The sequence below is a fragment of the Salmo salar genome, chromosome 28, assembly GCF_965601325.2.
Source record: "Salmo salar chromosome 28, fSalSal1, whole genome shotgun sequence".
Lineage (NCBI taxonomy): Eukaryota > Metazoa > Chordata > Actinopteri > Salmoniformes > Salmonidae > Salmo > Salmo salar.
This window is the reverse complement of record NC_138318.1, coordinates 26507195-26651373: the sequence shown is the minus strand read 5'-3', so window position 1 is coordinate 26651373 and position 144179 is coordinate 26507195.

Sequence of the window (144179 nt, the reverse complement as noted above, 5' to 3'; positions counted from 1 at the left end):
GTTTTAACACCATATAAACTCCCTTGACATGAGTCATTTGCCAGTGGTTCCAACAGGATCATGCCAGTTTTGTTAAATGATTGTGCGATGATTAATCAATTCAACAACTTGCATGCAGTGGTAACTTAGTTGTGGATCTGTTAGTATCTGCCAAATGGTTCTGTGTTTTCATATTAAGGGTCAATCTTTTCTCCCACTCATTAAAACGTGTAGTTACTGTAGGTACCGGGCTGGATTCAATCTGTATCACAGAAGCGTAGCGGAAGATCCTCTTTATAGATCCAATGAAATTTAAAGGCAGTGTTCCCGCGTTTGCGAAGATTCACAGTAAACGCTGCATATGTCGACTCAATCGGAAATTACCTTTACATTTTAGCACGGATCTTTCACGTTTCTTCTGTGACACGGATTGAATAAAGTCTAAGGTCACAGTTTTTTTCTTAACATTTCCGTAATTTAAAAGATAATTGGAACATTATTGAGAACCCATGGTACCTGCTTGGAGAAACTTGTCACATTTACCATATTAGAACCTGTTTAACACTAGAACCGCTAAATCAGTCATTTGGACAGTTCATAAATTAAAAATGTATTTCTCTGCCATTTTTAAAGTCCTGCCCCCCCTCCATCCTTGACCTTTCCTAAATAAGTCTATATCACACACTGTCATTGATATAATCTTAATATTACAAACAGAACTGGAGTTATAACCAGTTTTGGGAGGGCATGTCATTTTTGGAATGGTTTTCCCCCGTTGCCCCTCCTTCTTCCGACAGTAGGGCCTGATAGTTGAAGGTGCCTTCTCCAGTTGATAATCACCCCGATAATTGCCTCAAAATTAAACCTAAACTATAACTAAACTAATTTCACACATATACCAGATTAAATAAATGAAGTAAATGTATGATGGGGGAGAATGGGTGAGTTGATGAGTGAGGGGAAGCGAACAATGCATAATTATGCAATCACCAATTGTGAATGAAAAACATGGTAGGGCATTCTATTCTAATTATAATCTCAAAATGGTATGTACCCTGTATCAGTCCACCAAATCCAAGCATTCTTATCAGTCTACTCTGGCCTCTTTGGAGTACATAGTGAAACAACCATTTGGGATAGAGCAAGCTGGTGAAAATGCTACGGGCCAATTATCAGCACAAACTGTCATCACAGAGAGATGACCCTACACCTCAAGCAAAAAACAACCTCAGCAACGCATTCAGCAGCTTTCTTTGTTTATGTGACGTCGACATGCTCCATCTGAAGCCATTGTTTATGTGATATCGACATGCTCCATCTGAAGCCATTGTTTATGTGACATCGACATGCTCTGTCTGAAGCCATTGTTTATGTGACGTCGACATGCTCCATCTGAAGCCATTGTTTATGTGACATCGACATGCTCTGTCTGAAGCCATTGTTTATGTGACATCGACATGCTCCATCTGAAGCCATTGTTTATGTGATATCGACATGCTCCATCTGAAGCCATTGTTTATGTGACATCGACATGCTCTGTCTGAAGCCATTGTTTATGTGACATCGACATGCTCCGTCTGAAGCCATTGTTTATGTGACATCGACATGCTCCATCTGAAGCCATTGTTTATGTGACATTGCCATGCTCCATCTGAAGCCATTGTTTATGTGACATCGACATGCTCCATCTGAAGCCATTGCCTGACGACGCACACCATGTAAGCACAAGCTGACAATAATTGACAATGTTTTACTGCTGTCATATCGCCAATATTAATTATAATGCCATTCATGCATTTGTGCTGATTTTCACTATTTATAAAGCACACTTGGCACTAATAAGGATGTTTAGGCTACTGATGTTTTCATCATTGGTGATTGGGGTATTATTATTATTTTAGTTATAAAAAGATGCAGTTACCGCGTTCCAACACATATGCTTTCTGTTTCACAGTTGTAACAAAGGCACTCTAGAAATACATCGTTTTTTTTTGTTTTTATATTATATATATATATATATATAGCCTACAGTAACATAAACTAATAAAAATTATATTGTGTTATTTGAAATATATAATTTTTTTGTGTTCTAACGTTACTTAAGCTATGTGGGAAGCTAGCGTGCCACCCGTGGTGCACCCTATCAACAGCAGGTGCATTTCAAGAGCGGCAAATTTGAAACCAAATAAATGTCAAAATTGAAATTTTTCAAACATACACTCTTTGAAAGATAAACATCTCCTTAATCTAACCACGTTGTCCGATTTCAAAAAGGCTTTACAGCGAAAGCAAAACATTAGATAATGTCAGCAGAGTACCAAGCCAGAAATAATCAGACACCTATTTGTCAAGCTAGCATATAATGTCACATAAACCCAGAAGACAGCTAAATGCAGCACTAACCTTTTACAAACTTCATCAGATGACACACCTAGGACATCATGTTACACACAGCATGCATTCTTTTGTTCAATAAAGGTCATATTTATATATAAAAACAGCATTTTACATCGGCGTCTGAGTTGACTAACTATTTTCCCCTCAAATGCGTCCCGGGAAACAGCGAATAATTCCATTTATTACTATTCGAAAACAATTTTTTAAATTTATATTGTCAATCTAACATTTATAGATGAATATCTCTTGAGAACACCTGTCATACCAGATTTTAAATTAACTTTACTGGGTAATCACACTTTGCGATAAAAGGAGATGCGATACTCAGAAAATGAGCCTGGAATACTAGCGCCGCGCCATCTTGGAACAATCGCAAGTCACATCTGATCTTGGATAATATTGTCAATAATCGCCTACCTTTAGTTGTCTTCATCAGAAAGCACTTCCAGGAATCCCAGGTCCACAACAGATGTATTTTCGGTCGAAAAAGTCCATCATTCATGTTCCATTAGCCTGCTGTTGGTAGCGTGTCCTAGGGCTGTCTCCAAATCTTCCGACGTGCGCGGGACAGTAGTTTAGGAAAATGTACTTTTTCCCTCCTCTAGGTTCGTTCAAACATGTCAAACGTTGTAAAACATTAATCTTCAGGGCCTGTAACACCAAGAGAGCCAATAAGATTCGACGGGGACGATTGCAGAGTGTTTTGAAACATTTCCAAAGGTGGGGGTAGACAGGGCCGCCGACGTCATAATGGTGATGGCCCATCCCCTGTGACCAATTTCCAATGCGTCTCATTCACTGAGTTTCGACTGTATAAGGCTCAAACCACTGTGAAAAGACTGGGGACATCTAGTGGAAGCAATAGGAAGTGCTCAGTGAACCATTGCTCACGGTGTGATTAACCTCTTGGGGATACCCTAGGGTAGGGGGAGCCACAGCGCATTTTGAAAAAAATTAGTTCCCATTTTCAATGGCCTACTAATCAAGCTCAGAAGCTAGGACATGCATATACTTATTATATATGGATAGAAAACACCCTAAAGTTTCTAAAACTGTTTGAATGGTGTCTGTGAGTATAACAGAACTCATATGGCAGTCAAAACCCCGAGACCGATTGAAACAGGAAGTGTAATTCTGAATTGTGGACTCGACTTCATCACTTTGCCTATTAAAACCTCTCCAGCGTCTGATCCCGTTAGCGGGATCAAAATCCAGCGAAAAATCATATCGCCAATTAGCATAAAAAAATTCATAATTTAAAAAAATAAAAATATATATATATATATATATTTTTTTTATAGATACACCTCTCCTGAATCGACCCACGTCGTCCGATTTCAAAAAGGTTTTACAGGAAAAGCAAATCATTAGATTATGTTAGATGAGTCCATCGTAAAAAGCAGCAACATAGCCATTTTCCGACCAACCACTTGCATCACAAATAACCAAAAAACAGCTAAATGCAGCACTAACCTTTTACAAACTTCATCAGATGACACACCTAGGACATCATGTTATACAATGCATGCATTCTTTTGTTCAATAAAGGTCATATTTATATATAAAAACAGCATTTTACATCGGCGCGTAACGTTGACTGACTATTTTCCCCTCAAATGCGTCCCGGGAAACAGCGCATAATTCCATTTATTACTATTCGAAAACGATTTTTAAATTTATATTGTCAATCTAACATTTATAGATGAATATCTCTTGAGAACACCTGTCATACCAGATTTTAAATTAACTTTACTGGGTAATCACACTTTGCGATAAAAGGAGATGCGATACTCAGAAAATGAGCTAATAAACCGAGCTCGGCGCCATCTTGGAACAATCGCATGTCACATCTCATCTTGTATAATATTGTCAATAATCGCCTACCTTTAGTTGTCTTCATCAGAAAGCACTTCCAGGAATCCCAGGTCCACAACAGATGTATTTTCGGGTCGAAAAAGTCCATCATTTATGTTCCATTAGCTTTCTGTTGTTAGCGCGTCTGAATGCTGTATCCAAATACTCTGCCGGGCGCGCACAGCCATTTCGAAATAAAACGTTTTTTTCCCATTTAGGTTCGTTCAAACATATCAAACGTTGTAAAACATTAATCTTCAGGGCCTGTAACACCAAGAGAGCCAATAAGATTCGAGGGGGATGATTTCATTGTGTTTCAAACCGTTTACAAAGGTGGGGGTAGACATGGCCGCCGGCGTCATAATGGTGATGGCCCATCCCGTGACCAATTTCCAACGCGTCTCATTCACTGAGTTTCGACTGTATAAGGCTCAAACCACTGTGAAAAGACTGGCGACATCTAGTGGAAGCAATAGGAAGTGCTCACTGAACCATTGTTAACGGTGTGATTAATAGGGAAAGATGAGAAGTCGAGTCCACAATTCTGAATTCCACTTCCTGTTTCAATCGGTCTCGGGGTTTTGACTGCCATAGGAGTTCTGTTATACTCACAGACACCATTCAAACAGTTTTAGAAACTTTAGGGTGTTTTCTATCCATATATAATAAGTATATGCATGTCCTAGCTTCTGAGTTTGATTAGTAGGCCGTTGAAAATGGGAACAAATTTTTTTCAAAATGCGCTGTGGCGCCCCCTATCCTAGGGTATCCTCAAGAGGTCTTGAGTGGCTCAGTTGGTAGAGCATGGTGCTTGCAATGTCAGGGTTGTGGGTTTGATTCCCATGGGGGGGCAGTAAGAAAAATGTATGCACTACTACTGTGAGTAGTTCGGGATAAGTGTGTCTGCTAAATTATGAAAACCTAAGGTACAAAGAAGCAAAACAATTTACCAAAAAAAAAACGTGTTCAATATTTAGATGGAAACTTGTTCTATAAATCTAAAAATTATGTTTATATGATAATCTGTTGTGTCATAAAGTGTATATTGTAGTGTCTCACTAATATGGTAAAGTATGTCATTGTTCGTATTGTGTGCACAAGAACAACTCCAAACAAACGACTTTCTCCAAAAACAACCCTTCAGACAGTCGGCACTATCATAAATAATAGTTTCCTCTGTGTGTGTGTGTGTGTGTGTGTGTGTGTGTGTGTGTGTGTGTGTGTGTGTGTGTGTGCGGGGGGGGGGGGGGGGGGGGGGGGGGGGGGGCACGGCGCACGCCTGACCTCTCCATGGGGCATAATTTACTAAGACAAAGATAGAGCAGCATGAACATGAACCAGCTAGTAGGCGAGGAAATATGCTGCATTCACAACTCTCAAAAAGGCAAAAAGTATCATGCTGGTTTAAACATTTATCTTAGGCCTTCAACATCAATTATACATTCCTTTTAGCTGAGGAGGAAGAGGATACTGGTCCCTAAGTGGATCAAATAATGCAATGAATTTATATTTTGTCTATCATTTTATGAGATTCTAGAGGGGGGGGTGTTCCCTCATCTGCATAGTTTTACTGTATTTCCATTTTACCAACTGAACTGAAGAAAGGGATGCTATTTGGAGTCACAGAGGATTTTGCTTTGGCATTCTCTTTCCGCTATAGTATTGCAGGTAATCCCAAGACTATCCTAAAACATGCAGGCAGTCTACAACACGAAGACTCAACATCAGAGATGACAGTCAGGGAGATACAGACACGCAAAGAGATACAGAGACACCAAAGGCAGACTCTTCAAGGTTTCCATTTAAAGATATATGGGTAGGAATCTAACATGAAACTTGGACTGTGTCCCAAATGGCAATGTATTCCCTATATAACGCTAAATAATCTTCACCATCATCATCATCATTCCATATGAACAAAGAACTCTTTTTTGTTTCACTATGTTCATATATTGCTCTGCTTAAAGTGGATATTGAATCAGGCATATTTATAATATAGCATGATGCAGGGTGTGAAAAATACATAACAAAGACCACCAGTGTATAATGTATTCATCGGGATACATCGGCAATAGTCTCAAGAAGTTTCAATAGATACAGAACAGTACTACCATGATCCTGATAAGAGTGAGGAAACACCATCACATCACATCACCCCCATCCTGGCATGTCTGCACTGGCTCCCCATCTTGATCCGGATTGAATTCAAAACCTTCCTGCTGAGTTTCCTGTGTATTCGAAGCAATGTCCCTCCTTATCTAAAAAATTGCTCTCCCTCCATAACCCCACCTGCACCCTCAGGTCAAGCAATAGCCTGCTCCTCCACGCCCCCAGGACCAAGCTCCGATCCTTGGGGGATCGGGCTTTCAGCTCGACTGCCCCAGACTCTGGGCTCCTTAAAAACAGGCCTAAAGAACTTTCTCTTTAAATCAAATAAAATGTATTTGATTGCATACACAGATTTGCAGATGTTATTGCAGGTGCAGCGAAATGCTTGTGTTTCTAGCTCCAACAGTGCAGTAATACCAAGCAAAAAATAGAAATACATATCTTATCCCCCCCCACCCCAAAAAGTTTTTACATAGGATGAGCCATGACTAGAATACAGTATATACATATAACATAAGTGAAACAGTATATAAACATTATTAAAGTTACCAGTGTTCAATGACTATGTACATAGGACAACAGTCTCTTAGGTGCAGGATAAAGTACCGGGTGTTAGCCAGCTAGAACAGTGACTAAGGTTCAGGGCAGGGTACTGGGCAGAGGCCGGCTAGTGGTGACTGTGTCCACCTTTAAGATGGTAGCTGGGTGAACAGGCCATGGCTCGGTTGGCTGAGGTCCTTGATGATCTTCTTGGCCTTCCTGTGACATCAGGTGCTGTAGATGTCCTGGATGGCAGGTTGTGTGCCCCCGGTGATGTGATGGGCTGACCGCACCACCCTTTGGAGAGACTTGCGGTTGCGGACAGTGAAATTGACATACCAGGTTGTGGTACAGCCCGATATGATGCTCTGAGTGGTGCATCTTATGAAGTTTGTGAGTGTCTTAGGGGCCAAGCCAACATTTTTCAGCGTTCTTCTGTTTGTGTTTAGGGACAATTTCAGGTTGTTAATCATGTGCTTTTGACCCTCTCAACTGTGGTCCAGTCTATGTGGATGGGGGAGTGCTCTCTCCGCTGTCTCCTGTAGTCCACGATAAGCTCATCGTTGTTCGTAATCAGGCCTACCACTGTTGTGTTGTCATCAAATTTGAGACGTGGGTGGACACAAAGTAATGGGTGAAAAGGGAGTAAAAGGGGGGGCTGAGCACGCACCCCTGTGGGTCCCCCATGTTGAGGATCAGGAGGTGTTGTTGCCTACCATCACAACTTGGGGTCAGCCCGTCTGGAATTCCAAAACCCAATTGCACAAGGAGGGGTTCAGACCCAGGGCCATGAGCTTAGTGATGAGCTTGGAGGTCACTTTGGTGTTGAAGGCTGTTGATGAACAACATTCTTACATACAGTGCCTTGCGAAAGTATTCGGCCCCCTTGAACTTTTCGACCTTTTGCCACATTTCAGGCTTCAAACATAAAGATATAAAACTGTATTTTTTTGTGAAGAATCAACAACAAGTGGGACACAATTATGAAGTGGAACGAAATTTATTGGATATTTCAAACTTTTTTAACATATAAAAAACTGAAATATTGGCCGTGCAAAATTATTCAGCCCCTTTACTTTCAGTGCAGCAAACTCTCTCCAGAAGTTCAGTGAGGATCTCTGAATGATCCAATGTTGACCTAAATGACTAATGATGATAAATAGAATCCACCTGTGTGTAATCAAGTCTCCGTATAAATGCACCTGCTCTGTGATAGTCTCAGAGGTCCGTTTAAAGCGCAGAGAGCATCATGAAGAACAAGGAACACACCAGGCAGGTCCGAGATACTGTTGTGGAGAAGTTTAAAGCCGGATTTGGATACAAAAAGATTTCCCAAGCTTTAAACATCCCAAGGAGCACTGTGCAAGCGATAATATTGAAATGGAAGGAGTATCAGACCACTGCAAATCTACGAAGACCCGGCCGTCCCTCTAAACTTTCAGCTCATACAAGGAGAAGACTGATCAGAGATGCAGCCAAGAGGCTCATGATCACTCTGGATGAACTGCAGAGATCTACAGCTGAGGTGGGAGACTCTGTCCATAGGACAACAATCAGTCGTATACTGCACAAATCTGGCCTTTATGGAAGAGTGGCAAGAAGAAATCCATTTCTTAAAGATATCCATAAAAAGTGTTGTTTAAAGTTTGCCACTAGCCACCTGGGAGACACACCAAACATGTGGAAGAAGGTGCTCTGGTCAGATGAAACCAAAATCGAACTTTTTGGCAACAATGCAAAACGTTATGTTTGGCGTAAAAGCAACACAGCACATCACCCTGAACACACCATCCCCACTGTCAAACATGGTGGTGGCAGCATCATGGTTTGGGCCTGCTTTTCTTCAGCAGGGGCAGGGAAGATGGTTAAAATTGATGGGAAGATGGATGGAGCCAAATACAGGACCATTCTGGAAGAAAACCTGATGGAGTCTGCAAAAGACCTAAGACTGGGACGGAGATTTGTCTTCCAACAAGACAATGTTCCAAAACATAAAGCAAAATCTACAATGGAATTGTTCACAAATAAACATATCCACGTGTTAGAATGGCCAAGTCAAAGTCCAGACCTGAATCCAATCGAGAATCTGTGGAAAGAACTGAAAACTGCTGTTCACAAACGCTCTCCATCCAACCTCACTGAGCTCGAGCTGTTTTGCCAGGAGGAATGGGCAAAAATTTCAGTCTCTCGATGTGCAAAACTGATAGAGTCATACCCCAAGCGACTTACAGCTGTAATCGCAGCAAAAGGTGGCGCTACAAAGTATTAACTTAAGGGGGCTGAATAATTTTGCACGCCCAATTTTTCAGTTTTTTATTTGTAAAAAAAGTTTGAAATAACCAATAAATTTGGTTCCACTTCATGATTGTGTCCCACTTGTTGTTGATTCTTCACAAACAATTACAATTTTCTATCTTTATGTTTGAAGCCTGAAATGTGGCAAAAGGTCGAAAAGTTCAAGGGGGGCGAATACTTTCGCAAGGCACTGTAGGTATTCTTCTTGTCCACATGGGGTAGGGCAGTGAGCAGTGCAATGGTGATTGCTTCGTACGTGGATCTGTTTGGGCGATATGCGAATTGTAGTGTGTCTAGGGTGTCGGGTAAGGTGGCGTTGATATGGTCATTAACTAGCTTCTCAAAGCACTTCATGATGAGAGAAGTGAGTGCTACGTGGTGATAGTCATTTACTTCAGTTACTTTCGCTTTCTTGGGTACAGGAACAATGGTGGACATCTTGAAGCATGTGGGGACAACAGACTGGGATATGGAGAGATTGAATATGTCCGTAAACACTCCAGCCAGCTGGTCTGCACATGCTCTGAGGATGTGGCTTGGGATGCCGTCTAGGCCGACAGCCTTGCGAGGATTAACACGCTTAAATGACTTACTCACGTTGGCCACAGAGAAACATTTTGTCCCTGTACTATCATTTCACTTCTTTGAATGCCTTAGGGTCTTTTTAGGAAAACTTTCTGTTGACAGCTGTGCTCCTTGGTGTCCTTGTCCTTTGTAGCATCAGCTGTCTTCTTTGTCTCAGTTTCCCTGTCTAGTTGTGTCCATTTCTCTTATACATTTTTTTGTTTAAATAATGCACTTAGGCATAATGGGACCCATGTTGTCCAAAAAGTTGACTGAAGTTTGCCAAAAAGCACCTGGAAGCACCTGTATGATCATCAAGACGTTTAAAACTTTTTGAACGACATGGTGTCAGGCGAAAACCAAATACTGCCTTCAACAAGTAAGAACCTCATACCAACGGTCAAGCAGGGTGGTAGTAGTGTGATGGGCCAATGTCAGGCCATCCATCTGTGAGCTGAAGCTGAGGCGCAGCTGGGTCATGCAGCAAGACAATGATGCAAAAAACACAATTAAGTCTACATGAAAATGGCTTAACCTGCTATGGCTAGGGGGCAGTATTTTCACGGCTGGATAAAAAACGTACCCGATTTAATCTGGTTACTACTCCTGCCCAGTAACTAGAATATGCATATAATTATTGGCTTTGGATAGAAAACAACCTAAAGTTTCTAAAACTGTTTGAATGGTGTCTGTGAGTATAACAGAACTCATATGGCAGGCAAAAACCTGAGAAGATTTCATGCAGGAAGTGGCCTGTCTGACAAGATGTCGTTCTTCTTGTCTCTGTTTATTGAAGAGTGAGGATCTTAGCTGTCCCGTGACACTTCCTACGGCTGCCATAGGCTCTCAGAAGGCGGCAAAATGTTGAATCGTGGCTTTGCAGGCTCTGGCTGAAAAAAAGTAGCGCGTTTGGGTAGTGGCTGGTTACAGTACTGTGAGACTCAGGCTCGTACCCGCGTCGACCGAAAGCTTTGTTTTCTTTCCTCTGTTTAGCTAAATGGACATTCCCGGTCGGAATATTATCGCTTTTTTACGAGAAAAATGGCATAAAAATGGATTTTAAACAGCGGTTGACATGCTTCGAAGTACGGTAATGGAATATTTAGATTTTTTTTGTCACGAATTGCGCCATGCGCGCGACCCTGATTTACCATGTCGGATAGTGTCTGGGACGCACGAACAAAACGCCGCTATTCGGATATAACGATGGATTATTTTGGACCAAACCAACATTTGTTATTGAAGTAGCAGTCCTGGGAGTGCATTCTGACGAAGACAACAAAAGGTAATCAAACTTTTATAATAGTAAATCTGATATTGGTGAGTGCTAAACTTGCCGGGTGTCTAAATAGCTAGCCCGTGATGGCTGGGCTATGTACTTAGAATATTGCAAAATGTGCTTTCACCAAAAAGCTATTTTAAAATCGGACATATCGAGTGCATAGAGGAGTTCTGTATCTATAATTCTTAAAATAATTGTTATGCTTTTTGTGAACGTTTATCGTGAGTAATTTAGTAAATTGTTAGCAAATTCCCCGGAAGTGCTAGTTCTGAACGTCACATGCTAATGTAAAAAGCTGTTTTTTGATATAAATATGAACTTGATTGAACAAAACATGCATGTATTGTATAACATAATGTCCTAGGTGTGTCATCTGATGAAGATCATCAAAGGTTAGTGCTGCATTTAGCTGTCTTCTGGGTTTTTGTGACATTATATGCTAGCTTGAAAAATGGGTGTCTGATTATTTCTGGCTGGGTACTCTGCTGACATAATCTAATGTTTTGCTTTCGCTGTAAAGCCTTTTTGAAATTGGACAGTGTGGTTAGATAAAGGAGAGTCTTGTCTTTAAAATGCTGTGAAATAGTCATATGTTTGAAAAATTGAAGTTTTTGTATTTTTGAGGAATTTGTAATTCGCGCCACGCCTATCATTGGATATTGGAGCAGGTGTTCCGCTAGCGGAACGTCTAGATGTAAGAGGCTAAAAGCAAAAATGTGAAGTTTTGGAATGGCCTAGTCAAAATCCAGACCTAATCCCAATTGCGATGTTGTGGCAGGACTTGAAATGAGCAGTTCATGCTTGAAAACCCACAAATGTCACTGAGTTAAAGCAGTTCTGCATGGAAGAGTGGGACAACATTTCTCCACAGCAATGTGAGAGACTGATCAACAACTTCAGGAAGGGTTTGGTTTGAGAAATTGCAGCTAAAGGTGGCGTAACCATTTATTGAGTGTAAGGGGGCAATTACTTTTCAACGCACTATTTTTTTATGTGCTCTCTCTCTATGCACACTCACATTTAAAGTGCATTCGGAAAGTACTCAGACCCCTTGACTTTTTCCACATGTTGTTACTGTCACGTTGTATAATTATATGATTGGAGACTGGCGCAGGAATATGTAATAGGGGGTTTTAATACTCCACCCAAAAATACAACATGCCATGAAAGGCACAGGAACGAAGCCCAAAACAAACGCGTATACAAAAACACAGGGATGTAACCCAAACAAAAGAGCGAGGTTAAACCTAAAAAAAATACAGGGGATGAGACCCGTAATAACAAGTGCACAATAATTCACGGGACGAGACCCATGATAACGAGTACACAATACAGGCAGCACGAAAGCCGAAACAATAAAGCACAGGTACTCACAAGGCCAACGGACATGGGAACAATAACCGACAAGACAATGGTGAACAGAGGGCACATATATACAATTACTAATCAGGGGAATTGGAATGAGGTGTGCGGAATGAGACAGTTCAGTGACGCCTAGAGGCCTGTGACGTGGACCTCCGGAACTGGTGCACGGAATGGGCAGTTACGTTCCAGCATTTTTCTAAAATGTATTATTAAATGTCACGACTGTCGAAAGGAGCAGACCAAAGTGCAGCGTGGTTGTAGTTCCACATTTTATTTAATCCGTGAAAATATGCAATACATAAATAACTGAATTGACAAAACAACAAACCGTGACGCAGAGAGAAACAAACACTACTCAAAATATATAATCACCCACAAAACCCAGGAAGAAAAACCCCTACTTAAATATGATCTCCAATTAGAGACAACGAGGACCAACTGCCTCCAATTGGAGATCATCCCAAACAAGCCAACATAGAAATACAAAAACTAGAACCTAAGAACATAGAAAACATAGAAGAACACAAAACACCCCCTGTCACGCCCTGACCTACTCTACCATAGAAAATAACATCTTACTATGGTCAGGACGTGACAATTAAATAGTTTTTTCCCCTCATCAATCTACACACAATACCCCATAATGACAAGATATCACGAAATTGGGAAGAAAACGGGTGTACTAAAAACAGCTTCTATCTCAAGGCCATCAGACTGTTAAACAGCCATTAGAGGCTGCTGCCTATAGGCACAGACTAGGAATCACTGGCCACTTTAAGGAATGGAACATGAGTCACTTTAATAATGTTTACATATCTGGATTTACTCATCTCATATGTATATACTATTTTCTGTACTATTCTACAGTATCTCATTCACTTAATAATGCTTACATATCTTGCATTACTGATCTCATATGTATATACTGATTTGTTTACATATCCGGCATTACTCATCTCATGTGTATATACTGTTTTTCTATACTATTCTACTGTATCTTAGTCCGTTCCGCTCTGATATCGCTCGTCCATATGTATATAGTCTTAATTCATTCCTACTTATATTTGTGTGTATTGGGTATATGTAATTTGTTAGATATTACTTGTTAGATATTACTGCACTGTCGGAGCTAGAAGCACAAGCATTTCGCTACACCCTCAATAACATCTGCTAATCACGTGTATGTGACCAATAAAATTTGATTTGAGAAACATCTCAAGGATGAGCAATGGAAACAGGATGCATCTGTGCTCAATTTTGAGTATCATAGCAAAGGGTCTGAATACTTATATAAATGTGATATCTGTTTTTATATTTAATACATTTGCAAAAATATCTAAAAACCTGTTTTTGCTTTGTCATTATGGGGTATTGTGTGTAGATTGATGAGGAAAAACATGTATTTCATCCATTTTAGAATAAGGCTGTAACGTAACAAATTTTGGAAAAAGTCAAGGGATCTGAATACTTTCCGAATGTACAGTATACTGACTCTACACACACGCGCACACACTCACATACAATCATAATTTACGCTGCTACTAGTCTGTTTATCAAATATCCTGATGCCTAGTCACCTTACCATTATACATATCTACCTTTTATCACTCCAGCATCCCTGGTAAATATAGTAAATATGCTTAAAATTTGAAAGTTGAATCTCTCTCTCTCTCTCTCTCTCTCTCTCTCTCTCTCTCTCTCTCTCTCTCTCTCTCTCTCTCTCTCTCTCTCTCTCTCTCTCTCTCTCTCTCTGTGTGTGTCAGCACTAACTGCAGCTTTTGTCTGGTTCTCTGCTAGATGGCTAAGAGGAATGAGTCATCCAGATTTTGTCAGCCTGGTTTGAAAAACCCATGGCTACTGTACGTCCCAAATGGTAGCCTATTCCCTATATAGTGCACTACTTTAGGCCAGAGCCCTTAAGGTATCTCTCTCTGTGTGTGTGTGTGTGTACGTGTGTACGTGTGTGTGTGTGCGTGTGTGCGTGTGCGAAATCAAATAAAATGTTATTGGTCACATACACATATTAAGCAGATGTTATTGCAGGTGTAGCGAAATGCTTGTGTTCCTGGCTCCAACAGTGCATTCGTATCTAAAAACGATTCACAACAATACACACAAATCTAAAAGTAAAATTATGGAATTAATGTAATATATAAATATTAGATTGTGCAATGTCGGAGAGGCATTGACTAAAATACACTAGAATAGAATACAGTATACATATGAGATGAGTAAAGCGGTTTGTTAACATGATTTAAACATTGTTAAAGTGACAGGTGTTCCATTATTAAAGTGGCCAGTGATTCCAGGTCTATGTACAGTTGAAGTCGAAAGTTTACATACACCTTAGCCAAATACATTTAAACTTAGTTTTTCACGGACACAAAGGAAATCAGCCAAGACCTCAGAAAAATAATGGTAGACCTCCACAAGTCTGGTTCATCCTTGGGAGCAATTTCCAAACACCTGAAGGTACCACGTTCATCTGTACAAACAATAGTACGCAAGTATAAACACCACGGAACCACACAGCCGTCATTCCGCTCAGGAAGAAGATGCGTTCTGTCTCCTAGAGATGAATATACTTTGGTGTGAAAAGTGTAAATCAATCCCAGAACAACAGCAAAAGACCTTGTGAAGATTCTGGAGGAAACAGGTACAAACCTATCTATAGCCACAGTAAAATGACTCCTATATCGACATAACCTGAAAGGCCCCTCAGCAAGAAAGAAGCCACTGCTCCAAAACCGCCATTAAAAAAGCCAGACTACGGTTTGCAACTGCACATGGGGACAAAGATCTGACTTTTTGGAGAAATGTCCTCTGGTCTGATGAAACAAAAATAGAACTGCTTGGCCATAATGACCATCATTATGTTTGGAGGAAAAAGGGGAAGGCTTGCAAGCCGAAGAACCCCATCCCAACCGTGAAGCACGGGGGTGGCAGCATCATGTTGTGGGGGTGATTTGCTGCAGGAGGGACTGGTGCACTTCACAAAATAGATTGCATCATGAGGAAAGACAATTATGTGGATATATTGAAGCAACATCTCAAGACATCAGTCAGGAAGGCTTTGTCGCAAATGGGTCTTCCAAATGGACAATGACCCCAAGCATACTTTCAAAGCTGTGGAAAAATGGCTTAAGGACAACAAAGGCAAGGTATGGGAGTGGCCATCACAAAGCCCTGACCTCAATCCCATAGAAAATTTGTGGGCAGAACTGAAAAAGCATCTGCGAGCAAGGAGGCCTACAATTCTGACTCATTTACATCAGCTCTGAAATGAGGAATGGGGGAAAATTCACCCAACTTATTGTGGGAAGCTTGTGGAAGGCTTCCCGAAATGTTTGACCCAAGTTAAATAATTTAAAGGCAATGTTACCAAATACTAATTGAGTGTATGTAAACTTCTGACCCACTAGGAATGTGATGAAAGAAATAAAAGCTGAAATAAATCATTCTCTCTACTATTATTCTGACATTTCACATTCTTAAAATAAAGTGGTGATCCTAACTGACCTAAAACAGGGAATTTTTACTAGGATTAAATGTCAGGAAATGTGAAAAACTGAGTTTAAATGTATTTGGCTAAGGGGTATGTAAACTTCCGACATCAACTGTACACCCCCACCTTTCTTCTTCAAGGAGAGTTCTTTATTCCTGTCTGCGCGATGTACTGAGAACCCAGATGGCTGTATGGACGGGGACAGTAAATCCCGAGAGAGCCATGTTTCCATGAAACAGAGTATGTTATAAAGCTGATGTCTCTCTGGAAGGAGATCCTTTCCCTGAACTCATCAACTTTATTATCCGGAGACTGAACATTAGCAAGTAATATGCTCGGAATTGGTGGATGGTGTGCATCCCTCCTGAGTCGAATTAGAAGTCCTCTCCGAATAACTATTTTCCACCGGCGGTGTTTTGTAGCAACCTCTGGAATAAGTTCAATTGCCCTGAGGGGTACAAACAAAGGATCAAATTCGAGAGTCGTATTCCCGGTTGAAATGCTGGTGAGTTACCGCCACTCTGATATCTGAAAGTTATTTACCTATATAATGACACAAAAAAATCCTGGGCTAACAATGAAAGAAATAATCATTTAAAAAAAAATACTGAAAAAAATACTGTTGCTTATGAGATAGAAGCAGAGCTGCCATATCTGTCGGCATGTGTGTGTCTGTGTGTTTGCGTGTCTGTGTGTGTGCGTATCTGTGCGTATGTGTGTGTGCGCCAGCAGTGAAAGCTACTTGACTGATCTCTGAAAATATCAGACCAAACGTCACATGAAGACGTCTCTGTGTCTACATAACACTTCCTAGAGAAACCTAATATACATTTTTAGATTTGAGTGAAAATCCTCCACCACATCTATACTTTTATTAAAGAAATATGTACACTGCAGTCTACATTGCAGACCGAATATCCATTCTGCTAAGTGTCAAGTAAGTGGTCTACTCACTAGTGTACAAATATGTATGGTACTGTAAGATCACTTTCATCCTCTCTGTGGAGGAGTGTGATGTAAGTGTAGCTCTGAAGACTACACTATGGGCTGAGAATGGACAGCCTTTCAGAGATAATGACTCTCTCTGTGAACTGTGTGCCTCGAACTACTTTACTAAAATACAGGTTAGAGCTGTTGGTGCCACATGGAGTGGCTGGGGGATTACATACACTGAATGAACTGACAACAAAGGAATAGGCATTTGATTTTTTACTGCATATGGTGTTCAATTGCTGTTTCCTTTGTTTTTGTGCTTTAAACATCTTATTTTAAACCTCTTAGATGTAATGTCCCGTTTTGGAGACCATCGTGGTTAAACCGATATGTGGACACCGTAGATTGAAATGGCTTACATTGAGTGGTAGCCCTGATTCACACAAACACAGGAGTAGGTCTCTTCTGCCTGTGTGAAGCAGCATGTGAAATCTGATACCAATTGAGGTTGGGATGTCCCTCCTACCATTTGATTCGCTCTTCCGACTGTCCATCAACTCCAAGCTGAACCCTACATTGCAGTCACTAACAACATATGCCTGGAATCCTTATAACGTAACGCATTTGGAGAGAGTGATTTCGTTGCTGTAGCACATTCAGAGTACAATGTATAGCTAGTAATCTAAAAAAAAGTTAATTGATTTTAAACAAAAAACTTTTTCAGTTTTTTCATAGATGGACAATATTAATATGTGTGTGTTCGAGTTCCTAACGAGTTCAGGAAGCCAAGCTAGAGCTCTGTGAGACATTCAAAGTGATGGGGAGATGTTTTTATCAAGAGAAACCTTTTGAAAATATGCAAATATTCTCTAACACTAAATATGCAAATATGGATTTTACAGTTCCAGGGAAGGTGAATTCTTATAGCTAGTCATTTTATAAATGTATTATACTATATTTAGAAAATATATAAGTCATTTCAAGCCATATTCATACAGATTTGTTGAATATTTGTACAGGGTACTTGAGCTTGTATCCTAAAAAGTGACTATAACTCAGCAATTTATAACAACTTTTAACACCTTAGATTGACATAATAAAAATATCCTCATCAAAATCCGTCAATTTAATCTACAGAGATCTGTTTTTTGCATTGGATGCGTCTCAATCCACCCATCCGCACATATCGTATTTCTGCATCTGTGGAGAAAGGTGGCACAGCTAGAGCGGTGTTTGTCAGACCATGAGACACCCAGAATATCGAACTTCTCACAAATACGTCAGTAGGGTCAAACTATTATGACTCCTCTATGGAAAGGGGAGACTCTCACAAACACGACTGTGGTCTCATTTTGGCTCTAGAACCCCCACAAGTGTCATGGGACTCGGCTGAAGGTAACCGGTACCGGTTTTAAAACATTTATGCAAACATCAAATCAAATTTTAGTCACCATGCTTCTACATCTGCATTGCTTGCTGTTTGGAGTTTTAGGCTGGATTTCTGTATAACAATTTGTGACATCGGCTGATGTTAAAAGGGCTTTATAAATACATTTGATTGATTGATTGAGTCCTCGTAATCCGTCTGGCCCCATGGCTTTATGAATGTTGTCCTGTTGAATGTTGTCCTGCTCACATTGGCTACCGAGAGCGTTATCACACAGTCGTCCTGAACAGCTGGTGCTCTCATTCATGTTTCAGTGTTGCTTGCCTCGAAGCGAGAATGAAATGCATTTAGCTTGTCTGGTTGGCTCATGTCACTGGGCAGCTCGCGGCTGGGTATGAACTATGAAGGTAGTTTTGTACCCACCCCAAAAAATGTGTCAGGTATGTATAAAAAATATATATATTTACAGTGCATTTAGAAAGTATTCAGACCCTTTGACTTTTTCCAAATGTTGTTACGTTACAGCCTTACTCTAAAATGGATTAAATAAAAAAAAATCCTCATCCTACACACAATACACCGTAATGTCAAAGCAAAAACATTTTTTTTATGTTTGCAAATTTAAAATAAATAAAACCTGAAATATCACATTTACATAAGTATTCAGACTCTTTCCTCAGTACTTTGTTGAAGCACCTTTGGCAGTGATTACAGCCTTGAGACTTCTTGGGTATGACGCTACAAGCTTGGCACACCTGTATTTGGGGAGTTTCTCCCATTCTTCTCTACAGATCCTCTCAATCTCTGTCAGGTTTGATGGGGAGCGTCGCTTCACGGCTATTTTCAAGTCTCTCCAGAGATGTTCGATCAGGTTCAAGTCCGGGCTCTGGCTTGGGCCACTCCAGTACATTCAGAGACTTGTCCCAAAGCCACTCCTGCATTATCTTGTCTGTGTGCTTAGGGTCGATGTCCTATTAAAAAGTGAACCTTCACCCAAGTCTGAGGTCTTGTGCACTCTGGAGCAGGTTTTCATCAAGGAGCTCTCTGTACTTTGCTCTGTTCATCTTTCCCTCAACCTGACTATTCTCCCAGTCCCTGCCGCTGAAAAATGGTGCCAAGTTTCATCCAGACGTGACTCTTGGCATTCAGGCCAAATAGTTCAATCTCAGTTTCATCAACGCACTGTATATAGATATATTATATTATATAACATATATTTCCTGAGCTTTCTTATATCTCCTAGATCAGGGGTGGGCAACTCCAGTCCTCGGGGGCCTGATTGGTGTCACTTTTTCTCCTTCCCTAGCAAACACAGCCCTGTCCTAGATGATGAGTAAGATGGCATCGACATACATGGAAGCTCTGCTTCTAGCTCCTAAGTAACTTTGCAGTATTTAGTTTTCTATGTGTTATTTCTTATATTATTAGCCAGAACGTCTTTTGTGTTATTACATACAGCCGGAAATAACTTTTGGATATTAGAGCGGCAGCAACTCACCAGCATTATGACCAGGAATATGACTTTCCCGTTTTGGATCCTTTGTTCGTACTCCCCAGGGCAATTTAATTTATCCCAGAGGCTGCTCCAAGACGCCACCAGCGAAAATAGTTATTCGGAGTGGACTCCTAGTCCAACTCTGGAGGTGGGCACACCATCCACCGCTTCCGAGTATATTAGTCGCTAATGTTCTGTCTCTGGACAATAAAGTAGACGAGCTCAGGGCGAGGATCTCCTTCCAGATAGACATCAGGGATTGCAAAATAATCTGTTTCACAGAATCATTGCTCTCTCAGGATATACTGTCCCTGTCTATACAGCCATCTGGGTTCTCAGTTCATCGCACAGTTAGGAATTGTCACGTCCTGACCATAGAAAGCTGTTATTTTCTATGGTAGAGTAGGTCAGGGCGTGACAGGTTTTTTTTCTAGTTTAGATTTTCTATGTTGTTATGTTATAGTTTTATATTTCTATGTTGGGCTTTGTTTGGGATGATCTCCAATTAGAGGCAGCTGGTCATCGTTGTCTCTAATTGGAGATCATAGTTAAGTAGATGTTTTTCCCACCTGGGTTCGTGGGAGATTGATTTTGAGTAAGTGTATGTTGTAACTCTTCGTCACGGTTTGTTGTTTTGTTCATTCAGTTTATTTTGTATGTATTGCATTTCACAGTTTCACAGTTTAATAAAAAAAATGTGGAACGATACACACGCTGCGCTTTGGTCCGCTCCTTCATCGTACGACAAACGTGACATGAATAAAGAACTCTCCGTGAAGAAGAAAGGCGGGGGTGTATGTTTGATGATTAACCACTCATGGTGTGATTGTGATAACATACAGAAACTCAAGTCCTTTTGTTCACCCAACCTAGAACCGCTCCCAATCAAATGCCAACTGTATTACCTCCCAATAGAATTATCTTCGGTTATAGTCACAGCCATGTATATTCCCCCTCAAGCCGATTGTCACGAACTGTCTCGAAGCCCGTAACAAAAAGGGAGACAATGTGGAGATGTGGAGATAAAGAATAACAAAATATATTTATTAACTGAAGAAAGGTAAATACAATTAACAATGGTGAGTGTTTAGTCAGTAGTGTAAGTGTGTGGTCGCTTGTATACATGTGATAATGAGGGGTGTTGAAATGTGCCAACGCAAACAAACCAAATAGCCACAAAAATGCCACAACAAAAATATGTCTGTGTCTGCATGGAGTCGGTCTCCTCAATGAATGGGGAATAGGTGCATTTATCCTGGGACACACCCGAGCCGAGGTGTGTCCCATTTCACTGATGACCCTCCCGGCTCCGCCCACCGACATCCTATTAAGAGGAAAGAAAACTAGACCAGAGGGGAACAGACAGGAGTGTCAGAACAAGACAATACCAGACACAAAATAACAGTGGTCAGTCACGTGGACATTCAGGAACAGGACGCACGAGAGAGCGCATCAGCAATGACGTTATCAGTCCCCCGGATGTGCCGCACATCGAGATGGAGTACTTGTAAAAATAAACACCATCTCATTATTCTCTGACTAGGCCACATCATGGACCTCAAAAAGGTGAGAGGGTTATGGTCGGTGTAGACCACAATATGTACTACTCCTGATCCGACATACACTTCGAAGTGTTGTAGCGCCCATATGAGTGCTAGCGCTTCTTTTTCAATGACCGAGTAGTTCAACTGATAATAGTTAAACTTTTTGTAAAAGAAACTAACAGCCCTCTCAACCCCAGACACATCTGCTTGCAGCAAAACTGCACCTGCCCCCACATGACTAGCATTCACCTGCAAGGTAAATGACAAATCCACGCGAGGAGCAGCCAGCACCGGAGTTGAGGTAAGCAACCTCTTTGCATCTTCAAAAGCCTGTTGACAACGAGAAGACCATATGTAAACAGCCTTAGCTTTCAGCAAATCTGTCAAGGGAGCGACCACAGTAGAGAAGTTCCTACAAAAACTATGGTAATAACCAATCATTCCCAAGAAACGCATCAGTTCCTTGTTAGTAGTTGGTGGTGGAAAAGCATCAATAGCTACCACTTTATCCCGAACAGGACGCACTTCACCCTGCCCAACCACCTTTCCAAGGTATGTAACGGTCGCATGAGCAAAGTCACATTTAGCCAGATTGGTCGTGAGCCGACCCGCAGCTAGGCGTTTGAACAAGGATTGAATACGGGACAGGTGTTCCTCCCAAGTATCTGCATATATCACTACATCGTCCAGATAAACAGCGAACCCGGCTAGACCAGAGACAACCCTGTTCATAAGTCGCTGAAAAGTGGCAGGTGCATTACGCAGGCCGAAACTCATTACCGAATACGAGTACAGACCAGAGGGTGTAATAAAGGCAGAGATTTCACGTGCCGTACACGTCAGTTGTACCTGCCAATAGCCCTTTAACAGGTAAAATTTGCTCACAAACTTAGCTGCTCCGACTTGATCAACACAGTCCTCCATCCGAGGAAGAGGAAATGAATCTGGCTTAGTGACACTGTTTACCTTACTGTACAAAATCTGTTTGTCCCATCCGGTTTACTGACCAAGATCCAGGGTGAAGCCGAACTGGAGAAAGAAGGCTCTGCTATCTTACTCTCCAGCATGTACCTGACCTCATCATCCAGACAACGCAGTTTCTCTGAAGAAACTCTATAGAACCGCTGATGAATGGTGTCAGCATCTCCAATGTCAATATCATGTTCTATTAAGTTTGTACGTGTAGGTGTATCAGAAAACAAACCTGAAAATCTCCGAATCAGACCAACCATCTCTTTCCGCCCATCAATAGGTAGATGAGCAAGAAGGCTGTCTAAAACATCCAGTGTCTCTGAATTGTTCAATCTAACTTGCAGTATGCAATCGTCGGGACCAGGAGCATCTTCCTCCTCATGCACAGACCTAGCATGACAAGAACCCAGGGAAATAACGGGTCAGCCAAAAGAACAGGTTTACCGTCCTCTGTAGACTCCCACTGTTCAGTCTCAGAGGAACGTGCATAATAGGGTTTTAACAAATTTACATGGCACAGTTGGTGTGCTTTTCTCCGTTCTGGAGTGGCAACTATATAGTTTTTCTCAGTGTACTGGCGCACCACCATATATGGACCTTGAAACTTGGCTTGAAAAGGAGAACCAACAATTGGCAACAGAGCAAGAACCTGATCACCTGGACTAAAGTGACGAGGCTCAGTTCGCCGATCAAATATGCCTTTCATCCTCTCCTGTGAAGATAATAGCTTCTCTTTAGCCATTTCACCAGCGGCGTACAGGCGTCGCCGGAAATCATACACATACGATAACAGGGACTGAGGGGGCTCGGGAGACTTCCAGTCATCCTGGAGAACAGATAGAAGTCCACGCATCCTATGTCCAAACACAAGGTCATTTGGACTGAAACACATGCTCTCCTGTGAAACCTCCCTAGCGGCTAAGAGTAACCAAGGCAACCCCTCCTCCGAATTCTTATCCATCTCAGTACAATAAGCTCTCAACAAAGACTTAAGTGTTTAATGGAAACGTTCCAGTGCTCCTTGACTTTGTGCTTGATAGGCGCTAGACAAATTATGTTTAATATGGAGCTGTTGGAGAACCTGACCAAACAGATTAGAGGTGAAATGACCTTAGGGATTCCAAACAGTGAGAAAAACTGAGTCAAAGCATTTAACACAGACATAGTCGTGATAGACCGGAGAGGATAGGCAGCAGGAAACCTAGTGGTCTGACACATCACAGTGAACAGGTAACTACTACCCTTTTTAGAATGAGGCAGAGGACCAACACAGTCAATAATCAGATACTCAAAATGTTGGCTGAGTACAGGAATAGGAAACAGTGGTACCGGCTTAACCTGTGTTGGCTAGGGGGCAGTATTTTCACGGCCGGATGAAAAACGTACCCAATTTAAACAGGTTACTACTCTGGCCCAGAAACTAGAATATGCATATTATTAGTCGATTTGGATAGAAAACACTCTGAAGTTTCTAAAACTGTTTGATTAGATCGGAGCGGGATACAGATAACGAGATAACAGGGAAAGCAGTGACAGACTTCTTTGTGGTATTCTCGTTAGTCGGCGCAGTGACCAGTTCGCCACGGCTCACAGAACACGTCACTGCACACGCAGAGAACACCTCTGGGAAACTCTGCGCACTCTCATCAGGAATCCCTACAAACGACAGCTTAGTGGAAACCACTAGAGATGGAAACACGACAGGCCACACACACTCACCAGCCAAGTTATTCCCAAGGATAACGTCGATACCCTCAATAGGCAACGAAGGACGCACCCCCACAACAACCTCACCTTTCACCAGTCCGCAATCCAACATCAGTTTATGCAATGGGACTGACAGAGTGTTCAAACCTATTCCCTTATTAGAACACTATTCCCCAAATCAGTCTCAGCAGAGAAGGGTAACACAGACTCCTTTACAAACGATTCAGAGGCACCTGTGTCTCTCAGGATCTTCACTGGCACTAGGTCCTTACTTCCTAACATAGATACAAAACCCTCCGTAATGAAAGGTAAATAGTCTGGGTCAATATCGACTTTCACATGCCCCTGGGCCTGAGACAATGTGTCAGGAGTGAACTGATGTGGAACAGGTGCAGCTAACGCCGTAGGCTTAGATTTAACATAAGCACCTGTACTGAATTTACCCCTAGCCCTGAGAACTGGACATTCGTTTTTCCAATGACCTGAACCTTGACAGTAGTGACACTCTTGACCAAAGTCAGCTTTACCACGGGAGTCAGGCTCAACCCTAGTTGAATGAAACTCTGCCCGTGAACCAAAGTATCTCGGTGAGCGAGGCCCAAATCTCTCCGAACGCCCCCACTCATTCCGAATACAAGGCTCTGCAAAGACACCTTTGTGAGTCAAAACATACTCGTCCGCCAAAACCGCAGCTTCAGCAACAGTCTTTACTTTTCGATAGTTAATGTACATGGCTATACGATCAGGAATTGTGTCCTTAAATTGCTCTAACATAATCAGATCACTCAGCCCTTGGAAAGTCATAACTGCAGAGGCAGAACACCAGCGATTAAACTGTGAAGATAATTCATCCCTTTTTAAAGTTCTAAATCGTTGGCGGTAAGACTCATGAACCAATTCGTAAATCTTTAACACAGCCATTTTAACCTTATCATAACTGAAACTGACGGCTACACTAAGAGCTGAATATACTTCCTGCGCACGACCAAAAGAGGATCGACCCCTAGGTAAATCTGGGTCACCTTCCCAGAGCAAACTCTTCCCTGAGAGCTTTCCTTCCCTAACCAGCTCTAGCCGCTCTTGTTGCAGCGTGATTTTAGCATGCTCCAAATCCTGTTTAAATGCCAATTCTTTTACATATTTTAACCGATCAGCACGCTCCAAATCCTGTTTAACTTTTTAAGGTATAGGGGGCAGTATTTTCATTTTCGTATGAAAAGCGTGCCCAGAGTAAACTGCCTAATACTCGGGCCCAGAGTCAAATATGTGCATATTATTAGTAGATTTGGATAGAAAACACTCTGAAGTTTCTAAAACTGTTTGAATGATGTCTGTGAGTATAACAGAACTCATATGGCAGGCAAAAACCTGAGAACAATCCTACCAGGAAGTGGGAAATCTGAGAATTGTAGTTCTTCTTTTGAATCCCTATCGAAACTACAGTATCTGTGGGGTCACGTTGCACTTCCTAAGGCTTCCATTGGCTGTCAACAGCCTTTAGAAATGTGTTTCATCCTTCTCCTCTTACTGGGCAGAAAATAGGAGCTCAGTCAATGAGTGGACTGCCTATGGACAAAGGACTTGGTGATATGCGGCGGGGGGTTCCTTCTTTTTCTTCTTGAATGAATACGCTATTGTCCGGTTGGAATATTATCGACGTTTTAGGTTAAAAAGACCCTAAGGATTGATTGTAAACAACGTTTGACATGTTTCTACCAACGGTAATGGAACTATTTGACTTTTCGTGTCTGGATTTACGCTCGCGCGTTATGCCTTTGGATAGTGATCTGAACGCACAAACAAAAAGGAGGTATTTGGACATAAATATGGAGTATTTTGAACAAAAAGAACATTTCTTGTGGAAGTAGCAGTCCTGGGAGTGCATTCTGAAGAAGATCAGCAAAGGTAAGAGAATATTTATAATACTAATTCTGAGTTTAGTTGACCCCAGAACTTGGTGGGTGTCTGTATAGCTTGCTTTGATGGCGAGCTATGTACTCAGAATATTGAAAAATGTGTTTTCTCCGTAAAGCTATTTTAAAATCTGACACAGCGGTTGCATTAAAGAGAAGTATATCTATAATTCTTTCAATAACTGTTGTAAATTTTATCAACGTTTATGATGAGTATTTTTGTAAATTGTTGTGCACAGTCACCGAAAGTTTTGGTGGGAATACATTTTCTGAACATCACGCACCAGTGTAAAATGGGGTTTTTGGATATAAATATGAACTTTATCGAGGAAAACATACATGAGTGCCATCTGATGAAACTCATCAAAGGTTAGTGAATATTTTAGCTGTATTTTTGGTTTTTGTGATGCTTGGAAAATGGCTGTGTGGTTTTTCTTGTGAAGTTTATGTCCTAACATAATCTAATTGTATGCTTTCGCCGTAAAGCCTTTTTGAAATCGGACACTGTGGTTAGATTAAGGAGAATCTTATCTTTAAAATGGTGTATAATACTTGTGTGTTTGAGAAATTTTAATTATGAGATTTGCCACCATGCACTTTCACTGGCTGTCGTCATATCGATCCCGCTAACGGGATTCAAGCCATAAGAAGATAAAGAAGGATTATATCGAACAAAATGACCATTCATTTTGTAGCTGGGACCCTTGGGATTGCAAACAGAGGAAGATCTTCAAAGGTAAGCGATTTATTTAATCGCTATTTGGGATTTTGTGAAGCTTGTGCTGGTTGAAAAATATGTTGTGGGGGGCTGTCCTCAGACAATCGCATGGTTATGCTTTCGCTGTAAAGCCTTTTTGAAATCTGACAACACAGTTGGATTAACAAGAAGTTAAGCTTTAAATTATTTAAGACACTTGTATGTTCATGAATGTTTAATACTACGAATATTTATTTGAATTGTTGTCGGCAGGTGTCCCACTCACGGAACACCTAGCCCTAAGTTAAATAGCCATCACTAGCTGGCTACCATCCGGTTACTCAACCATGCACCTTAGAGGCTGCTGCTCTATATACATAGACATGGAATCTCTGGCCACTTTAATAAATGAACACTATTCATTTTACTGATGTTTTCACACTGCTTTACCCATCTCATATATATATATATATATACTGTATTTTAGTCAATGCCACTCTGAAATTGCTCATGCTAATATTTAAATATTTCTTAATTCCATTATTTTGTTGTGAATTGTTAGAAACTACTGCCCTGCTGGAGCTAGGAACGCAAGCATTTCGCTACACCCACATCTGCAAAATATGTACAGTTGATGTCGGAAGTTAACATACACCTTAGCCAAATATACTCTGTTTTTTCACAATTCCTGACATTTAATCCTCGTAAAAATATCCCTGTCTTAGGTCAGTTAGAATCACCACTTTATTTTAAGAATGTGAAATGTTAGCATAATAGTAGAGAAAATGATTTATTTCAGCTTTTATTTCTTTCATCACATTCCCAGTGGGTCAGAAGTTTACATACACTCAAATAGTATTTGGTAGCATTACCTTTAAATTGTTTAACTTGGGTATCGGGTAGCCTTCCACAAGCTTCCCACAATAAATTGGATGAATTTTGCCCCATTCCTCCTGACAGAGCTGGTGTAACTAAGTCAGGTTTGTAGGCCTCCTTGCTCGCACACGCTTTTTCAGTTCATCCCACAAATGTTTTATAGAACTGAGGTCAGGGCTTTGTGATGGCCACTCCAATACCTTGACTTTGTTGTCCTTAAGCCATTTTGCCACAACTTTGAAAGAATGCTTGGAGTCGTTGTCCATCTGGAAGACCCATTTGCAATCAAGCTTTAACTTCCTGACTGATGTCCTGAGATGTTGCTTCAATATAGCCACATAATTGTCTTTCCTCATGATGCCATCTATTTTGTGAAGTGCACCAGTCCCTCCCGCAGCAAAGCACCCCTACAACATGATGCTGCACCCCCGTGCTTCAAGGTTGGGATGGTGTTCTCCCCCTTTTTCCTCCAAACATAGCGATGGTCATTATGGCAAAACAGTTCTATTTTTGTTTCATCAGACTAGAGGACATTTCTCCAAAAAGTATGATCTCTGTCCCTAGGTGCCGTTGCAAACTGTCGTCTGTCTTTTTCATGGTGGTTTTGGAGCAGTGGCTTCTTCCTTGTTATGTAGATATAGGATTCGTTTTTACTGTGGATATAGATACTTTGTACCTGTTTCCTCCAGCGTCATCACAAGGTCCTTTGCTGTTGTTCTGGGATTTATTTGCACTTTTTTTCACCAAAGTACGCATCTTCTTGCTGAGCGGTATGGCGGCTGCGTGGTCCCATGGTGTTTATACTTGCGTACTATTGTTTGTACAGATGAACTTGGTACCTTCAGGCATTTGGAAATTGCTCCCAAGGATGAACCAGACTTGTGGAGGTCTACAACTTTTTTCTGAGGTCTTGGCTGATTTATTTTGATTGTCCCATCATGTCAAGCTGAGTTTGAAGGTAGGCCTTGAAATACATCCACAGGTACACCTCCAATTGACTCAAATTATGTCAATTAGTCTATCAGAAGCTTCTTAAGCCATGACATCACTTTCTTGAAATTTCCAAGCTGTTTAAAGGCACAGTCAACTTAATGTTTGTTAACTTCTGACCCACTGGAATTGTGATACAGTGAAGTATAAGGGAAATAATCAGTCTGTAAACAATTGTTGGAAAAATGACTTGTGTCATGCACAAAGTAGATGTCCTAACCGACTTGCCAAACCTATAGTTTATAGACATTTATAGAAATTTGTGGAGTGGTTGAAAAACAATTTTAATGACTCCTATCTAAGTGTATGTAAACTTCCGACTTAAACTGTAGACACATTCTCGATTACATTTCGTTACATTTAAGAGGTTAATGTACAGGTTGGAGTCCTTGGTGCCAAATGGATTTGCAAAGTGCCTACCTATACAGAAAAAGTGACAAAACATGGAATAGATGTTTTTGTTGTACAGTTGCCATTTCCACGTCATTTTGTTTTCCTATCCCCCATACACCCCTAAAACCATTGGTACTGCTGCCACTGTCACAAACAGCTTTAGTATATGAACTATCTCACCAGCTTTCTAGCTATTTAGTACAGAGCATGGTCACTCCGTTCTGAATGAGCATTTACCATGACTGTGTGATGAAGCAATTCTATACTCACTAAGTGGCATTCTCTCACTCTAGAATGTTCTTCTTCCCAGCTTTTTCATGTGTGTGTTAAGGGATACAGCAAAGCTTATTACACATAAAATGGCCTTTCTCTATAGGGAGAAGGGGAGAGGGTGGAGAGGAAGATAAGGGAGAAACTGAATAAAACAAACAGGGAGATAGCGAGAGGGGGGAAACTGAAAGAAACAAACAAGGAGAGGGGGTGTAACTGAATGAAACAGCTCTGAGTTGAGAAAATGGAGGCGCCGTGGGGAGGATAGACACGGATATACAGTATGGTATCTGGGATATGGGTTGAACTCTTTCGCTGATTAATGCATGAAATGTATGTATTCACTACTGTAAGTCGCTCTGGATAAGAGCGTCTGCTAAATGACTAAAATGTAAAAAAATAATTAAACAGTGTAGACCTAAAGGATAGTGTTAGGGTTAGGGCTTGCACAGTTAACTGATGATGCGTGCATACCGTACCCATGTAGATATATACTATATCTAGGTGGCATGTAGCCTAGTGTTTAGAGCATAGGGCCAGTAACTGAAAGATCACTGGTTCAAATACCTGAGTCGACAAGCCATCTGTTGAAGTGCCCTTGAGCAAGGCACTTAAACCTACCAGGGGTGCCGTACTACTATGGCTGACCCTGTAAAGCAACCCATTTCACTGCACCTATCTTGTGTGACAATAAAATATTTATTTTTCATATTATTTTCTCAGACGTGTCCAGACTTTAGATGCAGTTTAATTTTACAAGCTAAGATTGAGGGGAAAGCACCAGATTTTAGCTTGGTAACGTTAGCATTAATGGCTATTTTTGACAAACTTTGCTAGGTAATGGAAACATTGCTATCTCTCTAAAGTAAATTTCATGACATCATTATTATGGCAAAGTTGTTTCCTACTAAATATTTGCCTATTTGAGCAATATCATCTTATTTGAGCAATATCATTGTATTTCCAGGCCACTATACTGTAATTTGGGCAAAACAGTCATTAGCCTCTGTTTAGAATGACTTTGGGGCACCACTATAGCTGAGGCGTCTTTAGAAAGTTCATAACAATGGCATGATGTTGGGGGGCCGCTAGGGGCGCAATGTGCGACTGATGTGTATTCTGTTTGCTCCCGCAGTATTCTTAAAGTGTGAATTTGGCAGTAAAACTGTATTCATTTTCAAATATTAGTTTGGTGATCCCTTTCTGTCGTACCCAAGACTACTTTTCTTTAAATGTCAGCATCTCGAGAAAGATATGGCAAAAAATACAACTTTGACAAAATCCGGCCTACAAGACCCAGTGCAGCTCTGTCTGGGGGCGCTGAACTTAGCATTCTCGCGGCCATCAAGCTACTACGCTCAGAGATAGTTTAAATGAGAGCGGAGGTAGTTGCTATGATTGAGGCCCGTATACAAGAAGTTTCTGATACTTTCAATGGATATTTAACTAAACTGTGAAACGAGAAGGTGCCTGTTATGACAACAATCAAAACAACAGCAGAGTTGCACACAGTGACGATTGCAGGGCTGGAGACCTCCGCTACTATTCCGTCCGACCTGACTACCTCTCTGGAGGCTGATGTGAGTAGCCTGGCTGCGGATCTGAAAAAGGTGCAGGAGAGCTGTGTGAGCTTAGGGGGATTTTCTTGCTGCAATAACCTGAGACTGGTATCGGTTCCAGAGTCAGCGGAAATGCCTTGAGCCACAGATTTCATCTCCGGGCTGCTGAAGGATGTTCTCTCCATGGATGAGAAGCTCCTGATTGATCATGCCCATGGTCACTGCACCCAAAGCCCCGAGACGGTGAGAGGCCCCATGACATCATTCTTCAAGTGCACTTTTTCCATGAGAAGATGGAGATTCTCAAACGAGCCAGCAATACCACTGAACTTTCAAGGACAGAGCTTCTCTATCTACCAAAACTTACTTCCCCACTGTGTCCAGGTAGCGTGCAGCTTTCAGGATGGCCAAACGACTGCTAAGGGACCATCCAGGTTTGAAGTACGGACTGTGATTCCCGGCCCGTCTGTGGCTTTCTGATGATGGAAGAAACTGGGGATCCAAAATATTTTACAAATTATCGCACAATATCTCTACTACCATGTTTGTCGAAAATCCTAAATTGGTGTATAAGAGAATATTGAAACATTTAAATCAACACTGTATTTTATAAATTATGAGCACCAATATGTTTTTTGGAAAAACTACTCCTTTTGCAGCTTGTGGATAAAATATTTAAAGCTCTTAACAACAATGAATATGCTCTTGGCATCCTTTTAGATTTATCCAAAGCGTATGACACGGTTGATCATGAAATATAACTTTATAAATTGCATTATTATGGTTTTCATGATTATACACTACCGTTCAAAAGTTTGGGGTCACTTAGAAATGTCATTTTTTTTAAAGAAAAGCTATTTTTTTGTCCATTAAACTAACATCAAATTGATCAGAAATACAGTGTAAACATTGTTAATGTTGTAAATGACTATTGTAGCTGGAAACGACTGATTTTCTATGGAATATCTACATAGGCGTACAGAGGCCCATTATCAGCAACCATCCCTCCTATGTTCCAATAGCACGTTGTGTTAGCTAATCCAAGTTTATCTTTTTATAAGGCTAATTGATCATTAGAAAACCCATTTGCAATCATGTTAGCACAGGTGAAAACGGTTGTCCTGGTAAAAGAAGTAATACAACTGGCCTTCCTTAGACTAGTTGAGTATCTGGAGCATCAGCATTTGTGGGTTCGATCACAGGCTCAAAATGGCCAGAAACAAAGTACTTTCTTCTGAAACTCGTCAGTCTATTCTTGTTCTGAGAAATGAAGGCTATTCCAATGCGAGAAATTGCCAAGAAACTGAAGATCTCTTACAACGCTGTGTACTACTCCCTTGACAGAACAGCGTAAACTGGCCCTAACAGAATAGAAAGAGGAGTGGGAGGCCCCGGTCCACAACTGAGCAAGAGGACAAGTACATTAGAGTTTCTAGTTTGAGAAACAGACGCCTCACAAGTCCTCAACTGGCAGCTTCATTAAATAGTACCCGCAAACACCAGTCTCAACGTCAACAGTGAAGAGGCGACTCCGGGATTCTGGCCAAAGAAGAAGAGGGAGATAAGAATGATGAGTCAGAGAGAGACACAATGTGAGGGAGCACCAGAGCAGTTTGTCCCTGCTAGCTGCTCCACAGCCACTGTTAGCTGCACTGTTAGCACAGCCACCTCTCCCTCTGATTTAAGCCAGTCACCTGTTGAAGAACCAAGGTGCCCTCTTCTTCGGCGTTATCCAGCCACAAAAGTTGGACAGCAGGATCTCTACTTCAATCGTAGATGGTATGAGGATTACAAATGGCTGGAATATTCTATTTCAAAGGACCATGCTTTCTGCTTCGCATGCCACCACTTTCATCGTCCAGGAAACCATGGTGGAGAGAAGGCTGTATTTACCAACGATGGCTGCCAGAACTGGAAGAAGGTAACAAGTTCATTCAAGGCACACAATGCTAGTGTGGAGCATAAATATGCAATGACAGTGTGGAATGAGTGGACTATTTAGAATGAGTCTGGCTCAACAATATGCAATGCTCTAAGTGATGGACATTCGAAAATAGTTTGAGAGAACAGAGAGTATATGAGAGCAGTTGTGGAGTCATTGCATTACACCGCATACCAGGGACTTTCACAGAGAGGAGACATAGAAAACGAAATGGATGTCAACCAGGGAAACTTCCTTGAACTTTTACAGGTCATAGGCAAATTCGACAAAACAGTTGCACAGAAAATCTCAGATAATCGTAGAAATGCTAAGTACATGCATCATGATATACAGATTGAAATACTGGGCAAACTCTCGACTCAGCTACCTTGCCTGCCTGTCTATACACACAGAAAGAACCAAGGCCCTAGATGTCCAGAAGATTATAGACTCATTTGCACTGAACCACATCAACTGACGCATCATCCTTCTATAAAACAACACTTTGTGAGTAACAAATGCCTTTAATTTATTGACAGAGTGTGCCTGTCCGGTGGTGGGAACATGAGTCAATCGCGCTGATCTGGATGGAACAAGAAGACGCATGCATATTGTCAGCCAGTCGGCCTACAAGTATAATTGCAATAGAAATATAATCGCTAAGATTGTGATGATAGCCAGCTCGTTTTACACCATGTGTGCACAGTTGATAGGCATAGGGTAAATGCACTTCTCATTGTGGCTGCACTGTAGATATCATTCCTTTCATTTCTGATGTTGTGATAGACATTTAATCCATAACATTGTAACCAATGCACAGCAGGACATATGTATATTGTCGGCCTACAAGTTATTTGTTTGCAATAGAAATATAATCACTAAGAATGTGATGATAGCCAGTTCGTTTTACATGTGTGTGCACAGTTAACAGTCATAGGATAAAGACATTGCACTTCTCATTGTGGCTGCACTTTGGAAATTATTCATTTCATTTCTGACTTTGTGATAGACATTTAATCCAAAACATTATCACCAATGCACAGTTGTCTGATTATGCATATGGAATAAATGCACTTGTAAATAGTCATGAAAATCCACTATTTTCTTAGCACCCGCACGTATTGGTCAAGCCTAGCACCGTGCCTGAGTCACGTCCACTAGATTCCTCGGAGTTCTAATTGATTAACATTTGTCCTGGAAATAACATATTCAATTTCTCTGTAGCAAAGTAATGAAATCTGTTGGTATCATCAGAAAGATTAGTGGTTTGGTTCATCAGGCTTGCTTCCTAACTCTATACTATAGCTTAATTTACCCATATCTCATTTACTGTGATATTGTCTAGGCCAGTACATATGCCTCCTACCTACACAAATTTCTCATCAAACAAAATACATTTGCAAGACTATCCACCTCCTCTAATTACTTGGCTCCATCTGCACCTTTGTTTAAGAAACTCAATATATTGTTTAAATATGACATTAATGCATGCCAGTTATGCCCTTAAATCTACAAATACTCATACCTCCCAGATCGTTTACCTGAACCCTTCAATGGCTTCTTCCAGATACATTCTGAAGTCCATCTATATAACACAAGACACTGTGATAACCTTCACCCTCCCCAATGCCACACCTGACATAGTCAATTCTCTATCAGATACAGAGGTACCATACTTTGGAATTCTTATCTCCACATTGCATAAACCTCCTTATCCCTCAATAACTTCAAGCGAAGACTGGGGGTCAGCCTGATGAACCAAACTGCCCAATAATCCCCTCCATGTACCCTAACTCTCTCTCTCTCACACACACATATACACACACACACACACACACACACACACACACACACACACACACACACACACACACAAACAAACATGTTTTTTCTTGTAAACTGAGTATATCATGTACAATTATAATTAATATGCTTTTTTTAACTGATTGAACCAACTTTTTATTGTACTTATATTTGTGGTGTGGTTTTCATATAAGACCTTTTGGGCTTCCAACCTCCCCTGCACACTGTACATTTCTTTTTATCTGTACTGTTTTGTCTTTCACTTCTTTTCTTTGGTGCAAATAAATAAAACCAAAAACCTAAAGAAACCTACACCATTGACCCTCCGGAGGAGGATATGGTTTACATTCAACGCCACATCAAGAAGTCTTGAACTTGTTCGTAGATCAGCAGATGTGGCTTGCTAACTTTGGATAGTAAGTAAGTAGCCTCCCTGTGGTATAACTATGTTTAGTTATAACTATACTATTTCTGTATAGTTCAGAAGTTGGCGAACCCACTCAGGCTTATTTGATATTAACTAATATTTTGATCATCTAGTTTGCTTGACATACATGCATTCAGTCACTTTTATTTCCTTTTATTAAAGGTTTCTGAAATTCCTTTGTTTACATGCTGTCTCATTGACCTACTGAGTTTGTTTTCATATTGTCTCATTGACCTAAAAACATTTTGGGTTATTTGTTTACCGCGTCCGTTTGTCTCAACCCAGTAATCAGTAAATGTGACAAGGCTTCAACATCTTATTTATATTTTTTGGTCTTCACTTTTAACATAATTTATACCCAGAACACTCTCAACTTTGCACAGACATACTGTAGTTTTGTGGTCTTGGCTGCACATTTTCACATCGTCCAACTAGATTTATTTTTGTTGTTTTACTACAATTTGCTTACTTTAAATGAGAGGTTCTTAGCTAAAAGCCTTGATACATTGGATTTATTTTCTCTCTTTCAATACCCTTTATTAAACTGGGGATACCATTTTATACATGTACAAGTGGTACTTTTCTGATTTCAAATTTTGTTTGCACTTTTAATTTGTTCAATTTTTTTTTGCTGCTTGAATTTAACACTGCACTCTCACAGACATACTGTGCGAAGAAAACATGTTCTGTATAGGCTTGTACCACATTTAGGGAGGTATTGTCTCGGGTGGGGGGAGGAGGCAGGTTGAATTGTTTGGTTCTAATGTTGTCATTCTTTCATCTTTACAGTTTATTTTTCCAAGTATCTTACACCGTACATTATTACTCAGAGGCAAGTTATCCTGGGTTTTTTGGGTATTCATTGCTTTTTCACTCTGTGCTCTAATGACAGGAGTGTATAACGGGGGTTCTTAGGGTGGCCAAAATAATACCATCAAGTAAATTTCGTGGAACATCGAAGGGACTAACAACCCTGTGAAACGTAAGAGAGTGCTGACACATTTCAAGGGTTTGAACGCATATTTTGCATTTGTACAGGAGACTCCATTGAGGACATGTGAACACTTTAGGATTCGCAAGGACTGGGTTGGTCAATTGTTCCATTCTAACTTTCATAGTAGCTTCTGAGGTTATTGCAAATCCTAATGGACGATACGTCATAGTAACTGGTAAACTGTTTTCTACCTCTCATGTTTTGGCTAGTGTTTATGCCCCTAAATTGGATGACACAAGTTTAATTTCTAACTTTTTACCTGCAATACCCAATTAAGATTCCCATTCGATGTTTTTAGGGGTGATTTCAACTGTACAATTTCCCCAGTTCTTCACGAAAAATGAAAAACTATTGTCCCATCTAAATGTGCCCTACTTATTTAAATATGTTGTGTGTGAGGCTTGGCGTTTCCTACACCCTAGAGACAGACAGTATTCCTTTTTTTCTCATATTCATTAAACATACTCTCACATTGATTACTTATTTTTGGACAAAAAACTTCTTCCTAACCTCCAGAGCTGTTCTTACAGTGTATTGTTATATCTGACCATTCATTAGTTATTGAGCTAGAGCTTCCCCCAGCAACCTTCTATGCATTACCAATGGCGTTTTTTACTCTCAGATAAGGAGTTTGTCAAGTTAATTTCTTCTGAAATCACCTTGTTCCTAGAAATGTAATATATATGTATTTTTACTTTTACCCCCTTTTTCTCCCCAATTTTGTGATTACGATCTTGTCTCTACGCTGCACCTCCAAACGGGCTCGCGAGAGGTGAAGGTCAAGTTATGCGTCCTCGAAAGCACAACCCGCCAAGCCAGCTGCACCAATGTATGGAAACACCTTTGAATTCAAATCAAATCAAATGTATTCATATAGCCCTTCGTACATCAGCTGATATCTCAAAGTGCTGTACAGAAACCCAGCCTAAAACCCCAAACAGCAAGCAATGCATGTGAAAGAAGCACGGTGGCTAGGAAAAACTCCCTAGGAAAAACTCCCTAGAAAGGCCAAAACCTAGGAAGAAACCTAGAGAGGAACCAGGCTATGAGGGGTGGCCAGTCCTCTTCTGGCTGTGCCGGGTGGATATTATAACAGAACATGGTCAAGATGTTAAAATGTTCATAAATGACCAGCATGGTCAAATAATAATAATCATAGTAGTTGTCGAGGGTGCAACAAGCACGTCCGGTGAACAGGTCAGGGTTCCATAGCCGCAGGCAGAACAGTTGAAACTGGAGCAGCAGCACGTCCAGGTGGACTGGGGACAGCAATGAGTCATCATGCCAGGTAGTCCTGAGGTATGGTCCTAGGGCTCAGGTCCTCCGAGAGAAAGAAAGAAAGAGAGAAAGAGAGAATTAGAGAGAGCATATTTAAATTCACACAGGACACCGGATAAGACAAGAGAAATACTCCAGATGTAACAGACTGACCCTAGACCCCCGACACATAAACTACTGCAGCATAAATACTGGAGGCTGAGACAGGAGGGATCAGAAGACACTGTGGCCCCATCCGATGATACCCCCGGACAGGGCCAAACAGGCAGGATATAACCTCACCCACTTTGCCAAAGCACAGCCCCCACACCACTAGAGGGATGTCTCCAACCACCAACTTACCGTCCTAAGACAAGGCCGAGTATAGCCCACAAAGATCTCCGCCATGGCACAACCCAAGGGGGGGGCGCCAACCCAGACAGGAAGACCACGTCAGTGACTCAACCCACTCAAGTGACGCACCCCTCCCATGGACAGCATGGAAGAACACCAGTAAGCCAGTGACTCAGCCCCTGTAATAGGGTTAGAGGCAGAGAATCCCAGTGGAGAGAGGGGAACCGGCAAGGCAGAGACAGCAAGGGCGGTTCGTTGCTCCAGCCTTTCCGTTCACCTTCACACCCCTGGGCCAGACTATACTTAATCATAGGACCTACTGAAGAGATAAGTCTTCAGTAAAGACTTAAAGGTTGAGACTGAGTCTGCGTCTCTCACATGGGTAGGCAGACCATTCCATAAAAATGGAGCTCTATAGGAGAAAGCCCTACCTCCAGCCGTTTGCTTAGAAATGCTAGGGACAATTAGGAGGCCTGTGTCTTGTGACCATAGCGTACGTGTAGGTATGTACGGCAGGACCAAATCGGAAAGATAGGTAGGAGCAAGCCCATGTAATGCTTTGTAGGTTAGCAGTAAAACCTTGAAATCAGCCCTTGCCTTAACAGGAAGCCAGTGTATGGAGGCTAGCACTGGAGTAATATGATCAAATTTTTTGGTTCTAGTCAGGATTCTAGCAGCCGTATTTAGCACTAACTTAAGTTTGTTTAGTGCTTTTTCCGGGTAGCCGGAAAGTAGAGCATTGCAGTAGTCCAGCCTAGAAGTAACAAAAGCATGGATTCATTTTTCTGCATCATTTTTGGACAGAAAGTTTCTGATTTTTGCAATGTTACGTAGATGGAAAAAAAGCTGTCCTTGAAACAGTCTTGAAATGTTCTTCAAAAGAGAGATCAGGGTCCAGAGTAACGCCGAGGTCCTTCACAGTTTTATTTGAGACGACTGTACAACCATCCAGATTAATTGTCAGATTCAACAGAAGATCTCTTTGTTTCTTGGGACCTAGAACAAGCATCTCTGTTTTGTCCGAGTTTAAAAGTAGAAAGTTTGCAGCCATCCACTTCTTTATGTCTGAAACACAGGCTTCTAGTGAGGGCAATTTTGGGGCTTCACCATGTTTCATTGAAATGTACAGCTGTGTGTCGTCCGCATAGCAGTGAAATTTAACATTATGTTTTCGAATGACATCCCCAAGAGGTAAAATATATAGTGAAAACAATAGTGGTCCTAAAACGGAACCATGAGGAACACCGAAATGTACAATTGATTTGTCAGAGGACAAACCATTCACAGAGACATACTGATATCTTTCCGACAGATAAGATCTAAACCAGGCCAGAACTTGTCCATGTAGACCAATTTGGGTTTCCAATCTCTCCAAAAGAATGTGGTGATCGATGGTATCAAAAGCAGCACTAAGATCTAGGAGCACGAGGACAGATGCAGAGCCTCTGTCTGACGTCATTAAAAGGTCATTTACCACCTTCACAAGTGCAGTCTCAGTGCTATGATGGGGTCTAAAACCAGACTGAAGCGTTTCGTATACATTGTTTGTCATCAGGAAGGCAGTGAGTTGCTGCGCAACAGCTTTTTCTAACATTTTTGAGAGGAATGGAAGATTTGATATAGGCCGATAGTGTTTTATAATTTCTGGGTCAAGATTCGGCTTTTTCAAGAGAGGCTTTATTACTGCCACTTTTAGTGAGCTTGGTACACATCCGGTGGATAGAGAGCTGTTTATTATGTTCAACATAGGAGGGCCAAGCACAGGAAGCAGCTCTTTCAGTAGTTTAGTTGGAATAGGGTCCAGTATGCAGCTTGAGGGTTTAGAGGCCATGATTATTTTCATCATTGTGTCAAGAGATATAGTATTAAAACACTTTAGTATCTCCCTTGATCCTAGGTCCTGGCAGAGTTGTGCAGACTCAGGACAATGGAGCTTTGGAGGAATACGCAGATTTAAAGAGGAGTCCGTAATTTGCTTTCTAATGATCATGATCTTTTCCTCAAAGAAGTTCATAAATGTATTACTGCTGAAGTGAAAGCCATCCTCCATTTGCGAATGCTGCTTTTTAGTTAGCTTTGCAACAGTATCAAAAATACATTTTGGATTGTTCTTATTTTCCTCAATTAAGTTGGAAAAATAGGATGATCGAGCAGCAGTGAGGGCTCTTCGATACTGCACGGTACTGTCTTTCCAAGCTAGTCGGAAGACTTCCAGTTTGGTGTGGCGCCATTTCCGTTCCAATTTTCTGGAAGCTTGCTTCAGAGCTCGTGTATTTTCTGTATACCAGGGAGCCAGTTTCTTATGACAGATGTTTTTAGTTTTTAGGGGTGCAACTGCATCTAGGGTATTGCGCAAGGTTAAATTGAGTTCCTCGGTTAGGTGGTTAACTGATTTTTGTCCTCTGACGTCCTTGGGTAGGCAGAGGGAGTCTGGAAGGGCATCAAGGAATCTTTGGGTTGTCTGAGAATTTATAGCACGACTTTTAATGCTCCTTGGTTGGGGTCTGACAACCGACGTCAGCCTGCAGGGGCCCGGCCCACCACCAGGAGTCGCTAGAGCGCGATGAGCCAAGTAAAGCCCCCCTAACCCTGACAACGCTGGGCCAATTGTGCACCGACCTATGGGACTCCCAGTAACAGCCGGTTGGAGGGCTTTACTTGGCTCATCACGCTCTAGCGACTCCTGGTGGTGGGCTGGGCCCCAGGCTGTAGTGACGCCACAACACTGCGATGCAGTGCCTTAGATCGCCAGGTATGTCCTGCTCTTCCATATGGGAGTCCCTCAAAGCATACCTATTTGGTCAAATTATTTCTTATACAGCCAACAAAAACAAAGCTCACTCTTAGCGGCTTTGAAACCTGAGCGAATCCATAGCTACATTAAATTATCCGTCATCTGATCCATATTAAGAACGCCAGCTACTCCAATCTGACTTTCAAAAGCTCTCTACCAGACAAGCTGAACAATTACTCTTACGAGCCTGATACAGTGTATAAGCAAGGCGATAAGGCAAGTAATCTCCTTGCACATCAGATCCGTAAATCTGAGGCCTCATGTCTACTCCCACAAATAAGGACCCTGTCTGGTACTACCACAGTTATGCATAAAGAGATCAATGATCAATTCAAAAAATGTATCCTGTGCTATACACTTCTGAATCTCCTCTAGAGCCTTTGTTGATTGATTTGTTCTTTGATGGTCTGAATATGCCTTCAATTGATACAGACTCTCATGACAGTTTAGAGATGGAGAGCCGGGTTGTACACCAAAGATATAAATAGTCTAATTCAATAAATAAATTCCAAAATGCTGACAAATGCTGACATTTAATCGATAACAAATTATATGACCCTCAACTGGATAAAAAAAATATAAATAAATATATATACTAAACCCTCCTCCTGAGTGAAATTGAAAAAGCATGACCCTCCCTCATTTTTACTCCGGGTAATAATTGTGTAAATTTCGACTGGTCCCTTAGAGGCTTTTCTCTGTCAGGTCCAATCAATCAGAACATGTTATTTCCTCCATCTTCAAATGATGGGTCTTTTGGCATCTGGCACTCTCTAGGCCTCTCCTCACTAGGCCAATTATTCTTCAATGATATGTTTGCCTATTTTGCTCAGCTACAGGAAAAGTTCAACCACCCCCAATCACACTTCTTCCGCTATCTCCAGGCTAGGAAATTTGTTAGAGCTACAGCTATAGAGAACAAGTTGGGCATAATATTTATATTGTTTATATTGTGTTGTCTAAATGTGTGTAATGTGTGAAAACATGTTAAAAAAGATTTGTGCAAATTTATTGAAATTGAAATACAGAAACATCTAATTTACATAAGTATTTACACCCCTGAGTCAATACATGTTAGAATCACTTTTGGCAGTGATTACAGCTGTGAGTCTTTCTAGATAAGTTACTAAGAGCTTTGTACATCTGCATTGTACGTTATTTGCCCATTATTCTTTTCAAGCTCTGTGAAATTAGTTGTTGATCATTCCTAGACAAAAATGTTAAAGTCTTGCCAATGATTTTCAAGCAGATTTAAGTCTAAACTCTAACTCGGCCACTCAGGAACATTCACTGTCTTCTTTGAAAGCAACTCCAGTGTAGATTTGGCTTTGTGTTTTAGGTTATTTCCTGCTGAAAGGTGAATTCATCTCCCAGTGTCTGGTGGAAAGCAGACTGAACCAGGTTTTCCTCTAGGATTTTGCCTGTGCTTGGCTCCATTCCATTTCTTTGTTTATCATGAAAAACTCCCCAGTCCTTATTTGTCACACCCTGATCTGTTTCACCTGTCTTTGTGCTTGTCTCCACCCCCTCCAGGTGTTGCCCACCTTCCCCATTATCCCCAGTGTATTTATACCTGTCACGGTTGTCGTCGGTAGAAATGGACCAAAACGCAGCAGGCATGCGGTTGTTCATTTTGAACATTTATTCCATCCAAAATGAACACAAAAATAACAACAGAGAACGAACGACAAAATGACAGCCTTGAAGGCAACACAGCAAATCCAAAGACAATCTCCCACAATTAGACAAACAAACACACCCAACTAATATAGGACTTCCAATCAAAGGCAACACCACACAGCTGCCTTCAATTGGAAGTCCACCCCAATTAACCAAACATAGACATACAACTAACTAGATAACACATAGAAATACATATACACAGACCATAAACCAAAAACCCGGAAACACTAAATCAAACACCCTATTTTCCAAAACACCACCCCGAACCACATAAAACAAATACCCTCTGCCACGTCCTGGCCAAACTACAATACCAATTAACCTTATACTGGCCAGGACGTGACAATACCTGTGTTTTCTGTTTGTCTGTTGCCAGTTCGTTTTCTTCGTCAAGCCTTCCAGCAGTTTTCTCCTTGCTCCTGGCTGTTTCTAGTTTTCCCAGTTTTGACAATTCTGCCTGCCCTGAGCCTGCCTGCTGTTCTGTACCTTGTCACACCACAATGGATTATTGACCTCTGCCTGCCCTGACACTGAGACTGCTTGCCGTTATGTATCTTTTGGACTCTGATCTCAAATCAAGTCATATCAATCTGTATGTGTCACGTGCCGAATACAACAAGTGTAGACCTTACCGTGAATTGCTTACTTACAAGCGCTTAACCAACAGTGCAGCTCAAGAAGTTTTAAGAAAATATTTACCAAATTAACTGAAGTATAAAATAAAAAAGATATAAAAAGTAACACAATAACATAACAAAAACGAGGCTATATACTGGGTATACCGGTACCGAGTCAGTGTGCGGGGATACAGGTTAGTTTAGGTAATTTGTACATGTAGGTAGGGGTGAAGTGACTATGCATAGATAATTAACAGTGAGTAGCAGCAGTGTACAAAACAAATGGGGGGTTCAATGTAATAGTCCGGTGGCCATTTGATTAATTGTTCAGCAGTGTTATGGCTTGCGGGTAGAAGCTGTGAAGTAAATCTGGATGACCTCTGCCTGCCCTTGACCTGTCATTTTGCCTGCCCCCTATTCTAGTAATTTTTTTACTTCGACACTAACTGCATCTGGGTCTTCCCTGAAACGTGATACTGAATGGTTACAAGCATGCCTATAACATGATGCAGCCACCACTATGCTTGAAAATATGGAGATTGGTACACAGTAATATATTGTATTGTATTTGCACGAAACATAACACTTTTATTCAGAACAAAAAGGGAATTGCTTTGCCACATTTTTTCAGTATTACTGTGGTATCTTGTTGGTAACTGGATGCATGTTTTGGAATATTTGTATTATGTACATGCTTCCTTCTTTTCTTTCTGGCAATTAGGTTACTATTTTGGAGTATCTACAATGTCGTTGATCCATCCTCAGTTTTCTCCTATCACAGCCATTAACCTGTTATGGATAGGGGGCAGTATTTTCACGGCCGGATAAAAAACGTACCCGATTTAATCTGATTATTACTCCTGCCCAGAAACTAGAATATGCATATAATTATTAGCTTTGGATAGAAAACACTTCAAAGTTTCTAAAACTGTTTGAATGGTGTCTGTGACTATAACAGAACTCATTTGGCAGGCCAAAACCTGAGAAGATTCTGTACAGGAAGTACCCTGTCTGACCATTTCTTGGCCTTCTTGATCATCTCTATCCAAAACAAGGGATCTCTGCTGTTACGTGACACTTCCTACGGCTCCCATAGGCTCTCAGAAGGCGGCAAAAAGCTGAATGGTGGCTTTGCAGGCCCTGGCTGAAAAACATTAGCGCATTTTGATAGTGGTCGATCAGAGAACAGAGACTGGAGGCGCGTGCACGAGGCGACCCCATGTTTTTATTATTTCGTCTTTGAACGAAAACAACGACTCCCGGTCGGAATATTATCGCTTTTTTACGAGAAAAATAGGATAAAAATGGATTTTAAACAGCGGTTGACATGCTTCGAAGTACGGTAATGGAATATTTAGTGATCCAGTGATCCTGCCAACCAAGGCATGGTCTGAGGAGCTGCTTGGCATATCAGCTAGCCTAGCTGCTAGCTAGGTGCCTATCAAGTTAGCAGGGTTTTATTGAGGGCTTGAATGCAGCTTGCAACGTGGTTAGCCATTATGACTGGGACCACAAATTGTCCCGGGCCTGTGGCTGTCTCAATCCCTGCTATTTGTTGTTATTTTCAATCTTCCCTGCAACCTGCCCTGTCTCGACCTGACCAGAGATGTCCAGGACCTGAAGAATTGCAGTTCTACAAGGGTCAGCTCGATGAGTTTAAATAGGAGAACAGCAATCCATAAGTCATTGAGAGAGGACATCAGTTCTGTATGTAAATCCATGAGAAATCAGATTACCTCGAGGGAAAATCAAGGCAGAACAACATGGTTGTGGATGGAATTTCAGAATTTCCAGAGTCTAAGGACAAAGTGAGGGAAATGATATCGGAGAAACTGAAGATGGACCACAGGAAGATTGAGGTGTAACATGCAAGCAGGACTCGAAAACCCACCCCCGGCCCATGTGACAGACCCAGGCCGATAGTGGTCAAGTTCCTGAGGTTCAATGACAAGGTAGCTGTTCTGGAAAGAGCCAAGAACTTGAGAGGAACTTACAGTGCATTCGGGAAAGTATTCAGACCCTTTTATTTTTTACACATTTTGTTACATTACAGCCTTATTCAAAAGTGTTCCTCATCAATCTACACACAAAACCACACAATGACAAAGCAAAATCTTTTTCTTTTTTTTGCAAATGTTTTTAAAATAAAAACGGAAATATCACATTTACAGAAGTATTCAGATCCTTTACTCATTACTTTGTTGAAGCACCTTTGGCAGTGATTACAGCCTCGAGTCTTCTTGGGTATGAGGCTACAAGCTTGGCACACCTGTATTTGGGGAGTTACTCATATTCTTCTCTGCAGATCCTCTCAAGCTCTTTCAGGTTGGAAGGGAAGTGTTGCTGCACAGCTATTTTCAGGTCTCTCCAAAAAAGTTTGTTCAAGTCCTGGCTCTGGCTGGGCCCCTCAAGGACATTCAGAGTCCCAAAGCCAATCCTACGTTGTTTTGGCTGTGTGCTTAGGGTTGTTGTCTTGTTGGAAGGTGAACCTTCGCCCCAGTCTGAGGTACTGAACTGTCTGGAGCAGGTTTTCATCAAGGATCTCTCTGTTTATTGCTCTGTTCATCTTTCCCCTCGACCCTGACTAGTTTCCCAGTCTCTGCCTCTGTAAAACATCCCCACAGCGTGATACTGCCACCACCATGCTTCACCGTAGGGATGGTGCTAGCTTTCCTCCAGACATGATGCTTGGCATTCAGGCCAAAAATATCAATATTGGTTTCATCAAACCAGGGTATCTTGTTTCTCATGGTCTGAGAGTCTTTAGGTGCCTTTTAGCAAACTCCAATCGATATGTCACATGCCTTTTACTGAGGAGTGGCTTCTGACTGGCCACTCTACCATAAAGGCCTAATTGATGGAGTGCTGCAGAAATGGTTGTACTTCTGGAAGATTCTCTTATCTCCACAGAGGAACTCTAGAGCAACTTCAGTGACCATCAGGTTCTTGTTCACCTCCCTTACAAAGGCCCTTCTCCCCCGATTGCTCAGTTTAGCCGCGTGGCCAGCTCTTGGAAGAGTCTTGGTGGTTCCAAACTTCTTCCTTTTTAGAACGATGGAGGCCAGTGTGTTCTTGTGGATGCTGTAGTGCTGCAATGCTGCAGAAATGTTTTGGTAACCTTCCCCAGATCTGTGCCTCGACACAATTCTGTCTCGGAACTCTACAGACAAATACTTTGACCTCATGGCTTGGTTTTTGCTCTGACATGCACTGTCAACTGTGGGACCTTGTATAGACAGGTGTGTGCCTTTCCAAATCATGTCCAATCAAGTGAATTTGCAACAGGTGAACTCCACTCAAGAAGTAGAAACATCTAAAAAATTATCAAAGGAAGCGGGATGAATCTGAGCTCAATTTTGAGTCACATAGCAAAGGGTTGGAATACTTACAGTTGAAGTCGGAAGTTTACATACACTTAGGTTGGAGTCATTAAAACTCGTTTTTCAACCATTCCACAAATTTCTTGTTAACAAAGTATAGTTTTGGTAAGTCGGTTAGGACATCTACTGTGTGCATGACACAAGTAATTTTTCCAACAATTGTTTGCAGACAGATTATTTCACTTATAATTCACTGTATAACAATTCCAGTGGGTCAGAAGTTTACATACACAAAGTTGACTGTGCCTTTAAACAGCTTGGAAAATTCCAGGAAATTATGTTATGGCTTTAGAAGCTTCTTATAGGCTAATTGACATCATTTGAGTCAATTGGAGGTATACCTGTGGATGTATTTCAAGGCCTACCTTCAAACTCCGTGCCTCTTTGCTTGACATCATGGGAAAATCAAAAGATATCAGCCAAGACCTCAGAAAAGAATTGGAGGCCTCCACAAGTCTGGTTCATCTTTGGAAGCAATTTCCAAACGCCTGAAGGTACCATGTTCATCTGTACAAACAATAGTACGCAAGTACAAAAATCATGGGACCACGCAGCCGTTATACCGCTCAGGAAGGAGACGCATTCTGTCTCCTACAAATGAATGTACTTTGGTGCGAAAAGTGCAAATCAATCCCAGAACAACAGCAAAGGACCTTGTGAAGATGCTGGAGGAAACAGGTACAAAATTATCTATATCCACAGTAAAACCAGTCCTATATCGACATAACCTGAAAGACCGCTCAGCAAGGAAGAAGCCACTGCTCCAAAACCACCATTAAAAAGCAGACGGTTTGCAACTGCACCTGGGGACAAAGATCACACTTTTTGGAGAAATGTCCTCTGGTCTGATGAAACAAAAATAGAACTGTTTGGCCATAATGACCATCATTAGGTTTGGAGGAAAAAGGGGTATGCTCGCAAGCCGAAGAACACCATCCCAACCGTGAAGCATGGGGGTGGCAGCATCATGTTTTGGGGGTGCTTTGCTGCAGGAGGGACTGGTGCACTTCACAAAATAGATGGCATCATGAGGAAAGACAATTATGTGGATATATTGAAGCAACATCTCAAGACATCAGTCAGGAAGTTAAAGCTTGATCGCAAATGGGTCTTCCAAATGGACAATGACCACAAGCATACTTCCAAAGTTGTAGCAAAATGGCTTAAAGACAACAAAGTCAAAGTATTGGAGTGGCCTTCACAAAGCCCTTAAGTCAATCCTATAGAAAATGTGTGGGCAGAATTGAAAAAGCATGTGCGAGCAAGGAGGCCTACAAACCTGACTCAGTTACATCAGCTCTGTCAGGAGGAATGGGCCAAAATTCACCCAACTTACTGTGGGAAGCTTGTGGAAGGCTACCCAAAACGTTTGACCCAAGTTAAACAATTTAAAGGTAATGCTACCAAATACTAATTGAGTGTATGTAAACTTCTGATCCACTGGGAATGTGATGAAAGAAATAAAATCTGAAATAAAATATTCTCTCTACTATTATTCTGACATTTCACATTCTTAAAATAAAGTGGTGACCCTAACAGTGACCATCAGGTTCTTGATTTAATCCATTTTAGAATAAGGCTGTAACGTAACAAAATGTGGATAAAGTAAAGGGTTCTGAATACTTTCCGAATGCACTGTATGTGACTAATCTCAACAAAATGAATAAGAAACTGTATAATGAAGCCAAGATCAATGATATAAAGAATTATGTGAAACTAAAATTGACTACTTCAAATTATGGGAAGAAAGACAAATTCAACTCCATCTGTCATCAAATCAGATGGCTTATTCATCACAAAACCATTTGAAGTTGCCAATTATTTTAACAATTACTTCATTGGCAATGACGGCAAACTTAGGCAGAAAATGCCAACAACAACCAGTGAGCCAACGTATACATGAATTAAAAAAATGAGTTTTATTTTTGTTAAGTCAGTGTGGGAGAGGTGGAAAAATTATTGTTATTTATGAAAAATGGCAAACATGGCATTAACAACTTAGATGGAAAGCAACTGAGAATGATTACTGACTATAGCTACTCATATCTGTAATATCTTTAATCTGAGCCTAGATGAATGTCTTTGTCCTCAGGCCTGGAGGGAAACCAAAGTCATTCCGACACCCAAGAGTGGTAAAGCGACCTTTACTGGTTCTAACAGCAGACCTATCAGCTTGCTGCCAGCTCTTAGCAAACTGTTGTAAAAATGTATGTTTGACCAAATACAATGCTATTTTTCTGTAAACAAATTAACAACAGACTAAAGAGAAGGGCACTCAACATGCACTGCACTGACACAAATGACTGATGACTGGTTGAAAGAAATTGATAATAAGAAGATTGTGGGAGCTGGACTGTTAGATTTCATTGAAGCCTTTGATATTATTGACCATAACCTGTTGTTGAGAAAATGTATGTGTTATGGCTTTTCAACCTCTGACATATCGTGGATTCAGAGCTATACATCTAATAAAACTCAGAGGATGTTCTTTAAGAAGCTTCTCTAATGTCAAACATGTAGAGTGTGGTATACCGCAGGGCAGCTCTCTAGGCCCTCTACTATTTTCTATTTTTACCAACGACCTGCCACTGGCATTAAACATATGTGTCCATGTATACTGATGATTAAACCATATACACATATGTAACCACAGCTAATGAAGTCACTGAAACCCTTAACGAAGAGTTGCAGTCTGTTTTGGAATGGGTGGTCAGTGATAAACTGGTCCTGAACATCTCTAAAACTAAGAGCATGGAGTTTGGTACAAATAATTCCTTAAGTTCTAGACCTCAGCTGAATCTGGTGATGAATGGTGTAGCTTTTGACGAGTTGACGAGACTAAATTACTTGGTGTTACCTTAGATTGTAAACTGTCATGGTTGAAACATATAGATGTAATGGTTGTAAAGAAGGGGAGAGGTCTGTCTGTAATGAAGAGATGCTCTGCTTTTTTGACACCACACTGCACAAAGAAAGTCCTGCAGGCTCTAGTTTTATTTTATTGTGGTTATTGTCCAGTCATATGGTCAAGAGCTGCAAGAAAGACCTAGTTAAGCTGCGGCTGGCCAAGAACAGAGCAACTCCTCTTGATCTTCATTGTAATCAGAGGGATAATATTAATACTATGCATCCCAGTCTCTCTTGGCTAAGAGTTGAGGAAAGACTGACTGCGTCACTTCTTGTTTTTATAAGAAACATAAATGTGTTGGAAATTCCAAATTGTTTGCATAGTCAACTTACACACAGCACTGACACACACAGTCCCCAGGTCCAGAACAAATTCAAGGAAACGTACAGTAGAAGTCCCTTCCATCTTATATAGTGCAAGTGAACAGCAAACCTGGTTTAAAAAAACAAATAAAGCAACCCCTCATGGCACAATGCCTCTCCCCCATGTGACCTACTTGTTGTGTGTACTGTATGTACTGACATGTATGTGTAATTGATAGATGCACACACACACACACACACACACACTACATGTTGTAAAGTATTTAGTCTGTAATGTCTTTTTTGCTAGGTTGGACCCCAGTCAAACTAGCTGTCACCATTGGCATCAGCTAATAGGAATCCTAATAAATCTAATCCAATAGGCGTCCTTCTTTGCGAGACATTGGAAAACCTCCCTGTTCTTTATGGTTGGGTCTGTGTTTGAAATTAACTGCTTGACTGATGGACCTTACAGATAATTGTATGTGTTGGGTAAAGAGATGAGGTAGTCATTCAAAAATCCTGTTAAACACTATTATTGCATACAGAGTGAGTCCGTGCAACTTATTATGTGACTTGTTATGCACATTTTTACTCCTGAACTTATTTAGGCTTGCCATAGCAAAGGTGTTGAATGCTTATTGACTCAAGATATTTCAGTTTTACATTTTTTATTAATTTGAAAAGAAGTTGAAAAATATCATTCCACTTTGACATTACAGGGTATTGTGTGTAGGGCAGTGTAAAAAAATATATATAAATGTAATACATTTTTAATACAGTCTGTAACACAACAAAATGTGGAACAAGTCAAGGGGTGTGAATACTTTCCGAAGGCATTGTACGTTCTTGGAACTGCATTCAATAATTATACAGGATTCTTCGAATTTTTCCATTCTATTTTCTCACCCCACATTATTTGTGAATTAGTCAAATTTTTGGGCAGAATCCAAAGGTCTGAACGTATCTCTCATGTATCAATGCATAATTTAAACAGCTTGCAGATCACACATTATAAATTGAGGAGGGGAGCAGGACTCATACACCGAAGACATTAAAACTATATCCCAACAGATCATCCATACAGATTGAACACTGTACAGTACTGTGGCTCAGTTGGTAGAGCATGGTGTTTGCAATGCCAGCATGGTGTGTGCAATGCCAGGGTTGTGGGTTTGATTCCCATGGGGGGCCAGTACAGAAAAATTTAAAATAATAATGTTTTTTTTTTAAATGCATGAAATGTATGTAGTCGCTCTGGATAAGAGTGTCTGCTAAATGACTAAAATGTAAATGTATAGAAGTGGTCATTGGAATTAAATGCTCTGAGATTTAAAGTTTGGTGTCCCAACTTTATGTGGGTCCCAACTCCCAACTTGTGTTGTTGTGGTTACTTTTTAATGCAAAACCCTGAAGCAGTGAGATTGAGATCAATCAAAAAGGTTTTAATAATAGATAGTCAAACATCAAGTCCTATGTTTAAAGGGATTTTGCCTAGATGTTTTTCTCAGGGAAAGAGACTGGGGCCCTTGATGTGAAAATAAATATAACTTTTACTGAAGTGTTTCTGTCTAAAATAAAGCGCTTTGTGGGGAAAAACGAATGCTGATTGGCTGGGCCTGGCTCCCCAGTGGGTGGGCCTAGCTGCCAAGTGGGTGGGCCTATGCCCTCCAAGGCCCATGCAAGGCTGCTCCCCTGCCCAGTCGTGAAATCCATAGATTAGGGCCTAATTAATTAATAAAAATTGACTTATGTCCTTATATGAACTGTACCTTCAAAACTGTAATTTCCAAAAACTTTGAAATTGTTGCATGTTGCGTTTATATTTTTGCTCATTATATATGCCCCCCCCCCCCCCCCCCACCACACACACACACACCACACACACACACACACACACACACACACACACACACACACACACACACACGTTTTGAATTTGGGGTTTGATCATCTTACTAAAAAATTGTGATGGATGAAAGCTAGTGCATGTATCATTGAGATAAGTGACTAAACCCTTATGTAGATACAATAGTTCTATCAGTAGGTCTGGTCTAAATGGCTAGCGCAATTTTAACTTCATTCTGTAAGCACAATATAATTCACATTGCTTCCTCTTCTATGGACATAGTTGGAATGTATATGTTGGTGTTCACAAATGTTTTCATCATCAGCATACCGTCAAGTCGCTCCTCCTCTTATACTATTAGAATGTCATTCACCTTATAGTTTTTGATCATGGCACAATAACGCAACTCCACCCAGCTGGCTGGATAACCTATGGGACACTAATAATCCCCTTCCTCTCTCCACCAGTAGACATACGTCTTGGGATGTATTTATATGTCAACTTACCTTGCTGTGTTACAGCAAAAGTTACCTGCGACCCTCCACCTCCTCACCACCACCAGGCTCAGGTAGCCCCACGTAGGGCTACCTGCCATCACATCATCTCGCTCCTGAGGATCATCCCTCGGAGATGGGATGATTGCCCAAACTAATAAATAAAATCTCACATTCGTGTTTTGTCTCTGTAGTTCATTCAATGAAGCCTGTACTCGATTGAATTTCAATCTGGTGTAGTGTTGTAGTTCAGGCCTAGTCATGATATATTTTGTTCTGCATGCTGTAAGATTCTGAATGAAATTAAAAGTGCTATAATAACTGATTATTATTATTTTGTGTACGTGTAGTGCTGCTATTATGTCATTAAGGTGTACAGTATATAGAGTTATAATCATGCCACTTCCAGAACCTTCAGCCAGGCATCCAAACAATAGGAAAGCTTCTTCAGAATTCAATTCATCCGAGATTGAGACACATTTTATTAAATCAGCTTAAGACTAAGCCTAATTGTTGTATGTTTCCTCTTTGTCCTCTGGTAATTACAAACTAATTATGATCCACAGCTTCATCACCTGCAGAAGGGCTGCTTTGTTTGACAAGACAAATTGGGACAACACAGGAAAGACAGCCAAAGTGACATTTGCTGTAAATGCTTCTCAAGAGCCCTGCTCTCCCCTCTTCTCTATCCTTTCCCTGATCTCCTCTCTTCCATACTCCTCCCTCCCTCTCTCTTGCTCTCTCTATTTCTCTTACTCATTCCCCCCTCTCGCTCTCTCTCTTTCTCTATCTCTCTCTTACTCACTCGCTCTCCTCCTAGTCATCTTTCTTTCAATCACCCTCGGAACCCCTATGGCTGCTAGTGAGAGGATAAGAACAGCAAGGTTTTTGTGAAACAGGCTAAGGCCTCCTGTGTCTCGTTTTTTTTCAACTCATGTGTCTCGTCTCTTCTCAACTCCTGTCTCTCGACCCTTCTCAACTCCTGTGTCTCGACTCTTCTCAACTCCTGTGCCTTGACTCTTCTCAACTCCTGTGTCGTGACTCTTCTCAACTCATTTTACATTTACATTTACGTCATTTAGCAGACGCTCTTATCCAGAGCGACTTACAAATTGGTGCATTCACCTTATGATATCCAGTGGAACAACCACTTTACAATAGTACTTCTATATCTTTTTTGGGGGGGTGGAGGGTTAGAAGGATTACTATATTCTATCCCAGGTATTCCTTAAAGGGGTGGGGTTTCAGGTGTCTACGGAAGGTGGTGATTGACTCCAATGTCCTGGCGTCGTGAGCTAGCTTGTTCCACCATTGGGGTGCCAGAGCAGCGAACAGTTTTGACTGGGCTGAGCGGGAACTGTGCTTCCGCAGAGGTAGGGGGGCCAGCAGGCCAGAGGTGGATGAACGCAGTGCCCTTGTTTGGGTGTAGGGCCTGATCAGAGCCTTAAGGTACGGAGGTGCCGTTCCCCTCACAGCTCCGTAGGCAAGCACCATGGTCTTGGAGCAGATGCGAGCTTCAACTGGAAGCCAGTGGAGTGTGCGGAGGAGCGGGGTGACGTGAGAGAACTTGGGAAGGTTGAACACCAGACGGGCTGCGGCGTTCTGGATGAGTTGTAGGGGTTTAATGGCACAGGCAGGGAGCCCCGCCAACAGGGGGGGGCTCCCTGCCTGTGTAAGGCAGGGTCGTACTCTGCGAATGTTGTATAGCATGAACCTACAGGATCGGGTCACCGCCTTGATGTTAGCGGAGAACGACAGGGTGTTGTCTAGGGTCACGCCGAGGCTCTTAGCACTCTGGGAGGAGGACACAATGGAGTTGTCCACCGTGATGGCGAGATCATGGAAAGGGCAGTCCTTCCCCGGGAGGAAGAGCAGCTCCGTCTTGCCGAGGTTCAGCTTGAGGTGGTGATCCGTCATCCACACTGATATGTCTGCCAGACAGAGATGCGATTCGCCACCTGGTTATCAGAAGGGGGAAAGGAGAAGATTAATTGTGTGTCGTCTGCGTAGCAATGATAGGAGAGACCATGTGAGGATATGACAGAGCCAAGTGACTTGGTGTATAGCGAGAATAGGAGAGGGACTAGAACTGAGCCCTGGGGGACACCAGTGGTGAGAGCACGTGGTGCGGAGACGGATTCTCGCCACGCCACCTGGTAGGAGCGACCTGTCAGGTAGGACGCAATCCAAGAGTGAGCCGTGCCGGAGATACCCAACTCAGAGGGTGGAGAGGAGGATCTGATGGTTCACAGTATCAAAGGCAGCAGATAGGAGTGCAGAGAGCCTCCGTGACACAGAGAAGAGCAGTCTCAGTTGAATGACCAGTCTTGAAACCTGACTGATTTGGATCGAGAAGGTCATTCTGAGAGAGATAGCAGGAGAGCTGGCCAAGGACGGCATGTTCAATAGTTTTGGAGAGAAAAGAAAGAAGGGATACTGGTCTGTAGTTGTTGACATCGGAGGGATCGAGTGTAGGTTTTTGAGAAGGGGTGCAACTCTCGCTCTCTTGAAGACGGAAGGGACGTAGCCAGCGGTCAAGGATGAGTTGATGAGCAAGGTGAGGTAAGGGAGAAGGTCTCCAGAAATGGTCTGGAGAAGAGAGGAGGGGATAGGGTCAAGCGGGCAGGTTGTTGAGCGGCCGGCCGTCACAAGACGCAAGATTTCATCTGGAGAGAGAGGGGAGAAAAAGGTCAAAGCATAGGGTAGGGCAATGTGAGCAGGGCCAGCGGTATCGTTTGAAACAAACGAGGATCGGATGTCGTCGACCTTCTTTTCAAAATGGTTGACGAAGTCATCCGCAGAGAGGGAGGAGGGGGGGGGGGAGGGGGAGGAGGATTCAGGAGGGAGGAGAAAGTGGCAAAGAGCTTCCTAGGGTTAGAGGCAGATGCTTGGAAGTTAGAGTGGTAGAAAGTGGCTTTAGCAGCAGAAACAGAGAAGGAAAATGTAGAGAGGAGGGAGTGAAAAGATGCCAGGTCCGCAGGGAGGCTAGTTTTCCTCCATTTCCGCTCGGCTGCCCGGAGCCCTGTTCTGTGAGCTCGCAATGAGTCGTCAAGCCACGGAGCAGGAGGGGAGGACCGAGCCGGTCGGGAGGATAGGGGACATAGAGAGTCAAAGGATGCAGAAAGGGAGGAGAGGAGGGTTGAGGAGGCAGAATCAGGAGATTGGTTGGAGAAGGATTGAGCAGAGGGAAGAGATGATAGGATGGAGGAGGAGAGAGTAGCAGGAGAGAGAGAGCGAAGGTTGGGACGGCGCAATACCATCTGAGTAGGGGCAGAGTGAGTAGTGTTGGAGGAGAGCGAGAGGGAAAAGGATACAAGGTAGTGATCGGAGACTTGGAGGGGAGTTGCAGTGAGATTAGTAGAAGAACAGCATCTAGTGAAGATGAGGTCAAGCGTTTTGCCTGCCTTGTGCGTAGGGGGGGACGGTGAGAGGGTGAGGTCAAAAGAGGAGAGGAGTGGAAAGAAGAAGGCAGAGAGAAATGAGTCAAATGTAGACGTAGGGAGGTTAAAGTCACCCAGAACTGTGAGGGGTGAGCCATCCTCAGGAAAGGAACTTATCAAGGCATCAAGCTCATTGATGAACTCTCCAAGGGAACCTGGAGGGCGATAAATGGTAAGGATGTTAAGCTTGAATGGGCTAGTGATTGTGACAGCATGGAATTCAAAGGAGGAGATAGACAGATGGGTCAGGGGAGAAAGAGAGAATGTCCACTTGGGAGAGATGAGGATTCCAGTGCCACCACCCCGCTGACCAGATGCTCTCGGGGTGTGCGAGAACACGTGGTCAGATGAGGAGAGAGCAGTAGGAGTAGCAGTGTTTTCTGTGGTAATCCATGTTTCCGTCAGCGCCAAGAAGTCGAGGGACTGGAGGGTAGCATAGGCTGAGATGAACTCTGCCTTGTTGGCCGCAGACCGGCAGTTCCAGAGGCTGCCGGAGACCTGGAACTCCACGTGGGTCGTGCGCGATGGGACCACAAGGTTAGAGTGGCAGCGGCCACGCGATGTGAAGCGTTTGTATGGCCTGTGCAGAGAGGAGAGAACAGGGATAGACCGACACATAGTTGATAGGCTACAGGAGAGGCTACGCTAATGCAAAGGAGATTGGCATGAAAAATTAACTAAACAACTGGGGAAGCGAGAGAGCAGGGCCTCCCTCACTAACAATTGACTGAAACACTAAAACGCTAAAATATAACTTTTCTAGCTACCACTAGAAATGAAAATTGATGTAAACTACAGTGGTTCAATGTTTCCAGGAATAGGCTCAAACTTAGTTTATTCCGCTAGATAACTTGGTACAGTATTCTTCCGTGAAAACCCACCTAGTGCACCGTGTCCTATGACGCCGTAGCTAACTAGCTAACTAGCATGCTAGCATCCTATAACACACGGTTAGCACCAATAATTGGTAACAACAAGCTACCAATGGATCACTAACCTTGTTAGTTCCTCAGAGCTACACCTTTATCCTTGATACAAAGACAGCAGATACAACTATGTAGCTTGCTAACAACACACTAATCAAATGTAATGTAATGTAATGTAATGTAATGTAATGTAATGTAATGAAATGTAATATTACCCGCGGAGCGAGGTGCAGCACGACCACTCACTCCAGCATCTGACCGGACATTAAGTGTTCAAAAGGCAGAAATCATTCTGTTCTCTCATAGTGTCCGAGCTGTACGTGACTGTCGTGTACCTTTGTCCTTCTCCTGCTGCTGGGTAACCTTCCACAGCTCCTCTGTCAGGTCACTGTTAAAGAGCACCAAAAGGCTCTTTCCTGTGCCTCGACTCTTCTCAACTCCTGTGTCTCGACTCTTCTCAACTCCTGTGTCTCGATTCTTCTCAACTACTGTGTCTCGACTCCTCCCCTTATTGACACAACAAAGAGAAAGAAAGACAGAACTCTAACCCCCCTTCTCTTCCCTTCCTCTCTCCACTCCTTCCCTCCACCCCTCTCTCCCACATAACCACTTTCTCTCTCTCGTCGAGGAACCTAATTACACGCTGGACAGGGGAATCGATTCAGGAGGAAGTGAAGGTCCACAGCAGGTGGCTATAGACCCCTTTAACTCCCCCCTCACCCCTTACCTCCCACCCACCTCTCACCCCCATCTCTGTACTTACACTCGCCCTCTAGGGAGACAAGATGGCAAACCTTGGCTTGTATCCCAAATGGCACCCTATTCCCTATATATCACACTACTTTTCACCAGGGCTCCCTACAGGTCTTTGGTCAAAAGTAGTGCACCATGTAGGGAAATTTGAGGCACAGCCAAGATGGCAGACCTTAAGAAGACCCCTGCCAGCCTCTTCCCCTCGTTCTCTCAGCCCCCACCTCCCCCCTTAGTCCCCTCCATGTACAGCAGAAGTGCATTAGCATACTGTATACTCCAGGGCTGCTGAGAGGACAATTATAGTCACTCTATGTCCTCTACACGCACGCACGCACACACACACACACACACACACACACACACACACACACACACACACACACACACACACACACACACACACACACACACACGACTACAGCTAATGGGTTTGGAAGAAGAGAAACATTTTTCAACCCTCAACCCTCTCATGACAAGTCCTATCTGTGGAATCAGAATGAACATGGAAATCCTCAGAGAAGGGACAGAGGAAGGAATAGAGGACTGGACTAAGTGTTGTGTTCTGTGTACTGCCATGTGTATTCCCATGGACAGAACTGCTTTTACCAATGTGCTTTTACACTGTAGGAGTACTGACTGAGACATGTTGCTGTGTGAGGCAGATGGATTCTTATAAGGGGTCTGTCATGTAAAATCTAACTGGCTTGGGTTTACCTAGATATGTGTTGAATTGGGACAAAAGTCTTTAGAGAGACTCTGCAAACATACAGTCCATAAATGTGATATGATGATGACACTATTTTATATCAGCGTACTAGATATTTCTGGAATATTTGTTTTGACTCAGAATGTTCTAGCTAGTTGTCTTCGAACTGATCTAGTGATCTATTCTATTGTATGTTAGTCATCAGCATGTTTTCTGGTTGACCCCAACATGGATCATGCTGGTTCCATATCTACAAGTGTCAGATAACTAGAATAGGATCCCGTGTGGCTCAGTTGGTAGAGCATGGTGTTTGCAACGCCAGGGTTGTGGGTTCAATTCCCACAGGGGACCAGTACTGTATGAAATGTATGCACTCACTACTGTAAGTCGCTCTGGATAAGAGCGTCTGCTAAATGACTAAAATGTAAAAAAAAGTATCACTTTTTCACCATGGGATTATATGTGTGTGTGTGTGTTTCTGTGAGTGAGCACATGAGTCTTTGTGTGTTAGCTTGATCATTTTACTGCCTGACAGTTGTGAGTTACGTCAGAAACTAGAAATACAGGACACAACTACCGTTCTATTAACAATAACTGAAAGTGCATAGTGCAATTGAAATGCCACCATCCTCACTGTAATAGACATGTACACATGTTCATTTTTGACATCTGAAACTATGACTTATGTGGTTTCACCAGGGAGCTCATTAAACTATATTACTCTTGGTCTCTGTCCCAAACAGCACATTATTCCCTATGTAGTGCACTACTTTTCACCAGGGCCAATAGTAGTGTATTACATAGGGAATAGGGTGACATTTTGGGACACATATTTCTACTTTTCCTATTTGCCATAATTTTTTTCAACAGAACATTTTTAATTAACTTAGAATGTGACCTTCATCATTAGAGAAAATAACTAATTTTACTCTTGATGTGTCCCAAATGCCTTTTGTCTTTTGGCTCTGGTCAAAAGTAGTGCACTATATAGGGAATAGGTTGCCATTTGGGGCTCATCCCTTATCCCCCTGCAGTTTGAAAATACATAGCCGTGGTAGTGAAATGAACAGTACAAAGCAACCAAACATAGTGCATGTCTGTGTAATGTGTTGATCTTTTTAATGCTGAATGCTGCGATGAGAATGAATGATTCAGACTGGCTAATGAAGAATGGGGATGACTGAGGGAGGCATCAGGGCAGAGAGTGATAAGTGGAGGGAGAGATGAGGGGAGAGAGAAGAGAGATGATGGGAGAGAGATGAGGGAAAAGAGAGATGGGGAATGGATGAGATTAGGGGAGAGAGATGGGGGGTGGGGTAGAGAGATGGGGAATGGAAGAGATGAGAGGAGAGAGATGGGGAATGGAAGAGATGAGAGGAGAGAGATGGGGGGTGGGGTAGAGAGATGGGGAATGGAAGAGATGAGAGGAGAGAGATGGGGAATGGATGAGATTAGGGGAGAGAGATGGGGAATGGAAGAGATGAGAGGAGAGAGATGGGGAATGGAAGAGATGAGAGGAGAGAGATGGGGAATGGATGAGATTAGGGGAGAGAGATGGGGGTGGGGTAGAGAGATGGGGAATGGATGAGATTAGGGGAGAGAGATGGGGCAGAGATAGATGAGGGTAGAGAGATGGGGAATGGAAGAGATGAGAGGAGAGAGATGGGGAATGGAAGAGATGAGAGGAGAGAGATGGGGGGTGGGGTAGAGAGATGGGGAATGGAAGAGATGAGAGGAGAGAGATGGGGAATGGAAGAGATGAGAGGAGAGAGATGGGGGGTGGGGTAGAGAGATGGGGAATGGATGAGATTAGGGGAGAGAGATGGGGGGTGGGGTAGAGAGATGGGGAATGGAAGAGATGAGAGGAGAGAGATGGGGGGTGGGGTAGAGAGATGTGGAATGGAAGAGATGAGAGGAGAGAGATGGGGAATGGATGAGATTAGGGGAGAGAGATGGGGGTGGGGTAGAGAGATGGGGAATGGAAGAGATGAGAGGAGAGAGATGGGGGGTGGGGTAGAGAGATGGGGAATGGATGAGATTAGGGGAGAGAGATGGGGGGTGGGGTAGAGAGATGGGGAATGGAAGAGATGAGAGGAGAGAGATGGGGGGTGGGGTAGAGAGATGGGGAATGGAAGAGATGAGAGGAGAGAGATGGGGCAGAGATAGATGAGGGTAGAGAGATGGGGAATGGAAGAGATAAGGGAAGGCTACACTCTTAGAAAAAAAGGTGCTGTCTAGACCCAATAACGGTCTTCAGCTGTCCCCATAGGATAACTCCTTGAAGAACCCCTTTTGGTTCCATGTGGAACCCTTTTTGGTTCTAGGTAGAACCCTTTTGGAGCACAATAAGATGACTGGTGGCCCCGGTATTGTGTAGGAACACCTGATCACCATGACGATAGGATGTGATGCGTCTTCTGCAACCTAATGAGTATGTTGTTTGATGGTTTATCTCTGACTCAACTAGCGCTGAGCACAGCTTCCTGGGGAATCTGTCAGTCTGTGTGTGTGTGTGTATGTGTGTGTTTGCCTGACAATGTGAATCCCTGTGTGCTGACTGATAAAGGTCATTGATACTGAGAGAGGAGCCTGTTGAAGTTTGCCTGCCTCTAATTAGTTAGCACCCCATGCTCTCAGCTCACCCCACAGCGCCAAAAACAAAGATGGAGTCACTTGCTCACTCCACTGCCAAGTAGAGAGGGAGGTAAGATTGAGTAGGAGATGGAGAAGGAGGATGAGAATCAGTCCCTCGCCACAGCAAGCAGAGAGGGAGGGAAGTGAAGAGGAGGAAGAAGAGGAGGAAGATGATGCATAATATTAACGATGATTCACAGTGATGAGCGTCTTGAAACACTGCCAGCCAGAAAGCCAGCGAACAAAGAAGACAGATGAGAAGCAAATGATGATGTTAGCGAGAGAGAGATAGAGAGAGAGATAGAGAGGGAAGGAAGGAAGGAAGGAAGGAAGGAAGGAAGGAAGGAAGGAAGGAAGGAAGGAAGGAAGGAAGGAAGGAAGGAAGGAAGGAAGGAAGGAAGGAAGGAAGGAAGGAAGGAAGGAAGGAAGGAAGGAAGGAAGGAAGGAAGGAAGGAAGGAAGGAAGGAAGGAAGGAAGGAAGGAAGGAAGGAAGAAGAGGGGGAGAAAGAGAGAGAGGTAAAGAGAGAGGGGGGTAGGGGGAGAGGTAGAGGAAGAAGGAGAGAGAGAGAGAAAGTAAGAGAGAGACGGATCATGTGGAGAAGAGCAGACAGACAGAGGTTGTTGGAGACTAGATTATTCATAATGACCATCATCACTGCCTCTACTGTGTGTTTCAGTAAAAACAAGAGCAGAATAATTCCCAGTGACACAGTAGGGACACAGTAATGTCATCTAGGAGTGTTATTATCAGCGTTATCCACATCACTATGCAGTCAAGCTGCGGCCCCATGTGAGGAGTGGGTTTGATATGTGGCATAGTGCAACTTTGGCCTGTGTGTGTGTGTGTGTGTGTGTGTGTGTGTGTGTGTGTGTGTGTGTGTGTGTGTGTGTGTGTGTGTGTGTGTGTGTGTGTGTGTGTGTGTGTGTGTGTGTGTGTGTGTGTGTGTGTGTGTGTGTGTGTGTGGCGTGTGTGTGTGTGTGTGTGCGTGTGCAACTTGGTGCACATTCCAATGGTAGTACATAGGGAGTGGATAGCCTTGAGTATGTTTGTCAAATACAGTTTCACTTCCATCTTCATTGTCATCTGTTCAGAGTTGACAGGACTTGGACTTGATGTCTGTGTCAGAGTTATAAGCGATCAGGAGAAAGTGTTTGAAAAACGTTATATTCATGAGAACATGTCATTGGGAAACGTTATATGCAATCAGGAGAAAGTGTTAGAGACAGTGTATCAGTGTAGATGAAGGGGACAAAACAGTTTAAAAAAGGATTATTAAGCCCTGAGACAATTGAAACATGGATTGTGTATGTGTGCCATTCTGAGGGTGAATGGGCAAGACAAAAGATGTATGTACCTTTGAACGGGGTATGGTATTAGGTGCCAGGCGCACCGGTTTGAGTGTTTCAAGAACTGCAATGCTGCTGGGTTTTTCACACTCGACAGTTTCCCGTCTGTATCAAGAATGGTCCACCACCCAGAGGACATCCAGCCAACTTGACACAACTGTGGGAAGCATTGGAGTCAACATGGGCCAGCATTCCTGTGGAATGCTTTCGACACCTTATAGAATCCTTGTCCTGAAAAATTGAGGCTGTTCTCAGGGTGAAAGGGGGAGCCACTCAATATTAGGATGGTATTCCTAATGTGTTGTACACTCAGTGTATAAGCTTCACTAATCCTTTAGCAGTCGTTCCCAAACCTTTTATAGTCCCGTACCCCTTCAAACATTCAACCTCCAGCTGCGTACCCCCTCTAGCACCAGGGTCAGCGCACTCTCAAATGTTGTTTTTTGCCATCATTGTAAGCCTGCCACACACACACACACTATACGATACATTTATTAAACATATTAAACACAACCCGGCTCGAGGGAAGCGACAAAGATAGGACCAGGGTGCAAATAATAATATAATAGTAATCAATAATGTTGCTCTTTATTTAACCATCTTACATATAAAACCATATTTGTTCATTGAAAATTGTGAATAACTCACCACAGGTTAATGAGAAGGGTGTGCTTGAGAAGATGCACATAACTCTGCAATGTTGGGTTGTATTGGAGTGAGTCTCAGTCTTAAATCATTTTCCAGACACAGTCTGTGCCTGTATTTAGTTTTCATGCTAGTGACGGCTGAGAATCCACTCTCATATGTTGTGTATATATATATATATATATTATATATATATATATATATATATATATTATTTATTTATTTTTCCTATTTAAAAAAGAAATGTGAATCACGTTTTATTTGGCGTAGCCCCGACGGCATTCCGCGTATCCCAGTTTGGGAATACCTGCTTTACAGTATATAGCAGCCTTGAAAATAGCCAATACAGTCATTTATCCATTCTCCAATTGATGCCAGTAAAAGGAGTAGTACATCCCCTTAACTCTTACTCAGATAGGTATGAATGAGGGCTGGAAATGGACACATGCAGTAGCCTATGCATGAGTCCCAAATGACACTCTATGACCTATATAGTGCTCTACTTTTGACAAGGGCCATATATAGCTCCAAAGTAGTGCACTATACATGGACTACGGTGCCATTTGGGATGGACCCATACAGTAGCCGATAAAACAACCTCAGCTGTAGTTACAGTAACTACCGGCCTCCATTCAGCTAATGTTGGATCCTAATGGAGGCTTACAACAGGAGGTCAATAGGAAATACATTAGCAAAATAAAATACACTAATTCGCTTTTTGCAGAACTGAGCTTTGTGTAAGGCTGATGTGTCAGCTGCACTCCTGTATTCAGATCATAATGATGAGTTAGGCTACTATCATTTCACTTTTTTTATGCGATGGGCTTTGTCTGTATTCAGTTCACTCATGATGGGTTAGACTTCTATCATCTTCTATCTCTTTTTTTTCTCCTTTGAGTTTTCCTTTTCCTCTGAGCCATGCTTGTATCACCCACTACTACTGCTTCTCCCAAGGCAACAACAACCCTCTAGAAGCATGGATCAGGAGGAGAGGCGAGGCCGCTGGGCATTCAGCCAAATGAGCCACTCACCTTCCTTCCACTAAACCTAGAACTGCTACTTCCCCCAAAATACACTTAATCCATCCCCATCGCTTCTTCCACAATCATCCCGCTCTGTTAGTCAACTCTGCCCCTCTTCTTCTTCTCTCTACTGACCTGGAACTCCTGCAACTCCCCCCCAAATACTATTCAATCCCCATCAGGATTGGGATCAACTACATTTCAAATAAATATGAGGAGAATTGGAAATGGAATTTCACTTTACTTCCTGAATTGAAATGGAATTGACCCCTACTCTGATCAACATCACCCCCACCCAGGCCTTTTACTTATCCCAACCTGCTGTATCTGTGCTCACATGCTGGGTGGGTTCTCTCCCCCATAGACTCCTGGCCTGACTGTTGCCATCTGACCCGTCTTCACAATGTGGGACCACTTGGACTTCCCATGGCATCCCCATACTTTCAGATGATGCTGCCATCGCTAAAGGTTGGCTGTGCATCACCCCAGACGCATGGGAATAGGATTAATAATACATTTTTCTATTTTCCACACTACAGTAAACTAACTGAAATTAATGGAACTTGACGGACTGAGAAATTAATTTTTACAGGGATTAGCCAAATAGCTACCGAGGATGTAGTGAGGCTTTTAGTGCTGTAACTAACCAACACAACATCCATTCTCTTCGAGTTAGTGTTGCCCATTACTTAAAATAAATTGACGGTTTCCAGTGGCTAGGCTGGACATATGGAGGAAGACATAGACAATGCTTGCATCCCAAATGGCATCCTATTTCTTACATAGTGCAATAGTATGGGCGCTGGTCAAAAGTAGTGCAGTATATAGGGAATATGTTGCCCTTTGGAACATCGCCTAGCTCTGGCAATGAGTCTGGTACCTTGGCGGGCACTGTTGAATATAAAGGACTGGTTATTATTCTCAGATTTCATACACAGTCTGTCTTTCTAAGACATTAAGAACAAATAAATGAATACAACAATGGGTGCTGTGTCCAGCCAATACATTGGGAATGTTACAAGATGTAACGATAGCCATGTTTTGTCATGACATGTTTTGTCATTTTTATTTATTTATTTAACCTTTATTTATTTAACCTACCTCTTTCTCAAGGGAGACCTACCTGTGCTGGCACTGTTTGTTGTGCATATGCTGGTAAGGTGAAGCTAAGGTATGTTTACCATTGCTGTATCTTTGGACTATCCGAGGATTTGAAATCTAGGAATATGAGGTGGGTTGAACATGGACTTGTTGTTCTATTCTCCACTGAAAGCTCCGTGATCCTGAAAGACACAGGCTGCATCCCGATTTTCCACCTTTCTCACCACATTTTCTTGCATGGATTTAACACTGGTGGGAACTCCATCCAGCCAATGAGTACACCAATCCCAAGACGGGGAGTGTAAATGTACACACTTCTGGAAAAGGAAGGAGAATTGGAACGTAGCTTACATTCTTGGTAGCTTTCAGCACCTTGGACAGCACCAGTGGGGGCTAGAGGAAGACCCTGACCATTGCACCTCATGTATCTCACACATATCTATTTCAATTTTGGATGCCTCACATCATTCACAATATTTTGTGTCCTTCCTGATTGCCGTATTAAAGCTTTATAGCTACAATTCCATCTGTTTACTCAATGGAGCTCTAAGCATTTCCATGGTAACTATGAATAATGCATATTCTCACTCCACTAAAATGACTCGAATGACGTCAACAGCTGCGTCACCAAACATCTTTATTTCACATTAAAATATATTTAGTGGTGTTACTGTATGTATGGAGGGATTGGAGATATTCAGATGATTATAGTAAACAATGTACTATCATTGAAAGGAAAATCTATCAAATGAAAACCTAAAATACATCATTATATATTTTTTACATGTATCCACATTTCTAATGTATTATGGTACACTGAAAGAGCTTCAGTATTTGTTAATCACAAACATTTGAAACAGAGATAATGAATACATTTGATATTCTAATAAACTGATTAATTCATTAAGCTAAATTATTTTGCTGGACATTTATGTGAATCTACTTGAGCTGTAACCATGTTAAAACATTACACGACAGAACAGAAGCTAATAAATTCAAATGAGATTATCACATCAGCTTTAGCAAAACACAAATAAATAACTGAATATATTCATCTGCAGCTATTAGCTAGACCTTAGCTATCTATCTGTGCAGCGGGCTTATTAGGGCAGATAAAAGACTCCGAGCGTGAAGATACTTATTTAATTTGAATTGTTAAAGTGCTGGATTGTACTGGAGCTAATACGTAGACTTCCTCATGCACAGACATAGTGCACACTCTTAGAAAAAAAGGTTCCAAAAGGGTTCTTCAGCTGTCCCCATAGGAGAACCCTTTTTGATTCCTGGTAGAACCCTTTTAGGTTCCATGTAGAACCCTCTGTGGAAAGGCTTCATCTGTGGAAATGGTTCTACATGGAACCCGAAAGGGTACTACCCTGATCCATTAAGGATTCTACGAAGACTACTCCTATGGGGAGAGCCAAAGAACCCTTTTAGGTTCTAGATAGCATTTTTTTTCTTCTAAGAGTGCAGTGTTATCACCATAGTCATAGAATATAATAGCTACCAAGAAAGAGAGGAGAGGAAATGAGAGGAGAGGAGAGGAAAGGAAAGGAAATGAGAGGGAAGGAGAGGAAACCACAGAAAAGGACAGGAGAGGAATGAAAGGAAAGGAGAGGAAAGAGAGGAGAGGTGATGGGAGATGAGAAGATAGGAGAGGGGAGGGAAAGAGAGGGGAGTGGAGAGGGGATAGGAAAGGAGAGGAGAAGAGAGGGGAAAGGAAAGGAGGGGAGGAGAGGAGGGGAGGGGATAGGAGGGGAGGTGAGGGGAGGGGAAAGAAGAGGAAAGAAGAGCAGAAAATAGGAGAGGAGGGGAGTGGAATGGAGAGGAAAAGAGAGGATAGAAGAGGAGAGGGGAGGGAAGGGGAGAGAGGAAATGAAAGGAGTTGGGGAGAGGTGAGACGAAAGAATAAGAGAGGAGAGGAGAGGATTGGAGAGGATAGGGGAGGAGGAGAAGGGAGGAGTGGAGAGGAGTGGAGAGGAGCGGCGAGAAGAGGGGAATGGAGAGGAAAAGAGAGGATAGAAGAGGGGAGGGGAGGGAAGGGGAGAGAGGAAACGAAAGGAGTTGGGGAGAGGTGAGAGGAGAGAATAAGAGAGGAGGGGAGAGGATTGGAGAGGATAGGGGAGGAGGAGAAGGGAGGAGTGGAGAGGAGTGGAGAGGAGCGGAGAGAAGAGGGGAATGGAGAGGAAAAGAGAGGATAGAAGAGGGAGGGGAGGGGAGGGAAGGGGAGAGAGGAAACGAAAGGAGTTGAGGAGAGAATAAGAGAGGAGGGGAGAGGATTGGAGAGGAGGAGAAGAAAGGAGGGGAGAGGATTGGGGAGGAGAAGAAGGGAGGAGTGGAGAGGATAGGGGAGGAGGAGAAGGGAGGAGTGGAGAGGATAGGGGAGGAGGAGAAGGGAGGAGTGGAGAGGATAGGGGAGGAGGAGAAGGGAGTACTATCACCACCACAGCCCTCAACATACAGCAGGTACCAAGAAGTTATGTTACCTGTCCTTATAAAAAAATGTTTTGGTATTAAATGTTTTATTACATTTTGAAACCAAACCACAATGATTCATGGGATGATTCCTCTTACAGTGCCTCTGAAAGAACTATTGAATCAGCCATCCCAAATTTGTAACAATTCAGCTACTGTATGTATAGCATGAGGATATCTTGACCCCTATCCACAGAGCTGTACCTTATAACAACTTGCAACCCAAAGAAACGCCTATCCAAAGAACAGCCATGGTTACATCCCAAGTGGAAGCATATTGAGATTGGGTTCCTAGTCACACAGTCTGTGTGCTCAGTACCACAATGATGCTGGTCCTTGGTAGACACATTTTGGTTCCAGTTTATAAGGACTTGCATGGCAACAAAAACATTCTCTGTTGAAGAATAACCATGGCTGAATTCCAAGTGCCCGGGAATTGTAATTGGATGGGGTGTAGTACAACATGTTGCAATGATGCTAGTCCTCTATATCGTTGCTAGGAGCTTGTGGTTCCAGCTGGATTGGGATCAATGGCTCTAGCTGGGAGATTATAGTAATCCAGACGATAGGTTAGTGCAACATGCTCCAGGATTTGGTGGAGATGAGGGGAGAGCTGGGGAAAGCGTCTAAGGAACAGATAAAATAGAGTAATCCCCTCGGCTCTTTAAGGGTGGTTGGTAGTCGGTGGTCGAAGGCCCATCCTAATCCACTGTGAAGTTCTAAAGAAATTCAAACCATCGTTGGATCGTTGATAATTTCATTGACGAGGACCTACTGATCATACATTATTTTAGGTAGGTTATTTTCTAAATGTAATCTGTTACACTTACTAGTTACCTGTCCAAAATTGTAAATCAGTAATGTAATTTTTGGATTACCGAAACTCAGTAACGTAATCTAATTACTTTGAGTAACTTTTGGATTACTGTCCCCTTAGGCATTAGAAGACTACAAAAAAGAACTATCAAACTAATTTGGTGTGTAGTCATAGTGGTCTCTGACTTGTGGTCTCAGGTGGAACAAACTTAAATTGCGGCTTTTTTTAATTTAATGTCATTGAGAAAACTGAAAGGTGTCAATGTATTTTTTCACAAACATCTTTTCATAATTAAAAAATTATCCAAGAAATAATCATCTAGTTTTCCAAAAGTATCTGTAATCTGAGTACAATATTTTTGCTGGTAACATAACTGATTACAGGAAGAAGAAAACAATAGAAAAAATAATCTAAAAAATAAACAATATATATATTTATATATATATAGTTGTAACGGCTGTCTTCAGGAATGGACCAAAATGCAGCGGAGTTAGTATTCATCTTTCAATTTAATTAGAAAGAACACTATAACAAACAAAACAAGGAAACTGACAGCCAACAGTCCTGTCAGGTGCAAACACACTAAACAAGAAACAATTACCCACAAACCCCAGTGACAAACAACTCCTACATATGTGACTCCCAATCAGGAACAACGATTCCCAGCTGTTCCTGATCAGGAGTCACAAGACACACACCAGACTGCCACGTCCTGACCCCCAAACTACTACACCAGCTCCATCTGCTGGTCAGGACGTGACAATAGTTTATTTTTATACATATATATATATATATATATATATATATATATATATATATATATATATATATCAGATTACATGTAATGGATTACACTACAAAGCCTGAAGTTTGTTTGAGCTAGTGCAGATCAAACACCTACAGTTAATAGTGCTAATGATTGTAAAGGGTTATAGTAAAGCAGCATAATAGGAGCCTGGAGAGAGGCCACTATAAGATGCAGTGTGTGTGTGTGTGTGTGTGTGTGTGTGTGTGTGTGTGTGTGTGTGTGTGTGTGTGTGTGTGTGTGTGTGTGTGTGTGTGTGTGTGTGTGTGTGTGTGTGTGTGTGTCAACAGTCAGGCCAGGAGCCTATGTCGAAGGGCCTTGTACCATAGAGTTGTTGACATATATCAAACACATGGCAAATATGTTAGTTTGGCACTGTTGATCAGCACACATTTGGATTCAAATGTCAAGAAGACAGGAGAAGGAGTGGGCTGGAATGCATTATGGATGTTATAAAAACTACTGAGTTTTTCTGACGCTAGCAAACACTGCAGTCAGTGCACAACAGACTTTCTGTTTACATGTAACATTAGCTAATATTTTTTTTTGTCAACAGTTTGAGTTGTGTCCTGTCTGATAGTGAAATGTGGCTACCTCTTACAGTGAGTTGGACTATAAGGCAGATAGTGGGAAAGAGGATGAGGTGGCCTACAGCGAGATGAGGTACAGTACATAGAGACATCTGGCGAGATATCTGGGGTCATCCCCCCCGTTTCCTCCTCCTGGCAAGCCGACTCAGACCAGTGGAGCAGTGATAGAAAAGCTGCCATCTCATGCTACTGACCTCACCTTCCTCAGCCAGCCTAACAAAACACAAAAGCCGGTCGGCGCGATAATAGTAGGCTTTGGTTGAAGCTCAATGTTAAATTCAAATCTCCCTATCATGACATATAAGCCAATATGACACCAATGGCGATGACAATTCGCAAATGACCTTGATTCAAGGTACACAACACACTTCCTGCCTCTAGTCATGAGCCGTCCAGCTGTTACCAAGAACCACATACCAGATTTTTAACAGGGTCGTTAGCATTAGGGAGAAAAAACACAATGTCTTGCCCCGACCTACAGTAGCTCAATATATAGGCGTAGGTTAAGAAGTAGACTACAGCGTCCATAAAGTGACCATTACAAGCTGACCACTCACGTTGCGTGCGCGAGCGTTGCAAAATAAATGTAGGAATCTATGTTCTTCAATTATTGCACCCACACTGCTCGCAAGCGTCAACGAGCGTCTGCGTTGCCAAGGGCTAAAATAGAAGTAATTCCTATTTCTAACGCAGATCGCGCTGCAAGTGCGGCCTCTCCCATCTCCTCATTGGTTTGTAGAAGTAGGTACCCACGTGTCATGTCCTCATTGGTTACACCCACGTGGGTGATTGAAAGACGAACTGTGTTGCTGGTCGGTGTAGTAATACTATGAAAGATTAGATGCCAATCACCATATAAGTTCAAAGATGAAAAAGCCTGGAAGGAGGAGAGATGACTAGAAACGATTTGGTTGACCATTTTATGTGTGGATTAATTGTCGGAGTAGAGGCCCTTGTGCATTTCAGGTAAAAAGAACAACTCAAAGTATATATCCCAGTACAAATTAGCTATCAACAGCAAGCTAGCTAAATAGAACAAATTAGCTAGCAAGTGCAAGCTAACTAGCTAAATTGCCATACATATTTAATGCTTTTCGACCTGTCCCCAAATTAATGTCATTGGTTCAGAGTTTGTTTTTATATTTTAACCTGCGTGTCATGATCGCGTTTGGTGTAGGGGGACAAAATAAATGTATGCACGATGGCGCACGCGCGCAGCCGGTTTGGGTTCCGTGTTAGACTTTTCATCTTTCGGACTAAATACATTTTTAGGGCCAACATTTAGTTTTGTCATTTTTTTCAGAGGGGAGGTTACAGGTACAAAACAATCAAAGAAATGGATACAAAGATAACCCCAATCCATTCCCCGCTCAGTCCTCATCCACCCGCCCGCATCCTCCCTCCCTCCCCACCCAGAACCCATGTTTCCCACGCTGCCAAATAGAATTGTGTGGGCAATAACAAGACCAAAGCATTGTTTAAGCGATATATCAGTTAATACTTTCTCTTCCACGGCATTAGGAGAGACCATATTTCTCTCTATACTCAGCCAGGGGGCAGAAGAATCATGTCCGATTTAGGATTGGGGCGAAATGCTACTGACTGGAAATACAATTCAAAGTTTAATACAGATATTCCTCCTACGTCTTTCCCTCTATGTAAATTTGTTAATTTTATCCGGGATCGTTTACCTTGCCATATACATTTTTTAACCGCGCTATGAATTTGATCCCAATAGCCAGAAGGGGGAGACATGGGAAGTGTTGAACTTCAGAAATTCAGCCAGGGCAATATATTAATTTGGACAATAGGTATTCTGCCGTTAAAGCAACTGGGATATTATTCCATCTACTGAATTCGTTTGAAAGTTATGTTAAAGAAATGAAATACATCTCCTCACAAATATTTAAAATGACAAACTTTATTCTGTAAGTAGAGATGGAGTCCTCCCTGAGGGTCTTGAGAGGCAGTAGGGCTGATTTGGTTAGATAAATTGTATAACTTGAGATTAAGCTTAATTTATCTATGATCTTCAGTACATTTGGAACGATTGAGATACATTGTCTAGATATAGTAAAATATCGTCTCCATATAATGACATGCAATGATCATTCGATTTTAGGGAAATTGGTGTTATTTCAATCGAGTGACAAATTGCCTGGGCCAGGGGTTACATGGACAATAAGAATAGCAAAGGCGAAATTGGGTTGCCTTGCCTGCTGCTTCTAGAGATTCTGAATGGAGAATAGGAGCTATTGCCTGTTATAATTATGTCTGAGGGATTGGTATATAGTATTTTATTCATATTAATTACATTAGATTCGATTCCCATATATTCCAAGACAGACCATATGACCATTTTCGTCTATCTAAAGTTTTTTCTGCATCGAGAGATAATACAGCCCAAGAAGCTGTTGTTTCTGATGAAGCATCTAAGGTGTTTTATGTAATAGTCAACGGAGGTTTTCAAACTCGCTTTGGTCCGTGTGGACCAAATAGGCTAAGTCTTGAGACTGAAAGACAACATTTCAAAAACAGTTTAATATCCGTGTTTATCAAAGCTAGGGGGCGATAGTGAGAACACTGGGTGGCATCCTTACCTTTTAAATAAAATACAACATTTGTGCTGTATTCACATCTCCCAAATGAAAGGCTGTATTAATAATTTCGAGCAATGGTGGTCCTAACTGATTCCAACATTTTTCATAGACCTCAGGAGGAATACCATCCCATCCAGGTGATATGCAATTATTCAGCCTATCCAATGCCCTTTTAGGGAGATTTGGGCTCCCAGCGAGGGGGGGAGGGGGGGGGGGTTACTTCAATAAGGGCATACCAAGGACCATTTTGTAACTTGATTTAGAATTTTAAGACCCCTTGAACTATAAACAAAATCATAAAAATGATTTGATGAAACAGAATGAATAACAGATTCAACACAAGGAGCAACCGATTGTCCCCTGTTAGCAGTTGATGTTATTCTTCAATAACACAGACCCCAAAGCAAATCAGGGGGAGAAAAATCTATTTATTTGAAAAGGACAAATCATACAGTAAATCTTATGCTGAGAAGTAGATGTTCAGTCTTCTCTGTCCTTAGTTTTTCTCCACAAAACAAAGCAACAGGATGTCATGTATAACCCCCCACCCTAGCCTGGAGTTGACCAATCAGAAGTCCTTGCAGTATAACTGGGCCAATGGCCAAATAACAAATATCCTGCTCCAGACTCAATATACAGACAATTCAGACCAATGGAAACGTGGCACACGTAGCTCTGAGTTCAGGACTGACATTCCACAGATTCTAAACAGATGTTGAACTGAAAATCAACTATTTCCATTGATAATTCCCTATTGATCATTCATTCTTGTCCTCTCATCCTCTGCGTTGTGTATTTATCTTCAAAATATTTTTATACCCCAAGAAAAAAAGAAAGCTTGTTCTGAAGTATCTGAGAGATGCAAGAAAGATCAGGATTATTATATATATATTTTTTACATGTATTTAATCCCTTATTTTTGGCACTAAACAATCTCTATCAGTGGAGGCTGCTGAGGGGAGAACGGCTCATAATAATGACCGGAACAGAGAAAATGGAATGACATCAAACACCTAGACACCATGCACTGTATTTGAGACCATTCCACTGATTCTGCTCCAGTAATTACCACGAGCCAGTTCTCTCCAATTAAGGTGCCACCAACCTCCTGTGCTGTATGCACCAATTTCCTGTGGTCTCTATACAGTGCCTTTGGAAAGAATTCAGACCACTTCACTTTTTCCACATTTTGTTACGTTACAGCCCTATTCTAAAATGGATTCAATTGTTTTTTTCCCTCATCAATCTACATGCAAATCCCCATAATGACAAAGCAAAAAAAGGGTTTTATAATTTATACACATTTATAAAATAAAAAAAAATGAAATATCACATTTACATAAGTTTTCAGACCCTTTACTCAGTGCTTTGTTGAAGCACTTTTGACAGCGATTACAGCCTTGAGTCTTCTTGGGTGTGACGCTACAAGCTTGGCACACCTGTATTTGGGGAGTTTCTCCCATTCTTCTCTGAAGATCCTCTCAATCTCTGTCAGGTTGGATGTGGAGCGTCGCTGCACAGTTATTTTCAGGTCTCTCCAGAGATGTTCAAATTGGGTTCAAGTCTGAGCTCTGGCTTGGGCCACTGAAGGACATTAAAATACTTTTTCCCGAAGCCACTCCTGTGTTGTCTTGGCATGTGCTTAGGTTTGTTGTCCTTTTGGAAGGTGAACCTTCACCCCAGTCTGAGGTCCTGATAGCTCTGGTGCAGGTTTTCATCAAGGATCTCTCTGTACTTTGCTCCGTTCATCTTTCCCTCGATCCTGATTAGTCTTCTAGTCCCTGCAGCTGAAAAACAGCCCCACACCATGATGCTGCCACCACCATGCCTCACCATAGGGATGGTGCCAGGTTTCTCCCAGACCTGATGCATGGCATTCACAGGGGCTGTTAAATTCTCTGCTGTCATACACAAAAACCTTAACATCACGGACGAAGTGCAAGCTTTTGGACTGGAATTCTCTGTTTCCCCTCTTTTTGAACTTTTCCCCTTTAATTTTCCCTCCATTTCTCACTACTATTAAGTCTGTTAAGAACAAAATCATATTTTACAATGATTGCCTAACCCAGTCAAACCCTCCCCTAACAACGCTGGACCAATTGTGTGCCGCCCGATGGGACTCTCGATTACAGCTGGTTGTGATACAGTCCAGGATTGAACCAGGGTCTGTAGTGACACCTCTAGCACTGAGATGCAGTGCTGCACCACTCAGAGGCCCAGTATCTGTAGTGATAAAAGGAGTTAGTTCCTTCTCCCTTTCGCCCTTCCCTTCTCTTATCCCCTTTCCCTTCCCCCCTTTCATTTCCCCTTCCCTTCTCTTATCTCCTTTCCCTTCCCCCTTTCATTTCCCCTTCCCTTCACTTATCCCCTTTCCCTTCCCCCCTTTCATTTCCCCTTCCCTTCTATTATCCCCTTTCCCTTCCCCCCTTTCATTTCCCCTTGCCTTCTCTTATCCCCTTTCCCTTCCCCCCTTTCATTTCCCCTTGCCTTCTCTTATCCCCTTTCCCTTCCCCCCTTTCATTTCCCCTTGCCTTCTCTTATCCCCTTTCCCTTCCCCCCTTTCAATTTCCCCTTCCCTTCTCTTATCCCCTTTCCCTTCCCCCTTTCATTTCCCCTTCCCTTCTCTTAACCCCTTTCCCTTCCCCCTTTCATTTCCCCTTGCTTTCTCTTATCCCCTTTCCCTTCCCCCCTTTCATTTCCCCTTGCCTTCTCTTATCCCCTTTCCCTTCTCCCCTTTCATTTCCCCTTGCCTTCTTACTTATTTTCCTCTGAATTGTTCCATGAATTTGATAAGCATGCTGATATATTAGGCAGTTAATTACAACCTATGGAATCAAATATATGGATCATGAACTCAATCTACTATACAATAACACATTTGCCATAGCTCTTTCATGAAACTTTATGGGTATTTGTTCAAATAACATCAGAACTGAAACATTTTCCACATTCATTTCTTGTTATTAATGGTGGATTAAGTGTTTGTCCCAAATGGCACCCTATTCCCTATGTTGTGCAGCACTACCCTATGGGCCCTGGTCATAAGTAGTGCACTACATAGGGAATAGGGTGACATTTATCAAGCAAACTAACAATTATGCTGAAACATTCCTCAAATATGTATTTTAAAGGTAGCAACAGTGTTGTTCACTGTGTGGCTATATTTATGCAGTAGTTCTCCATTTGGGTTGTTTTTATGCTTTGCTAGCTGTATAGATATTCTCTTAATCTCTTCTGCTTAGTGACACATAGTTGGAACAAACTGGTGAGCATAAACAACAATACCCTGTGAAATAATGTTGTATCGTATATTATTTTAAGATTCACCGAAAAATGAAATTGACATTAAAATGTAAGCGTATTTCAATCATTCATGGTGGACCAAGTTATCACACACAGCTCAATCTTATACTTTAAGTGCAGTGGTATGTAAGTGCAGCCCAATCTCTTATGGATACGCCAGGAAGTACTGATTCTGTAGGTACCAGATTATGTTTGGACCTAGCAAAATGTGGAAGCTGTGCGTGCTGTCTACTAGGGCCAACATGATCGTCTATCATCATCTACTAGGCTTGCAGCTCATTAGGGCATTGTGGCTGGTGGGTGGGTGTATAAGCTGCAGACTCTGGCTCAGAGGGTTGTGTGTTCAATCCCAGTGCTGGGCACTCTTTTTAGCTTTTTTGTTTTAAAGCTTTCACAAACATTAACCCGTACCTTAACCACTCTGAATTAATGCCTAACCTTAACCCTAACCATTCAGAATTCATGCCTAAACTTAACTTTTAGTTTCACTTCTGCAGAGTTTGATTGAAAACCAAGATACGGCACCACATGGCATAATTAAAACAAAAAGGCACGGCGGAATTCTGTTGCTGCAGTTACGCCACGGGTTGGCGTTTTATTTGGAAATTGGGTTGCAGCCGTACATGTCTGCTTACTTGATAAATAATTTAAATGATTAAATGTTACTATTTGGATATATTCTACTGACACTGTGTTGCATCGTAGAATGACATCTATAGTCTAACTGTTGGGTAAAGAGACACATCCTTTAAAGTTGGGCAGTCAGACACACACACACAATGTACCCATTCTAAGGTCAATTCAATGTTAGTCTATTCAACCTTAGCACAGTGTACCCGTGCTAAGGTCATTTCAATGTTAGTCTATTCAACCTTAGCACAGTGCTAAGGTCTATTCAATGCTGGTCTGACCAATTGGAATCCTTGCATCAAGATTGTTTTGATCACACGGACTGGGAAATGTTCTGGGTTACCTCTAAGAATAACATTGATGTAGACACGGACACGGTGAATGAGTTAATCAGGAAGTGTATAGGAGATGTTGTTCCCACTGTGACTATTAAAAGCTTCCCAATCCAAAAAATGTGAATAGACGGCAGCATACGCGGAAAACTGAAAGCGCGAAACACTACATTTAACCAAGGCAAGGTGACTGGGAATATGGTTGAAAAACAAACAGTTGAGTTATGCCCTATGTAAGGCAATTAAACAGAAAAAATGTCAGTACAGAGACAAGGTGGAGTTGCAATTCACCGGCTCAGACACAAGTCGTACGTGGCAGGGAATAAATCACAGATTACAAAGGGGAAATCAAATCAAATTTATTTATATAGCCCTTCTTACATCAGCTGATATCACAAAGTGCTGTACAGAAACCCAGCCTAAAACCCCAAACAGCAAGCAATGCAGGTGTAGAAGCACGGTGGCTAGGAAAAACTCCCTAGAAAGGCCAAAACCTAGGAAGAAACCTAGAGAGGAACCAGGCTATGCGGGGTGGCCAGTCCTCTTCTGGCTGTGCCGGGTGGAGATTATAACAGAACATGGGCTAGATGTTCAAATGTTCATAAATGACCAGCATTGTCAAATAATAATAATCATAGTAGTTGTCGAGGGTGCAACAAGTTAGTAACACAAGAGAAAGTGTCAGTTGGCTTTTTCATAGCCGATCTTTGAGAGTATCTCTACTGCTCCTGCTGTCTCTAGAGAGTTGAAAACAGCAGGTCTGGGACAGGTAGCACGTCCGGTGAATAGGTCAGGGTTACAGCAGGTCTGGGACAACAGGTCTGGGACAGGTAGCACGTCCGGTGAACAGGTCAGGGTTCCATAGCTGCAGGCAGAACAGTTGGAACTGGAGCAGCAGCACGGCCAGGTGAACTGGGGACAGCAAGGAGTCATCAAGCCAGGTAGTCCTGAGGCATGGTCCTAGGGCTCAGCTCCTCCGAGAGAGAGAAAGAAAGAAAGAAAAAGCGAAAATTAGAGAGAGCATATTTAAATTCACACAGGACACCGGAAAAGACAAGAGAAATACTCCAGATGTGACAGACTGACCCTAGCCTCCCCGACACATAAACTACTGCAGCATAAATACTGGGGCTGAGACAGGAAGGGTCAGGAGACACTGTGGCCCCATCTGATGAAACCCCCGGACAGGGCCAAACAGGTAGGATATAACCCCACCCACTTTGCCAAAGCACAGCCTCCACACCACTGGAGGGATATCTCCAACCACCAACATATCATCCCGGGACAAGGCCGAGTATAGCCCACAAAGATCTCCGCCACGGCACAGCCCAAGGGGGGGCGCCAACCCAGACAGGAAGACCACGTCAGTGACTCAACCCACTCAAGTGACTCACCCCTCCCAGGGACGGCATGGAAGAACACCAGTAAGCCAGTGACTCAGCCACCGTAATAGGGGTAGAGGCAGAGAATCCCAGTGGAAAGAGGGGAAACCGGGCAGGCAGAGACAGCAAGGGCGGTTCGTTGCTCCAGCCTTTCCGTTCACCTTCACACCCCTGGGCCAGACTACACTTAATCATAGGACCTACTGAAGAGATATGTCTTCAGTAAAGACTTAAAGGTTGAGACTGAGTCTGCATCTCTCACATGGGTAGGCAGACTATTCCATACTGAAGAGATATGTCTTCAGTAAAGACTTAAAGGTTGAGACTGAGTCTGCATCTCTCACATGGGTAGGCAGACTATTCCATAAAAATGGAGCTCTATAGGAGAAAGCCCTGCCTCCAGCTGTTTGCTTAGAAATTCTAGGAACAATTAGGAGGCCCGCGTCTTGTGACCGTAGCGTACGTGTAGGTATGTACGGCAGGACCAAATCGGAAAGATAGGTAGGAGCAAGCCCATGTAATGCTTTGTAGGTTAGCAGTAAAACCTTGAAATCAGCCCTTGCCTTAACAGGAAGCCAGTGTAGGGAGGCTAGCACTGGAGTAATATGATCAAATTTTTGGGTTCTAGTCAGGATTCTAGCAGCCGTATTTAGCACTAACTGAAGTTTATTTAGTGCTTTATCCGGGTAGCCGGAAAGTAGTGCATTGCAGTAGTCCAACCTAGAAGTAACGAAGGCATGGATTAATTTTTCTGCGTCATTTTGGACAGAAAGTTTCTGATTTTTGCAATGTTACGTAGATGGAAAAAAGCTGTCCTTGAAACAGCCTTGATATGTTCTTCAAAAGAGAGAACAGGGTCCAGAGTAACGCCGAGGTCCTTCACAGTTTTATTTGAGACGACTGTACAACCATCCAGATTAATTGTCAGATTCAACAGAAGATCTCTTTGTTTCTTGGGACCTAGAACAAGCATCTCTGTTTTGTCCGAGTTTAAGAGTAGAAAGTTTGCAGCCATCCACTTCCTTATGTCTGAGACACAGGCTTCTAGCGAGGGCAATTTTGGGGCTTCACCATGAAAACCAGCCACGTCGCGGACACCGACGTCTTGATACCGGACAATCTGAACACATTCTTTGCCTGCTTTGAGGATAACACAGTGCCACCAACACGGCCCACACCCATGACTGTGGGCTCTCGTTCTCCGTGGCCGACGTGAGTAAGATATTTAAGCGGCCCAGACGGCATCCCTAGCCGCGTCCTCAGAGCATGCGCAGACCAGCTGGCTGGAGTGTTTACGGACATATTCAATCTCTCCCTATCCCAGTCTGCTGTCCCCACTTGCTTCAAGATGTCCACCATTGTTCCTGTACCCAAGAAAGCAAAGGTAACTGAACTAAATTACTATCACCCCGTAGCACTCACATCCGTCATCATGAAGTGTTTTGAGAGGCTATTTAAGGATCATGATGCAATCACCATCACACTGCACACTGCCATATCCCATCTGGACAAGAGGAATACCTATGTAAGAATTCTGTTAATTGACTACTGCTCAGCCTTCAACACCATAGTACCCTCCAAACTCATCATTAAGCTCAGGGCCCTGGATCTGAAGCCCACCCTGTGCAACTGGGTCCTGGACTTCCTGATGGAAGGTGAAGGTGGTGAAGGTAGGAAACAACACCTGCGTTACGCTGATCCTCAACACAGGGGCCACACAAGGGCGCTCAGCCCCCTCCTGTACTCCCTGTTCACCCATGACTGCATGGCCACGCACACCTCCAACTCAATCATCAAGTTTGCGGACGACACAACAGTAGTAGGGCTGATTACCAACAATGATGAGAGTCTACATGCAAGAGGTGAGGGCCCTGGCGGAGTGGTGCCAGGAAAATAACCTCTCCCTCAACGTCAACAAAGCGAAGGAGCTGATTGTGGAATTCAGGAGACAGCAGAGGGAGCACACCCATATGCGCATCGACAGGACAGCAGTGGAGAAGGTGAAACGTTGCTCGGCGTACACATCACTGACAATCTGAAATGGTCCATCCCCACAGACAGTGTGGTGAAGAAGGTACAACTTGGCTTGGCCCCTAAGACCCTCACAAACTTTTACAGATGCACAATTGAGAGCATCCTGTCAGGCTGTATCACCACCTGTTACATTAACTGCACTGCCCATAACCGCAAGGCTCTCCAGAGAATGGTGTGGTCTGCCCAATGCATCACCGGGGAAACACTGCCTGCCCTCCAGGACACCTACAGCACCCGATGTCACAGGAAGGCCAAAAAGATCATCAAGGACATCAACCACCCGAGCCACGGCCTGTTCACCCTACTATCATCCAGAAGGCGAGGTCAGTACAGGTGCATCAAAGCTGGGAACGAGAGACTGAAAAACAGCTTCTATTTCAATGACATCAGACTGTGAAATAACCATCACTAGCCGGCTACCACCCGTTAACTCAAGCCTGCACCTTAGAGGCTGCTGCCCTATACACATAAACATGGAATCACTGATCACTTTAACAATGGAACACTAGTTAGTCACTTTAATAATGTTTACATAATGTTTTACTCATTTCATATGTACAGTATATACTGTATTCTAGTCAATGCCACTTCGACATTGCTTGTCCTAATATTTAGATATTTCTTAATTCCATTTGTTATATAGATATATATTTATTTTAGAATTGTGTATATTGTTGTAAATTGTTTGATACAGTACTACAGCACTGTCAGAGCTAGGAACACAAGCATTTAGCTACACCCTGATTTGACACACACACACACACACACACAGACAAATATTAAACTACCCTGTCTCTGGTCTTCATCTCATGGTCTGGTTCTACCAAAACACTGAGATAGGTTTGGGTCTGGCTGACGTCAGCATTGCACTATACTGAGCCTCTACTGCAGCCTTAGTGTGAGTGATTGTGTGTGTGTGTGTGTGGGATGTGTGTGTGTGTGTGTGTGGGGATGTGTGTGCATGTGTGTGTGTGTGTGTGTGTACTGCAGTCTAATGGATTCACCTATGCATTGAGTTGTGAACATTGAAGCTGCAGTATCTTAAGCTGTGTGACTTTGTTTTCTGCTCTTCTTTCTTTTCCTCCATATGTGTGCCTGTCAGTGTTCCCGCACGCACGTGTTTTTCCTTCCAGCCATGGGCATGAAATGTAATACATTTTTCACTGTTTCATTGTTCTATTTAGATCTTAGTGAGATGGAGTGCATCGTCATTCAAAGACAATCATTGATTTTCCCGGTAAGTCGGTGATGTCAGCGTGTGTCGATAGTATCCTCTGAGCCTTTTCTTCAATCAAATCCTCCTTGTCAAATATTAATGTTTTTTTTTTTCAAGCGCCAAACTATGATTGAAATCAAATAACACACTAGGCTGGGGAACAATAACTTGCCAGGCTAAAATGTACATTGGTTTCTCCAGTCTGTTCCTGGTTTCAGCTCTATCACACTCATGTGTTGTTCTTATGCTAAATAGTATGGTCACAGTGCAACGACTGTATTGTCTGCTGGGATGCCTTGAGAACCTAAGCCTGATGATATACCATCAGCAGAATCCCTCCAGTAATCAAAAGTAGAGTATAGTGTCAGACTTGGAATTGAAGGTCCAAACCACGACCTTCTCTTTTCCTGCAGACTCCTGTGTATTTCATCAGGGGAACAGATACCAATTAAGACAGGGGTGGGCAAACTTTTTGGCTCGACAGCCACATCGGGATTTTGAAATTCAACGGAGGGACCCATTTTTTGGGAACCAATTGTTTGTTAAATCAATTTGCAGGGCCCTCCCGAGTGGCACAGTGGTCTAAGGCCCTGCATCGCAGCGCTTGAGGCGTCACTACAGACCCGGGTTCGATCCCAGGCTGTGTCACAGCTGACTGTGACTGGGAGACCCATGAGGTGGTGCACAATTGGCCCAGCGTCGTCCAGGTTAGGAGAGGGTTGGGCAGGCTGAGATTTCCTTGTCCCATCATGCTCTAGTGACTCCTGTGGCGGGCTGGGCACATGCATGCTGACACGGTCACCAGGTGTATAGTGTTTCCTCTGACACATTGTTGTGGCTGGCTTCTGGGTTTAGCGGGCATTGTGTCAAAAAGCAGTGCAGCTTGGCTGGGTTGTGTTTCGGTGGACGCACGGCTCTCGACCTTTGCCTCTCCCGAGTCCGTGCGGGAGTTGCAGCGATGGGACAAGACTGTAACTACCAATTGGATACCATGAAATTGGGGAGAAAAAAGGACAAAAAATTCAAATAATAATAATGTTTCACGGGCCGTACTTTGGCCCCCCTTGGATTAAGGCCTTGAGGACTTTGTGACGCCACCAGCTGCAGTTTGGAGACTGAAAAAGCTACCGAACCAGAAAACAAGCCACTACATGAGGGGCATGTCTAGCCTTCGGACACAGATCTTCGCCTTAAAAGAAACAAGACACGGAGGGAATATGGTTTGTAGCCTACACTCTTAGAAAAATTGTCATTCAGCAGTCCTCATAGGAGAACCCTTTATGGTTCCAAGTAGAACCCTTTTAGGTTCCATGTAGAACCCTCTGTGAAAGGGTTTTACATGGAACCGAAAAGGGTTTTACCTGGACCCAAAAGTATTCTCCTATGGGACCAGACGAAGAACCCTTTTAGGTTCTAGATAGTGACTTTTTTTTCTCTATGAGAGTACCATGGGACACTCCTCTGAAATATTTAGATATTGGATGTGCATGTCTACATTTTTTATCATACTGAAATAGGTCTTATATGAATCATAATAGCTTTTTCCTGCAAGACCAATAAATCAACAGTACAAAAATACATAAGTAAGAAAGTACAAAAAATGGATGAGCTCTGGATAAGAACGTCTTCTAAATGAATAAAATGTAATGTAGAAATACTACTAGTTAGTGTTTATCGTTTTTTTTTTCATCTATCTCGCATATTGATTTAGTTTCTGCAGTCAAGATATCCGGATAAACAAAGAATAATTGTGCAAAAATGCAGTGTAAGAGTTATGGAATATAAATGGATTGTTCTGTTTAGAGACCCGGCACTATCTGTCTACATTACATACATGAAGATGGGAATTCAGGAAGCTTTTATGTAAGCTTTTAGACTGAGCCAACATGTCTGTCTCTGTTTCTGCATCGCAAATGACACCCTATTCCCTACATAGTGCACTACTTTTTACCAGAGCTGTATGGGCCCTGGTCAAAAGTAGTGCACTAAATAGGAAATAAGGTGCCATTTGGGACGCTTGTTGTGTGTCTCACAGCAAGCGGACAGGAATTCAATAATTCCAGAGTCTCATTAAGTGGTGGCAATTGAACCCCTGTAACCTGCCAGCTCACATCAGCTATGAGAGAGAGAGAGAGAGAGAGAGAGGAGAGAGAGAGAGAGAGAGAGAGAGAGACCCCCTTAGCATACAGTCTGGATGGAGCTGCAACACTGTGTATGTGTGCATGTTTGTGCATGGATGTGTGTGTGTATACGTGTCGTGTCTAGAACACACCAGCAACATTAGCACTCAGCAGTCATTGTCCATGCAGTACCCCAGTGCCCAGCGCTCGGCCAATTCACATTCAGAAAGAGACGTCCACCACAGCCACTCCTCCGTCTACCTTGCCTTCTTTTCTGGTCCCTGACAGACAAAAAAGACAAGGAGGAAATCAATGAAAAAGAGGATCAATAGGAATCCACAACCCTCCATCACCATGCCCACTCCCTCCCTCTGTTTTTTATTTTTAATTTTTTAAAGATGTTGCCATCAATGTGAATAAGCATTCAATGTGTGTTTTGTAAACTGTATTAGGGTGACCACATCAACTAGCTCTCAGGGGCAATTTTAGCATGGAAATATTGGTGGGGCAAAATCAATAAAACATGGGTTGCTTGTCAGCAAAGTCACTACACAACATTAAAAAATACATGAATTGAACTGTAACGGTGACAAACGGTGCCCACAAACTGTTAGGGCCTACATAGAGCTGTCCTAACAGCTGAGTCCCAACAGCAGTCCCAACACCTTACCACTGCTACACCTGGCTATCAGCGGAGCCTTGTCTGGCAGCAAAACAGTTCATTCAACCTCATTTACAGCATTTAAAAAATTAAATTGCTGATATGGCTGACTTGCTTAAACAAATGTGGTTTCTACTGAAAATTAAGATGTACAAACTTTGGCAAAACGGAACAACGATCAGATAAGAGGCAACCTGTAATTTTGATTAAGACATTTTTGAGTGAGCTAGGACGGACGTAGTCAATATACAGCCTTTTTCGGAAAGTATTACAGCCTTATTCTAAAACAAATTAAAACTTTTTTTTCCCCTCACACAATACCAGATAATGACAAAGCAAAAACAGGTTTTTAGAGATTTTTGCACATTTATTAAAAATAATAAACATAAATACATTATTTACATATTCAGACCCTTTGCTATGAGATTCGAAATTGAGCTCAGGTGCATCCTGTTTCAATTGATCATCCTTGAGATGTTTCTACAACTTGATTGGAGTCCACCTGTGGTAAATTCAATTGATTGGAAATTATTTGGAAAGGCACACACCTGTCTCTATAAGGTCCCACAGTTGACAGTGCATGTCAGAGCAAAAACCAAGCCATGAGGTCAAAGGAATTGTCCATAGAGCTCCTAGACAGGATTGTGTCGAGGCACAGATCTGGGGAAGGGTACCAAAACATTTCTGCAGCATTGAAGGTCTGCGAGAACACAGCGGCCTCCATCCCTCATAAATGGAAGAAGTTTGGAACCACAAAGACTCTTCCTAGAGCTGGCTGCCCGGCAAACTGAGCAATCAGGGGAGAAGGGCCTTGGTCAGGGAAGAACCCAATGGTCACTCTGACAGAGCTCCAGAGTTCGTCTATGGAGATGGGAGAACCTTCCAGAAGGACAACCATCAAGCCTTTATGGTAGAGTGGCCAGACAGCCTGCTTGGAGTTTGCCAAATGGCACCTAAAGGACTCTCAGACCATGAGAAACATGATTCAGATGCAGGAACTGGGAGACTAGTCAGGATCAAGAGAAAGATGAATGGCGCAAAGTACAGAACGATCCTTGATGAAAACCTGCTCCAGAGCCTTCAGGACTTCAGACTAGGGTGAAGGTTTACCTTTTAACAGGACAATGACCCAAAGCCAATGCAGGAGGGGTTTCGGGACAAGTCTCTGAATGTCCTTTAGTGGCCAAGCAAGAGCCCTGACTTGAACCCGATTGAACATCACTGGAGAGTTCCCACCTGCAGAACCACTCCTTTATTGGGGGTGTCTTGCTAATTGCCTATAATTTCCACCTGTTGTCTATTCCATTTGCACAACAGCATGTGAAATTTATTGTCAATCAGTGTTGCTTCCTAAGTGGACAGTTTGATTTCACAGAAGTGTGATTGACTTGGAGTTACATTGTGTTGTTTAAGTGTTCCCTTTATTTTTTTGAGCAGTGTATATATTTTTTTCTCAATCTACAACCAAAACCCCATAATGACAAAGCAAAAACAGTTTTTTTTTACATTTGTGTTTATTCATTCAAAAATAAAAACTGAAATATTACATTTACATAAGTATTTCGACCTTTTACTCAGTGCTTTGTTGAAGCACCTTTGGCAGCGAATACAGCCACAAGACTTGCTCGGTATGACGCTATAAGCTTGGCACACCTGTATTTGGGGAGTTTCTCCCATTCTTCTCTGCAGATCCTCTCAAGCTCTGTCAGGTACGATGGAGAGCATCGCTGCACAGCTATTTGTCCCAAAACTTTTTGTAGTTAGAGCTACAGGATTCAAATTTCTGTTTGAAAAAGCTAGCCTTTGCTTTCCTGACTGACTGCGTGTATTGGTTCCTGACTTCCCTGAAAAGTTGCATATCGCAGGGACTAAAATAACAATAGCGAGGCTATATGCAGGGGGTACCGGTACTGAGTCAATGTGCGGGGGCGCCGGTTAGTCGAATACTGACTTGTATCATGGGTGATCTGTCTGGACCACATGGCATGCTGGACACATGCCTCCTTCTCCTTGCATAGCAAAATAACAATATGGTGTGAGACAGTTCAGAAGACATCTTATATATATTAAGGGCGGCAGGTAGCCTAGGGATACCTAGTCAGTTGCTCAACTGAAATGTGTCTTTTGCATTTAACCCAACACCTCTGAATCAGAGAAATGCGGGGGGCTTTATTAATCGACATCAACAGCTGTGTGACAATAAAAAAATAACAAAAAATATTAATATTATTATATGTAATAATAGAAATGCTGTTTTACCGACTATTATATAGCTTACAGATGACAGATGATTTTAACTTTACTAATAATACAAGTTCCCAGTAGTAATACTTTGAAAAATGCTCATAAGAGTCTTAGTTCTTTATCTGGTGATATCTTTGAAATATCAGCACATGGAGTACAGAGTTATTTTTTCTTCTGCTATATATCACTTTCAGCTACAATCGAGAAACCATTAGAAACCATTAGAACGCTACAAAATAGAAGATTTAATGTTGGATAAATGTATAAATGTTTTTCTACCTCCACCATCTCCAAAGTACACGTTATCACTCACTGTGTGTGTGTGTGTGTGTGTGTGTGTGTGTGTGTGTGTGTGTGTGTGTGTGTGTGTGTGTGTGTGTGTGTGTGTGTGTGTGCGTGTGTGTGTGTGTGTGCGCGCGCATGTGTGAGTGCATGTGTGCTTGCTTTCGTGTGTGTGTGTGTATTATGGGTTTAGTAAATAGAATGAAGATGTTACCCTTTAGAAAAGGATCATGGTGTTACTCACACACTATCAATCAAGCATGTTCCCTGACATTCTTTCAAGGATTTTCACCTTGGTTAGTGACAGAACAGTTGTCAAACCAAACATTATCTTAGAGCAATTCCTTTTCTTCATTTTTTTCTTTTCTTTTTTGTTAGCATTTTATTTGAAATGAGGCATCGGCTAAAAATCCTCCACCTGTGAATCAGAGGTTGAGTATCAAACGGCACCCTATGGGCCCTGGTCAAAAGTAGTGCACTATATGTGGAATAGGGTTCCATTTGGGACGTGCCAATAGTATCCACTAAACAAAGATATAAACGCAACATGCAACAATTTCTAATGTTTTACTGAGTTACAGTTCATAGAAGGAAAGCTGTCAATTGAAATATATTAATTAGGCCCTAATCTATCGATATAGGCCCACCCAGTTGTGAGCCAGGTCCATCCACTGGGGAGAGAGGCCCAGCCAATCAGAATTATTTTTACAGACAGAAATACTCCTCAGCATATTTTTGTTCAGTATTCATGAAATAGATCAAAATCACACAATAAGGTTTGTGGTATTTCATGATAGGGTGTATTATCAAAATGTACCTTTATCAAAACCAGGGGTGGGCAACTCCAGTCCTCGGGGGCCTGATTGGTGTCACACTTTTTCTCCTTCCCTAGCAAACACAGCTGATTAATCAAATTGCATTCTTAACAGAAGATCATGATTAGGTGATTATTGGAGTCAGGTGTGTTAGCTGGGGCTGGGGAAAAACTGTGACACCAATCAGGCCCTCGAGGACTGGAATTGCCCACCCCTGATCTAAACCAATCACGTCATATTCCACGGAACTGTATGCCAAACGCATAGCTGTCTCTTATGATTCAACCTTCACAGGTTAAAGACTTCATGCTTTTCCCTCTACTTTTATCTCATAATCCTCTTTATTTCTATTGTAACCAGACAACATTCATAACTGTGTCATCTGTTGGGCCATGAAGAAGGGACCCATGTCAGCACTGACTTAATATACACACTGATTAATGAAAGTGATAGATAGATAGATAGATAGATAGATAGATAGATAGATAGATAGATAGATAGATAGATAGATAGATAGATAGATAGATAGATAGATAGATAGATAGATAGATAGATAGATAGATAGATAGATAGATAGATAGATAGATAGATAGATAGATAGATAGATAGATAGATAGATAGATAGATAGATAGATAGATAGATAGATAGATAGATAGATAGATAGATAGATAGACTGAAAGTACAAAACATTAGCAACAACATTTTGTCAGGGAATGAACTCTACAAGGTGTCAAAAGCATTTCACAGGGATGCTGGCCTATGTTGACTTCAATGCTTCCCATAGTTGTGTCAAATTGGCTGGATGTCCTTTGGATGGTGGACCATTATTGATACACACACAGGAAACTGTTGTGCCTGAAAAACCCAGCAGCATTGCAGTTATTGACACGCTCAACCTGGGGTCCCTGGCACCTACTCGGCTTCCTATTTCGCAACAAAGCCTCCTTCACTCATGCTGCCAAACATACCCTCGTAAAACTGACTGTCCTACCGGTCCTTGACTTCGGCGATGTCATTTACAAAATAGCCTCCAACAGTCTACTCAGCAAACTGGATGTTGGCTATCACAGCGCCATCCATTTTGTCACCAAAGCCCCGTATACTACCCACCACTGCGACCTGTATGCTCTCGTTGGCTGGCCCTCGCTACATATTCGTCGCCAAACCCACTGACTCCAGGTCATCTATAAGCCTTTGCTAGGTAAAGACCCACCTTATCTCAGCTAACTGGTCGCCATAGCAACACCCACCCATAGCACTCGCTCCAGCAGGTATATTTCACTGGTCATGCCCAAAGCCAACACCTCCTTTGGCCGCCTTTCCTTCCAGTTCTCTGCTGCCAATGACTGGAACGAATTGCAAAAATCACTGAAGCTGGAGACTTATATCTCACTCTCAAACTTTAAGCATCAGCTGTCAGAGCAGCTTACCAATCACTGTACCTGTACACAGCCAATCTGTAAATAACACACCCAACTACCTCATCTCCATATTGTTATTTATCTTTTTGCTCTTTTGCACCCCAGTATCTCTACTTGCACATCCTCATCTGCACATCTATCACTCCAGTGTTAACGCTAAATTGTAATTATTTTCCCTCTATGGCCTATTTATTGCCTTACCTCCCCAATCTTCTACATTTGCACACACTGTACATAGATTTTTTTTTATTGTGTTATTGACTGTACGTTTGTTTATCCCATGTGTAACTCTGTGCTGTTGTTTTTGTCGCACTGTTTTGCTTTATATTGGTCAAGTCGCAGTTGTAAATGAGAACTTGTTCTCAACTGGCCTACCTGGGTACCTGGTTAAATAAAGGTGAAATAAAAAAATACTACCATAGCCCGTTCAAAGGCACTTAAATCAAAGCCACATTCACCCACTGAATGGCACACATGCACAATCCGTGTCTGAATCCTCTCAAGGCTTAAAGTTAAAAAATCCTTTAATATTTCTCCCCCCCCTTCATCTACACTCATTGAATTGGATTTAACAAGTGGCATCAATAAGTGATCATAGCTTTCACCTGGATTCACCTGGTCAGTCTGTCATGGAAAGAGCAGGTGTTCTTAAAATCTTGCATACTCAGTGTAGTGCACTATTATTCACCAATGCCATAAAAGCTATTGGGATGCAGTTATAATTATGTTCTGTAAAGGCTCGTTCTGTGCAGAAGATCGATAAATAGACTGAATGTACAAAACATTAGGAACAACATCCAAATACTGAGTTTCACCCCCTTTTGCCCTCAGAACATTCTCAATTCATCAGGCCATGGACCCTACAAGGTGTCAAAAGCGTTCAACAGGGATGCTGGCCCATGTTGACTTCAATGCTTCCCATAGTTGTGTCACGTTGGCTGGATGTCCTTTGGATGGTGGATTATTCTTGATACACACTGGAAACTGTTGAGCCTGAAAAACCCAGCAGCGTTACAGTTCTTGACAAACTCAAACGTGTGTGCCTGGCACCTACTATCATACTCAGTTCAAAGGCAATTAAATCAAAGTCACATTCACCCTGTGAATGGCACAAAGCACAATCCATGTCTCAATTGTATCAAGGCTTAAACATCCTTTTTTAATCTTTCTCCCCCTCAAATGTCAACTGTTTTCTGATTATCTGGTGCTTCTGTCCCCTGCCAAGGAGTGCCTACAGTATATATATCAATGAACTGGCAAGTGCACTAGAACAGTCTGCAGCACCCGGCCTCAACCTACTGGACTCGGAAATCAAATGTCTACTGTTTTCAGATTATCTGGTGCTTCTGTCCCCAACCAAGGAGGGCCTACAGCAGCACTTAGATCTTCTGCACAGATTCTGTCTGACTTGGGCCCTGACGGTAAATCTAATTAAGACAAAAATAATGGTGTTCCAAAAAGGTCCAGTAGCCAGGACCACAAAAACAAATTATATCTAGACACCTTTGCCCTGGAGCACTCAAAGAACTATACCTGCCTCTGTCTAAACATCAACACCACAGTTAACTTCCACAATGCTGTTAATGATCTAAGAGATAAGGCAAGAAGGGCCTTTTACGCCAAGTAAAGGAACATAAAACTCATTAGGATCTGGCTAAAAATATTTAAATCTGTTACAGGACCCATTGCCCTCTTTGGTTGTGAGGTCTGGGGTCCACTAACTAACCAATAATTCATAAAATGGGACAAACTCTCAATTGAGACTTTGCAAAAATATGCTTTGTGTAGAATGCAAAACCCCAAATAATCCATGCAGAGCAGAATTTGGACTATACCCGCAAGTTATCAAAATCCAGAAAAGAGCTGTTAAATTCCACAACCTCCTAAAAGGAAACGATGCCCAGACATTCCACCACAAAGCCCTCACCTATAGAGAGATTAAACTATAGAAGAGTCCCCTCAGCCAGCTGGTTCTGGGACACTGTTCACAAAAACAAACAGACCCCACAGAGCCACAGAACAGCAACATAATTAGACCCAACCAAATTATGAGAAAGCTAAAAGTGAACTATATGACACACTGGAAAGATTCAACCAACAAAACAGAGCAAACTGGAATGCTATCTGGCCCTAAACAGAGAATACACAGTGGCAGAATACCTGTCCACCGTGACTGACCCAAAATTAAGAAAATCCTTGACTATGGAAAGACTCAGTGAGCATAGCCTTGCTGCTGAGAGAGGCCTCCATAGGCAGACCTGACTCTCGAGAGAAGACAGGCTATGTGCCTACTGCCCACAAAATGAGGTGGAAACTGAGCTGCACTTCCTAACCTCCTGCAAAATGCATGACCACATTAGAGATACATATTTCCCACAGATCACACAGACCCGCATAGATTTTGAAAACAAATCAAACATTAATATACATACTCCCATATCTGTTAGGCGAAATACCGCAGTGTGCAATCACAGCCGCAGAATTTGTGATCCGTTGCCATGAGGAAAGGGCAAGCAGGGGAGCACAAACCACATTGTAAATACCACCAATATTTATCTTCCCCTACTATTCATACTACAACTTTTTGCACATTGCTAAAGCAATGTTTATAGCTGATAATATAACTCTTGAAATATCTTTATCTTTTTAAAACCATTATCATTTAATGTTAAATGAGAATAGTTTTGTTGATTGTTTTTTTCACTTGCTTTGGCAATGTAAACACATTTCCCATGTCAATAAAGCCTCTTTGAATTGAATTGAATTGAGAGAGAGAGGGAGACAGCGAGAGAGAGAGAGAAACCTGGCTAAGGAGAGTGGCACTGGCACTGCCCTTTACCTGATCAGCGCATAATTAAATCACACGTGAAGATATGAAAGATGGGGAAACCAGACTGTTTCTGGGAAATTGAATAAGACATCTTTCCGGGAAAATCAAGCAGAATATTTCCCGAAGTGTAATGGCCTGGAGTTTATTTTCATGATTAGAGGCCAAATAATGTATTGAATCAAATAAAGATAATCCTCACAAAAGCTGTCAAAATAAAATGAATATTTTATCTCATATATTGTATTTTCCCCCCATAAAAGAATACAAGCACAGGTGTCAATGGTTATAGTAGTAAAGCGTGCTCTGAGAGATTGATTTAAAATGGCACCCCCAACTGCTATGATACGTTCCACTCCAGTATCTGCCATCCATCTGTGTATGGATGGGGATGATAATCAGGTAGGCCTGGTAGAGCTGGGATTGCATTCAGTCAACTGGAGGCGAAGGTGGAGGGGTTTTTCATATTCCTCACCATTCTCCAACCACCTGAATTCACATGAATATCAGAGCGTGTTTTTATCTCCCAAAACAGGGCTGTCATTTTAGGCATTTTATTTCCCTCTCATGGACCTGACTGTCACCTCCCCTGGCAGAAAGACCACATCAACATGGAGGACAGGGGTGCTGTGTGTGTTAGTGCCAAAAGCAAGACTAGATGGTACGTTCTGAAAATCTGTTCAGTAGTGATTTAAATGCTTGATATATTCTCAACAGGTTTTTCGACTAAGTTCCTTTCCAACAGAATGCATCTATAGAGGCTGTGTTTCATCATGCATTTCCTTATTCCTAGAAATGTTTTAGATCCAGAAATGAAAGCTTGCTTGATTCAACCATTACTACCATATTAAGATCAGCGTTCAATGACTGCTTTACCACATCTTTTTGAGCTCTGTCACAATAACAAAAACAGCTACAAGCTGTCAATTCCACAGTGTAAAGAGTGCTTAGCTTCACTAGGTCCTGATACCAGAGTGGCAGTGTCTGGACAGAGTTTAGCCTCACTAGGTCCTGATACCAGAGTGATACCAGAGTGGCAGTGTCTGGACAGAGTTTAGCCTCACTAGGTCCTGATACCAGAGTGGCAGTGGCTGGACAAAGTTTAGCCTCACTAGGTCCTGATACCAGAGTGGCAGTGTCTGGACAGAGTTTAGCCTCACTAGGTCCTGATACCAGAGTGGCAGTGGCTGGACAAAGTTTAGCCTCACTAGGTCCTGATACCATGTCTGACGTGGCTCTTTCTAGTAACCGCCGTGGAAACATTGGTGCCTAGACCTCTGACTGACACACACTGTGTGTGTGTGTGTATGTGTGCGTGCATGTGTGTGTGTGCATGCGTGTGTGTGTGTGTGCGTGCATGTGCGTGCATGCGTGAGTGCGTTCAAGTGAGTGCATGTGTGTGTGTGCGTGTGTGCGTGTGTGCCTGTGTGTGCATGCATATATGTGTGTTTGTCCAGTAGTGGGGTTGTTTAAGGATATGGCTACAGTTGATTGATTGAATTATCTTCCACTCATCAATCTCTTCTCTTTTCCTCCCTCTTCACTCACTCTGTCTTCCTGGAGCACATCTCCATCTCCCTTCATGTTAAAGAGGATGGAAGAATGGAAAGGTGGGTTACAGGTCAAATGTTTCTCTGTATCTTCCTACAGTATATTTCCCCTACATCACCTTCTATTGCAGCTCTCCCTCTCTCCCTCGTGTATGCACATGTACATGTGTTTGCATAAATTACTCAACTAGCTCTCATAGTCTTAAGTCAGAATAAGACATACATCCATGTCTCTCAAACATACAATTTTGAAGTTGTTCCAAATGTCAAATTTCAAGGTGTTTAAGGTTAAGTTTAGGCATTCACTGCACATTTGTAAGGTTTGGGTTGGGTTTAGGCACAAAATCTTAAATTAAGCTAACGGTTAAGGATAGGCTTAAAACAAAAATCTCAAAACGACTTTCTTTTGCTGGATTCAAACACGCAACATTTAGCACAAGATGCTTACACCCATCAGCCATCACCATCACCATCCACAATTCTCTAGCAAAACCCAAACCTACTTAAAGGTAACAGTGCTCACTCTTGCCCGTAGAGGGGTGTTTCCATGTCATCTCCTGACATCCTCAGACATGGATTGACATCGAATACTGACTTGTATCATGGGTGACCTGGCTGAAATTACTGACATACCCACGTGTATTTTCAAATAGTTTTTGTTGCCTCATTTACATAAAACCACATATTATGCTTGTCTAAATCAATAAACCACAAACATGATCTTGTTGTCACCTAATTCAGTGCTGCAGCATTTGTGCCAGTGTATTTGTGTGTGTGGGTTGGTTCTTCTATCCTTGTGGGGACCTTAAAACAAGGAAAAGTGTCCCTCATGGGGATATTTCCCATGTCCCCATGACGACAAATACCATTTTAAACTCAGGGATTAGGTTTATGGTTAGGATTACAATTAGGGTTAGGGTTACAATTAGGGTTAGGGTAAGAGGTTAGAGATTAGGTTTAGGGTTAGGACTTAGGTTTAGGGTTTGGGTTATGGGTTAAGGTTGGGGTTAAGGTTAGGGTTACGATAAGGATAAGGTTTAGGGTTAGGTTAAGGGTTAGGAATTAGGGCAAATAGGATTTTTAATGGAAATAAATATTCGGTCCCCATGAGGATAGAATAACATGTTGTGTGTGTGTGTGTGTGTGTGTGTGTGTGTGTGTCTGTGCGTGCCTTTGAGTGAATGTGTCAAATACCTCTCCCACGATCCCATCCTCAATCTCATTACCAACATTAAAGACAGGTAGCCAAAATCGAAGCTTGACTCCTCTCTTTAACCTTGGCACGTCATTAGTGTCCTCACATTAAAGACATACTTGACTGGGCTATTTCAGCTAATTGAGGTGTCATGACTGGCCTGTTTGGGTCAGGTTACTGTGGACCACACTCCTACAATAGACATCTCTCACACCCGCCAGAGGGGGAGAGATCGAGAGGTATGGAGGTGGGAGGTTTTATGACACCTCACGCCCATTGTAAATCTTAAGGCAGCAGACAAAATCCCTTTGTCCTCTCACTGTGGAGGAATGGAATGTTTGAAGGGCCAATACCTCAGAACAGTAACATGCAATAAATGGACTTTGGGACAATATATTTAATCAGCCAAAATGGTGAAAATAACGATAGATGGAATATGAAAATTAATTTTGTTTTACTTATGTTATTAAAAGTTAAATGACAACGTTATAACAAAAGCATTGTAACTTGAAGAGTTTTCACAATACGTTCCTGCTGTTTGCATAAGGTACATATGGGGTGGCAGGTAGCCTAGTGCTTAGAGCGTTGGACTAGTAACCGTTGCAAGATCGAATCCCCGAGCTGACAAGGTAAAAATCTGTCTTTCTGCACCTGAACAAGGCAGTTAACCAACTGTTCCTAGGTCGTCATTGACAATAATAATTTGTTCTTAACTGACTTGCCAAGTTAAATAAAGGTAAAATAAATAAGGTACGTTGTGTGGAAACACCCATTTCTGACCCGAGGGTATAAAGCATGAGTTAAGAATTAACAACATGACTAGGTGACCATGAGCTGCAGCCAAGGTCCGATTAGTTGTAACCCCAAAATGCAACACGAGGTTGAAGAAGACAAAGGAACCTTTTAACAATCTATGCTATGGATGAGTAGCTGTGTCTAAGAGGGTGAATTCAAGCAGGACCACCCGGTTACCACTCTCCAAGGAATCGTGTGTCTACACTGCTTTCATTCCTACACTGGAGCCCTGAGCTACACAACTGGCTGTCCTCAGAGGACCCCTTTCAGAACAAGGGTGGACAATCAGAGAGTTACACCTGGTAACAACAGAAGAGGAGAAGTCGTAACTCGGTCCACGAGGAGATAACCCATTGGAGACCTTCGACACTTAATTACATCATTATATTCTGACCCATAAGAGCAGCAGTTCGGGGCAAGATTAGGGTTAAACTAAGCATAGTTTAGAAATGTACTTAAGTGTGCTTTTCTCTCGTGCACTCTCTCTTTTTATCTCTTTCTAAATCCCCATCTTATGTAACACGCGTCATTTTGTGTTGTTCTGCCAGGGAATAGATGTTTCATTGTACTAAGTTCTAATCAAATACCCAGACTGTGTGTATGTGTATCTTATATCATCATTTTAGCTTGTTAGTAAATAAATAGTCAACTCAATTGGTGTGGTATGGACTTATTAGTGGGACTCGGGTTTGTGCAGATTCGTGGATTATGTGACGTTCAGAATGAGACTGCTGAGGAAATTAATTAATTAGCGACTGTTGTAAAATCGATATTATGATATTCTTTGAGTTAATTTGGGAAATAGAAACACAAAAAAGCCAAACTTTCCCATGGTGCCCAAGGTTACTGAGTTAATAATTACCTGATTCATTTAATCACTAAATTATAAACAGTTAGTGATTCGATGAACAGCAGTCGTCACATTAATCAATACAACGTCACGACATGTATGGCGCCCCCGTGAAGAATCTAAGATAAATCTAGGCCGCACTTTTGGGTTAATTCCATATCAATTGTGTAGCAAGAAACATATACAGTTGAAGTGGGAAGTTTACGAACACCTTAGCCAAATAAATTTTAACTCAGTTTTTCACAATTCCTGTCATTTAATCCTCGTAAACATTCCCTCTTCTTTCATCACATTCCCAGTGGGTCTGAAGTTTACATACACTCAATTAGTATTTGATAGCATTGCCTTTAAATTGTTTAACTTGGGTCAAACGTTTTGAGTAGCCTTCCATAAGCTTCCCACAATAAGTTGGGTGAATTTTGGCCCATTCCTCCTGACAGAGCTGATGTAACTGAGTCAGGTTTATAGGCCTCCTTGCTCGCACATGTTTTTTCAGTTCAGCCCACAAATTTTCTATAGGATTGAGGTAAGGGCTTTGTGATGACCACTCCAATACCTTGCCTTTGTTGTCCTTAAGCCATTTTGCCACAACTTTGGAAGTATGCTTGGGGTCATTGTCCATTTGGAAGACCCATTTGCGATCAAGCTTTAACTTCCTGACTGATGTCTTGAGATGTTTCTTCAATATATCCACATAATTGTCTTTCCTCATGATGCCATCTATTTTGTGAAGTGCACCAGTCCCTCCTGCAGCAAAGCACCCCCAAAACATGATGCTGCCACCCCCATGGTTCACGGTTGGGATGGTGTTCTTCAGCTTGCAAGCGTCCCCCTTTTTCCTCCAAACCTAATGATGGTCATTATGGCCAAACAGTTCTATTTTTGTTTCATCAGACCAGAGGACATTTCTCCAAAAAGTATGATCTTTGTCCCCATGTGCAGTTGCAAACCGGATTTTTTATGGCGGTTTTGGAGCAGTGGCTTCTTCCTTGCTGAGCAGCCTTTCAGGTTATGTCGATATAGGACTCGTTTTACTGTGGATATAGATACTTTTGTACCTGTTTCTTCCAGCATTTTCACAAGGTCCTTTGCTGCTGTTCTTGGATTGATTTGCACTTTTCGCACCAAAGTACGTTAATCTCTAGGAAAGAGAACACGTCTCCTTCCTGAGCGGTATGATGGCTGCGTGGTCCCATGGTGTTTATACTTGCGTACTATTGTTTGTACAGATGAACATGGTACCTTCAGGCATTTGGAAATTGCTCCCAAGGATGAATCAGACTTGTGGAGGTCTACAATTTTTGAGCTGATTTATTTTGATTTCCCCATGATTTCAAGCAAAAAGAGTTTGAAGGTAGGTCTTGAAATACATCCACAGGTACACCTCCAATTGACTCAAATGATGTCAATTAGTCTATCAGAAGCTTCTAAAGCCATGACATCATTTTCTGGAATGTTCCAAGCTGTTTAAAGACACAGTCAACTTAGTGTATGTAAACTTCTGACTCACTGAAATTGTGATACAGTGAATTATAAGTGAAATAATCTCTCTGTAAACAATTGTTGGAAGAATTACTTTTGTCATGCACACAGTAGATGTCCTAACTGACTTGCCAAAACTATAGTTTGATAACAAGAAATTTGTGGATTTGTTGAAAAACTAGTTTTAATGACTCCAACCTTCCACCCCAATGGTGGAACAAGCTCCCTCACAACGCCAGGACAGCGGAGTCAATCACCACCTTCCGTAGACACCTGAAACCCCACCTCTTTAAGGAATACCTGGGATAGGATATAGTAATCCTTCTACCCCCCCCCAAAAAAAATATAGATGTACTATTATAAAGTGCTTGTTCCACTGGATATCATAAGGTGAATGAACCAATTTGTAAGTTAAACTTCCGACTTCAACTGTAGCTACAGCACCGTGCAAAAGTTTTAGGCAGGTGTGAAAAAATGCTGTAAAGTAAGAATGCTTTCAAAAATAGACATGTTAATAGATTGCATTTTGTTATTTGATGTGAGTGAACAGAAGATAAATCTTCATCAAATCGATATTTGGTGTGACCACCTTTTGCCTTCAAAACAGCATCAATTCTTCTAGGTACACTTGCACATAGTTTTTAAAGGAACTCGGCAGGTAGGTTGGCCCAAACATCTTGGAGAACTAACCACAGTTCTTCTGTGGATTTAGGCAGCCTCAGGTACTTCTCTCCATGTAATCCCAGACAGACTTGATGATGTTGAGATCAGGGCTCTGTGGGGGCCATACCATCACTTCCGAGACTCCTTGTTCTTCTTTACCTTGAAGATAGTTGTTAATGACTTTTGCTGTATGTTTGGGGTCGTTGTCATCCTGCTGAATACATTTGGGGCCAAACAGATGCCTCCCTGATGGTATTGCATGATGGATAAGTATCTGCCTGTACTTTTCCGCATTGAGGAGACCATTACTTATGACCAAATCCCCAACTCCATTTACAGAAATGCAGCCCCAAATTTGCAAGGAACCTCCAACATGCTTCACTGTTGCCTGCAAACACTCTATAGTGTACCCCTCTCCAGCCCTTCGGCGAACAAACTGCCTTCTGCTACAGCCAAATATTTATAATTTTGACTCATCAATCCAGAGCACCTGCTGCAATTTGTCTGCACCCCAGTTCCTGTGTTTCGTGCATAGTTGAGTTGCTTGGCCTTGTTTCCACGTCGGAGGTATGGCTTTTTTGCTGCAAGTCTTCCGTGAAGGCCACTTCTGACCAGACTTCTCCGGACAGTAGATGGGTGTACCAGGGTCCCACTGTTTTCTACCAATTCTGAGCTGATGGCACTGCTGGACATCTTCCGATTGCGAAGGAAAGTAAGCATTATGTGTCTTTCATCTGCTGCAGTAAGTTTCCTTGGCCGACCACTGCGTCTACAGTCCTCAACATTGCCCGTTTCTTTGTGCCTTCAAAAGAGCTTGGACAGCACATCTGGAAACCCCTGTCAGCCTTGAAGTTTCTGCCTGGGAGAGACCTTGCTGATGCAGTATAACTACCTTTTGTCTTGTTGCTATGCTCAGTCTTGCCATGGAGTATGTAACAGTAAACTGTCTTCAGCAACCTCACCTTGTTAACTGAGTTTGGCTGTTCCTCACTCAGTTATATTCCTCCTACACAGCTGTTTCTGTTTCAGTTAATGATTGTGTTTCAATCTACATATTGAATTGATGATCACTAGCACCTGTTTGGTATAATTGTTTAATCATACACCTGACATACACCTGACTATATGCCTATCCCTGACTTTGTGCAAGTGTACCTACAATAATTGATGCTGTTTTGAAGGCAAGGGTGGTCACACCAAATAATTTACATTTTTGAATTGATTATTATTTTATTTATATTTTTTCACCTTTATTTAACCAGGTAGGCCAGTTGAGAACAAGTTCTCATTTACAACTGTGACCTGGCCAAGATAAAGCAAAGCAGTGAGACAAAAACAACACAGAGTTACACATGGGATAAACAATCGACAGTCAATAACACAATAGAAAAATCTGTATACAGTGTGTGCAAATTAAGTAAGGAGGTAAGGCAATAAATAGGCCAATAGTGGCGAAGTAATTACAATTTAGCAATTTACACTGGAGTGATAGATGTAGATGCAGATGAGGATGTGCAAGTAGAAATACTTGTGTGCAAAAGAGCAGAAAAACAAAAACAAATATGGGGATGAGGTAGGTAGTTGGTTGGTTGGATGGATGGGCTATTTACAGATGTGCTGTGTACAGCTGCAGTGGTCGGTAAGATGCTCTGGCAGCTGACACTTAAAGTTAGTGAGGGAGATATAAGTCTCCAACTTCAGTGATTTTTGCAATTCGTTCCAGTCATTGACAGCAGAAACTGGAAGGAAAGGCGGCCGATGGTGTTGGCTTTGGGGATGACCAGTGAAATATACCTGCTGGAACGCATGCTACGGGTGGGTGTTGCTATAGTGACCAGTGAGCTGAGATAAGGCAGAGCTTTACCTAGCAAAGACTTATAGATGACCTGGAGCCAGTGGGTTTGTTGATGAATATGTAGCAATGGATTTGATTTTTCTTCTGTTCACTCACTTTGCATTTAGTTAATTGATAAATCTAATCTATTAATATGTCTATTTTTGAAAGCATTCTTACTTTACAGCATTTTTTTCACACCTGCCTAATGCTTTTGCACAGTACTGTATAGGCAGGATTATTGTTGAGAGGGGCGTGTGTGTGGTTTTCCTTTTCACCCTAGGGAGAGAACCACCCCTGTGTTGAATATCTAATGAAAGTCAGTTTGGGGGGGGGGGGGGGGGTTGGGTTTACTGAACGCTACGAGCTAGGGCATATGTACCAGCCGATGCAGTCATTCTGAGAATAGTACTAGTTGGGCCCAATGTAGTGTTATTTCTGTTTATCACTTTCAGGAGTGATTAAACTCGGTCATAAGCAATTTGTAGAGCAGAGGACATATGAGCCGGTCATTACAGAAATTTGAGTAGATATTTCAATTAGTTTGAACAAAGCGAAGTAATTATCTCTCTTCCTCTTGTGTTTTGGTAACGTGAAGAGGTCAAGGGTTGAACGTGAGATGTCATTTAGTAAACCTGTTCCCTTGTTGGAGGGAACTTTCCTTGTGCTTGAAAGTGGAAATCCCGTACAAGTGAAGCTAAGCATTGCACCAGATGCTTAGCTAACAAAGGGATGCTAAGCTAACAAAGGGGAGCAGCTATTTTTGTTTTCCCCTTTGTTCAACGTGAAATCCCGTGCTGGACGGGAATCCCGTGTGATTTCAGCTTCTGCTATCAGTGGTCTCTGGTGGAGAATCACCAATAATTGTTTTTAAATAATTCAGGTTACACTGGATGGTATCCAACCATTCTCAAATGATTGGATACCATTGTCTCGTTCAATTTAATACATAAGTTAAATTGCCATATTACCTTTTCAGGTTGTTTATTGGGATAATACACAAACTGATGTGACATTGTTAAACTTTTCCACGTTAACTTAGATACAGCAACGCTTTCAGGTTAATTAAAGTGTAATTCCCAAATATCCTATACAGGTTTGATTTATCATTCAAATGTATTAATCAATTAAATCTGTTTTTGCAAATTCATGAATAGCCCAACTTCCACATTACTGGCCCAGTCTTGATGATTCATTGACGTTTATAAACTGATTTAAATCGTGTTTGCAGCTTCCAACTCAAAACCCAAACTTTACATAAATTTAAATACTGATAATCATAATAATGAGCAAGCTATCAGATGGGTTTCCACCCATTTCCCCTCTAATAAGTGAACCTTCACCCACAGAAAGATTGATTGCTGACTTCAGCAGCGATGCAAATCCTAACTATGCCGAGGGGCTGAAAATGTTAGATTTTGATTCCATAAGCAAACAAAATGCAGGCAGACCGTCTGGCGCAGGCATTGTGAAAGTTCTCTCCAATTTAGCCCTCAATTATGCAAACCAGCAGAGATGGACAGTGGTCCAATACCTCAGTGCCCAGCAGAGGCACGAGCAGGAAGCTGTGGAGTTCAAGGGACTGCTGGAGAGAACCAGGAAGGTGTCGTTAAAAGCCGAAAAAGACAAGCTACTGATAGCCGAGGAACTGCGTTTGAGAACAAGTAATTTGAAAGATCTGACTAACAGTTATGACAAAGAACGCAAACAAACTCTTGACCAAGTCTGTATTCTACAAGAGCAACTCGTTATAGCCCAAACTAAATATGATGAAGTCCACGCAAAACTAGATGAAACTGACGAGCTAGCTAAAAACAGGGGCGAGCAACTTGATGCCCTGCAAACGGTTTTGAATGAAACCACTCAAAGCAATAATGTTCTATTCCAAAAGCTGCAGACCAAAGACAATCCATTAACTTCACTAGGGTAGGGGGCAGCATTCAGAATTTTGGATGAAAAGTGTGCCCAAATTAAACTGCCTGCTAGTCAGGCCCAGAAGCTAGGATATGCATATACAGTGCCTTGCGAAAGTATTCGGCCCCCTTGAACTTTTCGACCTTTTTCCACATTTCAGGCTTCAAACATAAAGATATAAAACTGTCATTTTTTGTGAAGAATCAACAACAAGTGGGACACAATTATGAAGTGGAACGAAATTTATTGGATATTTCAAACTTTTTTAACAAATAAAAAACTGAAAAATTGGCCGTGCAAAATGATTCATCCCCCTTAAGTTAATACTTTGTAGCGCCACCTTTTGCTGCGATTACAGCTGTAAGTCGCTTGGGGTATGTCTCTATCAGTTTTGCACATCGAGAGACTGACATTTTTGCCCATTCCTCCTTGCAACACAAGCCCGCAGGTTTTCTCTACAGACTTTGGAAGTGTCATTTGGATGTGGAAACGCACAAGGTAAGCAGCATTGCAGCAGATGATTCCTCTCCCATTCCGATAGAGGACCCATTGGATCACGAAGGTGAGTTATCTGTCTTGAAAATCAACACAGATAACAAACCTCTCTGTTTTTCCTACCCACTCCACTTTGTTGGGATATGACTAGAAAAAAACAACTCAAACAGGCCATACCTTAGAGTAGTCTTGGAGGACTGTTTGACCTGTGATGCACTGATAGATTCGGGTTTGACAATTTCCCTCATATCTGAAACTTTGCTGGAAGAACTAAAAAGGGCAGTGGACCCAGCAAAACATTGGTTGAAAACAGAACGTTGCAACACGAATCTTTGAGGTTTCACTCAAGCTACCTCGCCCCTAACCAAGTGTATGCTACTTAAACTTAACTTCGAAAGCGTGTCACTGATCCACCCTGCATACGTGACTAGCATTGACACCGAACGGATGCTGATTGGGATAGATTTCATTGACTGTTTGGTACCCCTAATGGATTGGAAAACCAACCAAATCTGGTCACAAATAACTATGCCAACTCTGTTGACTTCAAATCAAATTCAAATCAAATGTATTTATATAGCCCTTCTTACATCAGCTGATATATCAAAGTGCTGTACAGAAACCCAGCCTAAAACCCCAAACAGCAAGCAAGGCAGGTGTAGAAGCACAGTGGCTAGGAAAAACTCCCTAGAAAGGCCAAAACCTAGGAAGAAACCTAGAGAGGAACCAGGCTATGAGGGGTGGTCAGTCCTCTTCTGGCTGTGCCGGGTGGAGATTATAACAGAACACATCCAAGATGTTCAAATGTTCATAAATGACCATCATGGTCAAATAATAGTAATCACAGTGAACAGGTCAGGGTTCCATAGCCGCAGGCAGAACAGTTGAAACTGGAGCAGCAGCATGGCCAGGTGGACTGGGGACAACAAGGAGTCATCATGCCAGCTAGTCCTGAGGCATGGTCTTAGGGCTCAGGTCCTCCAAGAGAGAGAAAGAAAGAAAGAAAGAGAGAAAGAGAGAATTAGAGAGAGCATACTTAAATTCACACAGGACACTGGATAAGACAGGAGAAATACTCCAGATATATACTCCAGATATAACAGACTCTCTACAGACTTTGGAAGTGTCATTTGAAACTGGCCATGCTGCTGCTCCAGTTTCAACCCTAGCCCCCCGACACATAAACTACTGCAGCATAAATACTGGAGGCTGAGACATCCTCTCCTCTATCCTGGGGTGGCAGGTAGCCTAGTGATTAGAGCCAGGAGACAGGAGGGGTCGGGAGACACTGTGGCCGCATCCGACAATACCCACAGACAGGGCCAAACAGGCAGGATATAACCCCACCCACTTTGCCAAAGCACAGCCCCCACACCACTAGAGGGATAACTTCAACCACCAACTTACCATCCTGAGACAAGGCTGAGTATAGCCCACAAAGATCTCCGCCATGGCACAACCCAAGGGGGGGCGCCAACCCAGACAGTAAGGTCACGTCAGTGACTCAACCCACTCAAGTGACGCACCCCTCCTAGGGACGGCATGGAAGAGCACCAGTAAACCAGTGACTCAGCCACTGTAATAGGGTTAGAGGCAGAGAATCCCAGTGGAGAGAGGGGACCGGCCAGGCAGAGACAGCAAGGGAGGTTCGTTGTTCCAGTGCCTTTCTGTTCACCTTCACACTCCTGGGCCAGACTACACTCAATCATAGGACCTACTGGAGAGATGAGCCTTCAATAAAGACTTAAAGGTTGAGACCGAGTCTGCGTCTCTCACATGGGTAGGCAGACCATTCCATCAAAATGGAGCTCTATAGGAGAAAGCCCTGCCTCCAGCTGTTTGCTTAGAAATTATAGGGACAGTTAGGAGGCCTGCGTCTTGTGACCGTAGCGTACGTGTAGGTATGTACGGCAGGACCAAATCGGAAAGAAAGGTAGGAGCAAGCCCATGTAATGCTTTGTAGGTTATCAGTAAAACCTTGAAATCAGCCCTTGCCTTAACAGGAAGCCAGTGTATGGAGGCTAGCACTGGAGTAATATGATAAAAAAAATTGGTTCTAGTCAGGATTCTAGCAGCCGTATTTAGCACTAACTGAAGTTTATTTAGTGCTTTATCCTGTTAGGGCTAGGGGGCAGTATTGACACGGCTGGATAAAAAACATACCCGATTTAATCTGGTTACCACTCCTACCCAGTAACTAGAATATGCATATACTTATTACATATGGATAGAAAACACCCTAAATTTTCTAAAACTGTTTGAATGGTGTCTGTGAGTATAACAGAACTCAAATGGCAGGTCAAAACCTGAGAGATTCCTTTACAGGAAGTGGCCTGTCTGACCATTTGTTGAACTTCTTTTCCATCTCTATCATTTACTAAGGATCTCTGCTCTAACGTGACACTTCCCACGTCGTCCATAGGCGCTCAGAGCCCGGGAAAAAACAGAATGTCGTCATTCCAGCCCCAGGCTGAAACACATTATCGCCTTTCTCAAGTGGCCGATCAAGGGACACGGGCTTATGCGCGTGACCCCGACCGCCCCCGCCTTTGGGATTTTTTCCTCTGTTTGCCGAAAAGGAGATTCCCTGTCGGAATATTATCGCTTTTCTACGAGAAAAGTGTCGTAAAAATTGATTTTAAACAGCGGTTGACATGCTTCGAAGTACGGTAATGGAATATTTAGAATTTTATTGTCACGAATTGCGCCATGCGCGTGACACTTCTTTACTATTTCGGATAGTGTCTGGAACGCACGAACAAAACGCCGCTATTCGGATATAACGATGGATTATTTTGGACCAAACCAACATTTGTTATTGAAATAGCAGTCCTGGGTGTGCATTCTGACGAAGACAACAAAAGGTAATCAAACTTTTATAATAGTAAATATGATTATGGTGAGTGCTAAACTTGCCGGGTGTCTAAATAGCGAGCCCGTGAAGCCTGGGCTATGTACTTAGAATATTGCAAAATGTGCTTTCACCAAAAAGCTATTTTAAAATCGGACATATCGAGTGCATAGAGGAGGTCTGTATCTATAATTCTTAAAATAATTGTTATGCTTTTTGTGAACGTTTATCGTGAGTAATTTAGTAAAATGTTAGCGAATTCCCCGGAAGTTTGCGGGGGGTATGCTAGTTCTGAACGTCACATGCTAATGTAAAAAGCTGTTTTTTGATATAAATATGAACTTGATTGAACAAAACATGCATGTATTGTATAACATAATGTCCTAGGGTTGTCATCTGATGAAGATCATCAAAGGTGAGTGCTGCATTTAGCTGTCTTCTGGGTTTTGGTGACATTATATGCTGGCTTGAAAAATGGGTGTCTGATTATTTCTGGCTTGGTACTCTGCTGACATAATCTAATGTTTTGCTTTCGTTGTAAAGCCTTTTTGAAATCAGACAGTGTGGTTAGATTAACGAGAGTCTTGTCTTTAAATGGCTGTAAAATAGTCATATGTTTGAGAAATTGAAGTAATAGGATTTTTAACGTTTTGAAAATCGCGCCACTGGATTACACTGGCTGTTACATAGGTGGGACGAATTCGTCCCGCCTAGCCTAGAGAGGTTATCCGGGTAGCCGGAAAGTAGAGCATTGCAGTAGTCTAACCTTGAAGTAACAAAAGCATGGATACATTTTTCTGCATCATTTTTGGACAGAAACTTCCAAGGCTACATGCCATACATTGAGCAACGACATGGGTTCAACGTCAATAACTGATGCAACCCCAGTGAACTTGGTCATGAGTCCGCCATTGGTGGCAAATTACAAGGTGACAAGTTCAATTTGGAACTTAACAGAGGTTTTCCTGTGTGGCTTGGGTGATTCACCAGCCGACACTTACCGCCCTCCTCTGATAGGGGGTGTGTGCCTAAACGGCACTATGGTTGAGGATGCCATACTGGCAACCTGGTCGGAAAAATCTGCAATCAGTTTGGAAATGTTCAATGCAATTTCGAAAAAAGCTAACTGCCATCCCCTTGTTCCGAAAACATTCAGATTTCCACTGGGAACAAATCCCCAGATGACACTCACCGCTATAGGGGTGTGTGCGCTATCAATCCGCATTGGAACCAAGGAAGTATCTCATTTCCTACTGGTTGTCGCGGACCTCCCACATACAGTCTACGTGGGAGCGGACATACTGGTAAGATTGGGTGTTAAACTCGATATCAGCCAGATCTACATGCCTTGTCTTTCGACCCGCTGCAAATGGCATCCGGGCAGACTATTCCTGAAGCTTGCAAGGTGATAACTGAGTCCGCCATGGTGATTCCAGCAAGAACCACAGAGGTTTCTGTAAGACTGAACCTGGCGCCTGGCGCCCGGATACCGGATGGAAGGCACCACTGTGGCACCACAATCTTCCAACCCTCTCCATGACTATTCGACTTGGGGCTAACTATCAATGGCAATCCGCTGTTGGAACTAAATGCTAGATCCACTTACCTCCTAGTACAGAATCTGACTCAAACTGATATTTTCATTCCTCAGCACACTCAGCTAGGAACATTGATTGATTCCTCCTTCCATGATTTTGAACTTGTTGTTCCCGTGATTGGGCCCCTTCCGTCCTCCCTAGACCTAGGTGGCGATGGAGGTATGCTGTTTACTTGTCCATCAAAAGCAATTGCAATAACTCCCGTATTGCCACTTGACAACACATCGACGTTCAGGCTAGATGTTGATTCTGACAACAACTTGTTAATATACTCCATCGTCATGGAGGACGATATCGCATTTCCTCCTGTATGTGAGGTACACTCTTGTGTGGTAACAACTGATGATTCTCCCACCATTGACATGCCGTCACCACCCAATGAAGACCTGTACAATGTCGCTGAACCATATCTTGGCTTCCATGCACAGGTAATAAAACTACTGTTGGAGGCTGATGCACTTGTTAATGACACTGAACAGTATCAGTTGAGAGAATTGTTTAACAAACACTGTGAGATCTGGTCTACAGACTCGCTGGATTGCGGTGTTACAGGCATTCATGTGGTGCGTATTCCTACGCCACCCGGAGTGCTCCTACATTTGTGAGACAATACAAAATTTCGCTTGCAGCATACACAGCGGTACAAGAGATTTTCAACTCCCTATTAGTTAAACGTATAATCAGGGAATGTAACAGTGCGTACAGCGCTCCCGTGTGGCCTGTTCTGAAACCAACAGGTAAATGTCGTCTTACCGTTGACTATAGACAACTCAACAAGCTGGTTCCGTTGTCTCATTGACCAATGAGCTGGCAAACGCCAAGTACATCTCCACCGTCGATGTGAAGAATGGTTTCTGGACCATGACAGCCGACCCTCATGACCAACACAAGTTGGCTTTCTCTGTCTCGAACAAGCTCTTCACGTTCAATCATTGCCCGTTCGGGTATGCGAACTCCCCCTCAGAGTTAAACATCTTCCTGCACAAGGCAATTCCAGACGCAGCCTCCAGGGTGACGATAATCTACGTGGACGACTTTCTCATGAGAAGTGAGACTTGGTCACATCACCTCCACGAGATGGACCACAATCTTACCCAACTTGGGACGGCAGGGGCTAAGTTGGCCATCATGAAAGGACAATGGTGCAGGACCAAGGTAAACTACGTTGGGCGTCTGGTGGGTGCTGAGGGCATCCTGCCACATGCCACAGTCTAACAGAATCCAAGCAGTACACAACATCAACACACCTACAAACCTTCATTAGGTGCGCAGTTTCTTGGGAGTATGTAATTACTCCTGTCAATTCATCGAAAACTACGCTGACTTGTCAAAGCCTTTGACCCGTCTTCTTCAGAAAGACACCCATACGTTTGGGAGGGCACTCACGACGAAGCTGTGGCTTCCTTGTAAAACCTACTTTGCGAGGTACCCTGCCTGGTATACCCCAACAAAGACAAGACGTTCTTTTTGGAAGTCGGTTTCTCAGAGCACTGCCTTAGTGCTGGTTTGTACCAAAAATACGACCAAGACAAGCGTGTGGTCGCTTACGCGAGCAAAACACTCAACCCTGCTGAACACAAGTACTCAGATTGCGAAAAAGCGCTACTGTCAACAGTCTGGGTGGTCAAACACTTCACCAGTTATGTCGGCGGACAAAAAGTGATCATAGAAACATGTCACCAGCCTGTGACTTTTCTGAAAAGCCAACAAATCCGTGAGGGTGCTGTACACAACAGCAGAATAGCGGCTTGGCTGATGACGTTGCAGAGCCATGATGTAGTAGTCAACTACGCAATAGCGGAAAACTTGACATTGGGCGGTGCTTTGGTGGTGTCAACGGTGTGGTGACGATGAAACCGACTTCGCACCACCGCCGCGTGACGTAGCGCCGCCATTGCCTTCAAACCATCACTACTTCGAAGAGAACGTGTGTCTTGGCATGCCGATGGTATTTGTGGATGGCTGTTCTTACCGCCATCTAGACCACTTGCAAGCTGGTGTGGGATTGGTATGGCACAATGACATTCTGTGCAAACCACTTCAATTTCACCTAGGCAACAAGACCAGCCTGTTCGCAGAAGTGGTGGGCGTGCTTATCACACTGCAAATGGATGTGTGAAATACAACTTGTCAGGACTTGCAATCTGGACCGACGCAGACTACACCAGACTCACCTTCTTATGCCACTTACCATTTTGGAAACAAAAGCACATGACTACTTCAAGTGGCAAAAAAGTTAAAAACAAAGAGCTCATTCTAGCTTGTGATAACCTCATCACCAAACAAGACATACAGGTGTATTGGAAGAAAGTCAAGGGACACTCCAAATCACCTGGTCATGACAAACTTGGCAACGACCATGCCGACCGCATAGCAATATCTGGTGCAATTCACGGCATCCCTTGGGTGTTCGATGCTCGAGACACAAAAATCACAGAGGCAGCGATGGTGTCTGCGGTAACGCGTAGCCATGTAGCACCGCGGGAAACGTCTTCGCACGAACGTAATGTGTTGCTAACTCATTCATCCTGAATGGTGACCTGGTAGCAATGCAACACCAAGATGAGTCCCTCGCCACTTTGATGGCTTTCCTGTCTGATCCTGTCAATCACCCAGTGTCCGAACTGGCTTTGGCCGGTTAACCTCTTACATCTAGATGTTCCACTAGCGGAACACCTGCTCCAATATCCAATGATGGGCGTGGCGCGGAATTCAAATTCCTCTAAAATCCGAAAACTTAAATTTTTCAAACATATGACTATTTTACAGCATTTTAAAGACAAGACTCTCGTTAATCTAACCACACTGTCCGATTTCAAAAAGGCTTTACAGCGAAAGCAAAACATTAGATTATGTCAGCAGAGTACCCAGCCAGAAATAATCAGACACCCATTTTTCAAGCTAGCATATAATGTCACAAAAACCCAGAAGACAGCTAAATGCAGCACTAACCTTTGATGATCTTCATCAGATGACACACCTAGGACATTATGTTATACAATACATGCATGTTTTGTTCAATCAAGTTCATATTTATATCAAAAAACAGCTTTTTACATTAGCATGTGACGTTCAGAACTAGCATGCCCCCCGCAAACTTCCGGGGAATTTACTAACAATTTACTAAATTACTCACGATAAACGTTCACAAAAAGCATAACAATTATTTTAAGAATTATAGATACAGAACTCCTCTATGCACTCGATATGTCCGATTTTAAAATAGCTTTTTGGTGAAAGCACATTTTGCAATATTCTAAGTACATAGCCCAGCCATCACGGGCTAGCTATTTAGACACCCGGCAAGTTTAGCCTTCACCAAAATCAGATTTACTATAAGAAAAATGTTATTACCTTTCCTGTTCTTCGTCAGAATGCACTCCCAGGACTTCTACTTCAATAACAAATGTTGGTTTGGTCCCAAATAATCCATCGTTATATCCAAATAGCGGCGTTTTGTTCGTGCGTTCCAGACACTATCCGAAATGGTAAATCAGGGTCACGCGCATGGCGCATTTCGTGACAAAAAAAATCAAAATATTCCATTACCGTAATTCGAAGCATGTCAACCGCTGTTTAAAATCAATTTTTATGCAATTTATCTCGTAAAAAAGCGATAATATTCCGACCGGGAATCTGCGTTTCGGTAAATAGAGGGAAAAACAGAAAGACGGGGGCGGCCAGTGCACGAGCCTAAGCCCTTTGTCCTCTGATAGACCACTTAGCAAAAGCGCTTGTGTGTTTCAGCCAGGGCTTTGAATTACGTCATTCAGCTTTTTCCCGGGCTCTGAGCGCCCATGGAAGCTGTAGGAAGTGTCACGTAACAGCAGAGATCCTTTGTAATGAATAGAGATAATCAAGAAGGCGAAGAAATGGTCAGACAGTGTACTTCCTGTACAGAATCTTCTCAGGTTTTGGCCTGCCAAATGAGTTCTGTTATACTCACAAACTTTGGAGTGTTTTCTATCCAAAGCTAATAATTATATGCATATTCTAGTTTCTGGGCAGGAGTAATAATCAGATTAAATCGGGTACGTTTTTTTATCCAGCCGTGAAAATACTGCCCCCTAGCCATAACACGTTAACACGACTTGCGTTCTCTGTACGCAACTAAACAGCACCTCACACTTGTAGATGACTTACTGGTTTATGTTTGAGAAACCGACGCCACACAAAGGTGGGTGATTCCTAAAACACAGAGGGGGATAATGATAACCCATGCCCTGGAGTTCGATCCAGATTGACTGGGTCGGCCCAGTTGCCAGGTTGGCCAGAGGTAACAAGTATCTCCTCACAGTGACTTGCGCATTCACAAAGTGGGTGGAGTGCCTGCCCGCAACCAATGACACAGTGGAAACCACAGACGTTCTTTTGCTTAACCACATTTTCAGTTGTTTCGGCCTGCCAGGAGAAACCATGGACAGCGACAGAGGAACCAACTTTTTGTTAGCTGTAATGGCCGAACTGTGGTGGCTCCTGGGAGTCAAAGCTAAACTCCACATTACGTACCACCCTAGGAGCTCCAGCAGGGTAGAAAGAAGCAATTAGACAATCGTCAGAACCCTGAGGAAATATGTGGCAGCCAACCACAAAGATTGGGACCTCAAACTCCCACTGGTACTGATGGCGATCAGAGCCACACACAACAGGTCTACGGGAATAACACCATTCGAGATGATGACGGGCCGACAAGTTACACTTCCACTCAATCTCCTGTACCAACCAGGAGATGTCGCCGCAGCCACCGCCTACACTGCTCATCAATACTTTATGGACTTGCGAAACCACCTCCAGACAACCTTTGCATACACTCAAGGAAAGTTGGAGAGAAGGGCAGAAGGCGACAAGACCTATTACGACAAAAAGGCCTCACACCAGGTGTTCGAGGTCGAGGAAAAGGTGTGGTACTACATATACACAAAACCCTCGGGCATCGCCCACACTGGACGGGGCCACACAAGTTTGTGGTCACCTGTAGCTTATCAAATCAGAATCAGCAAAGGTCAACAAAATATCATATTAAAGTGGGTCTACAGGAACCAAATCAAGTTGTACACTCCCCCATGGGAATAGAAGGCATGCTGGCCAGCACCAAATAGACAGAAACCTAGCAAGTCAGAGGTACTAAGAAAATTCTTAAGTACCCTCAGCTGATCCCTTCCAGGATATCAGTACATTGCACATAACATATTTTCTTCCCTTCCCAGCTACAAGATATACCTGTTGTCACTATTGATATTGTCCTGCACTGTGCTGTCCAAAATTGGAAAATCAGAAAATTTGTTGTCAAAACATGCTAAGCTTTCCCTTGAGTTACCACATGCCATTCAAAACCAAATCCAGTACGAGGGACCAATGACTGTTGATCTTAGCGTACTGGATGAGGCGCATTCAGTTGACCCGACTGACTACAAGCCAAAAGATTGGTCTGTCACCCGCTCTTGGATGGTGCCGGACAGTATCCTGACTGTTACCATGATCCTTGGTCTTATTTCCCTTGCCGTGTACACAGGCACACACGTGCAACGGAACACCTAATGAGGTCTTATACTAGGATCACCCGTGGGACGGAAGCGATCCCAATTTTCGGAAAGTTGGCAATAGACCCTGAAACCTCATCAGGGGGTCCATCCACAGCATCCCCCTGCCTCCTCTCCCGAATTCGCTGGGTCAGCCCTGTAATGTCCCCAATGTAAGCTTTTTCCTTCACGGTGACATTTTTTCCAAGAGCCTTAACTACACACCTTCAAGTAGGATTGCCCTAAATATAACATAAGCCAAGACCTTGGACATATATAGAACATAGTCCAAATTAGATGATTAAGGTGTGGTAGCTATATTTTGTTTATCTCTTGTTTATGTTTTTTTCATTTTGTTTCATTTCCTTTGACACTTAGGAAGTGATAGAGCCATAAACAAGTTCATTTGGGAAATAGAAACTCAATGAAGCCAAACTTTCCCATGGTGCCCCAGGTTATTGAGTTAATAATTACCTGATTAATTTTATCACATAATTATAAACAGTTAATCATTCCATGAACAGCAGTCATCACATTAATCAATACAACGTCAGGACAGAGGATATCTCCCCCAGTCAAAGTGATAAAACGAGGATGGGGAAGGATGTGCTAGGGCCATCAGAGACTAGTCAGACACATTTGTACCATTTGTGTATGTGTGTGTGTGTGTGTGTGTGTGTGTATGTGTGTGTGTGGATGCAACTAGATCTCATGGTCTCACATTAGAAAATCTAATTTCGAAGTTCATCAAACATCAAATTCCTCATTACTCAGAATTTTTAAGGCTAGGGTTAAGTCCAGGCATTAAATCCAACATTTTAAGGTAAGGCATTGACTCTGAATCATTAAGGTAAGGGTTAAGATTTGGGATAGGCTTAAAATCCAGCTTTTTATTGCTGGATTCAAACATGCAACCTTTGGCACCAGAGGCAGATCCTTACATCCATCCATCATCCCCATCCACAGCAACTAGAAAAACCCAAACCTACTTGAAGGTAACAGCGCTCACTGTTGCCCCCCTAGTGGCTGGTTTACAAGTCATCTCCCGACGTCCTCAGACACGGATGGATGTCGAATATTGACTTGTATCACAGGTGACCTGGCTGGTGTGTAAGTGCCTGACTACTGTCTCAACCATGTAGAATAACTCTCTTTCTGTTCAGAATGGGTCTCTATGGAACAGAAGTGGTTAGCACAGGGGCATTAAATGTAACCCATACGAACCCATAAGAGTAGCTCATGTGACTGAGGTGGTTGGTTTGTTTACCACTGACTAATTAATAACTTTAGCTGAGACCTACAAATTTCCATTAGCTAATGCCTAGGGTTTAGCCCAGCGGGCTAAAACAATCTTGTGGCACGCAGGAGTCCAGGGTTTTAGACCCAATCAGTTACAGTGGCTCAGGGAACAAAATGCACCTCTATAAATCCAGAAGGGTATCTATACACAATCAGTGCTAGCTTCTGTCAAGGTTGGAATATTGTAGGTGTCACCAGACAGAATTGTAGGTAGTCAGCCGCTGTATCTACCTGTCCATCAAAAAGAGTCTGCCTCTCTGTCCTCTCATCTATCCTTTCCTCTCTCATCTCATCTCCTCTCCGCTATCATCTCCTCTATTTTCTTCTCTATCCCGTCTCTCCTCTCCTCTCGTCCTCTCCTCTCCTTTCTCCTTTCCGTTCTCCTATCTCAACTCTACTCTCCTCAATTGTCTCCTCTCCTCTCCTCTCCTCACCTCTCCTCTCCTCTCCTCTCCTCTCCTCTCCTCTCCTCTCCTCTCCTCTCCTCTCCTCTCCTCTCCTCTCCTCTCCTCTCCTCTCCTCTCTCCTCTCTATCCTCTCCTCTCTCCTCTCCTCCCTCTGCTTCTCTATCCTCTATCCTCTTCTCTATCCACTCCTCTTCTATATCCTCTCCTGTTTCCTATATTCTCTCCTCTCCTTTCCCCCCACCATTTCTTCTCTTCTCTCCTTTCCTCTCCTCTCATTTCTCCTTTCTTAAATGCTACTCTCTATCCTCTCCTCTCATGTTTCCTCCTCTCTCCTCTCCTGTCCACTATCCTCTCTCCTCTCCTTTCTCCTCTCTCCTCTCCTCACTTCTAGTCTCTCCTATCCTCTCCCCTCTCCTCTCTCCACTCATCCTCTCCTCTCCTCTATCCTCTCCTCACTTCTCTCCTATATCCTCTCTTCTCTCATCTATTCTCTCCTCTCCTCATTGCTCCTCTAGCCCCTATTCTCTCCCATTCTCTCTCCTCACCTCTTTCCACATCTTTCTCATCTATCATCTCATTTCCTATCCTCTCTCCTCTCCCCTCTCCTCTCTCCTCTCCTCTCCTCTCTCCTCTTCTCTATTGTCTCCTCTCTACACTCTCCTCTACTATACTCTATTCTCACTCCTCTCCTCTCATCTCTTCTCCTCTCCTCTCTCCTCTATCCTCTCCTCTAACTTCTGCACTATCCTTTCCTCTCCTGTCTCCTCTCCCTCTCTACTCTCCTCTATCCTCCCCTCTCTCCCTCCTCTCTCCTCTCCTCTATCTCCTCTCTCCTTTCTCTTCTATCCTCCATCCTCTAATGTCCTCTCCTCAATTCTCTCCTCTCTCTTCTCATTGCTCCTCTAGCCTCTATTGTCTCCTATTCTCTTTCCTCTCCTATTTCCACATCTTTCTCATCTATCCTCTCTTATCTCCTCTCCTGTTTCCTTTTTCCTCTCCTCTACTCCCCTCTCCTCTCTCCTCTTCTATCCTCTCTTCTCTCCTCTCCTCTTACTTCTGCTCTATCATTTCCTCTCCTCTCTCCTCTCCTCTATTCTCTCCTCTCCCTCTTTTCCCTCCTCTATCCTCTCCTCTCCTCTCCTCTCCCCTCCCCTCTATCTCCTCTCTCAACTCCTTTCTCTTCTATCCTCCCTCCTCTACTCTACTCTCCTCTCCACTCAATCAAATCAAATTTCAAATCAAATTTATTTTTATATAGCCCTTCGTACATCAGCTGATATTCTCAAAGTGCTGTACAGAAACCCAGCCTAAAACCCCAAACAGCAAGCAAAGCATGTGAAAGAAGCACGGTGGCTAGGAAAAACTCCCTAGGAAAAACTCCCTAGAAAGGCCAAAAACCTAGGAAGAAACCTAGAGAGGAACCAGGCTATGAGGGGTGGCCAGTCCTCTTCTGGCTGTGCAGGGTGGATATTATAACAGAACATGGTCAAAATGTTAAAATGTTAAAATGTTCATAAATGACCAGCATGGTCAAATAATAATAATCATAGTAGTTGTCGAGGGTGCAACAAGCACGTCCGGTGAACAGGTCAGGGTTCCATAGCCGCAGGCAGAACAGTTGAAACTGGAGCAGCAGCACGGCCAGGTGGACTGGGGACAGCAAGGAGTCATCATACCAGGTAGTCCTGAGGCATGGTCCTAGGGCTCAGGTCCTCCGAGAGAAAGACAGAAAGAGAGAAAGAGAGAATTAGAGAGAGCATATTTAAATTCACACAGGACACCGGATAAGACAAGAGAAATACTCCAGATGTAACAGACTGACCCTAGCCCCCCGACACATAAACTACTGCAGCATAAATACTGGAGGCTGAGACATCCTCTCCTCTATCCTGGGGTGGCAGGTAGCCTAGTGATTAGAGCATTGGACTAGTAACCGAAAGGTTGCAAGATCAAATCCCCGAGCTGACAAGGTTAAAAAAAATCTGTCGTTCTTTCCCTGACTGAACGAGGCAGTTAACTAACCCGCTGCCGTCATTGAAAATAAGAATTTGTTCTTAAGTGATTTGCCTAGTTAAATAAAATTCTCTCTTCCCTCTGCTTCTTTATCCTCTCCTTTCTTAACTTCTATCCTCGCCTCTCCTGTCCACTATCCCATCTCCTCTCTCTTCTCATTGCTCCTCTAGCCTCTATTCTCTCCTGTTCTCTCTCCTCTCCTCTTTCCACATCTTTCTCCTTTATCCTCTCTTATCTCCTCTCCTGTTTCCTCCTCTCTCTCCTCTCCAATGTCATCTCTCCTCTCCTATTTCCTCTCCGCTCCTTTTCCTCCTCTGTCCTCTTTCTTAATTCTCTCCTATGTATTATTCTATCTCCTCTATCCTATATCCTCTCCTCTCTCCTCTCCTCTATCCTATATCCTCTCCTCTCTCCTCTTTCCTCTCGCCTCTCCTCTCTCCTCTCCTCTATCCTATATCCTCTCCTCTCTACTCTATCCTCTCCTCTATCCTATATCCTCTCCTCTCTCCTCTTTCCTCTCCTCTCTCTTCTCCTCTATCCTATATCCTCTCCTCTCTATCCTCTCCTCTCTCCTATATTCTCTCCTTTCTCCTCTCACCTCTGTCCAAATCTCTCCAACCTTTCCTTTCCTCTATCTTCTCCTCTCCTCTCCCCTTTCCATTATTCTCTCCTCTTTCCTATGTCATCTTCTCTCTCCTCTCCTCTCTCTATTCTCTCTCCTCTCCTCTCCTCTCCTCTCCTCTACTCTACTCTACTCTACTCTACTCCTCTCCCCTCTTCGCTTGTCTCTCCTATAGCCTCTTCTCTATCTTTCCTCTCCTATAGCCTCTCCTCTATCTTTCCTCTCCTCTTTCCTTTCCTCTCTTCTCCTCTCTTCCAGCCTCTCCTCACTCCTCAAACCTCTCCTTTATCATCTTCCTTCCCCTCTGTTTTCTCATCTCTCCTCTCTCTCCTCTCCTCTCTCCTCTTTCCTCTCTTCTCTCCTTTCTCCTCTATCCTCTCTCCTCTTCTCTTTTCACGTATCTTATCTTCTCTCTCCTTATCCTCTTCTCTATCCTCTTCTCTATCATCTCCTATATCCTTTACTTTCCTCTTTCCTTTCCTCTCTTCTCATTTCTTCACCATCCTCTTCTCTTTTCTCCCCTGTCTCCACTATGCTTTCTCCTCTCCTCTATTCTCTCCTCTCTCCTCTCATCTCTCCTCTCTTTCTCCTCTTTCCTCCACTCTTTCTTCACCTTTCTCCTCTCTCCTCTCCTCTCTCCTCTTCTCTCCCTTCTATCCTCGTCTCCATCCTATCGTCTTCTATATCCTCTCCTCAACTCTATATTTTTCTCTCCATTCCTCTCTTCTCCTTTCCTCTCCTCTCTCCTTATAGCTCATGTCCTCTCCTCTATCCTCTCTTCTCTCCCCTTCTGATCCTCACCTCTCACCTTTACACTGTCTTATCTCCTCTCTTCTAGCCTCTATTCTCACCTATCCTGTCTCATTTCCTCTCTCCTCTCCTTTCTCATCTATGAGCTTCTCCTCTACTCTTCTGTCTCCTCTATCCTCTCCTCAAATCTGCCCTATGGTCTCTCCTCTTTTCTCGAATTCATTATTTCTCATATCTCCACTCTCCTCTCCTCTCCTCTATCCTCTTCTCTTCTCTCTCCTCTCCTCCTCTATCCTTTCTTCTCCTCTTTCCTTTCCTCTCTTCTCCCCTCCTCTATCCTCTCCTTTCCTCTCTTCTCCCCTCCTCTATCCTCTTTACTCTCCTTTCCTCTCTTCACCTCTCTTCTATCCTCTCCTCTCTTCTTTACTCGCTCCACTCCTCAACCCTCTCTTCTATCATCTTCCCTCTCCTCTGTTTTCTCCTCTCTCCTTTCTCTTCTCTTCACTTCTCTTCTCTCTCCTCTATCCTCTTCTCTCTCCTCTTCTCTCTCTCCTCTTCTCTATCCTCTTCTCTATCCTCTTCTCTATCCTCTCCTATATCCTCTCCTCTATCCTCTTTCCTTTATCCTCTACCTTATCCTCTCCTATATCCTCTCCTCACTCTTCTCCTCTCCTCTCTTCTCTCTCATCTATACTTTTCTCTATCCTCTCCCTCTCCTCTGTCCTCTACTTTTTCCTCTCCTCTCTCATTTCCTCTCTCCCCCTCTGTTCCAGCCTCTTCTCTCCTCTCCTGTTTCCTCCCCTCTCTCGTCTCCTCTCCACTATCCTCTCTCCTCTGTCCTCTCCTCACCTCTTATTATCTTCTCTCTTCTCCACTTTTCATCTAGCCTCTATTCTCTCCTCTCCTCTCCTTTCTCTTCTATCCTCTCTCCTTTATCCTCTCTTCTCTCCTCATCTCTCTTCTAGTCTCTATTCTCTGATATGTCTGTCTGACGTCTGTCCATTTTATCTCTCTATTTTCCCCTGTGTGTTGGTGTGTGTGTCAAGCTTGCTGAGGTATTTTGGAACCACTATACATAAATTATGCTTGTATAATGCATTATGATGCTGTTTTACTGCATTGTAAGTCTTGCCATAAGCATGCAGCTCATACTACTGCAATCAATCATTATACCTCCAGGCTTCAAATTAAGTGATATCAGTATTTTTTTTGTCCCCCTCCAAATCTTTCCATCACACAAGTATTAATTATTTCAGCCCACTTCTTGACAGCTCTCTCTCTCTCTCTCTCTCACTCTCTCTCTCCCTTTCTCTCTCCCTCTCTCTTTCCCTTACACTCCCACTCCCTCTCCCCCTCCCTGTCACTCCCCCCCCCTCTCTCTCTCTCTCTCTCTCTCTCCCTCTTACCCTCCTCTCTCACTCACCCCCTCTCTCTGTCTGCCCACTGGTTGACAGACACTCATTATCACCAAGTCTTGATTAAAATAATGAGAAACTGAATATTTCAGAGTACCAATCCCTTTTAGTATAGACATTGGGTGGGAGGGAGGTATATAGGGTAGGGAGGAATAGAGGGAGGGAGGGAGGGACTGAATGGAGGAGCAAACATTTGCATTCCTCATCTGTCTCTTATCCTTTTCTTTCTATTTTTCCCCAACTCTCCCTTCTCTCTCCTCTCTGTCCTGAATAAAAATGTTAACTACAGAATATTGTCAAAAGAGCCTATCTAAGCCATATTATAAGTCTATCTTATGGCTTAGATAGGCTCTTTTGACAAAAATGGTGTTTAACATGATTTTTGAATGACTACCTCATCTCTGTCCCCCACTCATCTTTAAGGTCCTTCAGTCGAGCAGTGAATTTCAAGCAGAGATTCAACCACAATGCCTGGCAAAGAAGGGCACCTATTAGTAGATGGGTAAAAAAAGAGACGCTGAATATCCCTTTGAGCATGCTGAAGTTATTAAGTACACTTTGGATGGTGTATCAATATATCCAGTCACAACAAAGCTACAGGCGTCCTTCCTAACTCAGTTGCCAGAGAGGAAGGAAACCGTTCAGGGATTTCACCATGAGGCCAATGGTGACTTTAAAAAAACTGAGGATGGATCAACACTATTGTAGTTACTCTGCAATACTATCCTAAATGACAGAGTGAAAAGAAGGAAGCCAGTAAAGAATACACATTTTCCAAAACATACATCCTGTTTGCAAGAAGGCATTAAAGTAAAACATCAAAAGAATGTGGCAAATAAATTAACTTTATGTCCTGAATACAAAGTGTTATGTTTGGGCAAATCCAACACAGCACGTGACTCAGTACCACTCTTTATATGTTTAAGCATGGTAGTTGCTGCATCATGTGTATGCTTGTCATTGGCAAGGACTAGGGAATTGTTTTGTATAAAAAGAAACGTAATAGAGCTTAGCACGGGAAAAATTCTAGAGGAAAACCTGGTTCATTCTTCTTTCCAACAGACAATGGGAGACAAATTCACCTTTAAATAGAATAATAACCTAAAAAACTAAGCCAAATATGCACTGGAGTTGCTCACGAAGACAACTATAAATGTTCCTGATTGGCATAGTTACAGTTTTTACTTAAGCTTGAAAATCTAAGGCAAGACTTGAAAATGGTTGTCTAGCGATGATCAACAACCAACTTAACAGAGCTTGATGAATTTTTAAAAGAATATTGTGCAAATATTGTTTAATCCATTTGTGCAAAGCTCTTGGAGACTTACCCAGAAAGGCTCACAGCTGTAATCACTGCCAAAGGTGTATGAACACTTGTGTAAATTAGATATTTAATTTTCAAGAAATTGGCAAAGTTTTCTAAAAACATGTTTTCACTTTGTCATTATGGGGTATTGTGTGTAGATGGGGGAGATTAAAAAATTATTGAATCCATTTTGAATTCAGGCTGAAACACAAAAAGATGAGGAATAAGTCAAGGGGTCTGACTACTTTCTGAAGGCAGTGTAATATACAATATGTTTAAGTGCTGTGACCTTGGGCTTCATATGGACTCAATGTTCACTAAGGTGGACCCCATCGTTATTAAAGTAAAATAACAGACAAGCTTTGTTGACGGGGTCATATAGATAAAACGATCAGTTGACCTTCATTACCTATAGTATTTTAAACGGATAGTGCGACATGTTGGCAATTAAGCAATTGTTTTCTATTTATCAAGAGTCAAATGAACTCATTAATTAAAAAAAGATATACTGCTCAAAAAAATAAAGGGAACACTTAAACAACACATCCTAGATCTGAATGAAAGAAATAATCTTATTAAATACTTTTTTCTTTACATAGTTGAATGTGCTGACAACAAAATCACACAAAAATAATCAATGGAAATCCAATTTATCAACCCATGGAGGTCTGGATTTGGAGTCACACTCAAAATTAAATTGGAAAACCACACTACAGGCTGATCCAACTTTGATGTAATGTCCTTAAAACAAGTCAAAATGAGGCTCAGTAGTGTGTGTGGCCCCCACGTGCCTGTATGACCTCCCTACAACGCCTGGGCATGCTCCTGATGAGGTGGCGGATGGTCTCCTGAGGGATCTCCTCCCAGACCTGGACTAAAGCATCCGCCAACTCCTGGACAGTCTGTGGTGCAACGTGGCGTTGGTGGATGGAGCGAGACATGATGTTCCAGATGTGCTAAATTGGATTCAGGTCTGGGGAACGGGCGGGCCAGTCCATAGCATCAATGCCTTCCTCTTGCAGGAACTGCTGACACACTCCAGCCAAATGAGGTCTAGCATTGTCTTGCATTAGGAGGAACCCAGGGCCAACCGCACCAGCATATGGTCTCACAAGGGGTCTGAGGATCTCATCTCGGTACCTAATGGCAGTCAGGCTACCTCTGGCGAGCACATGGAGGGCTGTGCGGCCCCCCAAAGAAATGCCACCCCACACCATGACTGACCCACCGCCAAACCGGTCATGCTGGAGGATGTTGCAGGCAGCAGAACGTTCTCCACGGCGTCTCCAGACTCTGTCACGTCTGTCACGTGCTCAGTGTGAAACTGCTTTCATCTGTGAAGAGCACAGGGCGCCAGTGGTGAATTTGCCAATCTTGGTGTTCTCTGGCAAATGCCAAACGTCCTGCACGGTGTTGGGCTGTAAGCACAACTCCCACCTGTGGACGTCGGGCCCTCATACCACCCTCATGGAGTCTGTTTCTGACAGTTTGAGCAGACACATGCACATTTGTGGCCTGCTGGAGGTCATTTTGCAGGGCTCTGGCAGTGCTTCTCCTGCTCCTCCTTGCACAAAGGCGGAGGTAGCGGTCCTGCTGCTGGGTTGTTGCCCTCCTACGGCCTCCTCCACGTCTCCTGATGTACTGGCCTGTCTCTTGGTAGCGCCTCCATGCTCTGGACACTACGCTGACAGACACAGCAAACCTTCTTGCCATAGCTCGCATTGATGTGCCATCCTGGATGAGCTGCACTACCTGAGCCACTTGTGTGGGTTGTAGACTCCGTCTCATGCTACCACTAGAGTGAAAGCACCGCCAGCATTCAAAAGTGACCAAAACATCAGCCAGGAAGCATAGGAACTGAGAAGTGGTCTGTGGTCCCCACCTGCAGAACCACTCCTTTATTGGGGGTGTCTTGCTAATTGCCTATAATTTCGCCCTGTTGTCTATTCCATTTGCACAACAGCATGTGAAATTTATTGTCAATCAGTGTTGCTTCCTAAGTGGACAGTTTGATTTCACAGAAGTATGATTGACTTGGAGTTACATTGTGTTGTTTAAGTGTTCCCTTTATTTTTTTGAGCAGTATATATATCTCTGTGTGAGTTTGCAGGAAGTTGAAGGCAGTTTCTGGGAGCATTGCTAACTAGCATTAGTGCAATGACTGAAAGTCTAGCATTGATGGATGGATCTCATGTTGTCACATAGATCTGACATGTTTGGCTGACTTACGTCATGTAGAGTGACGATGTCTGTTCATTTATTATTACAGCTGGCACAGTGAGAAAACGTGTTGATCTTGCCAAAAACAACTATAGTATTTAGTATCGACAAGCTGTCATCGAATGGAGGTTTGTAAGCTTATAGCTCCAAGTTTAGTTTATAGCTCCAAGAGAGACAGAGAGAGAGAATGAGAGAGATGTAGAATGAAAAAAGAGAGAGAAACAGAGAGAAAAGGTTACAACAGTAACAGGGGACTAGGTACATCTGAATCTTTCAACCATACTGGCATCAGAGGTAAAACTCATTATCCACTACAGGATTCACCAATTGCAATAAAAGTGTAGAAAAGAGAATTAGAATGGCCTTGTGTGGAGAGAGAGAAAGAGAGAGTGGGAAAAGAGAGAAAGAGAGAGAGAGAGAGAGAGAGAGAGAGAGAGAGAGAGAAAGGAAAAAATAAAGAGAGAGAGAGAGAGAGAGAGAGAGAGAGAGAGAGAGAGAGAAAGGAAAAAAATAGAGAGAGAGAGAGAGAAAGAGAGAGAGAGTGAGGGTGGGGGATTAGAATGGCCATGTGTGTGCCTGTTCAACTAAAACGAGATAGCTTATTAACACAATAAAATAGCCAATGCCTTGCTAATGAAAAGCATTAAACTGTCCTTTGAGGCACTTAAATTGTGTGATATGTAGAAAGAGTTACACAACATGTCGCCGCGTTGTTCTATCGGTCACTCTGATTACTGCTTTATGGCAACATCGGTCTTAGTTAGATGCATGTCAATTCTGGTGCATTATTAATCTAGGACACACAGAACTAAAGTCTCACGTAATTCGTCAGATGCTCGATTGAGTTCTGGGGGGGAGACATGTTAGAAAAGAGTAGCGAAGTCTTCACCACTCTTAACGGAAACTCTCAGCCAGTTTCAAGTCTGTGGGCCAAATCTCCCCTCCCCTTCTGAAATTCGAAAAATGCGAGCTCCTGCGAAATCATGATTTGTCCAAATGAACATTGACGAAAAATCATCAGCATACCGGAAAAAAGTTCCTCGTTAGTCATCGCATCACACAATCTGTCAACAGAAGCTACTGCCATTTATGTTACGTGTATCTGTCCATGAGCGATTACATTTGCATCAATAGTTTGGCACCAAGTAATGACCTGCTATAAGACAAATGAGACAATGGTTGTGAGACATGGGATGGCTAACACATTGTACCATTAGTGTAAACAAGCATTGTAGTTCACCAAGCTCAGTTTATCCATCAATGAATCAATAATCAATAAAAGAGAGATTTGTACATTTCTCCCATTGATCTATATATAGGTAGTCACATGTGCTAGTGTGTGTGTATATGTGTGTGTGTGTGTGTGTGTGTGTGTGTGTGTGTGTGTGTGTGTGTGTGTGTGTGTGTGTGTGTGTGTGTGTGTGTGTGTGTGTGGCGTGTATATGTGTGTTTGTGTATATTTATTTCATTTTTTTTTTATTTCACCTTTATTTAACCAGGTAGGCAAGTTGAGAACAAGTTCTCATTTACAATTGCGACCTGGCCAAGATAAAGCAAGCAGTTTGACACATACAACAACACAGAGTTACACATGGAGTAAAACAAACATAATAATAAAACAGAAAAATAAGTCTATATACAAAGTGAGCAAATGAGGTGAGATAAGGGAGGTAAAGGCAAAAAAGGCCATGGTGGCGAAGTAAATACAATATAGCAAGTAAAAAACTGGAATGGTAGATTTGCAGTGGAATAAAGTACAAAGTAGAAATAATGGGGTGCAAAGGAGCAAAATAAATAAATAAATAAACACAGTAGTGGAAGAGGTAGTTGTTTGGGCTAAATTATAGATGGGCTATGTACAGGTGCAGTAATCTGTGAGCTGCTCTGACAGCTGGTGCTTAAAGCTAGTGAGGGAGATAAGTGTTTCCAGTTTCAGAGATTTTTGTAGTTCGTTCCAGTCATTGGCAGCAGAGAACTGGAAGGAGAGGCGGCCAAAGGAGGAATTGGCTTTGGGGGTGACCAGAGAGATATACCTGCTGGAGCGCGTGCTACAGATGGGTGCTGCTATGGTGACCAGCGAGCTGAGATAAGGGGGAACTTTACCTAGCAGGGTCTTGTAGATGACCTGGAGCCAGTGGGATTGGTGACGAGTATGAAGCAAGGGCCAGCCAACGAGAGCGTACAGGTCGCAGTGGTGGGTAGAATATGGGGCTTTGGTGACAAAACGGATGGCACTGTGATAGACTGCATCCAATTTATTGAGTAAGGTATTGGAGGCTATTTAGTAAATTACATTGCCGAAGTCGAGGATCGGTAGGATGGTCAGTTTTACGAGGGTATGTTTGGCAGCATGAGTGAAAGATGCTTTGTTGGGAAAGAGGAAGCCATTTCTAGATTTAACTTTGGATTGGAGATGTTTGATGTGAGTCTGGAAGGAGAGTTTACAGTCTAACCAGACACCTAGGTATTTGTAGTTGTCCACATATTCTAAGTCAGAATCGTCCAGAGTAGTGATGCTGGACGGGCGGGCAGGTGCAGGCAGCGATCGGTTGAAGAGCATGCATTTAGTTTTACATGTATTTAAGAGCAGTTGGAGGCCACGGAAGGAGAGTTGTATGGCACTGAAGCTCATCTGGAGGGTAGTTAACACAGTGTCCAAAGAAGGGCCAGAAGTTTACAGAATGGTGTCGTCTGCGTAGAGGTGGATCAGAGACTCACCAGCAGCAAGAGCGACATCATTGATGTATACAGAGAAAAGAGTCGGCCCAAGAATTGAACCCTGTGGCACCCCCATAGAGGCTGCCAGAGGCCCGGACAACAGGCCCTCTGATTTGACACACTGAACTCTATCAGAGAAGTAGTTGGTGAACCAGGCGAGGCAATCATTTGAGAAACCAAGGCTGTTGAGTCTGCCGATGAGGATGTGGTGATTGACAGAGTCGAAAGCCTTGGCCAGGTCAATGAATACGGCTGCACAGTATTGTTTCTTATCGATGGTGGTTAAGATATCGTTTAGGACCTTGAGCGTGGCTGAGGTGCACCCATGACCAGCTCTGAAACCAGATTGCATAGTGGAGAAGGTGCGATGGGATTCGAAATGGTCGGCAATCTGTTTGTTGACTTGGCTTTCGAAGATGGGTGTGTGTGTATATGTGTGTGTGTTTGTGTGCATGCATGCTTGCGTGTGTGTGTTTGATGGAGGTGTCTGTGAGGTGTGAAGACTGACGAGGTGGTGATGAAACAGCCTAAGTAAAGGAGGCTGATAAATAAGGGCCATGGTTTCTCAGCTCATTAACTTTGATTGGCTCAACCACACACTTCACGAGCTCACACTCCAAAGGAAATTAACCTGGCAGGGGGACTGACGTGACCATTCACTGGAATCAAATGTGCGCTTGGAGCAAAAAGTCAGGCTGCTTTTTAAGGGTGTGTGTGTGTGTGTGTGTGTGTGTGTGTGTGTGTGTGTGTGTGTGTGTGTGTGGTGTGTGTGTGTGTGTGTGTGTGTGTGTGTGTGTGTGTGTGTGTGTGTGTGTGTGTGTGTGTGTGTGTGTGAGTGTGTGTGTGAGTGCGTGCATGTGTGCGCTTTGAGCAAAAAGCCCTGCCTGACATCTGCCATCAGATTGGTTAATGAAGTGTGTTCCTTCCTGCCTGCTTTTGCCCTGGTTGGCAGTTTGACGAAGCCAAGGAGCAGAGCTGCTACGGGGGCGTTCCCCTCCTCCCCTCCACTTCCCAGCATGCAGAAGAAAGTATGGAGGAAGGAGACAACTGTGTCTCTGCCTGATCCCTCTCTCCTGTCAGGGCCAGAAGGGTGGCAGGCAGCCTTACACTGTCAGCTGTTTCACTCTTTTAATTGTTGCCACCCTCAAGCTCTCCCCTTCTCTTCTGAAAGCTAGTTAGCTCCGCCATTTAGCCTACCATTAAAATACCAGAAATATTAGAGTGGAAATTGTTATCCTATTTTAATGTTAAGACTGTAATTTCCAAGTGGCTCACTGTGGCTCCCACTGGTTCACCCACTCTGTCAATCTATTTTAGGACAGAGAAGAAGTTCAGAGAAATCACAATTCTGGAATACATTACAGGGTTGTTGTTTTTGTCTTTCCTCTTCAGTTGGCCCTAATCGTTTTCAGCATGTTGTCTAACCTATTTCTCCCACTGATTGCCCTTTGCATGTCCTCTCGCTAGAAGTGTACTCACAATAAATATTGACTGCACCAGCCAACCGAAGTCCAGTGGTTGGTGTAAAAGTAAAGATACCTAAATAGAAAAGGACTTCAGTAAAAGTGAAAGTCACCCAGTAATATACTACTTGAGTAAATGTAATTTGCTAAAATATATTAATTATCAAAGTAAAAGTAAGAGTATAAATAACTTCACATTTCTTATATTAAGCAAAACATATGGCACAATTTTCTTGTTTTACTATTTTACGCAAGGGGCACACTCCAACACTCAGACATCATTAAAAAATATAAATAGTAGAGTAAAGTACAGATACCCCCAGAAACTACTTAGGTAATACTTTAAAGCATTTTTACTTAAATACTTTAAACCACTGAAGAAGAATTATCTTCTCTGCTCGCTTCCTCTCTACATCATTAGTTAGTGCTTTACTGGCCCTGGCTGCCCAGCTACAGAAGAGAGAGAGAGAGGGAGAGAGAGAGAGAACAGAGAGAGAAAGAAAACAGAGGGAGAGAGATAGAAAGAGAGACAGTGGTTACAACAGATAAATATTTTTTGTTAAGTCTCTGTGCTAATGCATTGGGTTACTGAGGCGTGTAAAAGAAATTTACCCATTAATCCTGAACAGAAAATAAGTGTGAGATGATAAGAACTAGCGACAGCACTAAACCCAGGGTCTATTGGCCACACAGTCTGTTTGGTTAATTGGCCCACCGCACTGCAGACAGCGGTCTCTGGGCACGGCCCACCCTGACTGACCTTGGACAGAAGGTGCTTGCATTGCATCTCCTCTATACCATGGGTCTATGAGATGACAGAAAAGTAGATAAATAATTGGGTGAGTATGAACTTAAACCAAAGGGGTCGAAATAATGAATAACTGAACAGTAACGTCTCAACCAATAAGCTTGGAAAGTGGATATTTCAAAAACACCATTACTGGAGCCACTTCAGAGGCATGACACAGTGTTACGGTTTCTAGCAAAAAGAGAAGGTGGGGTATATAATTCATTGTTAATATGTGATCTGTTTCACCCCCACTTAGCCAAGTTAGCAGTAAAAATATATATATTTACAGTAAGTAAGACCCCGCCCCTATATATTTCTTCACTAGTTACCATAACGTTGCTTCATACCTCCAAAAGTGAGTATGTGGCGCCAATAATGTTCACGTTTTGCTGAATGTGACTTTTTGCTCTAGTCTTCTTCACTGGTCTTCATTATCTTCATTACTTCTTTAGACCTGGGTTATTAGAGCTGAGAATTGGCTGTGGTGTGGTCATCTTGTTGAGGATTGTGTTACTTGCCTTTCTGAAATGACACTACTGTATGTCCTTCGTCTCTTGCTGTTGGCTCAGTCGGAATGCACTAACTGAAAAAGTTCCAACTAATCAGTGGAAGGTGAGTGATAAAGCAGTGTTTGAAGTGGATTTGGTGCTCCTGTGTAGCCTAAGTCAGCAGAAAGAGGACAGAGACCAGGGGGGAATTGTTTGGTTTCTGATAAGAGATGCAAAATCTTTGGAAGACAAGTGCATACAAGCCCCCACCCATGTTCAAGTGCTTTACCTGATTTGACTAATTGAAAATCTGAGAAGTAATTTACATTTAACATATGCCAGGCCGGAATCTTGGTTTAGCAAGTGCATTCTAGAAACCAATCAATGGTTTAAAAAACAAAATCCAGCATTATTCCCGCACAAAACTAAAGGACTGGGCAAGAGTGGCACAAGAGTGATAAAGTACTTTAGATCATGTCTTCAAAATGGGGGGACTGAGTGTGCTTGATGTTTCCCCTCTACTGTTGTGACCATCTAAGTGTAATTTTCACAAGCCTATTAATGTATAACACTGGAACCACTGACAATGAACACACACTGGCTTAGTCTATACTATCCTGTTGATAATCGACGGGATTACTACATACAACAACTACAAACAATAGAGTAATATTCAGATAACATAGAAATCACCATCATCTCATTGTAATTGTGTCACTGGCTGGAAGCGAGGGAGGGAGAGAATATTTGGGCCAAATGAACAAAGGAGTAAATAAAAGAACACCAAAAAAGGAGAGAAAAAGACAGAAAAAGGGTCAGTCACAACAACATTGTAGCCAAAGGGCCCTTTTTAACAGGGAATTGTTTTTGTCCTAAATTGCACTCTATTCCCTATATAGTGCACTACTTTTGAGCCCTATGAGCCCTGGTAAAAAGTAGTGCACTAAATAGGGAATAGGGTGCCATTTGGGACGGAATCCATGTCTTCAATCAAAGCTTTGTGCTACTTGGAATAAACAGTCATGCAACCCTATTAGTGTTCAGTGTGTGGTTGTGAGTGTGCGCTTGTGCCTGAGTGCATATGGGTATGTGTGTGTGTGTACATCCAAAGTAATAACATGCACATCCAACATAATAACAGGAGCTGGACAACATGAAGATGTCTATGCATTGGATCTGCTTGGCCTTGCTCTCCCATAGGCGTGTCAGAGACCAACCATTTCCAGGTCGCTTCACTTTACCCTGCTTACATTCACTTCAACTCATTATTAGGCCGTCATTGTAAATAAGAATTTGTTCTTAACTGACTTGCCTAGTTAAATAAAGATTAAGTAAATAAATAAAAACGGTTAGCCTGGTTCCTGATCTGTCTGACAACCAATGACAAGCACAACTAGTACCAGGCTAGCTGTTTGTAGCAATGTAGAAAGTTGTGTGACATACGGTCCATATTTTTCATCCAGTGTCTTGTGAATATTAACATGTCAAATAGAAAAATCGAATCAAATGTTATTTGTGACATGTGCCAAATACAACTGGTGTAGACCTTACAGTGAAATGCTTACTTACAAGCCCATAACCAACAATGTAGTTAAATAAATAAAGTTAAGAAAATATTTCATAAATAAACTAAAGTTAAAAATAAAAAGTAACACAATAAAATAACAATAACAAGGGGGTACCGGTACCGAGTCAATGTGCGGGGGTACATGTTGTCCATATATTGTATTATCCCAGTTATACAACAGACGTACCACTTTAAAACCCCAAAAATATTAGCCTATATATGTAGAGTAGCTTGATATATGGCTCTTGTAAAGGCTGCTTAGATGTGAGAGGCAGCAGGCAGGCAGCAGAGAGGCAGCAGGCAGGCAGCAGGCAGGCAGCAGGCAGGCAGCAGAGAGGCAGCAAGCAGGCAGCAGAGAGGCAGCAGGCAGCAGGCAGGCAGCAGAGAGGCAGAAGAAAGAGGCACTGGAGAACAGAGAGAGGCAGAAAGGTAGATGATAGAGGTGGACTATAGGAAGGTAGATGATAGAGGTGGACTATAGGGGAAGGTAGATGATAAAGCTGGACTATAAGGGAAGGTAGATGATAGAGGTGGACTATAGGGGAAGGTAGATGATAAAGCTGAACTTTAGGGGAAGGTAGATGATAGAGGTGGACTATAGGGGAAGGTAGATGATAGAGGTGGACTATAGGGGAAGGTAGATGATAGAGGTGGACTATAAGGGAAGGTAGATGATAGAGGTGGACTATAGGGGAAGGTAGATGATAGAGGTGGACCATAGGGGAAGGTAGATGATAGAGGTGGACTATAGGGGAAGGTAGATGATAGAGGTGGACTATAGGGGAAGGTAGATGATAGAGGTGGACTATAGGGGAAGGTAGATGATAGAGGTGGACCATAGGGGAAGGTAGATGATAGAGGTGGACTATAGGGGAAGGTAGATGATAAGAGGTGGACTATAGGAAGGTAGATGATAGAGGTGGACTATAGGGGAAGGTAGATGATAGAGGTGGACTATAGGAAGGTAGATGATAGAGGTGGACCATAGGGGAAGGTAGATGATAGAGGTGGACTATAGGAAGGTAGATGATAGAGGTGGACTATAGGGGAAGGTAGATGATAAAGCTGGACTATAAGGGAAGGTAGATGATAGAGGTGGACTATAGGAAGGTAGATGATAGAGGTGGACTATAGGGGAAGGTAGATGATAGAGGTGGACTATAGGAAGGTAGATGATAGAGGTGGACTATAGGGGAAGGTAGATGATAAAGCTGGACTATAAGGGAAGGTAGATGATAGAGGTGGACTATAGGGGAAGGTAGATGATAAAGCTGAACTTTAGGGGAAGGTAGATGATAAAGGCAGATGTTGACAGGGACAGATGAATAGAGGTAGAGACAGAGAGAGGATAGAGGCAGAGGGATAGAGGTAGAGACAGGGAAATAATAGAGGCATAGACACAGAAAGGCAGAGGAGAGAGGTAGAAGCAGGGGCAGTAGACAGAGGATGGTCACTAGACAACAGTTCCTGGAACCATCTAGGAGAGGCAGCTTAGTCAAGGAGAGTGGAGGGCCATTCCGTTCCTGGAGAACCCCAAGGGGACCATGATGCTGCCTAATGAGGAAAATATGGCCTAAGGCGTGTATGCCTCGCCTGCATGCCTGCGGGATTTCAAATGCTTCCCTGCAGAGATCGAAGGCTATTCCAGGCAACATCACTGCTTCTTAGAAGGACACTATCTCAAACACTCATTGGAGATGCAGGAGGGAAGGGAACCCTCGATATACAGTACAGTAAGCATAAGAGCACTTAATGGATTCAACACTGGAAAATGTACTTTATGGGAATAAGTGAATGATTTAAAAGTAGTCGTAGGTACCTACGTCAAGTGTAAAACTGAAGAATGGGGTTCACTGATAACTCACATAGAAGTACTGTATAAAAAGCCTCGGTGCAGGAGCCTGTCGTGTAACTATACCTGTGTCCCAAATGACACTCTATTTCCTTTTGACCAGGGCCTATGGGGCTCTGTCCAAAAGTAATGCACTACGTAGGGAATTGTATGCCATTTGGGACACATCCTATAACTGTCTTTTCATTTTCAATTGCAGTCCATTAGATCTGATAGTGGTCCATATCGATTATAACGCAACAGGTTGTACTCTATTGTATGGGAGAGGTTTTCAGTATCCTGTTAACTTATTCATGGTTGGAGGCTACCACGCAGCAAACAGGGGACGTCCTGAGGACATGCAGCGATGTTCCCATTAGGTCCCTTAAGGGTTTCAGTGCAACGTTATCCCACTGAGGTTCTGAGAGCATTCTAAGAACGTTGCATGATGGTCCCAAGGGATCGTTCTGTGAGGGACATTTGTCTAGTTCTATGTACATTCCCAGGACGTCACTGAGGACCTTTTTAGGACTTTCATTTTAGGACTTTCGTTTTACTAGTCCATAGGACGTTGCGTGATGGTCCCAAGGGAACGTTCTCTGGGGGACCTTTTTAATGACTTTAGTACATCCCCATAAGGTCCCTGAACGTTCTTGAGACGTTGGGTCATGGTCCCCTGAAGGTTTTGTCTAGTTCCCGGTCTGTCACATCGTATGCTGTTCAGCTAAACTAGTGTACAAATCTTTAATCAATGACAATATGTGAGATGATCACCTAGTACTGCCTTTTCAATATGACCCCACCTGGGAGTCTGGGTAGGTGGATATTTCTGTTGCACCACAAAGTCTGTAGAATTTGGTGGGGCATATTATTGTGTTTTAATGTTAATCCTGACACACTATGATAAATATAAAAGCTTTTATTCAGTGTATTTTTAACAGAGCTGAGATTTACTTTGAGGTGCAAAGTGTAGGAATAGGTTTACAGGTGAAATCCATCATTCATACAGACACCGTGGCATAGCAGGAAGATCAAAATGCTGTTAACCAAGAGGTTATGAGTTCAAATCTCAGGTGAGGACATTTTTCATAACAATTTATGTTTGAATAAACATAGATAATGTAATCGTGTGTCAACTATATAAGTTGTGTGTGTGGGTGTTCCTTGCATTGCCAAAAGAAAAAGATCTCTGACTGGATCAGTGGTCCACCAATCATGCCCTAGATGGGCTAGGCAACAGTAACAAGAGGTGATGTATAATGAAACTAGGGTGTGCGTGCCCTGGGTAAGAACACTTTTTGGGTGGGGAGAACATTTCTATGTGACCATCAGGTGACATCCCAGAGACAAAAACCTCCATGGGACCATGCCACAACATCCCAAGAAAGTCCTACAAATGTCCTCTGGGACATTCCCGGGAACTAGACAGAACCTTCAGGGGACCATGACACAATTTCCCAAAAACATCCTAAAAATGTCCTTGAGTACGTCCCTGGGCCCAACAGGGAACTAGATAAAACCTCCAGGGGACCATGACATAACGTCCCAAGAAAGTCCTAAAAACATCCTTAGGGACATCTGGGACATACCCGGGACCAACCGGGAACTAGACAAAATCTCCAGGGGACCATGACACTTTAGGTGACCATTTCGTGACGTACCAGGGACGTCCTAATGACTCATTATTGTTTGCAGGGCAGTTCCTGAGCGGTGGTTTAAAAAAATGTGAGGCTTTCAGTAGTACACTTGTTAATAGAGCAACTTGGCATGTACAGTATCTCCTAGCGTGTATCGTACTGCATGTGTTCATGCTTGTAAGATGTACTGTATGTGTAGAATAGAATACTATAAAATCCTACTTTAAAGTTAGAATGGACATTTTGTTCTGACTTTTCCGACACCCCCAGATACACACACACACACACACACACACACACGTTGACGGGCACAAGGTCAGCAGCAGTGCAGCGCCCCTGGATAGAGAGCAATTGTGAGGGGTTAAGTGACTTGCTCAAGGGCACAACAGCCAGCTTTCAGCTGTCTTTCTCAACAAGCAGACCAACAACTTAAATCACAACAAGCTGACCCACAACTAGGGAAGACTCATTCTTGTTCTCATATTTGTGCTGATGATTCAGGTTGTATCTAGTATCACTATATTATACCACCAGACTGAAAACAGATCTGCACCCTATCTCAACTCTGCTGCTGTTCCTAGTATGTGTGTGTGTGTGTGTGTGTGTGTGTGTGTGTGTGTGTGATACAGTAAGTCTGCATCTCCATGTGTGTGAATTTCATTACCAACAAAAAAAAAGATTATCCCTGCAGATATGGGAAACACTTGCTTTCCATATGATCACATTATGTTCCGAGCCTGTGGAGGATGACATCTCTGAGAACATTTTACATTTTAGTCATTTAATAATTTAGCAGACGCTCTTATCCACAGCGACATACAGTCGTGTTCAACTACGGTGGGTAAAAACAAGCTGTATTTTGAAGCTCTGTCACATTGCCTAGTTACTGTCCACACACACAAGTCTACACACACGCACATGCACACTTTCCTTCACACAAAATGAACCTTTAATGTGTGTGACATGGGGAGCACTTGAAATCCTTTCTTTGTCAGGTTCACAAAATGGGAAAAGCAATTTCCTTCTCAGGTCAGGGGATTGCTTGGGCCTTAAAGGAACAGTTTAGGGAATCACAGAGGCTGCGTCTCAAATTACATCCTATTTTCTATACAGTGCACCACTTTTGACCCAAGCCCTATTGGCCCTGGTCAAAGGTAGTGCACGAAATAGGGTATAAGGTGCCATTTGAAACGGCGCCAGAGTTGAAATGGATTAAATTCCACAGAAGCCAGGCTGGTCGGGATAGTCTACACCGCATTCATCATTGCCCTGTTGATCTCAATACGGTGATAGTGGCCCGTAAATAGGAGGGTAAGAGGAGCAGTGATAAATTAGGAGTATAAACTTCAGTGTCACGAAGGAAAACAAGACTACTTTATATTATTTAGGAAATAATGGGATGTGAATAGGAGATACTTTGGAATTGTGTGTGTCCATTTCAAGTTTCATTGTTATTTGCTATATGTATGTTCACAATTTAGTTCTTACATTGCGCAAGCTCTGACAAGTACTATTAATCAAAATCCAAAGTGTGTGTGTGTCATTTTTTTGTGAGAAATGTATGAACATACTGTACGTGTTTCATCACAAAGTAGATGTTTTCTTAATGTCTAAAGTTCAAATATATCTCTCTCCTTGCAGTAACAAGGACACAGTTCTCCATTGACACAGTTCTCCATTGATGATTTTTCTCCAGTATGGAGCCACACTCAAGCACTCAGACTGATATCAAAGTACTTGATTTGGAAGCAATGGCCCACTAAGTTATGACAAATAAAAAAATAACTGTTTTTATAATTAGATCGTCAGAAAAATCCAAACATATTGTCTGTGTCCCAAATGGCACCCTATGGGTCCTGGTCAAAAATACTGCACTACATAGGGAATAGGGTGCAATTTGGTATGCAACCATCATCTGGTCTGTAGTACTAGGTTATATGGTTGCTATTAGATTTGATTAAATTCCTCCTCCAGTGAGATAATTAATCTAGTAGTTCACTGTTTGGGACATAATAATACATACTATGGTTTATCTCTGTGTGCTTTGATTCATTCATTCTAATATTTGGTTCTGAGTACCTGATAACACATACATCAAGGCAAAGGGTGGCTACTTTGAAGAATCTCAAATATAAAATAGATTTTGATTTGTTTAACACTGTTTTGGTTACTACATGATTCCATATGTGTTATTTCATAGTTTTGATGTCTTCACTATTATTCTACAATGAAGGAAATAGTCAAAGTAAAGAAAAACCCGGGAATGAGGAGGTGTGTCCAAACTGTTGACTGGTACTGTAAGTGTAACATTATTATAACAGAGGTTGTCAGGTTACTTTTCAATGTGTTATTGTTGTTTTCAATTATCGATTTTCAGACATTTCAAAAAAATCCTTTTCAGGCTGTCATTCTTAGTTTTGGCCATCATTTAGGGGACGGTCAAAGTTTTATGTGTTTTGTTTCCTCCAACACAGCACTGCAGGAAGTAAGAGTGGTTGAGTGGCGTGTGCCTTTAGGCCAGATGAGGGACTGATTAGATTCTCCCATGGGTCACTGCTCCAAACACACTGCTGTGCTCTAAACTGCTTTGTGCTACTTGATAAATGAATGGCCACAAAACTGTATCTTGAATCCCACCCCCTCCTCTCTGTCTCTCACTTGATCTCTCGCCTCTCCCTTCTTTCTTTCTTTCTTTCTTTCTTTCTTTCTTTCTTTCTTTCTTTCTTTCTTTCTTTCTTTCTTCTTTCTTTCTTTCTTTCTTTCTTTCTTTCTTTCTTTCTTTCTTTCCTTCCTTCCTTCCTTCCTTCCTTCCTTCCTTCCTTCCTTCCTTCCTTCCTTCCTTCCTTCCTTCCTTCCTTCCTTCCTTCCTTTCCTTCCTTTCCTTTCCTTCCTTCCTTCCTTCCTTCCTTCCTTCCTTCCTTCCTTCTTTCTTTCTTTGTTTCTTCCCTCCCTCCCTCCCTCCCCTTTCTTTTCAAATCCCCCTCACATTATTCACCCAACCTCAGCCGTCCTTCTCTGGTATTTTCTCTATACAGTATAGCGCACTAAATAGGGAGAAAGATGCCGTTTGGGACACAGCCCTACTCTGCTGGAAAACCCTTGATCAAACTGTTTAATGAAGTGAAAGACAAGAAATCTATAAGCGCCTGAACAGTAAACCCTGATAGTCATTCATCACCGATACAGGATGGCTGCTTGGCACACACACAGATACACACACACACACACACATACACACACAGATACACACACAGATACACACACAGATACACACACAGATACACACACACACACACAGATACACACACACACACACAGATACACACACACACACACAGATACACACACACACACACAGATACACACACACACGCATACACACACGCATACACACATGCATACACACACGCACACACACACAGACACACACACATACACACACACACACACACGCATACACACGCACGGATGCAAGCACGTACCCACGCCAGAATGCGCACAAACAAGCATAAACACACACATGCATGTGCACGCACGCACACACACACACACACACACACACACACACACACACACACACACACACACACACACACGCATACACACATGCATACACACACGCACACACACACAGACACACACACATACACACACACACACACACACACACACACACACACGCACGGAGCAAGCACGTACCCACGCCAGAATGCGCACACACAAGCATAAACACACACATGCATGTGCACGCACGCACACACACACACACACACACACACACACACACACACACACACACCCTATTGCACTAGTGCAATTACTGTATACAGTGTGCAGTTTTTACCACTGTGTGTTCAATGTTTTCTCTATTCTTTACACATTCCTTACATAAACAGCTGTATTACATAATTACATAGCAACAAAAGGTTACCATGCTACATATCAAGGCTATTTTCCTGACATGTCTCTCTGGCATAGCTCCATTGTAATGTCGCCTACGCATCGCTGTAAGGGAGAGAGTCACATTGTGTACTTTAACTCAAGATGTTGGTTTCAAGTAAACAGTACTTTTCTCAATTTTATAAAATGGTCTTCTTCATTGTACAATACAACTCTGCATAGCCACTCTGCATAGCACACTGAAGCTGAGCAATTCAAGCTAAGCACATTTCATTAATAAATAGTATCCATTCATGTTGACACACACACACACACACACACACACACACACACACACACACACACAAGTATCTATGGAACAGGGTGCCATTTCAGACACTGCCCGTAAGGATGGGTCTGAATGGCATATAATGTGTGTTTCCTCCATGCCATTACCAAGATCAAGGTAAGACTTAATACCAACCAGAATTCATGTTTAAAATACATTATTAAAGGCGTCCCGAGTTGCACAGAGTTCTAAGGCACTGCATCGCAGTGCTAGCTGTGCCACTAGAGATTCTGGGTTCGAGTCCAGGCTCTGTTGCAGCCGGCCGCGACCAGGAGATCCATGGGGCGGCACCCAATTGGTCCAGCGTCGTCTGGGTTAGGGGAGAGTTTGGCCGGCAGGGATGTCCTTGTCCCATCGCACACTCGCGACTCCTGTGGCGGGCCGGGCACAGTGCACGCTGACACGGTCGCCAGGTGTACAGTGTTTCCTCCGACACATTGGTGTGACTGGCTTCCGGGTTAAGTAGACATTGTGTCAAAAAGCAGTCCTGTTTGGTTGGGTTGTTTTGGAGGACGCACAACTCTCAACCTTCGCCTCTGCCAAGTCGGTATGGGAGTTGCAGCGATGAGACTAGACTGTAACTACCAATTGGATACCATGAAATTGGGTAGAAAAATTGGTATAAAAACAATAATTAATAAATACATTATTCATTAAGACTGAGAAGCCCAATTACACACACACACACACACACACACACACACACACACACACACACATACAGATGAAGTCAGAAGTTTATATTCACTTAGGTTGGAGTCATTAAAACTTGTTTTTCAACCACTCTACAAATTTCTTGTAAACAAACTATAATTTTGGCAAGTCATTTAGGACATCTATTTTGTGCACGACACAAGTAATTTTTCAAACAATTGTTTACAGACAGATTATTTCACGTGTAATTCACTGTATCACAATTCCAGAAAATGATGTCATGGCTTTATTTGAGTCAATTGGAGGTGTACCTGTGGATGTATTTCAAGGCCTACCTTCAAACTCAGTGCCTCTTTGCTTCACATCATGGGAAAATCAAATGAAATCAGCCAAGACCTCAGAAAAAAAATTGTAGACCTCCACAGGTCTGGTTCATCCTTGGGAGCAACTGAGAAAAACTGAGTTTAAATGTATTTGGCTAAGGTGTATGTAAATCCCGACTTCAACTGTATCAGTTAGATCCTTGCATTACACGTAATGGTGAGAGAGTCCCACAAGGCAACATCTCACATCCACGGGTCTGTCCCAAATTGCTCCCTATTCCTTATTTAGTGCACTACTTTTGACCAGGGCCCTATAGGAAAAGGGTGCCATTTGGGAGGCAACCCAAGACTCTCATGAATAGGGCAGAGAGTGAAAGAGAGAGAATAGGGGGAACCAATCTTTCTTGTTTCTGAGAGTGAGCACATTGTATTCCCTTAGATGATTTCCCCTGATCTACTGACCCAGTGTGTGTGTGGTGTGTGTGTGTGTGTGTGTGTGCGTGTGTGTGTGCGCGCGTGTGTGTCTCTCTGTCTTCACTTGCCTCTGTCTTCAATCTAAGAGGTATTTCTCCTGTTGTGGGAGGGGAGTCTGCTGGGACCACTAGACTGGCCTGAAGAGGAGAGAGAAATGGAAATAGGTCAAGAGGAATCAAAGGACAGCAGCTGTCATTGTGTAGCCTGGATGGCTATGGAGAGGATATGAGGGTTCATCATTGGGGGAACATGCCCATCGAAAGGGATGGTTCATGGGGGAACATGCCCCACCAGAGAAGCCTTGCCTTGCTTGGAAGGAGATGGAAAAATGCCAAATTTTATATACAATATATAGATACAGAGACCCTTCCATGTAAATGTGGTGTTCACTGTTCTGTCTGAAAAAACATTCAAGGGGACACTCACAGACAAAGGACCCTTATTAGCTGCAGAGGCTGCTACCAGTATCTACCTGTGGAGCCAGAACAGGTAGAGGAACCCTAAAGGATGCTACCTTCCCCTCTAACACAGAGACATGATGTGTAGGCTATTTGGCATCTGGCTTGGGAGACATAGATATATTCACTGTTCAACAACACATTCTAAGGGACTGACGTAGGACTCTCACTACTGAGAGAGGCTGCTACTATCTACATGTACCCGATAATCACAGAGACAGAATAGATAGGATACTTGGCATTAGGCTTGGGAGACATACACATCTCAACTACACATCTGGTACTTAGTAGACCCATAGGGATACTGTAGAAAGCGAGAAGTAACATTTTTATTTTAACTTTTATTTAACTATGCAAGTCAGTTCTTAACATATTCTTATTTACAATGACGGCCTACACCGGCCAAACCCGGACGACGCTGGGCCAATTGTGCACCGCCCTAATAGATTACATATCCACTATTGAGTATTCATCTGGTTTATGATTGGATGTCATTAATCAAATAATTCAGACAATCAAATAATAAGAGTCTACAAAAACAAGTGTCTGTTACGTTGGGCCAGTAACCGAAAAGTTGTTGGTTCAGAGCCGACTTGGTGAAGAATCTATCAATGTTCCCATGAGCAAGGCATTTATCCCTAGTTGCTCCTGTAAGTCACTCTGGATAAGAGCATCTGCTAAAATCAAAAAATTTCACAAACTGAAAATGTCAAGACTCTACTGTGTTTGGAACATACTTTGACGTCAAACATCATTTGAGTAAATATATTACCATGGTCCAGATTTTGTGTTAGCAGGGGGGACAAATTCATTTTCTTTATGTCCTCACTTCGGTCATTACTGTATATATGATTCAATACCATCAGTAGGGCCATAGAGGCTACTAATACAATACATAAAGTACCAGTCAAAAGTTTGGACACACCTAGTCCTTCCAGGGTTTTTCTTTATTTTGCCCATTTTCTACATTGTAAAATAATAGTGAAGACAACAAAACTATGAAATAACACATATGGAATTATTTAGTAACGAAAAAAGTGTTTGAAAGGTTCCAGATTGACTGAGTTTCATGTCTTAAAGAAATTATGGACTGTCGTATCTTGTTGCTTATTTGAGCTTTTCTTGCCATAATATCGACTTGGTCTTTTACCAAATAGGGCTTTCTTCTGTGTACTACCCTATCTTGTCACAACACAACTGATTGACTCAACGCATTAAGAAGGAAAGAAATTCCACAAATTAACAAGGAACACCTGTTAATAGCAAAGCATTCCAGGTGACTACCTCATGAAGCTGGTTGAGAGAATGCCAAGAGTGTGCAAAGCTGTCATCAAGACAAAGGGTGGCTACTTTGAAGAATCTCAAATATAAAATATATTTTGATTTGTTTAACACTTTTCTGGTTACTACAGGATTCCATAAAGTACGTGTTAGTTTTGATGTCTTTGAACGAGTAGGTGTGTCTAAACTTTTTACTGGTACTGTAAATACACACATAAATACATGTGGCCAGTATCATTTTGTTACACACAGACATATACACAGGATAACAAACACAAACACACACACTCTTTAAACAGACACAGGCAGGCAGGCATATATGTACACACAGGCATGAGCAGGGGCACAGGAATCATGCCCCTGCACCACACACACTACTACCCCCCCAAACACACACACAACTACCCCCCCAAACACACACACAACTACCCCCCCACCCTCACACTACTATTCCCCCACACTTACAAACTACTACCCCCAACACACAAACTCTACAACCCCCCCACACACACAGTTTACAACCCACCCATATTAAACACACTAATACCCCCCCAAACACGCACTCTACTACCCCTCCACACACACACACTACAACCCCCCCACACACACTCTACTACCCCCCCACACACCACCCCCTTCACACTATGCCCCCTCACACACATACACTACTACCACCCCCCACACACACTACCACCCCTCACAAACAAACTCTATTACCCCCCTCACACACTCAACTACCCCCACACTCTACTACCCACCCACACACACACTCTACTACCCCCCACACACACACTTTACTACACCCCCACATACACAATAACCCCCCCAAAATACACTATTACCCCACACACAATACTACCCACCCAAACACACTACTACCCCCCCACCCACAAACACTACTAACCCCACACACTACTACCCCCTACACACTACCCCCTACACACTACCCCCTACACACTACCCCCCCACACACACAAACTACTACCCCCCCACACACACTACCCACCCACACACACTCTACTACCCCACCCAAACACACACTACTACCCCCCCACACACACCCTACAACCCCCCCACACACACTCTACTTCCCCCCCACACACCACCCCCTACACACTAGACCCCCACACACATCTTACTACCCCACCCACACAAACACTAATACCCATCCCCCACATCCACCCACCCACCCTCCACCCACACACACTACTACCACCACACACACTCTACTACCCCCCCACACACACTACTACCCACCCACACACAAACACTACTACCCCACCCAAACACACACTACTACCCCCCACACACACTCTACTACCCCCCCACACACACACACTTTACTACCTCCCCAGACAAACACTTTACTACCCCCACACACACTCCACTACCCCCCACACACAATACTACCCCCCAAACACACTACTACCCCCACACACTCTACTACCTCCCCACACACACACTACTACCCCCCCACACACACTACTACCCCCCCACACACACTACTACCACCCCACACACACACACTACCACCCCTCACAAACAAACACTATTACCCCCCTCACGCACTCAACTACCCCCCCACACTCTACTACCCCCCACACACACTCTACTACCCCTTCACACACACTTTACGACCTCCCCACACAAACACTACTACCCCCCCACCCACATACTACTGCCCCCCACACACAAACTACTACCCCCCCACACACACTTCCCACCCACACACACTCTACTACCCCACCAAAACACACACTACTACCCCCCCCCCACACACACTTTACTACCTCCCCAGACAAACACTTTACTACCTCCACACACAATACTACCCCCCACACACACTACTACCACCACACACACTACTACCACCACACACACTCTACTACCCCCCCCCCCACACACTACTAAACCCCACACACACTACTACCACACACAATACTACCCCCCACACACACTACTACCACCACACACACTCTACTACCCCCCCCCACACACACTACTAAACCCCACACACACTACTACCACCACACACACTCTACTACCCCCCCCCACACACACTACTAAACCTCACACACACTACTAAACCCCACACACACTACCCCCCACACACACTACCCCCCACACACACTACTACCACCACACACACTCTACTACACCCCCACACACACAACTACCCCCCCACACACACTACTAAACCCCACACACACACTACTAGACCCCACACACACTACCCCCCACACACTACTACCCAACATAAAAACTACCCCCCACACACACTACTACCCTCCCCCCACACACACACTACCATCCCCCTACACACACTACTACCCCCCACACAAACTACCCCCCCACACACTAACCCCTACACACTATACCCCCTGACACACACACACTCTACTACCACACCACACCACACACACATTACCACCCCTCACAAACAAACTCTATTACCTCCTCACACACTCAACTACCCCCCACACACACACTCTATTACCCCCCACCACACACACTCTACTACCCCCCACACACACTCTACCACCCCCCCACACACAATCTACTACCCCCCACACACACTCTACCACCCCCCCACACACACTCTACTACCCCCCACACACACTCTACAACCCCCCCACACACACTCTACCACCCCCCCACACACACTCTACTACCTCCCCACACAAACACTTTACTACCTCCCCACACACACACTCTACTACCCCGCCACACAAACACTCTCCTACCCCCCCCCACACACACTCTCCTACCCCCCCCCCACACACACTCTACTACCTCCCCACACAAACACTTTACTACCCCGCCACATACACACTAACCCCCAAATCACACTACTAACCCCCACACACTCCACTACCCCCCCCACACACACACTACTAACCCCCACACACACACTACTAACCCCCACACACACTACTACCCCACACACACACACTACTACCCCCCACACACACTACTACCCCCCCCCACACACACACTACTACCCCCCCACACACACTACTACCCCCTACACACTACTACCCCACACACACACTACTACATTTACATTTTACATTTTAGTCATTTAGCAGACGCTCTTATCCAGAGCGACTTACAGTAGTGAATGCATACATTTCATACATTTCATACATTTTTTCTCCGTACTGGTCCCCCGTGGTCCCCCCCCCAAACAAGGTTCAGAATGTACACTGACTACCCTTCTATACTACTCACGCCATACACACACCACTACCCACGCCACACACACACTACTACCCACGCCACACACACACACTACTACCCAATTTCATTAATTTCCCTGAATTAAATCTCAGAGTTTGCAAACTCCTCTTCTCTCTCTTTTAATCTAATAACTGTAAGGATGCAGATTCCCTAAATCCAATCAGTTCTAATCTAGACCAGACACAAGTTCACAGTGGGGAGAGCAATTGAAAAACTATCCCAGCTGGCTGAGTGGCTGGGTGGAGGAGAAATTGATACTAAGGTTCCATCTCAAATGGCACCCTATTCCCTATGTATGGAGATGGAGCCTACAAAATCAAACCATTTCAAAAGGTCTGTTGGTGAAGCCTCTGTTTGACAAGCTGACCAAACAGTGTAGACGCATTTTGCTGAGCTGGGTTTGGCACTGTCCCTCCCCATCCCATCCCTCGCCTCCCTCCCTCCCCTTCTATGGTAGGATGAGAGGTGTTTTTACTCCTCTGACATCTGCCCCTTCCCCTCTTCTCCTTTCCTCCCCTCCTCTCTCTACCACTCCCCTCTCCTCCCCTTCCCTACATTCTCCTCCGCTCCTCCCCCTCATCCCCTTCCCTCTCCTCCCCTTTCCTCTTCTCCCCTCCCCTCTCCTCTCCTCCCCTCTCCTCCCATCCCCTCCTCTTTCATCTCCTCTCCTCTCCCCCCTCCCCTCCCCTCTCCTCTCCCCCCCTTCTCTTCCTTACCCTCTCATCTCCTCCCATCTGTTTCCCTCTCCTCCCCTCTCATCACCTTCCCTCCCCTCCCCTCCCCTCCACTCCCCTTCTCTTCCCTTCCCTTCCCTCCTCTACCCCTCCCTCACTCCCTCCTCACCCAGGGTCAGATGCGTTGGGTACAGACAGACACTGCAGGCAGGATCCTCCAGCACCTCCAACACCATCTGTCCACTGCAGAGAGACAGAGATGAAAGGAGTTGACATCAACTATAACACAAAGATCAGTCATTGAACAAAGGCCATTTTATGCAAATATACACCATGATGTCTGTCTGCCTGTCTCTAAGCTTCATCACACCAAACATCCCATCATTTAAATCAACCTCAACCTCTTGACCCCAGCTTACTACGACACACACACACAAACACACACAGACACACAAACACACACACAGTGCAAACCACACTTCCAAAGACCCTCTGAATGTTGTGAGTCATTCTATTGGAGAGGTGTGAAATGGACCCCCTCTCCACTGAAGGAAATCTCTAACACCTTTACTATGGGCTAGGGCACTCATGCATACAGTACATTCAGAAAGTATTCAGACCCCTTGACTTTGTCCACATTTTGTTACGTTACAGCCTCATTCTAAAATTGATTAAATAAAACTATTTCCTCAGCAATCTACACACAATACCCCATAATGACAAAGCAAAAACAGGTTTCTATAATTTTTTGACAATTCATACAAATTAAAAACAGAAATACCTTATTTACATAAGTATTCAGACCCTTTGCTATGAGACTCGAAATTTAGCTCTGGTGCATCCTATTTCCAGTGATTTGGAAAGGTACACACCGTCTATATAAGGTCCCACAGTTGACAGTGCAGGTCAGAGCAAAAACCAAGCCATGAGGTCAAAGGAATTGTCCGTAGAGCTCCGAGACAGGATTGTATCGAGGCACAGATCTGGGGAAGGGTACCAAAACAAGTCTGCAACATTGAAGGTCCCCAAGAACACAG